This window comes from Martes martes (assembly GCF_963455335.1).
Source record: "Martes martes genome assembly, chromosome: 8".
NCBI lineage: Eukaryota > Metazoa > Chordata > Mammalia > Carnivora > Mustelidae > Martes > Martes martes.
In genome coordinates this window covers 116,918,416-117,062,594 of record NC_137895.1, presented here as the reverse complement: position 1 = coordinate 117,062,594, position 144,179 = coordinate 116,918,416, and the positions used below count along the sequence as shown (strand labels likewise).

Sequence of the window (144,179 nt, the reverse complement as noted above, 5' to 3'; positions counted from 1 at the left end):
GAATTAGTACAGGCTTATGTTATTTTATTGTGCTCCACAGATATTAAGCCTTTTACAAACTAAAGATGTGTAGCAGCCCTGACTTGAGCAAGTCTATCAGCGCCATTTTTTCAACAGCATTTGTGTACTTTGTGCCCTACCCTGTTAATTCCAGCAATACTTCAAACTTTTTCACTTTTATTATTTTATTATTTTTGCTATGTTATCTGATCAGTGATTACAACTCACTAGAAGCACAGATGATGGTTAGGATATTTTAGCAATATTTTAGCCATATTTGTAAATTATGTTGTATTTTTATAGACATGAGGCTACTGCACACTTAATATAGTGTAAACTTAACTTTGATATGCATTGGGAAACCAAAAAACTCTCACCTACTTTATTGCAATATTTGCTTTACCGCAGTGGTCTGGAGCCAAAACTGCAGTATCTCCAAGGTATGCCTGTACTGTGAAAATGTCCACACTACTCAAAGCACTCTACAAATTCAACCCAATTCCTGTCAAAATTACAACAGCATTTATTACAAAAATAGAACGAACAATCCAAAGTTTTATATGGAACCATGAAAGACCTCAACAGCCAAAGTAATTCTGAGAAAGAACAAAGCTGGAGGTATCATCACACTCCCTCATCTCTGACTATAATATGAAGTTAGAGTAATTCAAACAGGTAGCGGCATAAAAACAGATGAATCCAACAAAAGAAGAGAGCCCAGAGGAGTGCCTGGGTGGCTCAGTCAGTCAAACATCCAACTCTTGATTTCAGCTCAGGTCATGATCTCAGGGTCCTGAGAGCAAGCCCCAGGTGGGGCTCCGCACTCAACAGTGGATCTGCTTGAGTCTCTCTCCCTCTCCCCCGCCTGCTCACTCGCTCGCTCTCTCTCTCTCAAATAAATCAGTTAAAAAAAAAATAGTCCAGAAATAAACCCATGCCCATATAATCCATTAATTTACAACAAGGGAGCCAAAAATATACAAGGAAAACGTAGTCTCTTCAAAAAACAGGGCTGGATTGCCACATACAAAAGAATTGAACTACACTACTATCGTAAACCATACATAAAAGTTAACTCAAAATTGATTAAAGATTTGAATGTAAGACCCAAAACCATTAAACCAGAGGCAGTTAGCTCTTTGACATCTGTCTTAATAAGGAGTTTTAGGGGGCGCCTGGGTGGCTCAGTGGTTTAAAGCCTCTGCCTTCGGCTCAGGTCATGATCCCAGGGTCCTGGGATCGAGCCCCGCATCGGGCTCTCTCCTCAGTGGTGAGCCTGCTTCCTCCTCTCTCTCTGCCTGCCTCTCTGCCTACTTGTGATCTCTGTCTGTCAAATGAATAAATAAAATCTTAAAAAAAAAAATAAGGAGTTTTAGGTCTGATTCCAAAACCAAAGCCAACAAGAAAAAAAATAAATGAAACTAGAAAGTTTCTGCTAAGCAAACAAACCAACAAAATGAAAAGGCAATCTACTGAACAAAAGATATTTATAAATCACATACCTGATACAGGGTTAATATCCAAAATATATATAGAACTCATTCAACTAAATAGCACAAAAATAATCTAATTTAAAAATAAGCAGAAGGCCTGAATAGACATTTTTCCAAAGATGCAGAGATGGCCAACAGACACATGAAAAGATGCCAATCAACAACACTAATCAGGGAAACGCAAACCAAACCTCACGCCCATCAGAATGCTATTATCAAAAAGACAGGAAATAACAAGCATAGGCAAAGATGAGGAGAAAAGAGAACCCTTGTGCACTCTTGGTGGAAATGTAAACTGGTGGAGCCACTACAAAAACTGATGTGGAGTTTCCTCAAAAACTTAAAACAGAAGCACCATATTGTTCAGCAACTGCACACTTCAGGGTATTTATCCAAAGAAAACAAAAATGCTAATTTGAAAAGATGTCTACACCCTCATGTTCATCACAGCATTATTTTTAATAGCCAAGACATGGAAACAACTTGTCCATCACTGAACGAATGGATTAAAAAATTTAAAAATCTCTCTCTCTCTCTCTCTCTCTCTCACACACACACACACACACACACACACACACACACACAAAATGGAGTATTACTCAGCCATAAAAAATGAAATCTTTCCATTTACAACAACATGACAGACCTTGAGGGCATTACTCTAAGTGAAGTTAGAAGTGAGAAAGACAATGTACGATCTCACTTACACAAGGAATTTTAACAACAAACCAAGCTCATAGATACACCGGTGAGTGGTTGCCAGAGGCAGGAGTTGGATTGGGGGAATGGGTGATGATCAAAAGGTACAAACTTTCAGGTATAAAATAATTACTGACCGAGATATAGTGTATAGCACAGTGACTACTGTTACACATTTGAAAACTGAAAAATGAAAATTGAGAATAAACTTAAAAGTCCTCACCAAAGGAAAAAAAGACAAATACTTTTCAAAATGAAAGAGCTATTATGTGCCAATGAATCCTGTTGGCTGTATTTTACTCCGATATCATCCAAAGGAGAAAACTACATGAAAATTTACTTTGCACAAATGAAATCTATTTTGTAATTACATATGCTATAAAACATATACAATTATATAAAACTGTATGCAAGAATCTTACACAAACTCTCAAAGAAAATAAAGTTAAACATAACTACTATATGACCCAACCATCTCACTCCTTGGCATTTGGTCAAGGGAAATGAAAGCATATATCCATATAAAAACCTGTCCACGAATGTTCATAGCAGCTCTATTGTAACAGCGAAAAACTGTAAACAACCTACATGCCTTTCAATAGTTTAATTAACAAATTGGGGTTGCCCCCATATAAGGGTGGAATATTGTTCAGTAACAAAAATAATGAAATACTGATATATACAAGCATATGAATCAACCTCATGATTATTAGGCTGAATGAAAGGAGGCCGACAAGATAGAAAACATACTCAACAGGGGCGCCTAGGTGGTTCAGTGGGTTAAGCCTCTGCCTTTGGCTCAGGTCATGATCTCAGGGTCCTGGGATTGAGTCCCACATCCGGCTCTCTGCTCGGCAGGGAGCCTGCTTCTTCCTCTCTCTCTCTCTGCCTACTTGTGATCTCTCTCTGCCAAATAAATAAATAAAATCTTTAAAAAAAAAAAACAAACCATACTCAACAATTTCTTTCTCAGATAACTCTAGAAAATGCTAACTAATTGAAAGTAAAAGCAGATCAGTGGTTGCCTGTGGACAGAGCAAGTGCGGGGAGCAGGAAGGGGCAGGAAAGTGGGATTACAAAAGGGAAAAGGAAACTCTGGGGTGCGATGGACATGTTCATGCTCTTCACTGTGGTGAAAGTTTCACAGGTAAACACTTATGTCGAATGCACCTGACTGTACATTTTAAATATGTGTAGTTTACTGTATGTCAATCACACCTCAATAAAATTGCTTAAAATATCACAGCAAGAGAATAAAAAGGAAGAGAAAGGGGAAGAGAAGTAAGGAAGGAAAGAGAAGGAAGGAAGGAGAATTAGTAGTGGTGGTGGTATGGACCTCGCCTGACCTTGAGACTCACCATAATGCGACAGGAATCAAAAGACGGTGTGGCATTGGCATAAAGATCAACAAAGAGCTTACGAGAATAGAAGTGAGCACCCAGAATGGAGTCACACTTAAACAATTATTTGATTTTTCAAGACACCAAAACCATCCAAAGGGAAAATTATTTTCAGTAAATGGTGCTGGAACCACTAGATACCCACATGGAATGCAATAAACCACACCGCTACCTCACATCATATAAAAAAACTGATTCAAAATTGTTTAGAATTCTGTTTATTAAAAAAAAAAAAAAAGCTTTTAGAATGTGAGAGAATACCTTAGTCTCCTGAATTAACACCTAGGAACAGAGGGACTAGATCATATACAGTAGGGGTATGTTTAGCTTTTAAGAACGGCCAAACTTTTTTCCAGCTAGTTGTGCTCTCATACTCCCAGACAGGACACACAGAACAATAACCATTACAAATCAGTAAAACGGCCTTATCAAAATTCAAAGCTTTTGCTCTTCAAAAAACATAACTGAGAAAATGAATAGAGGGGTGCCTGGGTGGCTCAGTCAGTTAAGTGTCAGACTCTTGACTTTGGCGCAGGTCATGATCTCAGGGTGGTAAGATCAAGCCCCGTGTCGGGCTCCCCACTTAGTGGAGTCTGCTTCTCTCCCTCTCCCTCTGCCTTTCCCTGCCTCTCCCTTCCTTCTCAAGCAAATAAATCCTTAAAGGAAAGTAAAGGAAAGGGAGGGGAGGGGGAAACGAAAGGGAAAAGCAGAGGCGGGGGAGAGGAAGAGAAGAGAAAGGAAAGGAATGGAATAGAAGACCCATAGTCTGGAAGAAAATGTTCACAAAACATCTCTGAGGTATTTAAAGCCTGGCATCAATGATCTATGAAGAATTCCTTCAACACAAGAAGGGAAAAAAACCCAACCCAATTTAAAAATACGCAAGCAATTTTAACACTTCACAAAAGAGCTAAACACACACACACAGCACTATCATCATTATCAGGCAGACGCAAATTAAAACCAAAATTTTACACATCCTCCAAATGGCTGAAATTAAAAAGACTGACAACACAAACTGTTCGTGGGAATGGAGGACCTCTGAACCCTACTTGCTGGTAGATATGTAACATGGTCCAAATACACTAGAAAAACATGTGGTGGCTTTTTATAAAAACATATATGTACTCTGTGACCTAGCAATTTCATTCCCCAGCATTTTCCTCAGAGAAATGAAAACAGCAGACTTATACAGCAAGTTCCACAGCAGCTTTCATCTTCAGAGCCAAACCCTGGAAACAGCCCAGGAGCCCAACATCAGAAGAACGGATTCCCAAACCAGATCTATTCATGCAATGGAATACTACTCAGCAAAAAAAGGAACTGATCTGTCCAATATGGATAAAACTCAAATCATTATGATGAAACACAGTGGAACACAGAAGAGTGCACAGTACGATTCCAGTCCTGTGAGGTTCTAGAGCAGGCAAAACTAACCACTGGTGCAAAGAGATATGAACAGTGGTGGCTTCTGGGGGTGGTAGGCAAAGGGAATGACTGGAAGATGGAGTGAGGTAATATTCTCTATTTTGATACAGATGGGACTACACAGGCATATGCATTTGTCAAAATTCACTGATCTGTGTATTTCTTCATATATAAAATAAAAAATGTTTAATTTCAAAATTTAAAATTTGTTTAATATATAAAATTGTGCATACACATAAAAAGAGGTGTTTATTTAAAACACTGAACTCTTGTTAATGATATGCACACCAAATTGTTTAGGGGTAAAGTGTGCCAATGTCTGTAACCTAACTTGAAATATATTAAGGTCGTTAAATTGTTTTCATTACCCCATATGTAGCGGAGTAACACCTGTCTGTATAGCTCCCGAAGAACTCCCTCATCTTTGGTCATTTCAAGTGGTGTCCCGGCTTTTTATTGTTAATCTGTGAGAGCTGCAATACTTACCTTGTGAGTACCCCTTCATCAAACCGTGAAGAAGCTACTAAAGTAGCCTATCACCATCCTAAAAAGTTCTGACTGCTGTAACCACTCTCAAGTAGTTTCCGCATTGTTACATGAAGTGATAAATAGACAGATGGACAGGTACACGATACAAGACCAGTGTTCTAACACCTGAGCTATGGAGCCTTCCCCTTGGACAGGTACATAACGCAAATAGAGCAAAATATTAATGCAGGTTTAACTACAGAATCTAGATAGTACACATGTGAGTTTCTAACTGTACAATTTTTTAAATTCTTTTTTTTTAAATTTTATTTATTTGAGAGAGAGAGGGAGAGAGAGAAGTCACAAGCAGTGGCAAGGGGCAAAGGAGAGGGAGAAGCAGATACTCTGTTGAGCAGGGAGCCTGACCCACAGCTAGATCCCAGAACCTCGAGGTCATGGCCTGAGCTTAAGACAGACGCTTAACCGACTGAGCCACCCAGGCACCCCTCTAACTGTACAATTTTGAGTTTTCTGCACAACTAAAAATTCTTACAGTAAAATGTTGAAGAAAAAAAATCTACTCCGCAGATATCAAAATATGCTATCAACAGGACAACAAAGCCCTTATCACATTGTTTTTTTGGCTACACTAGGAAGAAAAAAATACTTTCAAAGGCTACTCACTGACCATGAAGGAGCTGAAGAAAATTACAGAAGACTATTACAAAAAAAAAAAAAAAAGGATGAGTAAGAGTAAGAAGGGCAAGTTCAAAGAACTGAAAAAATGAGAAAAGGTCCAAAATAGCCAGAACAACTGTGGTGCTAGGGTGTAATGGGCACAGATTTTCACCGGCATAGAAATTACTAACTCTTGACATTTTTAAGTCCAAGATCCCTTTAGTACTATAATAAAGGAGGAGAGGTGGAGGAGCACCTGTAGCAAAAAGACTGGTTAAGAGTCAAGTATTGTCAAGGTCAGCTGGAAAACATGGAGGTCACTGCTGTCCCTGATTAGAACAGATTCAGTACTGTTGTGGGGGCAGCAACCTTTGTGCATCATGTTAAGGAGTGTGTAGAAATTAAAACTTATTTTAAGAAGCCTGATTGCTGGGCACCTGGGTGGCTCAGTGGGTTAAGCCTCTCCCCTCGGCTCAGGTCATGATCTCAGGGTCCTGGGATCAAGTCCCACATTGGGCTCTCTGCTAAGAAGGGAGCCTGCTTCCCCCTCTCTGCCTGCCTCTCTGCCTACTTGTGATCTCTGTGTATCAAATAAATAAATAAAATCTTTAAAAAAAAAAAAAAAGGCTGATTGTAAAAAAAAAAAAAAAAAAAAAAGAAGAAGAAGAAAAGAAAAAAAAACCAAAACACCTTGTTAAAGACGGAAGAGACATCACAGTATGTTCCAGGGCTGGTGGGGGTAAGCCAATAGACGGAAGGCAAAGGAAGAAATAAGATACGTGACATTTCAGGTTCCTGGTGGTGCTAGGATGAGCTCAGATCCAGTGCACAGGTGGAAAGTTTGACTTTAACTGATACCTCATCTTGTTTTAACAGGAAAAAAAGGTGAGGAGTATCATGCCTGTTGGCTTCCCTATTTTCTGTGAAACTGAATGCATACTCCTTAAAGGATTGAGCATGATTTTTTTTTAATCTTCTGTGGCACAGTGTAGCATATATAGAAATATACAAAACATTCAATAAATACTGGGGGAAAAAACAAAGCTAAAAATTCTATCCAAAGCCCATCCTCATCACTACAACAAAAACTGCTACTTATGCTCTATTGTCCCTTAAGCACCCTGCATTTTCCACACAATGATGCTCTGTGTTAGCCCCAAAGCACTGGTATGAGAGCAACGCCAAGACTACACTTACCTGAGGAGTTACACCAGGCAGATAATTTAGGACAGGTGACAGGAGGCTATTATAGGAGATTCTCCAATTTAACAATGAGGCACTCGCAGTAAGTACTTACGATTTCAACTCTTGGACTAACAATAAAAAGCTGCGACATCACTTGAAATGACCAAGTTGAGGCAGCTCTTCCAGAAGAACAAGATACAACAGGTGTTTTCCAGCTACAGATAATGTAGCTGGTACAGGTAATGAAAACAATTCAGTGATCCCCAACCAGCATTTTTAAATCAAACAGAAGAGATTAAAACATATGACTGAATCACATGTAGTTAAGGTAACTGTTTCATGAAAATTTTTCCACATATATATCAGAGAAAAATATAAAAATTTCTTAAAGTGACTGTGGCCAGTGAAAAATTTGAAAACTACTGATGGACACTTTAACGCAGAAAGGACTATAAATCGTCAATTCTACATAAAATTATGTAGTTGCATATAAAAAAATGAAATCTTGCCATTTGGGACAATACAGATGGAGCTAGAGGGCATTTCCCTAGTGAAGTAAATCAGAGAAAGAAAAACCATATGGTATCACTTATATATAGAATCTAAAGAAAAAAAACTAAAAAATACAGAGAAAAGGTGATGGGGTGGGGCTCTAGCAAAACAGGTGAGGAGGACTAAAAGATACAAACTTCCCATTATAAAATTAAGTCACGCTGATGAAAAGTACAGCACTGGGAATATACTCAATAACATTTTAATACCTTTGTTGGTGACAGATACTAAACTGCAATGTGGTCAGCACTTCCTAACGTCTGTAATTGTCAACCACTATGTTAAGCACCTGCAACTAATACAGTTTTGTACGTCATCTAAACTTCAATAAGAAAAACTTCTCAGCTTTAACTTCTAATGCGGCAAATATCTATAAATACCCCAACCAAAGCCCTTTGTGATCCTAACTTGTAATAGTGTAAAGGGCTCCGGAGGCCTAAGGCTTTGAAAACCGCTGGTCTCAGTTATTGTTATGCAACAAAGTCATGAACATCTAGTTAAGGAAGTTTCTAAATCACGCAATTCTCTCCCTTCTCCTTTTGCTCCACTGTCCACAATAGTTTTAGACGTCCTATCAAGCGAAGGGCTGGCCAACAGACTTTTGTTATGTGCTGGAAGGATGTAATGAAAACTCGGGTTTCAAAAGTAAGACGGAGTCCTAGATTTTAAATAATTCTGGCCCTGCCCTTATTCTCTTGTTTCAGCCGGGCACAAACCCTCAGTAAAACCATAGACGTGAACCACCAGAACCGGGGCACGTTCGCAGAATGCGGACAGATGGGAGTGGATGTAAAGGGCAAACAGGGAAACTTCGAGGGAAAGAGGACAGCCGGGGGGAAATTTGCCAAAATGTGGGGGTTTGCTGCAATTCCCCACCTCCCTCAGACTCCCCAGGGAGGTGTCAAAGGGTGGGTCTAAAGGGGCCGCTCCAGGTAGCCGCGGAGCTCCCACCAAGCCTCATCTCCGCCCAGACCCCTTCACCCCACCCTCACTCCCTGCGCCCCCCACCCACACGTCTTCGAACGCCAAAGCCCCACGACAGCTAAGGAGCCTCACCACCAACAGGTTCCTGTCCTCCACCAGCTGCCGCTTCCGGAGGATCTCCGACTTCAAAACGTCCATCTCGTTGCCCGGGTTTACGCTCGAGCTTCCCTCTCGGGCTCCTCCGACCAAGCCTCACCCAACAAGGCGCAGCGAACCCCCCACAAACAAATCCAAGTACCCGACAACGACTGACAATAACCGCTTCCGGCGGAAGTCGAAGTGAGTGAGAGGAGGGGAGGGAGTGCTCCAGGCCCCTGTTGTCGACGAAGCCTCTGTAGACTTGCGCCTCCTGGTGGCGCCCTCCGGCAGCGCGCCTGTCGTTGATGTTAGTAGAGCTAACAATCGAAAGTAGGCTGAAACAGGAGTCTTCTTGAAGCAGGTGGAGGTCAACATACTGTATTTTTAATGAGAAGTTATTGCATCTGCTTGTACCTGCTAGTTCAGAAGAAAAAGTCTCCTCATAGAACACTTCAATTATATTCATTAGGGCCAGATCCTCACCCATTAAACCAGTTCACACCAGAGTTCTTGAAGTTACCTGCTTGTCAAAATGAATGCACTAAAGTGGGAAAACCGTGAACAATACTATTAGCTCAGTACAGAATAAAGGGGCAGTGTTCGTTGCCAGCCCATTAAATTTCCTGTAAAGTTAAGCAACTACGTCCATTTAAGTCACTTCAGAAGTAAATTCTCATTTCTCAGTTCTAAAGGGCTTACATATCTTGGTGCTAATTGAACTTTTACCCCAGGCTAACTGAGATAATCTTTATGGTCATGTGTTCAGCAATCAAGATTTTCAGTGACATGATTGGAGATGTAATCAGAAAGTGTGTATGTGTGTGTGTGTGTGTGTGAGTCCAACCCAAGAAAAATTAAATTGTGGAGAAAAATTATATTTAAGAATTTAATTTTAATTTTTTTTAAAGATTTTATTTAGTCATTTGACAGAGAGAGATAGATCACAAGCCGGCGGAGAGACAGGCAGAGAGGGAGGGGGAAGCAGGCTCCCTGCCAAGCAGAGAGCCTAATGAGGAGCTTGATCCCAGGACCCTGAGATCATGCCCAAAGCTGAAGGCAGAGGCCTAACCCACTGAGCCACCCAGGCACCCCTAAGATTTTAATTTTTAAAAAGACCTTAAGGGACGCCTGGGTGGCTCAGTGGTTTAAAGCCTCTGCCTTCGGCTCAGGTCATGATCCCAGAGTCCTGGGATGGAGCCCCACATTGGGCTCTCTGCTCCGAGGGGAGCCTGCTTCCTCCTCTCTCTGCCTGCCTCTCTGCCTACTTGTGATCTCTGTCTGTCAAATAAATAAAAATCTTTATAGAAAAAAAAACCTTAAGAACTGTTTACAAAGCATTTATCTTTGGTTCTATGCCATTGAAGCTGTTTTTTAAATTCCAAATAAGTCATAGTTGAACAATATTTGACAGGTTAGTTTTTCCCACTCAAAAAGGAAAGAAATATCTATCATTCAGTTCAGTCCGTTGATACTGACTGAGATGATTTAACAAAATAAAAGATGATAGAGAACTGTTCAATCGATTTACAAAGTTTTGTACACCTGTGTGTGTGTGCGTGTGCACGTGTGTGTGTTGGTTACATTTCATCCAAAAGATGGCTGACTTTTACCAGAAATAAATCAACATAGGAAGTTAACTGACTCTCTGATACTAAGCTAATTTTTAAGGCTTAGGAAAGCTCAAAATATTTCACAAAGAAAAGGTCCTTGAACTAATAAACATGGTAACACTTTTATATGGCTAACAGTCTTCTAAGTCACTTATAATTCCCTAAGCAAATAATTTATTAACATTTTCCTGTTTTAGGGATGAGAGATTATTACACAGAAACCTGAATGAAGGATTGACAAGGATGATAGTAACAGTGATGGGAGGTTTCCAGCAAAGGAACAGCTGGCCAATGGGAGGCAGTAAGTGCAAGACAGAGAAAAAACTAGCTACCCAAAACAGGCTCCTTTTAAATTTCAGGCTCTTGCTGATTTCGATGTTTATGCAAACATATGCATTAAATCTTGACAAAGGCTTGAAATGGAACAGAGAGATGTGTACTTGAACAAGCGAACTGATGAGTAAGCTTTTCAATACAGAAGGGAAAAAAGACGACCAGGAGAGAACCAGCCCATCCTGACTCTAAGGCACAATGTGTTCATTTCCAAACTATGCATCCTGGAGCCACCTGGTGGCTTGGTCCGTTGAGCAACCCGCTCTTGATTTATGCTCTGGTCAAGATCTCTACGTCAGGAGATTAACCCCGCCCCCCAGACTCAGCGGGAAGTCAATTTCAGATTCTCTTTCTCATTAGCCCTCTGTCCCTTCCCCGACCCTCCCACCCCCGCTTGTGCACTCTAAATAAATAAATAAGACCTTTAAGAAAACTGCATCCCATTGCATCACAGTAGTTATTTAAAAGTCAAATTTTGTTAGCAACCCAAATATCCTAAATGGAGGAATGGTTAAATAACTTACAGTTCATACATAGAACAGAATAATCTAGAACATTAAAAACCATGTTTCGGAAAAATATACAATTATATGAAAATGCTCATGATATAGTGCTTACTGAAAAAGTAAACTAATGAAACTAGAAATCTAGCATATGGTTTCTTTTTGGTTAGAAAAGCGTATAAACTTAGAAAAAATGATTGGAAGGAAACATAAAATATCAGCTTATCTGTCCATAGTAACCACCGGTGATTCTCCTTTTCTTCCTCGCACATAACTTGATAAAAGTCCCGTAATTTGGAGAAAATACCCAGAGAGCAGCAATTTTCTGTTTTAATTATTGAAATTCTTTATAAATTTTTCCAGTGTAACTACTTTAGAAATAAGGTGTGATAAACTTTAAATAATGCCAATAAAAGAAAGCAAGGGATTGGACAAAAAAATATTTGTGTAAATCTTTATAATTATTCAACCAATATTTAGGTGTCTTCTGTGAGCTCTGTACTACATTAGGTTCTGTGACCTAAACCAAATACAAAACGTTGTCTCCACTCTTGGGGATACTACCAGCTGGCTTGGGAATCAAGAAATTGATCCTGAAAAGTCAAATTATGTAAGATAACTATGATTTAATAGCATAGATGAGGTTATAATAAAGCATTCACAGAACTAAAAGACCAGTCATTTTCTAAAAGAAGAAATAGTAAAAATCAATCAATATAAGACTGATGATATTTTTCCTCTGCTAAAGTAATTCATCCAAAGGGAGATTGTCATTTCTGAAGACTGGAAGAAATACCAAATTTAATCAGGATGACTGGGTTTGTATTGTTGCTGTCCTAAAGAATAGGATGTAACTTCTTTTTTAAAACTAGATAATCTAGTATAGTGGCTCTCATTCTTCAGCTTCCCTGAGAATAACCTGGAGGACCTTTTGAAACCCAGACTGCTGGTCCCCATCCCCAGGACATCTCAGTCAGGAGGTTTGAAGCCCTGCCCAATAATTTGCTTTTTGAACAAACTCCCAAGTGAAGCAGCTGCTGTTGATCCCAGGACCACACTTTGAGAACCACTGATCTAATACATTATTTTGAAATCTCTCTGGGGAGGAAAAAGTGGATGAGTCAGAAACTCAGACTGCATGGAGTCTTGATAAACAGGAGCGGAGGAGGAAGCAAGTGTCTATGTGTCTGTAGCAGTCATGGACTCCTCTGAGGGTGCCCTCCCACGCACAGGGAAGCTTCCAGAAATTTCCTAATGGGAGGGGACAGTCTCCCTTTGGATCCAGCTATATTCACATAGCTACACCATGGGCGGGTACCTGACCCACTCTGGGCCAACCAGAGTCCATTCCCTAGGAAACTGGCATTGGAATTGGGTCGATCTTTCTAAGATGCAGGAAATACAAAATGTGAATTCAAGGGTGGAAGATAGCCATTTCAGTGGCAAGCTGGAGCCAGGCTGGTCTATACTGACCTCCAAGAGCGAAATGCTAACTCTAAGAATTTTATGAGCCAGCTGTGAAGCACAGCCATTATTAAAAGTTAAATGTTTATTTACATAAGTACATTATAAATACAGGCAATAAATACACAGAACTCATTACGTACAATTATGTTACTACATGTTAATTTAGAATTTCTAATCTTGGAGTTAGTTATAACTATTGCCTCTTTGCGGTGGAAATTCCATGTAACGTGCTCCGCACATTTTTCAACGACTCCACACTTGAAGATGTCATATTGGTAGATTCAATCAGCCATAGTGGGAACATTTACACCACTGAAATTGGCAACTGCTATAAATCTGGACTTGATTTATTATTTTGTTGACTATCTAAACTTTAAAGAGTTATGGAGAGGGGGTGCCTGGGTGGCTCAGTGGGTTAAAGCCTCTGCCTTTGGCTCAGGTCATGATCTCAGAGTCCTGGGATCGAGTCTCACCTTGGGCTCTCTGCTCAGAGGGGAGACTGCTTCCTCCTCCTCTCTCTCTCTCTGCCTGCCTCTCTGCCCACTTGTGATCTCTGTCTGTCAAAAAAATAAATAAAATCTTTAAAAGAAAAAAAAGAGTTATGGAGAAAATGTTACTGATAGTGATCAGAATTTCTCAACCTTGAACCAGATAATTCTTTTGGGGAAGAGGGATGTTTGACATCTATTTATCTATTAGATGCCAGTAACACCCTCCTTCTATAGTTGTGACCAGCAAAAATGTCTCCAGACATTGCCAAAGATCCTCTGGCGAGCAAAATCTCTCTCCTGTCCAAAAGAATTGATACAAATTAAATTTTAAAGTGTTGTGTCTGCAGCTGTCACCTAGGTGAAAAGGAAAAAGACTTGAGGAGCTATTCTCCCAGGATTCGAGAACTATTACCTGATTCAATAAAGAAGTCATCTCATGTGACAAACAAATGAAGTTCTAACATGCATCGTTGTTGCTTCACTTCTGCCTTATTAATTTAGGCAAAAATATTAACCAGCTTTCATGGCAGAGCTAGACTCATTCATCCTTTATAACCACAGGTTAGCTGGGGACACAAGAGTTCTGCAAAAATCCATTAAAGCATTCTGTGAGAATCAACTGGCTATATGGAACTTAGAGCAAAAAATATTGTAGAGTTCATTATTGCCTAAAATTGTGTCCTCCATATCCTTTATATCAGCAAAAATTACATGACTATATATGCACACTTCTTTTCCACCAGAAAGCCAACTTATATACTCACCAGCACAGTGTTGGCCATCATCCACCTCCCATGTGGGCTTTGCTAAACTCTTCAGCAAAGAAAGTTGGAATGTCAAGAAGGAAGAGTAAAATAGATTTTTTTAAAAAATCATAAATGACAGACAATGGAGAATAATTCCTGATACCCTCTGGATTTCCCATTCTCTGCTTGGATTCATCCTGAAGTCCAACTTGCATCTCTATACCAAAAAACACTACTAAATCTTTACAACCTAGTTCTATCCATATTTTAAGGTGTACGTTCTTCCCATTTAATGTTTCTGAATTCAGGATGTATCTTACAACCAATGCGTTTGTAGTGAATGCTGTGGTGTTCTGCCTAGGACCTCTCTCTAGGGCCCAGGCACCCATCCCCCATCTGCTGGGGACAGGGGGCACACAGTGGCATCCCTCACTGGGCAAAGCCCCAGGCTGCAGGGACCTGCCTTGGCTGTGGTTACAGGCTCTCCCGGGCGGTGTCCATAACCAACTACTGACTGATGTGGGGATTCCAAGGCCCAGCTCACTGACTCAACTTAGAGCATCTCAAAGGGCCATTCTCACTGCAGAGCTCTCCATGGGGTCCCAGGACATCAGAGTTGCAACTCCCTCTGCCAAACCCTGCCTTCCTCATTCCCTTACAGATGCATCTCCAGGAGCAGTCTCTAGGAAACCAGAAACACTTGCAAGCAAAAGAAAACAATGCATCCATCCACAAACACAGGTATTCAGCTTCATTTGTTAGGAAAGTATTAAATTGGCATTCTAGCTTTCACATCAGCCGTTTCTGTGACTAGGGTTATCCAGTTACTCCAGAGCCTCATCCAAATCTGGTAACACAAGCAATATTAAAGTTAAGGACACTAAAATTTGAGAAGAAAGGCTTGGATCCTGGTGGATCTACAAACGATGGCCCTGTGAAGCCTAGGCTGAGAGACCAGCTGGCAATCCCCACTGACGTCTCTTTGTCTGGAACTTTCATAGGGATCAAACGAGAGGAACACCCCACACACCCATCAGACCCCTTGCCTTCTTCCTGGACAGTGCTTGTCTGCTATGGTCTCCCCTTGTATTCCCTTCATCCCAAAGCTTTTGTACTGTTTTATTAATGGGATATGGGCACTGAAGGAAATAAAGAGTGGGGCTCAGGAGAAAAAAAATCCAAGATTAGGAATAAGAAAGGAGAAAAACCTAGGGTACAAAAAACATTAAAGGAAATGTCAGAAATACTGCCTGCAACACAATGGCAATAAATTAAAAAACCTTAAAGATATGATTTCCTAACAAAAACTTACCAAAATCGCTCAACTAAAAGTATAAAACTGAAATAAGCAATTATAGTGGAAAGAAAGAAAAGGTGATTATAAATTCTCCCATTTAAAAAGCATCAGATCCTGACGTTTTCACTGCATGCAATCTTTAAAAAAACAGATAATTCAAACTTTCTGGCTCAGAACCTCTGTCTATTCTTAAAAATTCTAGAATTTTTCAGAAAGGCTTTGTTTATATAGGTTAGAACTATCAATACTTACCATCCTAGAAATTAAAACAGGAAAAAATGTCAAGTTATTATTTCATTTGAAAATAACAAATATTATATATATCCATATAAATATTTGGTAAAAAAATTTTTTCAAAAAAATTAGGAAGAAGAGTGACATTCTTTCACATTATCATAAGCCTCTTTAGTGTCACACCTAAGTTTAAAAAAAAATCCAGATTTTCATATCTGCTTCTGCATTCAATCTCTGTTATGTTATTTTATCTGAACTACAAGAAGAAAGTCTAGCCTCACATAGATATGTACTTGGAAAAGAGAAGAGAATCTTTATTTTTTAAGTAAGCTCTACGCCCAACACGGAGCTTGAACCCAGGAGCCCCAGATTAAGAGTTGCCACCAGTCAAGCCCCAGGGAAGAGTATCTTTATCAGATAATTGCGAACATTCTTCTTTGATACTACACCCGAACATGACAACTGGTAGTTTCCTAAAAGTTAGCTGTAATCCAAAACCATGTGGATAAACTTTTGAAAAATTTATTATTTTTTTTCAGAGAGAGAGAGGGAGAGCAAGAGCTGGGGAGCATGAGTGTGCAAACACGGGGCGGGGAGGGACAGAGGGAAAGGGAGAGAGAAAAATCTTTTCTTTAAGTTTCAGATAGTTTTCCTGTTTTTTTAAAATAATTTTTGTATTATGTTATGTTAGTCATCATACAGTAAATCATTAGTTTTTGATGTAGTGTTCCATGATTCATTGTTTGCATATAAAACCCAGTGCTCCATGCAATCCGTGCCCTCCTTACTACCCATCAGCCGGCTCACCCATCTCCCTATCCCCCTCTCCTCTGAAACCCTCAGTTTGATTCCCAGAGTCCATAGTCTCTCATGGTTCGGGAAGAGAGAAAATCTTAAGCAGGCTCCTCACTCAGCATGGAGCTCAATCTCATGACTCTGAGATCATGACCTGGGCCAAAATCAAGAGTCAGACGCTTAACTGACTGAACCACCCAGGTGTCCTACCGATTGAAAAACTTTTCATTCTCCATTACATTGAAATCCATTGGCCTATCTTGAACTTTGAAGGGCTCTTTTACTTGCGCATAATGTTGTAACATCAGGCATTGGTCATTTGGAAAATATTAGTTCATTGATTCACGTGAACCTTCCAAATGTTGATACACTTTATTACACAACGTTTTAAAAATCACATCCATTAATATCACCCCCTGAATCTCATCAGAAAAGCCTTTTAATTATTGGGAAGCTATTAAGCTCATGGTGGCAGACGCAATTGACTAATCGTAAAATGCTAATTTTCCCTGAAAGCTCATATTTTATCACTAGCAACAAATATAGTCAGTTGTTTTCTCTAAGAGACAGGCTCACTTTATTTGCAAGAAAACATCCGCCAAATACCCAAATCTGAATAACCATACTTGTCCACTGATTATTCTTTTAAGTAAAAGTGGTACCCCATAAAAACAAGAGCTAGTTCACCTTGCAATTCAAGCAATGACCCAGCGCTTTTCCCGCAGCCAACCATCATACTTCAGTCCATAGCAGACGTGCTTCTGTGTACTTCCCGTGCCATCACACAGAATGTTACAAAAAAGCCTACTCATGTGTCAAGAGTTAGTAAAAATTAATTTTTTAAGAACATTTTTAAATGACACTGGCTTTTGTGTGTGTGACTGCAGGCAGATGAGAAATAAGCCTTCTTGTGCAATTTAGTGACACTGCTTTGATTCCTGCCAATGTGTCAGCAAACTTGGTATTGCTTTTGTACAATCAGTGCAAGTGTCACTTTTCAAAAGGTAATATATAAATTCCATGTTTCACTAATAATAATGGAGCAGAGTTTTTGTAATAGGAGATAGTGAGCTTGCAGATCATATGGAAGCATACATTTCCAATAATAATCACAAAAATGATGGAAAGGTATAGTGGACTGTTGCTTTTGGCCTGAAGGACTAAATGCTATAGGAACTGCTGTCCCAGCATAAACAACTAGAAAAACAGGCAAGACAGATGAAACTTAACTATTTTTCAGACATTGGACAACACGCCACAAAGGGCTACGATTCCTAAGAGAAAGAAAACAAATGAGGTGAGCCCTAGCCCAGGATTACTACATGGAGGCAGTTTCCAGGATAACAGCACAGGTATAGAAAACCTAAACAGAGTCCAGTTATCTCACTGAGTTGAGGAAAATGTACTGTCAGATTGAGGAAGCTATGTTTGTGGAGGAAGAATACTAGAGAGGAAAAAGGTGTCCAGGGGGAGATCTCAAGAGATCTGCGGAAGAGAGCCTTCAAGTCATTGTCTGAACCCCGATCTGCATATATTTGGTTGAAATTCCCAAGAATGAGTAAAGAACCAACATAAAGCAGTGGGACATGCAAATGCCTAGAGTTCACACAGGGCATCACTCATTGGATGAAGTCTTCAGAAGGGAATCACCCAAGTACTGGGGCTAAATTATTCCAGACTGAAGACTGCTTTGATTCACCTTAACAAAGCAGAGAAGCAAGCCTCAAAAGGATCAAACTGATCTCCACTAACTTAACTGCTTGTCAGATAAAAGGCCAACACTTTTGAAGAAACAGAACAAAATCCAGCAACCCAAAACATAAAAATCCAGTGTCCTGAGATCCAAACAGAATTACTAGACATGCAGAAAATAAAATCCATAACCAGGGGAAAAGTCAATCAATATGAATAAGCCTAGAAATGACAGAGATTATGAACTAGGAAAGCTTCCAAACCAGCTATTACAAATACGCTCCAGATACTCAGGAATGCAGAGGAAAATATAAACATAATTAAGAAAGAAAGGGAAAAAAACAAGACCAAAAGGACATTTTAGATGAAAAACACAGTATCTGACATGGAATGAAAAAAAAAAATGTAGCATGAGTGACCAGTGGAACAACATCAAGTAGTCTAGCACATCTGTAATTGGAGCCCCAGGAAATCATTGGTTGCAGGGCAGGGGTTGGTGGCAGGGGTTGGTGGCAGGGGTTGGGGTAGATGTTTCAAGAAGCAATGGCCAAAATTTTTCCAAATTTGATGAAAACTAGAAAATACACAGATCCAAAAAGCTCATAAACCCAACAGAAAATGACACCAAAGCACATCATAATCAAATTCGTGAGACACAGTGATAAAAGAATATGTTTAAAGCCGCACCCAAAGTCATTATGTAAAGAGGAACAAAGGAAAGAATGACTACAGAGTTCCCATTAGAAGTGATGCAAGCTAGGGACACCTGGGTGGCTCAGTCAGGTAAGTGTCTGCCTTCAGCTCAGGTCATGATCCCCACGGTCCAGGGATTGAGCCCAAGTCAGGCTCCCTGCTCAGTGGGGAGTCTGCTTCAACCTCTCCCTCTGGCCCTCCTGTTTGTGTGCACTCGCTCGCTTGCGCTCTCTCTCTCTCAAACAAATAAAATCTAAAAAAAAAAAGAAAGAAAGAAAGACATGACATAAGCTAGAAGACAAAGGAGTGACATTTCTAAAGTACTGAAGGAAAAAACTGTCAACCTAGAATTCTACACTCAGCAAAATATTTATTAAAAATGGAAATGAACTAAAGATTTTTTTTTAGACAAAAATTGTTGAGAGGATTCATCAGCAAGCCTGTGCTGCAAGAAAGGTTGAAGTTCTTGGAGCACCTGAGTCGTGCAGTCAGTTAAGTGTCCAACTCTTGGTTTCGTCTCAGGTCATGATCTCAGGGTCCTCAGATAGAGCCCCACATGGGGCTCAGTGACCAGGGCCAAGTCTGTTTGTCCCTCTCCCTCCCCCTCTGCCCCTTACCACCTCTCTACAACAAAGAAATAACTCATTAAAAAGAAGGAGATGTTGAAGTTCTTCATGTGGAAGAAAAATGTTGCAAAAGGACTAACGATAGTATGGAAATGCTAAACGTGGATTAAATAGAAAAGAATTTTCCTAATTGTTTAATCTTGTTAAAAGAAAGGTAACAAACTATATATATCAATAATTGTATTAAATATAAATTGCTTAAACAGTATAATTGAAAACCAGAGATTATCAGGTGGGCTTTAAGAAAAAAAAACAAAAACAAGACCCAACTATATGATGTCCACAAGAATCCTAATTTAAATATAAAATCACAAATAGGTTAAAGGTAAAAGGATGGGAAAGGATATATGCATGCTGCCATTAATAAAAAGAAATTGGGAGTGGCTATAGTAATATCAGACAAAGTAAACTTTGGAATTAGGAATATTATTAAGGATCAAGAGAGATATTTTATAATGATAAAGATTTTGCTGTAACAAGAGAACATTCTATCCTAAATCTGTATGTATTTTATAACATAGCATCAAAATACATGAAGCAAAAACTGTTAGCATTGAAAGAAGTAAACAAGTCCACAATTACAGAGAAAGAGTTCCATACATTACTATCAGTAATTGATAGAATAAGTGGACAGGAAATCAGTAAGAATACAATAGGCTTGAACACTATCCAAACTAACATAAGCTAATTAAAATTTATGGAACATTCTACCCCAAACTTCAGAATGCATATGTGCTCTTTTATTTATTTTTTTTAAAGTGAGCTCTACACCCACCATGGGGCTTGGACTCATAACCCCAAGATCAAGAGTCACATGTTCTACCAGGTGAGCCAGCCAGGTGCCCCATATACATGTTCTTTTGAAGTCCATTTGGAATACAGACTAAAACAAATCATATTCTGGTGACATTAAACAAATCTCAATAAATTTAAAACTATTAAAACCATGCTCTGTATGTTTTCTGATAATGAACTAAACTAGTAATCAGTAACAGAAATATATCTAGAAAAATCCCCAAATACTGGAAATTAAACACCCTTATAAATAACCCACAGAATCAAAGAAGAAATCACAAGGGAAATTAGAAAGTATTTTGAACTGAATGAAAATCAGAGCATAGGGTCTAAAAATCTCTGGGATATAAACAGAAATCTGCAGGCCCTAATAGATTCACTGGAGAAGTTTTCAAATATTTAAAGAAGCATTAACACAAATTTTGGACAGTTTCTTTCAGAAAATGGAAACGGAGGTGACACTTCCCAACTCATTTTATGAGGCCAGCATTCCCCTGACATCAAAACCAGACAAAGACAGTACAGAAAAAGGAAACAACAAACCAACATCTCTCATAAACTTAAGATGCAGAATTCCTTAACAAAACATTAACAAATTCAATCCAACTATGTATAAAAAGAATTATGTATCTTAATGAAGTGATGCGCAAGGATATGATTCAACATCCAGAAATCAATCAATGTCATCCACCATATCAACAGGCTAAAGAAAAGGCAAGTGACTACAGTAAATGATAGGTGAAAAAGCATTTCACAAAATCCAACACCCACAGCAGAAGACAGCAAATTTGGAAAAAAAGCATTTACAAAAAAGTTAATATCATATTAGATGGTGAAAGACTAAATTGTGCCCCCACTGGATTTGGGCACAACCTAAATATAAACCAACTGATAAATGGATAAATAAACTGTGGTACAATTCATTCAAAGGAGTACTATTCTGCAATAGAAGGGAGTTAACAGCTGAGAGGTTTTAAAACATTATGCTAAGTAGGATATCTCAGACACAAAATACCATATATTTCATGATTCCATGCACAATAATTCTTTTCTTCTTTTTTAAGTAGGCTCCACACCCAGCCGGGACACCAATGTGGAGCTTGAACTCACCGCACTGAGATCAAGATCTGAGCTGAGTTCAAAAGTCAGATGCTTAACCGACTGAGCCACCCAGATGCCCCTCCATGCACTCAAATTCTTAAAAAGTTAAAACTGTAGTGATAGCAGATTTGTGACTGCCAGGAGCTGGGGTCTGAGCTGGCAGTTGACTACAAAGGGGCAGGAAGGGGGTGCCTGGGTGGCTCAGTGGGTTAAAGCCTCTGCCTTCAGCTCAGGTCATGGTTTCAGGGTCCTGGGATCGAGCCCCGCATCGGGCTCTCTGCTCGGCAGGGAGCCTGACTCTCTGCCTACTTGTGATCTCTGTCTGTCAAATAAATAAATAAAATCTTCAAAGGGGTAGGAAGGAAACTTTTGGGGGGGATGGAAATATTACATATCATAAAGTGGTAAAAGAGACACTTCTAGAACCTCCCTATCATCTGGTATATTCCACAATCTGATTGTATCCATTCTTTAGAGAACCATTTTCTTCTCCTGTATGAACCAGCACTCCCCAGAATACATACACTTCACAAATTTTTCAAGGAAAGCCCTGCTGTGACAAAAGCTGCTACAGTTCACAGCACCTGAAAGGAGGGACAAACACTGCACGTTGGCAATAGCAGTGGTCATGAGAAAAGCTGGTTATGAACAGACCCTAAGTGTCAGAAAAATCTATCAAAACACATTTATATACTATATTTCATCAATTTTAAAATGTTCTCTTTTTTTCTTTTACACACTTTAACTTCTCTGAAACAGGGATGCATCTTTCAACTGGTGACATCATGTCATTATCATCGGGTGTGTTTATGGGTGCCTAGGTGGCTCAGTCAGTTAAGTGTCCAACTTTTGATTTTGGCTCAGGTCATGATCTCAGAATTGTGAGATCAAGTTCTGCATCCAGCTCTGCCCCGGGTGTGGAACCTGCTTAAGATTTTCTCTCTCCCTTTCCCTCTGCACACTCTCCCTCTCCCCCTCTCTAAAAAAGTAAATAAATAAAAATAAAATAATAATTGGATGTGTTCATTTTTCTTAGTAGTAAATTTCTTTTACTGGCGCACCTGAGAATTCATGGCTTCCACAGAATCAATAAGCTGCAGAATGACTGGACAGAGGATGAACAGGTTTTTGTTGTGGCTGACAAGGTTAAGACAGAAGAGATGAGAGCCATGACAGAATCTAGAGGACTGAAATCCATGCCCTGGGCCAGAGTCTTTATGTTATGTATGACAGTATCAGCCCTGTGGCTCTGTATTCCTGTCCCCAGTTAAGGCAAAAGAGGTGCCCTGCACTGACAAGCAGTGCAGACAGACTTTGGAACAGGTTGGAAGAGCTAGTGGTCTGGAAAGGCAACAACAGCAGGTCCCGTCTCCAGCAGGTGGCACCACAAAAAGAAAAGACAAATAGATACCTCAGTACTATAATTAATCTGTCTGCACTTCAGTTTCTTCATCTGCAAAATGAATAATGATAATAATACCGACCTAAAAGAATGAGCATGTTGATTGAGATAAGCCCGGGGCGCCTGGCTGGCTCAGTCCGTGGAGCATGCAACTATGGGTCTTGGACTTGTGAGTTCAAGCCCCACACTGGGTGTAAAGATTACTCAAAATCTTTTAAAAAAAAGGAAAAAAAAGAGAGAGAATACGCGTAAAACGCTAAAAATAGTGCCTGGCATATGTAAGTATTCGATGAGTTTATGTATCGTTATGGTCACTTCCATAAATATTTTAAAATTCACCTATTCATTTATTCATTCTTTCAACATTTATTTAGCAGTTACAATGCTAAAACCTGAGTAGTTTATTGTAGTTTGTTACTGGGTGTTTTTTTTTTTTTTTTGGTCCTTTTAATCTGCTTAGCAACGGCCAATGGCAAATGCCAATTTCTCCCGACTTATTTATCCTCCTCAAGACATTTTATTTCTGTTCCATCATCCTATCAGTTAGACAACTGGTTGAACAGAGCTATAGTTTTTACTCTTTGCACTATAACCAACGCTACTGACTCACTGTAAAATATACCATGTCAACAAAGATTTAGAAAGATACCTAAGACTGAAGAAAGAAAATAGAGAGTGGCTTTGTCACATAAGGAGGTGTGACTGTAGGTCAGTCATTTGCAAAATAAAGATAATACTTAACTGGCAAAGATTTTGAGAGAAAAAAAATGAGATGATGGATGTCAAAATGCATAAATTAATATGATAAATGGACTCATAATCATAATAGATTTTTGTTACCCAAAATAACATGATACACCTGAAACTGAAGTTAGATGTCAATTATACCTCATTTTTAAAAAGATTTATTTATTTATTTATTGAGAGAGATGGAGTGAGTGAGAGAAGGGGAAGGCCAGAGGAAGCAGCAGACTCCCTGATGAGCAGTGAGTCCAACACGGGACTTGATACCAGGAGTCTGGGATCATGACCTAAACCGAAGGCAGATGCTTAACCAACTGAGCCATCCAGATGCCCCAACCTCAATTTTTAGAAAGTAAAAAACAAAACAAACAAACAAACAAAAACCCATGATTTTCCTTTGATTGATTATAGTAATTAAGTGTATTTACATAGTAACTTCCTACTAAAAAAATCTCCGAATTTAATTCTCCAAACTCCTGAGAGACAAGGGACAGAAACAATATATTACCCTGAGTTTATATACCATTTTTAAAATTGTACTGATGAAAGGATATTTTTAAAAAGATTTATTTATTTATTTTAGAGAGAGAGTGCACATGAGCAAGTCCGAGGTGGGAGCAGAGGGGGAGGGAGAGGGACATGCAGACTCCATACTGAACTGCACCTAAGCCCGATGTGGGGCTCTCAATGTCATGACCCAGAGATCATGACCTGAGCCAAAATCAAGAGTCGAACACTCAACTAACTGAGCCACCCAGGCATCCTTGGCAGAAAATTATCCAATGTGTATTAACTGGCATTAGTGCTTAATCTAGAATCTGTACCTTCTATTTCCCAAATTTGTGTTTCTATCCTTTGATTCTAAGCCCTTTAATCTTTCAAAAGAAAAAAATATACACATGCCAAAGGTTTCTCATCTTGGTTGACCATTAGAATCATCTGGGAGCTTTAGAAAAATACTAATACCCAGGTTTTATTCCAGACCCATTAACTGAAAACCTCTGAATGCCAAGTCTGGATATTGGTCATTCTAAAGGCTTCCCAGGGGATTCTTATGTGCATCCATTGTTGAGAACCACTAGTAGAGAAGTAAACATCAGCTATACGATTTCAAAAGCACATATGTACCCTTTCCAATGTCAGCTTTTCTCCTGAAATGGTTTTGTTGAGTATATACTCCATATAAGGCACAGCACTAAGTGTTAACTGCCATGGCATCCTTTTTGCAGTCCCCCTTTACCCTTTATTTGTATTTTTCTGGTCGTAGTTAATAGTCTACTTTGTTGTATACTTATTTTTGCACTTATTGAAGCCATTTTTTAGAATATCCCTTTCTTGGGGTCCCTGTCTGGTTTAGTTGGAACAGTAAATGACTTTTGATCTCAGGGTAATGAGTTTGAGCCCCACGCCGGGTGGAGAGATTATTAAAAAAATAAATAAATAAACTTTAAAATATCCCTTTCTTTAAGACAAGAACTATGACAGGAACCTTTCATGGGAGCCCTTTGTTTAATGTTTCAGTTGCCCACCCTTATCATTTCACCTTGGAATGGCCCTGTATTTCACCTTCCCTGCCTTCATTCCTGCCACACACCTCTCCAATGACTATTACACCCATTTTCTTTTCCTATGTTCAGGTCTCATGTCTACACACCTTACTTTTGTTCTCAGAGAATTCCATTTACCATTTGTCTTCATTCTTCCAAATGTTTTACCCACCAAATATTACCTGAATGATGATATAATACTTCCTCTCCCTCCATGGCTCTTCCCTGGCTTCACCCTTTCCCACTTCCTACTACCTCTTTGCCTCATCCCCTCTTTCTATCACTTAACCATCTTTCTTCTAAATTCCCCATAGAGGGTGTAAGCCCTATTTAAAAGTATCTAGACCACAAAATAAGGAAAAGAGTAGCAGTTGGTGGAGGAGGACCTGATCATTCCACGCTGGAGAGGCAGGGTGGAGGACAGATGAGGGACAGAGAATAAGGGCTATTGTCAAAATGCAATGGGGAAGCAGTAAGTCAAGAAGAATAGCCAGCAAGTTCATGGATCCAGCCAAGAGGAAACCATTAGAGTTAGGAACAGATAGAGAAGAAACATAGGTAACAAAATGCCGTGATCAGAGTCCGTGAGCAAGAATGTTAGATGCATGTATTATTTACAGCTTCCCAGTTGCATTCCACACCTGTTTTGGTTGTACCCCATCAGTCTCAAAAGTGTTCATACCTGGATGGTTTCTGACTCTGCTGGCTATAAATCTTTCCCCTGAGAGTTACTAGACTGGGGTTTTGTGGGGTAAAAGAGGTGAAAATCCCTAGAAACCTATAGTCCTTACAGTAGATGGTAACCCGATGTGTTAGTCTTTATATGTGGTTCCTACTAACAGGGCCAGTGTGGAAAATACCTGCCATGAAAGGCAATATCAGGTGTTATGAGGGGAGGGCTGGACCAGGCATAAGTGTTGACTCAAAGAAGTAGAAGCAGAGGTAATCCTAAGGGTAAATCAAAGTCACTGTAAAGAGAAATTAAAAGTCCATGTCCAAAGGACAGCATCAAGCACGAGATTGGAAGGACAAGTATATACCCATAAACAGGAGATGGGGCAAGGGATCAAGAGACAAAGGCATTATAAATCTCTTCCCAAAACACAGTGCAATCCTGAAATAAATATTTGGCATTCTAAGTTGTGCACAATGTATCAGTGTAGGAATTCATTTACATTGAGGATTGGATCCATGTGCTAGGAGTAGCTGGCGGTTTAAGGATACAGACAGGCAAATCTCTTCCAAAAGTTCCCCCCACCAGAGAGGTTAGACCTGGAGTCACCCATCTGGGTATTCTGATAGAAACAGAGTTGCCCTCTGGGCCGTGTATGAGCATCCTTGAGCATCCTGCAGTCTGGGCCCCTTCCACTGAGCCAGAGTTGGAACTATTCTTGGAGGTTGCATCTACATCAACCTCACCAATCACTTGTTTGGGGCCTCATATAAGATTGCTGGGGTGAGTCACTAGGGTGTGTAATAGAGAAAAGGTGCTAAAATTTGAGGTAGGAAAGGAGGAATGGAGGAACTGAATGTGGGAGGCAACTAGAGCTATGAACTTCATCATCACAAAGGGCCCAAACTCTCTGACAAGGACAGATGAGGAGAGTGGGAGAAAGACAGCCAGGACTTCTCCCAGCTGACTCATTCCCCTTGCTACCTGGTACCTATTGACTATGGCCTTGTATTATAATGTCCCTTGTCAGGCTAGAGGATGGCCTATAGGTGTTTCTAAGCAGCCTGAGCTCAAACATAGGTTTGACCAGTAGCTGGGCTCCCAGAAGTTTCAGGTCATCCTGGAAGAGGTGACAGTAAAACAATAAATACCACAAAAGGGAGCATTCAGGGGAGAGGAGTTCAGAGAGCTATTATATATAAATGCAGAGGTTATTTCTGATTACTGACTTATCTACTCATCTTTGCCACTATTAAGGTATACAAAGAGCGCTACCTTTCCAGCCTCCTCTGGAAATTATTGTCCTTAATAAATTCTGTACCTCTTAAGAGTATCTGGGCAGTAGATCATGGTGACTTCCAAATGTCCCAGGAGAGTCATTAATACAGATGATATCTCAGAATCCATTGAGTCAAAAGACACAAGGTCTTTGAGTACAGCTCTGCCATGACCTCCCCTGAAAGGGGGGAGTGGAAGTTACAGGATCCACTCAGGGTCCAGAGCCCTTCTCTCTCAGCAGCAATTTGATAAAGTTTAGTGACGGCTCTATCAAAAGCTCTTCCTTTGCTTTGCTTCAACTACCCTCCAATCCCCAAAGGTAAGTAATCTCACCTTTGAGCAAACAAAGACACAGCATGATTATGTAACTTGTCCAGAGTCATACAGCTATGAGCAGAAGACCTAGAACCTGAACCCATATTTGCCTTAGTTCAAAGTCTATGATCTTACCAACTAAGTTAGCACTCCCTAAGGTAAAAATAAGGAACACTGTCAGAGGACAAAAAAAAGCACAGGTGAACGCCATGTCAATGAGACAATTGTTAGGGCTTATTGATTTCAACACTAATTCCTACCATGGCTAAAGGGGAAGAGAAAGTGAGTACAAAATATGGTCACCTCGCTGTCCAGAAGAGCGCTAGAGCCCAGCTATGCTACAAATCAATATAAATCCAATGCAGAGATCTTCATTAAGTAGGTCTTCCTGGGAGTACCTGGAAAAAGATGTTTTAGTGGTTGTTGCTTCTTTGTTTTTATTTTTCATCAACAGCCAAACCTGCTTTTGGTAATGAAATGATGACTTTCTCAAAATGGCTATGTTTATACACTCTCCAGGCTCATTCCAGGACCTAGAAGACATGAGAACACCAATAAATTTGTAAAAATAATCACTTAAATGAGGGAATGAATTAGTTATTATATTATTTGTATTATATATATTTATATTATATTATTAGTAGTTATTCTATAGCCTTTAAAATTAAAGATTCGAGAAATTTGGAAAACAGAGAAAATGAAAGCATATGTAATTCCAACTCTCCCACCATCATTGTTACCGTTTCATACAACTTATATACATATTTTATATGCATATTTACAGACTTTGTAATAATTATGTATTTTGTACCCTTTTTAAACTTTTAATTCCAGTATAATTAATAACACACAGTGTTATATTAGTTTTAGGAATACAATAACAATGTAGTAATTCAACAATTCTGTACATTACTCACTGCTCATTAAGATAAGGGTACTCTTTAATCCCCTTCACCTATTTCCCTCATCCCCTCCCCCCCAGTAACCATCAGTTTGTTCTACTATATTTAAGAGTCTGTTTTTTGGTTTGTCTCTTTTGTTTGTTTGTTTGTTTTGTTTCTTAAATTCCACATGTGAGTGAAATTATATGGCATTTGTCTTTCTCTGATTTATTTCACTTAGCATTATATCCTCTAGATCCATGCTGTTTTTGCAAATGGCAAGACCTCATTCTTTTTTATGGTTTAGTAATATTCCATTGTGTGTATACACCACATATTTATTGGTTCATTCATCATTTGGTACTTCGGCGGCTTCTATAATTGGCTACTACAAATAATACTGCAATAAACACAGGGATACAAATATCTTTTCAAATTAGTATTTTTTATATTCTTTGGGTAAATACCTAGTAGTGGAATTACTGGCTCATATGGTAATTCTGTTTTTAATTTTTTGAGGAACATCCATACTGTTTTTCATAGCGGCTACACCAGTGTGCATTGCCAGTATCCTGCTTTTTTTCTCCTTACTATTACATCATAGGAACTTGAATATTTTGATTAATAGCTTTAACAGTTTATTTATTAGCTACATAACATTTCATGAAGTGGGCTACAACCAAAATTTACTTAAATCATTTCCCTGCTGTTGGATATTTAGATCATTGCAAGTTTTTGCTGTTATAAACTATTCTGCAGTGAACATCTTTATGCAAATAGCATTTTACTGGCATAAAGTATTAAGATTCTTTACTTCTTCTTATATTCACTACCACTCTAGGCTTGATCTTAAGCATCACATCTCTGAATTAACAGATTAACATGCTAGCCAGTCTCCCTTGCTTCCAATCTATCCTGCAGAACACTAAGAGATTAATTATCCTAATATACCACTTTCATCATGTCATTTTCCTACTTAAGATATCCTTATTTGCTTCCATGTGGTATGATTGGACTACTCTATTATAACCCTTACAGACCAAAATGTGAAGTGTGTTGAGCCCCCAAAGGCTAAACAGCAGGAACCAGGACATAAACTGGAGCCAGTGGGACTAGATTCATGATACACCAACCCAGGAACAATAGTGGGTCCCTAAATGCATATTACAATGTCCACTGAAGCAAGAAAAATTTGGGTCCAGTTCAAGTTGGATCCACCTGGGAGGTCTTATCCAGTAAGGACACAGCATTCATGGTCACAGAGGGGTGGTAACACACACAATCAAGCAGAACTGAAATCAAAGTTCAAGAGGAGTTTATCCAGGTTGAACAAGACTTAGAGTGGGGTGAACAAGGTCAGATACCCAGGGGCAAAGGAGCCAACGTAATCTAGACAGGGGATCGGAGCCCAGCCAAACTGGTCTTGCTTTGTGGCATGGTTCCAGAACTACCAGATTACTAGAGTGCAAACAAGGAACCGGGGAGAAGCCCAGTTGTATAAAGCAGGCCCATGTAAGGAACAGTAGGGAATTCTGTGCCTACAGGCAGCAGTCAGGCTTGTAAGTATTTGGGTTTTGGGGGTATCACTACACAAGATATCTGATTGAGAGCAGCAGACTACATTTGGAACTAGTGGACCTGGGTGTTTAATGGACTACCCACGACTGAGAAGATCTATTTATTATGAAATCACAAAGACTTAGCATCCCCTATCTGTCGCTGGTAGAGACGGACATCCAGAAAGAGTCTCAAACCAAAACTCAAGTGAAAACACATGCCCATGTATGGATAATTAGATGCATATGTATGGTACAATCCACCAACCTTTTAGCCTGAGGGCATTATCATTGTTAAAAAGATACGAAATGCCCTACCAACTTCACATAAACAATATTTCAATGTAAATTATTTTTCCACAAATTGAGAATTAGCTAGAAGCTAATACGGGTTGAAGGGAAAAGGAGGCAAGAGGAATTCAGAGCTGGCAGTGGACTATTAGACATTACATTAGTCAGTGTTCTCCAGAGAAACAGAACCAAGAGTCTATATGAATACACAAAGAGACTGATTTTAAGGAATTGGCTCATGCAATTGTGGAGACTGACATGGCCAAAATCTGTAGGGCAGGCCAGCAGGCTGGCACCCAGGAAGAGTTGATGTTGCTGGTTTTGGTTTTCTTTTTAAGATTTTATTTATTTATTTTGAGAGAGTGAGAGAGAACACAAGTGGAGGGAGGGGCAGAGGCAAAGGGAGAGAGAGAATCTCAAGCAGACTCTATGCTAAATGTGGAGTCCAATGCGGGGCTCAATCCTGCAAGTGTGCGATTATGAGTTAAGCCAAAATCAAGCGTCAGATGCTCAACCAACTGAGCCACCCAGGTGCCCCAGTGTTTCAGTGTTGATGTAAAGGCAGCCTAGAAATAGAATTTCTTCCTCTTTGGGGAATCTCAGCCATTTTCTCTTAAGACCCTTATCTGATGGGGCACCTGGGTGGCTCAGTTGGCTGAGTGACTGCCTTTGGCTTGGGTCATGATCCCAGGGTTCTGGGATCAAGCCTCACATCGGGCTTCCTGCTCAGTGAAGAGCCTGCTTCTCCCTCTCCCCCTGCTCATGCTCTCTCTCTCTCTCTCTCTCTCTGTCAAATAAATAAAATCTTAAAAAAAAAAAAAAGACCCTCATCTGATTGGACGAGGCCCACAACGTTACAAAGAGTAACTGTTACTGAAGACTCGACTAATTTAAATGCTAGTGTCATTGAACAAATAGCCTCTGAATATATTTGGCCAAACAACTGGGCACCATAGCCTGGCCAACAGAGAATTAACCATCACAGCCACTGAAACAAATCCAGGTCACTCAGCTCCTGAATATGGGAGACAGGTAAAGATAAACGTATCTTTTCCCAATTAGTTCAAGATTATGGAACCAAACCCACATTTCTCATTTTTATGTTTAAGTACTTATCTCTCATGGATCCTGAATACAACCCTTCTCTTGGTGAGTCAGGTCAGCTCTGCCTCTTTCTTATTCACTAGCATTCACCAGTAGATCATGGGCATTCCTGCTGCTGTGGATCCGAATTTCTCTGCCTATGCAGACCGCTCACTTTCTTCAAGAACAAGTTCACAACAATGCTCCTCTATCAAGATTCTGACTAAATCCAAAAAAAAAAAAAAAGATATAATGAGGCATCAAAAAAAAAAAAAAAAAAGCCAGAGAGGAATGAGAGCTGGACCTAGATTTTTTTCCCCTCTGCATATTAACTAACCTGAAAGAAGACTAGCTACACAGGGAAATACATTTGAGAGAGCCATTCTCCACCTAGTCATGATGCTCAAGAACACTGCAGCATCTCTTCAAGGTCAAGAACACTTATTTATAGCTAAGTCCTGCTTCCTTTAAATTTTTCACTGTTGCATCATGTATTTAGTTGGCTGCAGCCAAATTAAGCACAGATAATAATACAGAGTTGATTTTTTATTGAGATAAAATTTACATGCAGTTAAATGTATAAATCTTAAGTGTATGGTTAAATGAGTTTTGATTAACATACACATATGTGTAAACACAACATGGACTTGGCTTTTTTTTTTAAGATTTATTATTATTATTTATTTATTTGACAGACAGAGAGAGATCACAAGTAGGCAGAGAGGCAGGTAGAGAGAGAGGGGGAAGCAGGCTCCCCACTCAGCAGAGAGCCCAATGCCAGGCTTGATCCCAGGACTCTGAGATCACGACCTGAGCCTAGAGCAGAGGCTTAACCCACCAAGCCACCCAGGCGCCCATGGACTTGGCTTTTTAAATAGCCTCTTCCCTCTTTATTTTTCCTTTCTTTCTTTCTTTTTTTTTTTTTAAATAATAGACTGTGGCACTTGGCTGTCTCAGTCCATAGAACATGTGACTCTTGATCTTGGGGTCGTGAATTCAAACCCTAAGCTGGGTAGAGTTTACATTTAAAAAAAGTATGTATACATATGTAAAATAATAGACTTTCTTTTTAGGGCAGTTTTAGGTTTATAGAAAAATGAGTAGAAAGTACAGAGTTCCCAGATACCCCCTTTCCCCTCCACAGTTTCCTCCATTGTTAACATGTGCATTAGTATAGTGCACTTGTCAGAACTGATGAGCCAATATTAATAGATAATGATTATCTAAAGTCCAAATTTACAGTAGGGTTCATACTTTGTGTTGTACATTCTATAGGTTTTGACAAATGCATAATGACATACATACACCATTATAGTATCATATTTTCACTGTCTTAAGAATCCCTGTGCTCTACCTAATCATTCTTTCCTCCCACCTTCTGATCCCTAGAAACAACTGATATTATTTTCTCCATAGTTTTGCCTTTCAAAGAATGTCACATATTCAGAATCATGCACTATGTAGGTTTTTCAGATTGGCTTCTTTCACTTTGCAAAATGCAGTTAACTTTCCCCCATGTCTTTTTGTGGCTTAATAGCTCATTACTTTTTCATCACTGAATAATATTCCACTGCCTGGATATACCAGGGTCTATTTATCTATTCACTTGCTGAAAGACATCTTGTTTGCTTCCAAGTTTTGGCAATTATGAATAAAGCTGCTATAAACCGTATGCAGATTTTTGTGTGAATGTTAAATTTTCAGCTCATTTGAGTAAATACCAAGGAGCATGACTGCTGGATCATATGGAAGGGAAATATGTTAAGGCTTTATAAAAAATACAAATCAAACAAAAACAACTGTTAAATTGTCTTCCAAACTCACTGTGTTATTTCATATTCCCATCACCACTGGGTTCCTGTTTCTCCACAAACTCAGTAGCATTTAGAGTTGTCAGTGCTTTCGATTTTGGCCATTCTAATAGATGTATAGCAATGTATAGTGGTATCTTGTTGTTTTTATTTGCAATTCCTTTTGATATATGATATTAAACACCTCTTCATATAATTATTGGTCATTTGTGTAACTTCTATGGTAATGTGAGTATTCAGATCTTTGTCCATTAAAAAAATTGAGCTGTAGGGACGCCTGGGTGGCTCAGTTGGTTAAGCGGCTGCCTTCGGCTCAGGTCATGATTCCAGCGTCCTGGGATCGAGTCCCACATCGGGCTCCTTGCTCGGCGGGGAGCCTGCTTCTCCCTCTGCCTCTGCCTGCCACTCTGCCTGTGCTCGCTCGCTCTCTCTCCCTCTCTCTCTCTCTGACAAATAAATAAATAAAATAAAATAAAAAATTGAGCTGTTGAGGCGCCTTGGTGGCTCAGTCATTAAGCATGTGCCTTCGGCTTAGGTCATGATCCCAGGGTCCTGGGATTGAGTCCCACATCAGGCTCCCAGGAGCAAGTAGGTTCCCTGCTTGAGATCCCTCTCTCGCTGTGTCTCTCTCTGTCAAGTAAATATAATCTTTTTTAAATAAATAAAATCTTTTCAAAAAATTGAGATGTTTGTTTTCTTATTGAGTTTTAAGAGTTCTTTACATATTTGGATACCAGTCCTTTATTAGATATGTATTTTGCAAAGATTTTTCCTCTCAATTTCTGGCTTATTTCATTCTTTGAACATGTCTATTGCAGAGAAGTTGTTTTTTTTTTTTAATTTTAATGAAGTCCAGCTTATCAATTTTATCTTTCATGGATCGTGCTTTTGGTGCTTTATCTGAAAAGTCACCACCAAAACCAGTCACTTAGATTTTCTATTTTATCTTCTAGGAGTTCTGTATATTTAAGTTCATAATTCATTTTGAGTTAGTTTTTTTTGTGAAAAGTGCATCGATTCATTTTTTTTTGCATGTGAGTATCCCAATTGTTCAAGCACCATTTGGTGAAAAGACTATTATTTATCCATTAAGTTGCCTTTTGTTCCTTTGTCTAAAATGACTGTATTTGTGTGGATTTATGTCTGGGCTCTCTATTCTTGGATTAGGATTGCATTAAGTCTATACATTAAGTTGGAAAAAACTGACATCTTGACATACTGTGTATTCCTATTCATGTGCATGGAATATCTCTCCATTCATTTATATCTTCTTCGATCTTTATTTCAATTTTGGTGCTAACGTATATAGTACTATGTTTTAAATTTCAAATTCCACTTGCTTGTTGCTAGTACATAAAAAGTCAATTGACTTTTATATATTAACCTTGTATCCTGCAACCTTGCTATGACCTAACTTTGTTTCAGGTGTTTTTTTGTTGTTGATTTTTTGAGATTTTCTATATAGACAGTCATGTCATCTGCAAACAAAGACTGTTTTACATCTTTCTTTCCAACCTGTTTATCTTTCCTCCCTTTTCTTGTCTTATTCCATTAGCTATGACTTCAAATATGATGTTGAATAGGAGTGGCAAGAGAGTACATTTCTGTCATGTTCCCAATCAAGTGGGAAAGTCCCTAGTTTCTCATCATTAAGAATGATGTTGAGTAGGCTTTTTAGTAGATATTCTTTATAAAATTAAGGAAGTTCCCCTCCATTCCTAGTTTTTGAGAGTTTTTACCATGAATAAGTGTCAGATTTTCTGCATCTATCAATATGCTGGTGATTTTTCTTCTTTAGCCTGTTGATGTGATGGATTATATTAATTGATTTCAAATGTTGAACTAGCCTTGTGTAACTGGAATAAATCCCATTTGGTTGTGGTGTATATTTTTTTATTCATTGTTTGATTCGATTTGCTAATATTTTGTTGAGGAAGAATTGATTTTTGAGCAGCAGTAAAACATATATTATTTTACAATAATCCACATGTGTTTGTGCAGAAAAAAAAGGTATTTTTACATTCTTCACATAGTAGAATGATTAAATACTCATGTTATTGGGGCTATATATTCAAGAATATAAAGGGGCGCCTGGGTGGCTCAGTTGGTTAAGCGATTGCCTTCAGCTCAGGTCATGATCCTGGAGTCCCAGGATCAAGTCCCGCATCAGGCTCCCTGCTTCTTGGGGAACCTGCGTCTCCCTCTGACTTTCTCCTCACTCATGCTGTCTCTCACTGTCTCTCTCTCAAACAAATAAATAAAATCTTAAAAAAAAAAAAAAGAGAGAATATAAAGTAATAGGATTGGGTTAAAAAATGCTATCTAGCTATCTTTTGTATTTGTCCCCTCTCTCCATCTAAGGCATCTTTCTCCCATTATGATACCCTCCCCTTCACTCTACCACTCTGAATCACACTACCTTTTAGGAAAGCTCAGAAGGATTTCCAGTTTTTCATGGTAGATTAAACTAAAGATCACATTAACAAAGTATTTTTACCTGCTCACTCCTGAAACCAAACAAAAATGATAGTAAAGAATTAAAAAATGCAAAACCACATGCACGCACGCACACACACACACACACACGAAGGAAAGGGAAGGAAGTGACAGATAAGTATTATCAATGAAATTTTGGAAAATGGAAAACAGATGGTGGAGTGGAAATTTTCTTAGCAAGACAGGAGAGAGCTTAAAAAAACCACAATCAGACTTGTTGGCAATAACATGCCAACAAGAAGCAATCCAGTTTACCAAAAAGAACCCTGAGAAGGCCTGGACATTAGAGGTACCAAATAAGACAGAAGGTGGGTGTGAGAATGGGATTAAAGTGTCTATTAAAAAAAAAAATCTCTCCAATCCTCCATAAACTCCATTACCAACCCACGGAAGGGGTAAGACATTGTATTTTTGGAGAGGTTTAACCCTTTACACTCTGGCCATGGACACTTTGTAGAGGGAGGCAATGAAGAAATGTCCCTGAAACATTTTTACCTGAAAGTCTGCATAGTGAATATCATCCAAAGTCCCTTTTCCCACTGTCATCTCCCAAGCTTATACCACCAACCACTAGTGCCTCACACAACCACCCCTCACCTACCCCATCCTCCTGGAGAAAATGTGCAGACATTTGCATTTGATAGTTTACCAATAAAACAACTATGGGTCTGCCAATTAGCCTACAGTAAAGCCTACCAAACAGTAATCCTATGCGTACAACAGCCCTATTTATACACATTAAGCTTCTAATTATTATTTTTTAATATCTTATTTCTGTAGGTAAAAGGACAGCCCATGATCACTAAGCAATTGAGGAACACCTCTAATGTTCTTTTTCAAGAATGATTTGAATATTTTAAGTCCTTTGTAATTCTACCAAAATACAATTGGCTACTCAATGTCTACAAAAAAAGCCTAGTGGGATTGAAATCAATTTGGGGAGAAGTGACACACCGGCAATTTTGGGTCTTCCAATTCTTCAACTTGGTGTCTGTCCATTTCTTGAGTTTTTTTAAAAATTTTTTTTCTCAAAATTATTTTGTAGTTTCCAGGATAGGCGTCTTGCATATCTTTTGCTAAATTCTTCCCGAATGTTGTAAATTTTGACATTACCGTAAATGGAATTTATGCTTTTCATTTCCAAGGTGCCTGGGTGGCTCAGTTGGTCAAGTGTTGACTCTTGATTTTTGCCTCAGTCATGGTCTTGGGGTCATGGAATCAAGCCCCACAATGGCTCCTTGCTCAGCTAGGAGTCTTCTTAGCATTCTCTCCCTCTTCCTCTGCCCCTCCCACAACGCTCATGCATGCACTCTCTCCCTGAAAAAAAATTTTTTTCATTTCCAATTGTTCGCTGTTAGTATATAAAATTAAAATTCATTTTTGAGGAGTAAATTTGTATATTGCGACCTTGCTAAATTCTCATCTTTCTTTTTTTTTGTAGATTCCTCAGGATTGTCTATGTCAACAGTCTACAATTTAGATTAATTGATACACCTCCGTAACCCACACTCCAACAAGATGTAGAACATCTACATACCCCCCAAATATCCCTAGTGTCCTTTTGCAGTTAATCCCACCAGAGGCAGTAACTGTTCTGAGTTTTTGCATCATAAAGTAGTTCTGCCTCCTCTAAAACTCTCCATAAATGGAATCATACAGTATGTACTCCAGTTTTGTTCATTCAGCATAATGTCTATGAAATTCACCCATACTATTACATGTATAAATAGTACATTTTGATCAGAGTAATATTACACTGTACAATTACATCAAAAATTTAAAATCCATTTTCCTACTGAGAGATCTTTTGTTCCAGATTTTGGCTATTATGAAGAGAGCTGCCACAAGTATTCCTGTCCAAGTATCTGTGTTGGCATACATTTTCATTTCTCTTGGGTACATACCCAGGAGTGGGATTGCTGGCTCAAAGGAAGGGATAACCTTATAAGAAACTACCAAACATTTTCCAACATGATTTTATAATTTCACATTACACCAGCAATTTATGAGTATACTGGTTGCTTTGAACCCTCCTCTCAACATTTCTATCATCCTTTCTAATTTATTTTAACCATTCTAATGCTATCTTGTGGGTTTTGTTCCTAAGTGGGTATTTGTTAATTTTGGAAACAAGCTCAAACTTACAGAAAAGTTGCAGGTACAGTGCACAGTACTTTTCCTCCTAAGCCAGTTGAGAGAAGTTACTAATATCATGTTCCTTACTCTCAAATACTTTAGTGTATACTTCTTAAAGGCAAGGGTATTCTCCTGCATAACACCATCATCAAAATGAGGAAATCAACATTAATACATTACTATTTAATTCTTCTACCCATTTAAGTTTCACCAGTTGTTCCAGTAACAATCTTAATAGCAAAAGGAGCCGGTCCAGGATAATACACTGCATTTACTTGTTATGTTTCTTTTGTAACCTTCTCTCTGGAATAGTTCCTTGGTCCTTTCTTGACTCTCATGACCTTGACAATTCTGAAGATTACAAAACAGTTATTTTGTATAATGTCCTTCAGTTTGGGTTTCTCTGCTGTTTCCTCGTGATTAGATGCAGCTTATGAATCTTCGACAGGAGTTATCACGGAAGAGATGTTTTGTGTGTTCTTCTCATTGTGTTCTAGCAGGTGGTTCTGACTTGTTTGTCCCATTACTAGGGATGTTGCCGTGGCTCATTGGATTAAGATCTGGTGTCTGGCAGGCTTCTCCCACTTTCAACTTACTTTTTCCCTCTGTAATCAATAAGTGCTTCGTTAAGAGGTAAAGACTATGTAGATATCTGTTCCTTCACCTAAATTTCAATTTACTCACATATTTACTCAGAGCAACTGTGGACTCATGAATACTAGTATTATTCAATGGCTTACAATTTGTTACTATTATTTATTTTGAAGTCACAGTGTTCCATATTTCACTGGTGGGAAACCCAGTCAAGCTGGATTCCATGGCCCTTGACAGATCCCCATCACTCCTCAGGGACTTCCTTACTTTGGGGCACAGAATGTTCCAGGCTCATTTTGTACATTCCCTACCCCAGTCCTCAAATCAGTAATTTCTCAACAAAAAGGCTTGGTTCTTTTACACTGAGAAACATTTTCAGAAATCAAGACTGGGCCTCTAAATACGCTCACAGTTGATGCTTTCAAACCTTGTCGGTGGTCACAGCATACCCACATACACATACATATATTATATCCATATTTGTGTGTTTATTTATATAAGTAAATTCCAACACCACTAGTTGACTCTACTTTCTACATTGATAATTTCCTTCTCTGATGATAAGAAACCTAGCTCCCGTGATCATTACTATACATTAATAATGCATTCCGTTTGTTTTCTGTTTGTCCACTTCATTTTTTTCCCTTTCTTCTTCCCTTCTTTTGGGTTGTTGGAATACTTTCGAGTATTCCATTTTGATTTCTTTGTTGGCTTTTTAGCTATATATCTTCCATTAATTTTAGTAGTTACTCCAAGGACTTCAATATACATATTTATATTACCACAATCTACTTAGAGTTTATATTGTACTACTTCACATAAAATATAGTTTAATTATCATAGTTTTATTTGCCACTCTCCCAACTTGGTGAGATTTTTGTCATATCTATTATATATACTTATGTTATAAAACCCACAATACTATGTTATAAGCTGCATTATGCAATCCTATGCTTTTTCAAGAAATTAAGAAAATGGGTACAAGGGGCCCCTGGCTGTTTCAGTTGGTGGAGCATGTAACTCTTGATCTTGGAGTTATGAGTTCAAGCCCCACTTTGGGTATAGAGATTACTTAAAAATAAAATCTTAAAAAGAAAAGAAAATGTGTGTATTTTTTCATGTTTACCCCTAAATTTACCATTTCCTGTGCTCTCAATTTCTTCCATTGAATCCAAGTTATCATCCGGTGTCATTCACCTCCCACTTAAGAATCCCCTTAAGTATTTCTTACAGCACAACATACTGATTCTTAGCTTTTGTCCATCTGAAAACATCTTTGTTTTTCTTCATTTTTGAAAGATAATTTTATAGCATATAGAAGCTGGGTTAACAGCTGTACTTATTTTAGTACTTAAAGGTGTTATCCAATAGTCATCATGGGTTGGGTTTCCTAGGAGGTAGACTCTGAGGTGGAATTGAGCCAGCAGAATGTTTACTAAGGAGTCTCCTTGGTATCAAAACCTGTGGAAAGGAGAAGGAAGCAAGAGCAGTCAGAAGGAAAAATTGAGCTCTGATGCGTGTCCTTTGGTAGCCTCAGCCAATGCCCCAGGGGAGATCTGGAGCAAGAATGGCCCTTCAGATTTGTCTTGCATTGGGCCAAGCTGGTCAGGTCCTCCGCTGATCAACCACCGGCTGTAGGTATCCCAAGAAGAGGCTTGATCTTAAGTCAGTGCTCCACAGCTGAGTCAATCCCTCCTAACAGGGCTGAAAATGGAAGGTTGTCTGCTGATGGCACTCCTCTCAGCTGGGGCAACGGGGTTTTCCACTGATGTGATCTGGGTGTGTATCACAGACTTCTGGTCTCCCCTGTTTCTCGTGAGAAGTCTGCCTTATTTGTATTATTGTTTCTCTTTAAGTAACATATAGGCCTTATTCTTCTCCTGGCTCCTTTTTCTTTATCTTTAGAATCCAACAGTCAGTCATGTGTCTAGTGTTGTCTTCTTTGTATTTATTTTGTTTGTGCTTCACTGACCTTGGATCCATTATTGTTTTTACCAAATTGCCAAGTTTTCACCCATTGTTTCTTCAAATATTTTTTCTTCCCTATTCTCTTGGCTTCTAGTATTCTAATCACATGTATTAGACTGCTTGTATTTAAAAAACCAGAGCTCTTTGAAAAATCCATTCATATTTCTTCTATCTTTTCTCCCTTTTCTGGAATTTGAACAATTTCCATTTATCTGCTTTCAAATTCACTGATTCTTGGGCATTCCCTAATCTGCCACTAAGTATATCTAGTAAGTTTTTCATTTTAGTTTCTGTATTTTTCACCTAGAATTTTCATTTGAGTCTGCTGTAGACAGAATGTGTCTCTCCCTGCCATTCACATGTTGAAATCCTAACCCCTAGTGTGATGGTATTAGAGGAGGTGGGGCCTCTGAGAGGTAATGAGGTCATGAGGTGGAGTCTTCGTGAATGGTATTAGTGCCCTTATACAAGAAGCCCCAGAGAGCTCCCTTATTCTTTCTGCCATCCAAGGACACCGTGAGAAGATGGCCAACTCTGAACCAGTAAGCAGAATGTCACCTGAGACCAGACCTGCTGGCGCCTTGATCCTGGACTGCCCAGCTTCCAGAAGTGTGAGAAATAAATATTTGTTATTTAAGCCACCCAGGCTATGGTGTTTTTGTTAGAGTAGCACAAACAGAGGACAATGGACTTTTCATTCTCTCTATTTTGCTGCTGTTTCTCCATCTGTTCATTCATTAAGACTATATTTTCCCATAAGTTCTCATACATATTTACAATAGCTGCTTTAAAGTTTCTGTCTATAACGTACCATGTAAGATTTGGTTTTCTTTGGTTGTTTTTCCTTCCTGCATATGGGTCATATTTTCCCATTTCTTTACACATTTGGTCATTTTATTGCATACTAGACATTAGGAATTATACATTGTAGAAATTCTGGATTCTGTTACATTGTTAAGAAGAGTGTGATTTTTGTTCTAGCAGGGAGTTAAATTGGCTGGACTCAAACTCCTAAGTCTGTCTCCTCTGTTCTGGGTGACAGCTGAAATCTCTGCTTAATTCTTTCAGTTTCTAGCAGTCACTTTTTCTTTGTACTCTGTGTGGTCTCTCCTACTGATGCATATTTCAGCAGCTGAACAAGAAATTCAGCAGAGTTTACATGAAGATTTAGGTTCACAACCTTTATGACCTCCTCCCTCCTAGGATACATCCTCGCAGCTCCCCAGCTGCTCTTCCAGTCCTGAACTATATACTCTGACATCAATATTCAGTAAGGTTTTCATTCTGAGCCACATAATGTACTGGTGAACAACTTTGAGCAAAAACTACAAACTCAAAAACCACAATGGTGTAATTCTAATCTTTTAAAGGTAGACTCCTCAATATATGCCTGTGTTTGGTCTCTGTCCAATGCCTTCAAATAGTTGGTTTTAACATTCCCATCCAGACTCTATCATTGTTATCTGTAGGAAGATCAGCTTGACTGAGCTATACTACGATTACTTGAAGTCAAATTTCCCCATATTACCATGGTGTTCCACACTGGAATCATACTTAAATCCTGATTTGTCTATATCAGTGTTGTAATTCATTTCCCTTGCATTGGTGCTATGTTTAGGAAGGGTCATAGATCATTCTATAAAACCAGAGCTAGCTATAAAGGGCTTTAATACAGGGAATTGGTGGCTTATTTCCCTCCCCCCAAAAAACCTTAAGAGAGCAACGGTTAGAGAAACTGCTACTGAACTTCTCAACCTGAAGTGTTTAAGCAGGTGGTTTTCAAAACTCACCTTGATGTTTCCCTAGTTCTGGCTGCAACTGTCTGAGAATAATGAGTTCTCCATTACTTTGGCTCAAGGTTGCCTCTCATCAGTACACTCTAGCCTGGGACCATACAACAAAGGGGAATCTAGCAAATGTAGCTCCTGGCTTCTCTTCAAAGGAAAGGAGACTTTAGAAGGGGTGGTGGTGATGCCAAGTTGACAATACAGAATCCAAACAAGGCATGTGGCCCAAATTAGCCAAAGGCACAGGAGGGAAAGGGAGCTGCAGAGCTTCTGGAAAAAAATTATTTGCTAATAAACTAAAAAAACAAAAAAACAAAGAAAAATTAAAACAAAACAAAATAAACCCCAAAGACTCACAAGAAGAATGGTCCCTCTTCTTACAATGGATGTTTTCATATGATTCTTGGAACAGAAGCATTGATCTTATGATCATGATGAGCCAGCTGAGATGGAAGCAAATGTGGTGTCTGAAGCCTGTCCATTCTGGACATCCTGTTGTGAGAATAAGTGTTATTATATAGGATATCTTCAAATTGGTTTATTATGTTACTTGCAGCAGATGCGGCACCTTATATAGATCCCAGAAGAAACCATTTAAAGGGGTGAAAGTGGTAGCCTTTAAGGAGTAAGACTTGGGGTAATGGGATGTGGTATGGTGCACGTTGGCTTTTAATCTGTGTTTTGTGCTAGTTAACATTGTAAAGAAGATATATGCACTACTTGGATAAAAACATTAATTACAAGAGACAATCTGACAACTCCTCTCCATCTCCACATCACAGTTTTCATGCTTAATGCTGATCTTAGCACAAAAGAAAATGGCAGCTGAATGCAACAGTTCTTTCTGCTTTTATTTCAGGTGATCATCAGTTTTGGTTGCCTGTTGAAGAGCTTCCTGAATGAACCCTATCCTCATCCGCCTCAATCTACTGTCTGTCACCAAAATTATCATTCCGAAGGGCAAATATGATCACATCTCTCTCCTGCTTAAAACCCCTAATTGGCTTCATTTTGTCTCTACAGGATAAAATGCAAATTCCATAATAGGGCATCCAAGACTCTTCACGATCTGGCCCCTTGTGTTCTCTAATACATACATTCTACCTATTTTGAAAATCTTGCTTTTCTCCACTCAGACATCCATTCTTTTGGAGTTTCTTTGGTTTGGAACACCCTTCCTAAATAATCCACTTTCAGCTACCTGTTCTGTGAAGATTTTTTTCTCCTCCAGTTCTCCTATGGTCTCTTGTTCAGATGTGCTGTAGATACCTATGGCCTCCCATCAGCGCGAATTACATGACAGCTCAAAAACCAGCTACTACAAAGTCTGAATGAAACCAGAAGGTCTCTTAAAACTGAATTTTTTTTGGTAACTCATTTGGTGATAAGATCTGAATTGAACTACTTATATTTATAATCTCAATTTGTTCTACTTTGTATTAATATTCATTAATTTCGCTGCAGAAATATTAATGGGTTTCACTGCAGAGTGAAGCCTCAGACTCCACTGGTAACAGTATGTAGCACACAGTATACATACCTCTACTCTATGCATCATTCCGAAAATGTCTACTGCAATGTGTCTCATCCCACAAGTTCTTCTAGAACTTTACCACTTATCAAGAGGGGAGGTCTATTTTTACTCCCCCCTTGAAAATGGTAGTGATTTTATGAATGAAAGTAGTAGAAGTGACACTGCTTGACTTCCAAGGCTAGTTCACAAAAGGTGATATGGCTTCTACCTAGTCTCCATTCCACTCTCAAAATGCTTGCCCTTGGAACTCAGCCACCATGTTGTGAGGAAGCTAAGCCAGTGAGGCCACCTGTAGCTGTTCTAGCCCACAGCCCTAGCCAAGATCTCAATTACCAGTCATCATCAACGACCGACCAGCATCAACAACCAGACATGAGAATGAACTGACATCTTCAGATGATGCCTATCCTTGATACTCAAGTGCCCCCACCTATTGGCTGAGCAGAGCAAACACAAGCTGACACCAAGCCTTGACTCGAACACAGATTCATGAGAAAGATACATGTTTTTGTTTTAAGGCACAAAATTTTAGGTAATGTTCTGCAGCCACAGTGATTGGAATCTCCTCCTATTACCTTGTAAAAATGTGAAATATTCTGAGTTCTAAAATGCATGAAAGGTTTCAGATAAGATCTGCATAATAAGATCATGTTTACATAACTATTTTTCTATAGAATTAGAAGTTCTTTGAGGACAAGAACCAAGTTTTCCTTTCCTTTTTTAAGATCTTGGTATTCTCATAGCTACCATTTTAAGATTGGGTAGGTCCTCAAGGCTTTATCTATTGAAGTAATGTTGAATGTATAGATGAATGAAAAAATAAATACAGTTCCAAACAAATGGTTATTTTGAAATAGTTTTTCAGTAGACCATACTTTCATTCAACTCAATCCATTGCTCGAAAATAACTTAGAATACCTTATTTTTATAACTTTTTTGTTTAGAATGATATAAAAAGCTTCATCAATTTTCCTATGTTGTTTTTATCCTGAAGTGTTATCTTCTTTTTTAAAGATTTATTTGAGAGAGAGAGAGAGAGAACACATGTGAGCAGGGCCAGGAGGAGGGGGAGAGGGAGAGACAATACCAAGCAGACTCCCCACAGAGCACAGAGCCTGACACAGGGCTCAATCCCATGAATCTGAGATCCTGCCTTGAATCAAAACCGAGAATCAGACGCTGAACCCACTGAGCCACCCAGGCACCCCCAGAAGCGTTATCTATTATGATTATGTACTTTATCCAACAAAGCGTGTTCCAAATTATCCTTGGCTGTTTCCAAAAGTCAAATGCATCCTTAAGGATGAAGATTTCCCATTACTGAAGATAATCAAAGTAATCTGACGTAGACTCTGAAGGTTATGCCCAAACAGGAGATCCCAATTTTTTGAACAATGCAGTGTCAAAGTTAATGCAATATCTGGAAATAATGCACAGATGCAAAGATTGAAGCATTCATGTTGACAACTATGGAAGAAAAACACATTAATTTGGAGTGTAAGTTCTACCGTGCATGACCAAGATATAAGTTTATTTCTCTCATGTTCATGTCATATATACGTCATGTCACACATACACTTAACTACGTGAGGAAAGGGAATGAAGGTAGAGAGAAAATCCATAATGTCACAAAGACATGAATAGATAGGGTTGATTTGTTTTTTAGTGTTCCTGTCGGGAATAACAGTTCTAGCCCCTCTACTCCCCCCAGCAGGGAATGGTATATGATGAAATCAGGAGATACAAGTTCTACAGTTTTGCTACCCAACAAATGTCTGATCAGAATTTAATGGATCCTTACTGCTCTGCGTTACCCTCCCTCCCCCTGTTGTGTCAACAGCAGAAGCTGGGTTACATGTACGTATATTTCAGGACCATTCTCACTCAGAGGAAATCTCCCGTGAAAGCAAGAGTCATCAGATAAAAATAATATTAACCACAGTCTCTCAAAAAATGCCAAGAGGGGGACGAATCTTACAACCCATAGCAAAACTTCTAATCTTTTCTTTCTCTTCTCTGGTGTTTCATGGAGTCCGGCAGGAACACTGCCTCCAGACCTCCTCCTTTTCTGTTGCATTCCTCCAAAAGCCCCCTTTCTCATTCTCTCCCAGGCCCCCTTGGACACACAGAGCACCCTGTTCTTTTTCTGCCTACCCCTCTCATCTTCTCAATCTGGTATTTTCTCATCGTGCTGCTTCCTGAGATCAATCGAACTGGCCTTGGCTGTATTAATTCCCTTCCTCATGCATTAACCTGGTCCCATGCAATCCTGGGACCAGAGACAGAGCGCAGATGAAAAGAAACTCTCTTTTTCAAGGTGAGGAGGGGGAGAGGCTATGAATCCTGAAATATGAATCTTTTTCCTTGTCATACCAACATCTTACAAGCAGAATTCCATTTCACTAAACAGCAATAGTATGATAACTAACCTCGGCCAGACACACTATCAGGATAGCATACAGTACACCAAGACTCGCCCACGGACTCTAGATGAACAGTTCAAGGCCCACACATTCACTGGTGTCTATTGCTGCAGGCCTGCTGGGGTCTAGATAAACTGATATTGATTTAATGGATGTGTAAACCATGTCATGAAGAGCTATCTCATCCCTGGGGCAACCTCATTCCTGGGGTCCCTCTCCTTTCACTGAATGCCTCAGGTACCACTTTTCTAGGCTTCCAAGGGGGTTTAAACCCCCAGAAATTACCAAAGATCTAATAATGAAAGCCAAGTATCTACTCCTATATCCCCTTCCCCCTCTTTGGACTCTGAACCCCCGAATTTCTGGGGATTGAAGGGTGGAGATGCTGTAGAGCAGAAATTCCCATTTATGATAAGGTTGCAAAATAAAACACGATACACTGAATTAAGTCTGAATTTCACATAGAGAATGAATAATTTCTTAGTATGAGTAGGTCCCAAATATTGCATGGGGCATACTTATACTTTAAAGAAAAGCATTCATTATTTATGTGAAGTTCAAATTTAGCTGGGTGTTCCTTTATGAATTATCCCCAGAGATCTGGTAACCCTAATTTAGGACAATCAATGAGAAGAATACCAATCAGGAATGAATACATTAGGCTTAAAAATGGGAATTCTTAGGTAGATACTGTGTCTTGAGTTGCCCATTAAAAATGTACCTGGAGGCACCTGGGTGGCTCAGTTGGTTAAGTGTCTGCCTTGGGCTCAGGTTGTGATCCCAGGACCCTGAGATGGAGCTCTGCGTCGGGCTCCCTGCTCAGCCAGGAGTCTGCTTCTCCCTCTGCCCCTGCTCGTGCACTCTCTCTCTCCCTCTCACACAAAAATAAATAAGTAAATAAATAATCTTTTTTAGAAAGTAACTAAAACATCAGAATATCAAAAAATAATAATAAACTGTCTCTGGAAACAGCAGGATCAGACATAGAGTAGTAAGATGCTTAAGTAGCTGGAAATGTTTTATTGGTGTACTAGAGAGAGATACTATGTCAGTTTGTCCATAAAGCGTAAATGATGCTGTAGCCGTGTGGTAATTTCCTTGTGAGCACACCTTGTACAGATGAGCTCAAAGTCTCTTCTCAGTTTCTGTAAAGGGTGATGGGAATTGCAAAGCAAACTGCTTATAGGAACACAAAGTCTGGAGGAAATCTGTATGGCCCGACTGAGAAGACAAAGAGATCAAAGACACTAAACTAACCAGGCCCACCTGGAAAAACTCAGGGGTGAAGGGTAGGCCTTGGCCCAAGTGCTCAAAAGCCTATGATGTTTTTGTCTTGAAAAACGCTAATACAGATTGAGTCGAAAAGTGAAGACTTGCAGAGATAAACACAGTCTAGTCTGGTTTATTCTCACTTGCTCACCTTCAATCCTGCTCATCCTCATAAGAAAAGAAAAAGCAGGCTCAGCCTAATGCTTCAGAGATTGAAACTAGTGCCGCGTAGCTTCCTGGGGGTTGAGCATTACTTTCAAAGCAAATACAGAATATATTTACATCTCATTTAAAATGAAATTATAAACTACTTCGATGGGACACCTGGGTGGCTCAGTTGGTTAAGCTGCTGCCTTCAGCTCAGGTCATGATCCCAGGGTTCTGGGATCAAGACTGGCATTGGGCTCCTTGCTCAGCGAGGAGCCTGCTTCTCACTCTGCCTGCTTGTGTGCTCTCTCTCTCTCTCTCTCTGACAAATAAATAAATAAATAAAATCTTTAAAAAAAATAAAAAATAGGGCGCCTGGGTGGCTCAGTGGGTTAAAGCCTTTGCCTTCGGCTCAGGTCATGATCCCAGGGTCCTGGGATCGAGCCCCGCATCAGGCTCTCTGCTCAGCAGGGAGCCTGCTTCCTCCTCTGTCTCTGCATGCTTCTTTGTGATCTCTGTCTGTCAAATAAATAAAATCTTTAAAAATAATAATAATAAATAATAAAATAAAATAATAAAAAATAAGCAACTTCGATGAAATTAGCAAAAATTACTAAAATGGTAGAACATATCTGCATGGATTATTAATTACTAATAATCAATTTATGAAACCAGAAGGTGTACCAGATCACTTGAATTTTATAGCAGACCTCCAGTTTACTTGTTTTGCTTTGCTTTTTAACAAACCACAGGTCCCCCCTAAGATAGAGATCTCATTCAAGCATTCCCAAGCAAGGATTTTAACTACCCAGGATGTGTGGAAGCAATGAGAGGCCCTTGGTCAGCCCCATTGTCGAAGTGGACCTGGGCTGTGCTAGTTCTGGGGGCAGCAGCGGCAGCCGTGGGCTCATAGGGGGAGACTCGGCTCCTGTGAGAGCAGAGCACCTCCCCCCCACCAACCAGAGAACACAGCAGGGGATCAAGGAGAGGCACTCAGGGTGTGAGTGAAACAGAGTGAGGTCTAAGGGACGGCGGTGCAGACAACAGCTAAGAGACTGTCCTGCGACGCCTCCTCCAGCAAAGTCCAAAACTTAGGCTCTTTTGCTGAAATACGACTTCAGAGTTGTGACGGTTAATTGTATCTGTCAGCCTGACTGGGACATGGGCACTCAAATTAAATGTTATTTCTTGGTGTGCCTGTGAAGGTGTTTCCAAATGAGATTAACAGTTGACTCGTGGCCCTGGTTCAGTAGATCGCCCTCCCCAAGTGGGTGGATGGGCATTATCCAAACCCTTGAGGGTCTGAAGACAACAGGCAGAGGAAAGAGGAATTCGCCCCTTTGCCTTGCTCCCTGCCTGCTTGAGCTGGGACATCAGTCCTCTCCTGCCCTTGGACTGAGAGTTACAGCCTCAGCTCCTCTGGTTCTCTGACCTTCAGACTCGGACCAAGCTACACCTCTGACCTTCCTGGGTCACCAGCTTCCAGAATTGGACTGTGGGATTCCTCCGCTCCCGGGCCAGTTCCTCAAAGGAATCTCTATATCTGAGTCTATATCTATATCCTCTGTTGATTCTGTTTCTCTGGAAAGCCCTGATTAATATAAGAGTAAAAACAAGACTATTAAACATCACAGAGGGAAATAAACTTAGACCCACCCAACCTAGCGACCTCCTCCTGCACGTCCCCTCTCCCCAGCCCCTAATCTCAATTCCATTTCCCATTGTGCCTTCAGTGTTTTAGAAGTGATGGCCCACTGTAAACACAGCAGCTCTTTCTCATTTTAGCAGCTGACCGAGCTGTACACCCCTGAAGGCAGGAGCAGTCTTCCAGAGACCTGTATTTCCTACATGGCCTAAAACCTAGAAGCAAGTGCTTTGCACATAAGCAGGAGTTTGAGTGAATTAATGAAAACAATCTCCAAATTGCTAATATTTAACAACACTAACCAGCATTGTATTATTAATCTCAAAAACAAAACCAAATTGGATCACTGGGAGATCATCCTGCCTTTACGGTTCTCCCCCAGACGCCTTGAGAATGAGACTGAGCACAAGGTCAGGGGAGTGAAGGGCAGACTGCATTCTCCCGAGCTATGGGTTTAGCCCCTTTTACCAGCATTAAATTAGCCATAAGAAAAATGAATGACAGTCCTATCAGCATGCTATACACTTTGGGGAAAAGAACAAATGAAATCATATTGACAAAATAGGTCTCCTTTTTCTCTAGAATTGTTCATTTGATCTTTATCCCAAAGCTTCTTTGACATGATTAACCAAAGACTGAAAACTGAAGATATGAGACACACAAAAGCCTATTAGATTATCTAGTCCATTTTTTAGGCCACATGTACAATTACGTGTTCCCTATAGAAATATTTTCTAGAACTTTGTCTGCCCCTTTCCCAGTAGACTTCTCTGAATGTCTTAAAGTCTTTTCTGGGGAGCGTGTTCCAGTTAGGCTCATCTTAGACACCTGACAGTTTTTCTGAAGCTTCTATTTCCATTTGTCGTATTTAAATTTTGCCCCATTACTCCTACTTAGGCCCTTTTCCCGTCACCATATTGTAGATAGTTTTCATATTCCATTTTAGGCATAATTTAACCATGCTTCACACATTAACTTGAGTAGACAGTATATGGTATAAATTACACAAAACAGCGATGTGTGAAGACATTCTGTGGTGAATAAATTAAAGCATTAATTTCAGACATATCTAACTAACACTTTTTAAATTTGTGGTTCCTATAATTTTGAGACCTGTTTCTAAAGTCTCTACAGTGGGGGAATTAAATGGAAGAGATTCTTCTAAAACTTCTCCTTCCATTTCATAGGTTGGAGATCAGCCATTCCCATGAATATTGAAAAGAGAAAGAATTTTTTTTTTTAAAGAACTTAACACAAAGGTCCTAGTCAGATTTAAGGAGATGTTGCCACTCAGACATATAGGTGAAAAAAGATGAGGTTTAGGAACTCTCCAGACATCGTCACCAACAATCTAACAGTTAAGAGAACATTAAGGAAGAGGAGTTTATTGCTCACAGAGTATATGTGAAACTGGGTGCGATGAATCTGAATTGTGCACGTGTTTATAGTATGAGGAGAAGATTTTAAAACAAGAGAAACTAACTCCAATATTTTTTTCCATTATCAAGGATCGATTTATTTGACAGAGAGAGAGATCACAAGTAGGCAGAGGGACAGACGGGGGCGGTAGGAAGCAGGCTCCCCACTGAGCAGAGAGCCCAATGTGAGACTCGATCCCAGGACCCTGGGATCATGACCTGAGCTGAAGGCAGAGGCCTAACATATTGAGCCACCCAGGCACCCCCTAACTCCAATTTAACCAAAATTCCTCTGTGTGAAAAGGAAAACTTTCCCAGCACAGGCTCTCCTGGGATCCTGGGGTTTCTGGTTTCCACAGAATCGCTGAATGGACAAGGATCTGGTACCAAAACACATGCGCACAAAATTCCTTTTACGTAGTGACATTTGAGAAGAATCAAATTTATCCTCGCTCGCAGTTTTAGTTTTCACCATAGTATTTAGCACGTCTATATTATTTTTTAGTTTATTTATTGCCTGTGTCCTCCGGCTCTCACCTAGAATCTAAGCTCCACGAGGACAGAAGTTTTTTGTTTTTGTCTTGTTTTCTTCTATACCCCCGTGCCTAGAACACTGCCTGACCCACAGCACGCAGTTAAGGATTGGTTAAAGGAAGCCACTTATTTGGCACTGACTTCTCCATTTACAGAGTTAGACAGAAAAATAGCATGCATATCCTCTGCTAAAAGGAACTAGATTCCCCCCTCCCCAAAAAATTGTTCTACTATGGGGAGAAATGTTTTAAATTCTTGAAGGTAGGCTTTGAGATCGTATTTGTCCTTAAAATATAACCTAGGAAGTATCTCAAATCTGACCAGGTAGTTAAGGGGCTAAAGATGAGGCTCCATGAAGCCAGAGGGAGTGTCGCATTTTTCTCTCCATGTCAGCACATGACACAGACCTGGAACGAGGAATAAATAAGATCAGGTGGAATAGCTGACCTAGACTCTGCTAGCCACTGGTCTAAGCACTTACAGGCATTAACTCATTTATTTTGTACGATAGTTCTACCTGGGGGCACAATTCCTATCCCCAGTTTCTAGACGAAGATCATTAAAGCCTAAGAGAAAAAAGTAACTGCCAGCTATCACTGTATTGTCCCTCAGCTCCAAACCCACCCTCCTTTGCCCGGTTTTGTGAGCTGGGACTGGCCAAATATTGTGTCAATAGAGGGCACTAGAGGGACACTGCCAGGAAGACCCTCCCCTCCAGGCCCCGACCCTCCATGTTTGTTCTTCGTCAGGAGAAACCAGAAGGCAGCTTGGAGGAGTCCTAGCTGTACCTGGGGCCACACTGTCCTCCCTAGCAGTTTCTGCAGCACAGCTCTGGTCCTACCTTCTGGAAAGTCCTTCCACACCAGCAGGCTGCATGTTCCTGAGGTACCCACAGCTTCTCTGAAGAGGACTGACTCCCACCCTGGCCTTTAGTTCCTTTATTGTCTCCTCTCTTCAGCCAAGAGGTAGTGGTTAGCACACAATTTTTACTCCTGTAAGTAGCCCGCCCCCTTCTACTAGTGAGCAAGTCTTCATATTAAATTGTCCCTGGATAGAGTGCTGGAAGGATACTCTATTATTTCAGACCCCAAATAGTCCCAAGACTGTACCACTAGGAAGCAATCAAGCTGGGCTTCAAACCCAAAAAGTCTGATACCAGAGGGACACTCCAAAATATGATGCTACAGTCTCCTATGTTTGGGATAGAATCCAGATTTACTCCGCCCCCAGCCTGGACCCTCTGAAGCTGCAAAAATGAGAACTGCAGTACAGGAGAGCAGGCTCCCCACTGAGCAAGGAGCCTGATGCGGGACTCGATCCCAGGACCCTGGGATCATGATAATGACCTGAGCTGAAGGGAGACACTTAACTAACTAAGCCACCCAGGCGCCCCTCAGATCCCTTTTATATGCAGAATTTCACCACCAAACAACTTGTAGAGTTGATAAGGCATATGTTATCACTCCTATAAAGAAACTGAAGCCCACAAATATTAACATTTTACACAAGTACATTCAAGTCTTCCAACTCTCAGCCAGAACTTTGTCTAGAATATCACGATCTTGTCTTGAGGTTTAGTTACTCTGGAGGCAACTGGAGTGTGAGACCAAATAATGGATCTCCAAAACATCCATGTCCAAATTCTCAAAGCCTGTATGTATAACCTTATATGGAAAAGGGAACTTCTCAGATGTGATAAATTAAGGGGAGAGAGGAGTGATCCTAGATAATCAGGGTAGCCTCTAAATGCCATCATAAGAGCCCTTATTAGAGAGGGATAGAGAAAGACCTCATGCACAAAGAGGAAATGGTGTAGTAAAGATGGAGGCAAAGATGGGAATGATGTGGCCACAGGCCAAGGAATGCCAGTAGCCTCCAGAACCTGGAAGAGAAAAGGCACAGAAAGAGATAAGGAGCAGCTTCTCCTCTAGAACTCTGTAGGGAACACAGCCCTGCTGACACCTTGACAATAGTCCAGCTTTACTGATTTCCAATTTCTGGCCTCCAGAACTGTGAGAGACCAAATTTCTATCGTTTTAAATCACCAAGTTTGTGATAAGTTCTTACACAGTTAGCTTCAGGGAGCTAACATACTGACAAATTCAAGTTTAAAAGAGAAGTTTATACAGATAGAAAATAATTTCTAAACATGACATAAATAGTTTTATAAAATTAGCTTCATTAAAATGAAGGATGCTGGGCACTTGGGTGGCTCAGTCAGTTAAGCCTCTGGCTCTTGATTTTGGGTCAGGTCAGGATCTCAGGGTTGTGAGATCAAGCCTTGTGCTGGGCTTAGACTGAGCATGGAGCCTGCTTGAGAATCTCTTCCTCTCCCTTTGCCGCCCCCCACCCCCAAGTGCTCATAGACACACTCATTCTCACTCTCATTCTCTCACTCAATAAATAAATAAATAAAATGAAGGATGTTTAGAACATGCAGAATGGGGATGCCTGGGTGGCTCAGGTGGTTAAGCCTCTGCCTTCAGCTCAGATTATGATCCTAGGTTCCTGGGATCAAGCCCCACATCAGGCTCCCTGCTCAGGAGCGAATCTGCTTCTCCCTCTTCCTTCATCACTCCCCTCCCCAACCCCTGCTGGTGTTCCCTCTTGCTCTCTCTTTCTCAAATAAATAAATAAAATCTTGGGGTTTTTTTATTATCTTTTTTTTTTAAGATTTTTATTTATTTATTTGACAGAGAGAGACACAGGGAGAGAGGGAACACAAGCAGGGGGAGTGAGAAAGGGAAAAGCAGGCTTCCCACTGAGCAGGGAGCCCAATGCAGGGCTTGATCCCAGGACCCTGGGTTGATCATGACCTGAGCCAAAGGCAAACAACTGAGCCACCCAGGTGCCCCAGCAAATGAATAAATAAAAACTTAAGAAAAAAAGAAAAAGAACATTGAGAATAAAAACACAAGATACATAGAAAATAAAATCTTCCAAAATTGAATCAGGGAGAAATCGAAAATATGAATAGCCCAATTACTAGTAGCAAAATTGAACTGATAATCAAAAAAATTCCCAACAAACAAAAGTCCAGGATAAAATGTTTTCACAGGTAAATTCAACCAAACATTTAAAGAAGAGTTAACATCTATTCTTTCAAACTATTCCAAAAAATAGAGAGGAAGGAAAGCTTCCGAATACATTCTACGAGGCCAGCATTCCCTTGATACCAAAACCCAGACAAAGACGCTGCAAAGGAAGAGAAAGAAAGAAAACAATAGGCCAATAACCCTGATGAACATAGATGCAAAAATCCTCAACAAAATATTAGCAAACCACACTCAGCACTACAATAAAATGATCATTCACCATGTTTGAGTGGAATTTATTCAGGGGATGCAAGGATGGTTCAATATCTGCAAGTCGATCAACATGACATCCCACATTAAGAAAATAAAGTATCAAAATCATATGATCATCATAATAGATGTGGAAAAAGCATCTGACCAAATTCAACATCTGTTTATGGTAACTCTCAAAAAAGTGGGTTTCAAGGGAACAAACCTCAACATAATAAAGGCCATATGTGGAAAAACCCACCGCTAACAGCATACTCAACATTAAAATCTGGAAGCTTTTCATTTAAGCTCAAGAACAAGACAAGAATGTCCATTCCCTTCACTTCTATTCAACATAGTACTGGAAGTCCTAATGATAGCAATCAGGGAAAAGAAATAAAAAGGCATCTGAATAATTAAGGAAGAAGTTAAACTGTCACTGTTTGCAGATGACATGATACTGCATATGTAAAACCCTGAAGATCCCACCAAAAAACTATCAGAAATAGTTACATGACTTACATAATTCATTAAGAATTCCATAAAATTGCAGGATGCAAAACCAAAATACAAAAATATCTTGTGTTTCTTTTTTTTTTTTAAGATTTTATTTATTTATTTCAAAGACAGAGATCACAAGCAGGCAGAGAGGCAGGCAGAGAGAGAGGAAGGGGAACAGGCTCCCTGCTGACAGAGAGCCTGATGCAGGGCTCAATCCCAGGGTCCTGGGATCATGACCTGAGCCGAAGGCAGAGGCTTTAACCCACTGAACCACCCAGACGCCCCATATCTTGTGTTTCTACACACTAATAACGTAGTAGCAGAAAAAGAAATTAAGAAAATAATTCCACTTATAATTACATCAAAAAGAATAAAATACATAGGAATAAACCTAACCAAGGAGGGGTAAGACCTATACTCTGAAAACTATAAAATATCGATGAAAGAAACTAAAGACAACACAAATAAATGGAAAAATAGTCCACACTCATGGACTGGAAGAATTATATTGTTAAAATGTCCATATTATCCAAAGCAATCTACAGATTCAGTGCAATCCCTACCAAAATACCAATAGCATTTTTCACAGAACTAGAACAAACAATACTGAAATGTGTATGGAACCACAAAAGATGCCAAATAGCCAGAGGAATCTTAAGAAGGACAAAGCTGGAGTTATCACAATCCCAGACTTCAAGATACACTACAAAGCTATAGTAATCAAAACAGTATGGTGTTAGCCTAAAAATAGACACATAGATCAATAGAACAGGCTGAAAGCCCGGAAATAAATCCACACTTATATGGTCAATTAATCTATGACAAGGGAGGCAAGAATATACAATAAGGAAAAGACAGTTTCTTCAACAAATGGTGTTGGGGAAAAGGGACAGCTATATACTAAAGAATGACACTGGACCACTTTCTCACACCATCCACAAAATAAACTCAAAATGGGTTAAAGACCTAAATGTGAGGGGCGCCTGGGTGGCTCGGGCGTTTAAGCCTCTGCCTTCAGCTTGGGTCATGATCTCAGGGTCCTGGGATCGAGCCCCGCATCGGGCTCTCTGCTTGGCGGGAGCCTGCTTCCCCTTCTCTCTGTCTGCCTAGCTCTGATTTCTCTCTGTCAAATAAATAAAATCTTAAAAAAAAAAAAAAAAGACCTAAATGTGAGACCTGAGACCATAAACTCCTAGAAGAAAACATAAGCAGCAATCTTTCTCTGCCATTGTCTTAGCAACATTTTTCTAGATATATCTCCTCAGACAAGGAAAACAAAAGCAAAAGTAAACAGTACTATACCAAAATGAAAATCTTTTGCACAGTGAAGGAACCCACCTACAAAAAGAAAAGGTAACCTACTGAATGGGAGAAAATATTAGCCAATGATACATCCAATAAGGGATTAATATCCAGAGTACATAAAGTATACAACTCAACACAAAAACAACAAATAATCCAATTTAAAAATGGGCAGAGGCACTGAATAAACATTTTTCCAAAGAAGATATAAAGATGGCCAACAGACACATGAAAAGATGTACAACATCACTCATCACCAGGGAAATACAAATCAAAACCAAATGAGTTATTACCTCACACCTGTCAGAATGGATGAAATCGAAAACATGAGAAACAAGTGTTGGTGAGTATGTGGGAAAAAAGGAACCCTTGTGAACTGTTGGTGGCACTGCAAATTGATGCAGCTTGGAAAACAGTACAGAGGTGCCCCCCAAAATTGAAAATAGAAACACCATATGATGCAAAAATTCCATGACTGGATATTCATCCAAAGAAAATGAAAATGCTAATTTTAAAAGACATATGCACTCCAATGTTTATTGCGGTGTTATTTACAATAGCCAAGATACGGAAGGAACCCAAATGTCTATGCATAGATGAACGGATAAAGGAAATGTGGTACAGATACACCATGGAATATTACTCAGCCATAAAAGAGAGATATGTTGGGGCGCCTGGGTGGCTTAGTTGTTAAGTGTCTGCCTTCGGCTTAGGTCATGATCCCAGGGTCCTGGGATTGAGCCCCGCATCCAGCTCCCCGCTTGGCAGGAAGCCTGCTTCTCCCTCTCCCAATCCCCCTGCTTGTGTTCCCTCTCTTGCTGTCGCTATCAAATAAATAAATAAAATCTTAAAAAAAAAAAAAAAAAGAGATACGTTGCCAGGTACAACAACATGTATGGACCTGGAGGGTATAATGTTACGTGAGATATGTCAGAGAAAGACAAATAGCATGTGATTTCACTCACATGTGGAATTTAAAAAACGAACCAAACAAACAGACAAAAAAAAAAAAAAGAGAGAAATAAAGAACAGATTCTTAAAAACAGAAAACAAACTGGTGGCTGCCAGAGGAGAGGTGGGGGTTGGGAATGGGCGAAACAGATAAAAGGAATCAAGAGCACACTTACCTTGAGGAGCATTGAGTAAAGTATAGAATTGTCAAATCATTATAGTGTACACCTCAAACCAATGTAACATGGTACGTTAATACACTTCCATTAAAATAGACAAAAGCAAATGTACAAGAATATCCATCAACAATAGAATGGATTTAAAAAACTGGTAGATTTAGATGATGAAATAACACAGGACAGGGGCGCCTAAATGGCTCAATGGGTTAAGCCTCTGCCTTCAGCTCAGGTCAATGATCTCAGAGACCTGGGACAGAGACCCACGTCGGGCTCTCTGCTCAGCAGGGAGCCTGCTTCCTCCTCTCTCTCTGCCTGCCTCTCTGCCTACTTGTGATCTCTGTCAAATAAACAAATAAAATCTTAAAAAAAAAAAAAAAAAAGAAATAACACATGGCAGTGGAAAAGAGTGAACCGTCCTTCTAGCCAAAATGAATGACTCTCACACACAGGACGCTGACCAAAAGAAGCCTGACGCAAAACAGCTATGACTCCTTTAATAGGAAGTTCAAGAATAGGCACGTATGGAGGTATGGTGACAGAAGTTAGAACTGTGGTTTCCCTGGGGGATTATCTGGGGTAGGGGAGCCGTAGGGGAGCCACAGGGGAGCCTGCTGCTGGGCTGGTAACGTTCTGTATCTTAATCTGGGGGGAGGGAGTTTACACAGATGTATACCTAAGTAAAAGGAATTGAAGTGTACACATCAGATTTATATTCTTTACCAAATATAAATTAGATCTTAATAAAAAAGAACATTAAATATTTATTTTAAAGAAATGACAGAAATATAGAAATGCACCTTGGTTAATGCATCACATTTAAGATAATCAGAAAACCAGCATACCATTCCGAAGTTTCACTAAAAAAGGAGTTTTAGGATGCCTGTGTGGCTCAGTCGGTTAAAGCCGCTGCCTTTGGCTTTGGTCATGATCCCAGCATCCTGGGATGGAGCCCCGAGTTGGGGTCTCCTCAGCAGGAAGTCTGCTTCTCCCTCTCCCACTGCCTGCCACTCCCCCTGCTTGTGCTATCTGTGTGTGTGTGTCAAATAAATAAATAGAATCCTTAAAAAGAAAAAAAAAGTTTTAGGATTTTCCTCATTTGCAAATTCGGATAGTAACACCTACCAACCTCATATAGTAAATAAGAGTATCAGATAATGTAAAAATATCTTTGCACTGCTATAAGAGAAGTCCTATGTCAATATAAGGTAATATTTGTGGAGCCTTCCAAGATACCATTTTCACTTAAGTAATCTCTTAGAAATACAACTTCCATTCTTGTAAAATACAATAAGTAAAACCCATAAAGTAAATAAAAGAGGAACTTGAGTTAGGCCAGCAACAAATTGATAAATTGATAATTGGTACTAAAGTAGAGCTGCGCACTCTTTCCATGACCCTTCTGATAGGCAATTCTCATTCAACTGAAAAGTTAACGTTTATCCTAACATTAAATCTTCCTGAAGGATTCCAGAATCTACCCGGGACAAGATACTCAATTCCAGAAACTCCAATCAAAGATTTATAAAATTTCAAGCCCAATAATACCATCCTGCTTATCTCCTTTTTGAACGTTATTAATAAAACAAACTAGGTTGCAGTCGTCTCTCTGTATATAAATAGCATGGATCAAATCACATAGTTCCTATAAATCAGAGCTGCCCAGTGTGGTAGCTACTAGCCATATGTGGCTACTGAGCACCTGAAATTTTGCTAATCTGAATTGATCTGTCTGTCCTCTAAGTACAATATACACATCATCTTCAAAATTTCGTAGAAAAATGAACATAATATATCTCATTCACATTTTTATATTGATTACATGTCAAAATGATAGTATTTTTAATACACTGGGTTAAATAAGGTATATTACAATGAATTTAACCAGTTTATTTTTAGTTTTTCTAACGTGGCTAATAGAAAACTTTAAATTCTTTGAATGGCTGGCATTATATTTCTATTGGACAGCAGAGATCTAACTAAAGATGGAAATTTCATAATGCTATTTCTTTTTTTTTTTTAAGATTTTATTTATTTATTTGACAGATCACAAGTAGGCAGAGAGGCAGGCAGAGAGAGAGAGAGGAGGAAGCAGGCTCCCCACTGAGCAGAGAGCCCGATGCGGGGCTCGATCCCAGGACCCTGGGATCATGACTGAGCCGAAGGCAGAGGCTTTAACCCACTGAGCCACCCAGGCGCCCCATAATGCTATTTCTCTTAAGACAGAGTTTTCCAAAGAGTTTTGAGAATTAGGATGAAGCTTGCTTAAATGTTTTCTGGCCAAATTACATGTCTTTACCAACAATTAAAATCTATGTTGAATTGGGGCGCCTGGGTGGCTCAGTGGGTTAAGCCTCTGCCTTCAGCTCAGGTCATGATCTCAGGGTCCTGGGATTGAACCCCGCATCAGGTTCCCTGCTCAGCAGGGAGCCTGCTTGCCCCTCTCTCTGCCTCTCTGCCTACTTGTGGTCTCTGTCAAATAAATAAATAAAATCTTAAAAAATAAATAAATAAAATCTATGTTGAATCTTCATAATCAACTGAGTTTTTGAATGGTCATCTGATGTTTAACCCCCATGAAATCACAGGTTATTTAATCAGTTTTCCCTGAGCTTTAATAATATGTAAACCTGTAGTTCTAAAACATTTCAGGGCTTTGTACTATTGAGGCAGAGAAATGACCTTAACAGGTCTCCAACCTGACTTTCCAGGATGCCCCAATACAAATGATACATTCAATTCACCAAAATGATACTGCTATGAAATGAACTGTGTTCTCCTAAATTCATATGTTGAAGCCCTAACCCCCAATACGACCGTATTTAGAAGTCGGGGCTTTGGGAAGTAATTAGGTTTAGATGAGGTCCTAAGGATGGGGCACTAGCGGATTAGTGTCCTTATAAGAGGAGGAAAAGGGGCGCCTGGATGGCTCAGTGGGTTAAAGCCTCTGCTTTCAGCTCAGGTCATGATCCCGGGGTCCTGGGATCGAGCCCCCCATCGGGCTCTCTGCTCCGCTGGGAGCCTGCTTTCTCCTCTCTCTCCCTGCCTGCCTCTCTTGCCTACTTGTAATCTCTGTCTGTCAAATAAATAAAATATTAAAAAAAAAAAATAAGAGGAGGAAAAGATCAGAACTCTGATGTGAGGACACTGTGAGAAAGCAGCCATCTACAAACCAGGAAGAGAGCTCTCACCAGGAACTGAGCCTGCCAGACCTTCATCTGGGACTTCTAGTCTTCAGAACTGGGAGAAAATAAATTTTGATAGTTTAAGTCACCCCGTCTACTGTATTTTGTTATGGTAGTTCAAGCAACAAACACAGATAAGATTGCTTAAAGCAATCTCTTTTTTATTAAATATCATAATTAATCTTTATCTAAGGCTATGAATACATACTTTTGTTATATAAAGGCACAGTGATTTGCACGATGTGAAAAATAAAAAATAAATATTTGTTGATTTTCTCTATGTGTTATTAGGACAGGTCTGACCCACGGCCTCTGTAGACCAACTCACTCATAGACCACCTTTGTTGAGCCAGGAAAAAGGGTCAAGGAAACTTATTACTATCTAAAAACATTGTTACTTCAAAATATTTCATTTTGGAGTGCCTGGGTGGCTCAGTGGTTTAAGCCTCTGCCTTTGGCTCAGGTCATGATCTCAGGGTCCTGGGATCGAGCCCTGCATCGGGCTCTCTGCTCAGCGGGGAGGCTGCCTCTCCCTCTCTCTCTGCCTGCCTCTCTGCCTACTTGTGATCTCTCTCTGTCAAATAAATAAATAAAATCTTTAAAAAATATTTCATTCTTAATTATATAAAAAGTATTTTCTTCAATACATGGAACCTATATTTCTATTCTAGCTGAAAATGCAAAGGTGTTCATCTCTCCCCTAGGGATTTTCTTCCTGGTGTGACACCTGCAATGATTTCACCAGAGTTTAAGCATAATAAAATCTCATTTTATGCTCCAAGGCAGGAACGATCCTAAATGTTCCTCAACCAGTATAGTATGCAACATTGTGGTTTTGGGAATAACATTTAAGTAAACATCACAAAAAAGAAAGGGTCCCAGCCTAGATAACAAAATGGTATGCTTGTTTCTTCAGAAACATTCAAAACATCATGAGATGTTTACTGCCTGGCTTTGAAGAAAGAAAGGGAGAGGTATGAAGAGAACCAAATAACATAGTGGATTTAATCCCTTTTTATCACTTTAATCTCTTTTGCTACCTTTCAGAGCTCCAAGGGGTCCAAGTTACTCCAAGAAAACTATATAAAATTTTGTGGGTCCTCTACATATTTTCTGGGAAAAGGACCCTGAGGTTTGAACATAATCTCCAAGGAAACAATGACCCAGAAAAGGTTAAGAACCTCTTGTTTAAAGTTTGTTTAAGGGAAGTGAATGGACATTTCTCCTCACACCTGGCCAGGTAGAACACCCAGCCTCCTCACTTGTGGCATACTGCCTTACAAAAAGACCTCAGAAGGTATACCAGGCCCTGCTTCCACTATCTGATTACCTTATTCCTTGGTTCTGTTTCCTGGTATTGTGTATCTTAGCTGCCTTCAACTTCCCCCTTGCTCAGTTGCCCTATTCGTGTACCCCAGTTAAACAGAGGGACTGTCTCCTCCTCTGTGTGTGACCCGTGATGAAATGTATCGTATTTATCAACATACCCTTTTCCCTTATTCCTCGTCACTCTTTTGGGGCCACGTGAGTTTGCCACCGGGCTGAATGCGTTGTCCATCTGTTTACTCTCTTTTGTATTTAGGTCTAGGGACGGTCAGTTTGGTGAGGTACTTTGAAGCATGTCAGATTACTGTACTGTATTGCCATTCCCAGGTGGTGTAAAATTCTCTTCCATTCCCACCCTAAAGAGGTTCTAAGAAGGAAATGGTGTGCTCCTAGCTCCCCAGAGAAGAATGTTATATAAAAGTAATAAAAGCATTGTTGCCGTCAATTATTTTGGTACTATTACACCAGGTGGCAGAGCCCCCTCGCACCTGCCTTGGCCGTTTCTTCTCTAAGTCAGCAAAGCCATTGAGCACCCACTGACGTTGCACCCCTCGTTCCTTCCACCCGCTCCAAGCCCCACATTCCAAGTTGTCTCCTTGAATATAACTCCGGATCTTTCTACAACCCTCTTTGTTGGTGAAGAAGAATTGAAGCTCACTCTTTTCTATACTCTTCTCACCAGTAAATTCCCAATTCTCTTCGTTTCCTTGCAGAGCGCGGAGGGTAAGTTGTGTGTGTGTGTGTAGTGTGTGTGTGTTTCCTAAAACTTGCATGAAGCCCGTGAGTGTGGCCCTGCGACATCCTGGTTCTCAAGGCAAGGGGTGGGCTGGCCAGAGGGTCCCCGACACCCAGCACTACGTATAACAAGCTCGGCCCCGGGAAGCAGTGGCGACAGGCAGGCGAGCTCGGGGCGGAGAGCCGGGCCCCAAGCAGCAGCGCCCCGACCCCCCGACCCCCGCGTCCAGCCGGGCCCTCCGTCCCCGCGGGAAGGCCGGCCGGCCCGGCCGAGGGCGCTGCGCCGCGGCCTCCGGCTGCTCTTCAGGGCGCCGTGCGTCCAGGCCGGTGGGTGGCGGCTGCCCGGGCCCCCGGGGATGGCGGCGGCCGCGCTCCGCCAGCAGGTGGCCCCGGGGTCCCGGCGGCGCCGCCTCCTCCCCGGTGCCCCTCCTCCCGCGGGGGCGGTCAGCGCCCCGACCCGGCTCGCACCCCGCCGCCGCCACCGCCGCCGCCGCCGCCGCCGCCCTCGGCCCGCCCGCCGCGTCCCCGGGGCCGCGCTCGCCGCCGCCGCCGCCGCGTCCGGAGCAGCGCCCAGGCCGGCCCGCGGCCAGCGCGCAGGGCGCCGGCAGCACCCGGCCCGCCGCGCCGCGCCCTCCCCGCCCCCAACTCGCTCCCCAACGGAAAGTTCGGCTCCGGCTGCGTGTGGCACAGAGACCGGGAATGAGAGGGGGTCGGGGGGCGTGCTGAGGGGACCGGGCGGCGGCGGCGAGGCGGGGGCAACTTCTCCTGGGAAAGCGCCTCCTGCCGACCCCGCGAGCCGCAGCCCCCGAGTGGGCTCGAGGTGGTTTTTCCCTTGCCTTTGCCTCCCCCTGCGGATTCAAGACACGGACCTTGGTCCTGGCGCTCCCGCTGCCGGGTGACAAGAGCCAGCGCAGCCACCGCCGCCGCCGCCTCGGCCGCCGCTCCCTCCGCCCGCCGGCCGCCCACCGGCCGCAGCCCCTGCCTCCTGCCAGCACCATGGAGTTCTCCGAAAGGAAAAGGAGCAGGAAATCCCAGAGCTTCAAACTGGTGAGCCGAGGTAAGCGGCGGGCCGCGCCGGGCCGGGCGGGGGGCGTGCGGGCGGCGGAGGGAGGACTTGGCGCCGCGTAAACATCCCCGCGCCCGGCCAGCCGCCCCTCGCCCCGCGCCGCGGCCGGGCGTCCCAGCCGGGGGTCCGGGCTTCCGGGACCCCCGAATCTCCTCCCGCGGGGGCCGCGGCCGCACACGCCGCGCGGCGGGGAAAGTTGTGCGGGGGGAGGCAGGATGTTATTCAGCGTAAACAAGTCGGAGGGCACATCAGGAAATTAGCAAACAATGACACTTGGGGAGCCGAGAGCCTTCTTTGGTATTCCACTCCTGTGGCTAGGTTGGGGGGTGGGGGAGAACTGCCTCTCCGTCAGGCCGTGCACACACGGATCCCGACCAATGGTTGTGGGTTTGCTTTTTTCCCCCAAACAGAAGCAAAAAAAAAAAAAAAGGTGGTGGTTCTTTTAAGAACCAGAAAGAAGCTCATTAGGTGTACGAGCCCAAATGAGAATTGTTGACCTCCGGCATCTTTTCTAGAGACGTTATTTGGGTTGGAAAGGTGTTTGGGAAGAGATCACATATCGGTCAGAAAAGTATCCCTATTTTAAAAAAAAAAAAAAATCTAGCGGGTTCCTACGATTTAACAGGTGTACATCGCGGTCTTTGGGCTTGGGTCTATTTTATCAGGGGAGGGGAAAGTTGAATCGCCTTGTCTGTGTTCAGCTACTTGTCAGAGGCTTTATTTTCCTGATTGGACTTTGTCAGAGACGATGAGAACTTGAGATAAAAGCAGACATAAAAATATGTCTATTAAAATGCATTGTGTCCCCTTAAATGAGAGACAGGTGACTTTTCTCGTCCTAATGTCACAAGTCCTGATATTGAGTTTAGAATCACCTTGTTTAACTATCTTCTTTGAGTCAACTTGAGGTCAAAACCAAACCACAGAACCTGTCCGCTTTTCTCTGTTGTTTTATCTAGCATTGGCATCAGAGTAGAAAGCAAGGTGATTGTTTCAACAACCTGGGGAAGTCACATGTGAGCTGATGAAAATTAGAGGGTGATTCCAAGTAATAGAGTTTTTCAAGCTAAGCTGAGCTAACTATGATGTAGATTCAATAAAGCCTGCTTTTGGCTAGCCTGAAAATGGTCTGATTACAGACATTTTGAAGATCTGTTCATATCTATTCCCCCTGATTTAGTTTGGATACTGTTTAATGAAAGAGGCCTGAGATAGTTTTACGTATTCAAAATATTTGGCTCTTCCCTCTTTTTCTGTGTGGATTACTCAGTCATTTGTACTTAAAAAAAAAAAAAAATCTCTCTCCATAGGTGACTGGCCTGTTGGTCTATTGCTTCATTCAGGAATGTAGGCTGCTTTCTTATTTATGACCTCAGGAAACTTCCTACTTTATCTGAAAAGTGAGAGTAGTTTTGTAGACCTTGTCCTGTCAGGTCTCAAGCCACAAAAAAAGGAATGGCTGTTAAGAAGGAACCTCTATTTTCTCACCTAGATGATCCTACTTTTTAGATAATAGACCATTGGCAAGCCCAGTAGCCTCGGTAGAGAAGAAGGAAGCTCCTAAAGTACTGTATTGTAAAGTTTGACTGACATAGCAAGTTTTTCTTTTTACTTTTTTTTTCCACTCTTTAAATTATGGATCTGATTCTTCTCTCTGCAGGTGCATTTTTAGCAAATAAACTATTGCATATTAAAGTGCAGTAGCTGAATGCAAAAGATTGTGTGAAAGATGAGAATCTTGCTTTCTTATCTAGATTATACTATATTTGAAATAACAAATCAGTATTTTTCGTGTGTGCTTTCCGGTAAGCAGCTTAAAGGCTGGGATTTTGCTGGGTAAACTGAGAAAACTGAGTGTCGGGTTACCCTAAAGCATGCTCTTGATATACTGTACTCATGGAAATGAGTTGTGGAGATAATTTTGGAATCACCCCCCGGCCTCTGATTGGGCAAGGTTTTTCTTTCCTTTATAAACATAGTTGTCATTTGAAAGCAAAGAGGCCTAGTAATTGGCATCTCTGGGCCAAATTTACTGTGAAAACCATGTGATCAGCAAAGCTGTTTTCTAAAGTCAAAGTAATATTTCAAGTCTCTGTACTTCTTCAGAGTAAGCAAAGTTTTAGGGATTATTAGTGACTATAAATTCGGTGATTAATTGAGTTCTTGGAAATTATGTTTATAATTTAAAGTATAGGTTTTACTCCTTATATATAAGAAGAGTTAGTTTTTATTATTTTTTTCATAACTTGCAGGTCATTAGAATTTTAATATTTTGGTTGTTTTCTCATCCCAGATTATCACCATGAGGTATATAAGATCTCAGAATTCAGCAACGATGTTAATGGGGAGGCCAAAGAGACACAACCCATTTATTTAGGTAGGTTCCTATGTCAATTAATTTCTCAGCAAAACAGTGTGGCCATTTGCAGTTAGGGGGAAGGGGGAAAAAAAAAAAGATTGTGCCAGAACGGGAAATGTCTGCCATTGCTTAATGTATGACATTCTTTTCAAGACCTTTTATTTTACAGATTGCCAATATATCCCTTATTAACATTGCTAAAAGTTGTAATTTCAGACATAAATGTTTATTAGTGTCTACACACAGTGCTAATTATCACTCACTCCCAGAGCCAGATGCTGACTGTGCAGGTTTGTCGCTCTGTGCTCACCCCATTTACATTGCATATTCACTGGCATGCTTCACTGGCAATAGTTTGTGTAATTGGGGTATTACATCTTTGACATCTGGATAACAGAAATTCAATTTCCAGGAAGCTGCTATTTGTTTGGTTTTGCTTCTGCCTTGGGTGGGATGGAGGATTAATATGCTGTCTTATTATAATGTCCCTTCACCTCTGTGGCCTGGTTGCTAATCCTGCCATGACAAAATTAAATTAAATCTACAGTCAGAAAGCTAAAGGAAAATCAAAGTGTGATTGTCCACCTAACCACCTCTTGAGAGTACTAGCTATCATTTTCCTGGACCTGTGTGCATTTCACCCCGATACCTGTGGTCAGGGTGACTAGCCATACTTTTTGCTCTTACCATCCTCATTCCCAGCTCACCTTAGGGACAGTCCGAGCAAAAGTGGTGTCCGGGAGACCATCCGACAAGGGTAGCTGCATGATGAATAAGTAGGTGGTCAGAAGCGTTGCCACTCTCTCTAAGTACAGCTTTTGGTACAAATGCCATACAGGAGAGAACGTGCATGTGCAGTTCGTTATTTGCAGACCGTGAACCCAAAATGCAAACAACTCACGATTTTGCCCACTAAGAGTTGAGTACCCAGAGAGGAGGAGAAGTAGGATTAGAGAGTAAACAGTGGCATGTGGCTTCCACCTTGCCCATCCTGAGCATCCCCACCATCCTTGGTAGTGATGTAAGAGCTGGGTGCTGCATGGCAAGGGAGCCTAAAGTGGGAGACAGTTGGGACAAGAGTGATGAAAAGCAAGAGCCAGCTTTGCCAGCTCTCTGGGGAGTATCGAGGGCTGAAGGATTTAGGATTGGTGCAGATCCCAACAACGTGAAAGCCTCATGGTGGAGTCCTCAGCCACCAGGATCTCTCTTTCTGGCTTTGAGAGAGAGAGACGGTGGGATGCGGAGGACTGAGAAATCAAAACGGATGCTTGAGTGAGGTAAAACAGGAGGGAAGTATCAGCAAACAAACTTAGTGGTCATAAGTGACCACTGAAAGCACGTAGATCTCTGTACTCAAGCAGAGACTGTCACTGAGGCCGGCAGCTGTGCTCAGCACCTGTTTACAGTTAAGAGAACTAAAAACCAAAAAGTGAATAGTCAAGTGAAATGCTACGACCCAGAAGGAGAATATTCTTGGTTGGCACTCTCTTCAGTTCCTTAAACTTAATCAGTTGGAATTTTGTATTTTCAGTTCCCTAAACTTGATTGGTTGGAATTCTGTATCTAAGTACTACTCGATGTAGTCATTGGAAATGAGGAATTTGCCCATTAGTAGAAAATTTACATTTATCATAAAAATGGAACATCGTGTCCTTGGTTGAGTTATTCTCCAACAAAGCAGGCTTTTTCCCCTGTCCTGCTGTGTGTTTGGAAAACAGTAAGGATGCTATACAGTGAGGTAATTCTGGGTATGACAGAGTAGGGGGCTGAAGAACAGGAAGATGCTAGTTCTCAGAATTCAGGAAAATGCAAACTCTTGAAAGGGGCACACGTTGCTACTTTCATTTTTCCCAGCTCGAGTCCAGGAAGATAAGAGAACATCAGCGAAAGACCAGGGTCAGGATAAGCTTTGCAAGTTACTGGTCAAGAAGGCCTCAGCCAGGGGCACCTGGGTGGCTCAGTGGGTTAAGCCTCTGCCTTCGGCTCAGGTCATGATCCCAGGGTCCTGGGATGGAGCCCCACATCCGGCTTTCTGCTCCATGGGGAGCCTGCTTCCTCCTCTCTCTCTGTCTGCCTCTCTGCCTACTACTTGTGATCTCTGTCTGTCAAATAAATAAATAAAATCTTTAAAAAAAAAAAAAAAAAAGAAGTCCTCAGCCATGAAGAGACCAAAGATTGAACAGTGCAGACGTGTGCCTGGCTTACTTCTCAGTCTTGCTCATTCTGGGGGACGTGAGATGTGGTTCCCAAAGAACATTTGTATTTTGTGATTTCCAGTCATTTTTTTAAAAACTAGAGGAATAAGTGGTTACGCTAACATAATTTCTAGAGCAATTGGGAATAGTTACTGAAAACGTAGGAAATTAAGATTTTGGTTGTCTATGATGTTCTAAAACAGGCATTTTTAGTTTATAGGTTCTCATTTCAAAACATAGATTTAAAGCATGCTTGTTTTATAAATTGCTTGAGTCTATCCATGATGTTACTTGCTAGGGTGTAGAATTCAGTGTGAGGTTTATGACATCCAAGGGAATTTGTTAGCCAAACGCCAGAAGAACTGTAATACAATTCTAGTCCTAAAACATGGCCCCTAGGATGTTGTATAGGATTTTCTGTGTTCAGACGTATGTTGTATTTTTAATACTATTTGCACCTATAAGATTAAAGTTCACATCTCAGGAAAAAAGAGTGAGTGCTCCAGGTTTTGGCAGCGTTCCCACATGAATTTTATTTCTCTGGAATATTTTTAGGCTGTTGACTAATGCAGCACATCCAACATGGTAGGATAGCTCAGTAGTGTGAATGGCTTGGCTGAGTGCTTTCGGAGTTACTCACACATTTTTAGTGTGATAATAGGGCCAGAGGAGGTTACTTTGCCCTGTGGACATTGACATTGTCAGGCTGGCTGTGATGGGTGACCATAAAAATTTGAGTCCTGTTTGGAGAAAAACAACTATTTGTTTTAATCAACTCAACAGATTTTTTTTTTTTTTTTTTTTTTGAGAAAAGACTATGCGTTCAGTGCTTTTCTGGGATGAGAGTGGGATTGAGGGTAACCAAAGAAATGGAAAGGACAGAGACCTTGTTCTCAAAGATGAAATCCAGTTGAGGAGATGGGGCACATTCAGAACACAATTAAGGAGCAATGTTCAGTGACTGTAACAGCTCCCGTCGCTGGGCACTTTCTGTGCACATGGTGTTGACCTGAGTCCCTCACATGAATTATGTTCATTTACCTCTCGCGGCAAACCTGTAAGTCATCATCCTCCCCATTTTGTACATGAGACTTAGATGTTTAGTGGCCTGCCAGAGGCCGCTCAAGTAGCAAGTGCCACAGCTGGGAGCCCAGTGCATCCGCCCATGCTGGAGACACCCCCCTGCACGCCTCTCGGTGTGAACAGTAATTAACCAACAAATATGGACCATCAGGGCAGTGAGCCACAGCAGCATGGGAAGGGAAGGATCAAATGGAGGGTCAAGTGGGGAGTCTCCCTCAAACTTGGAGACAATTTGCATAGGCAGAGGGGAGCTGGAGAAAGTTCCAGGTGCAAAGGGTGCTGTAAGCTACAGCAGAGAAGTGTCATTAGGATCGGACATTAAGTGAGCGTCGTCCATTTAAGAACTGCTTTCACCTCTGTCATCCTGTGGTTTTTACTTCCTGTAAGGTCGCTGGGGCAGGCGTTCTTATTCCCATTACTTAGAGGACAGACCTGAGGCTCAGAGTAAAGCAACTTGCTCAGAAATAGCGGAACCTGGAGCGGACCCAAGGCTCCTGTCCAGAGACCTTTCCCCTCTACCATGCTGGGCCAGACAATTCAAGGATCATCAGGAGACCTTACCGGGGAGAACAAGGCACTTTTGAAAAATATTTTAGTGAGACAGCGAGTTTATTACTCATAACAATAATACAAACTTTTGGTAAAATCTCTTTTGAGATGTTGGGCTTTGTTTTAGGTTTACTGTCATAAGATATAAATTTGGAACATGTCTGTTTCTCAGGTGTTCGGTCTCATTCATTTATTCATTTGACAAATATTTCTTGAGCTCCAATTACATGCCAGGCCCTGGCCCTGTCCTCGTTCCTTTCAATACTCGGTTCGGTTACACAGCTTTCAGAAGACAAAGAAAGCACATGTTGTAGCCATGCCAGTTGAGCAGGGTCGAGATGTCGGAATTTTGAAATCTTTTTCCATGGCTTTGCTGATGACAGCCACCCCCACCAGGGTCCCAGAGTCTCCTCAAAGATGACACACCCAAATAATCCCTACCCACTTTTCCAGGCTAGGGTGCCAGCCTCTCATGACAATGTAAGTCTCCTTCCCGGAGGCATGGACAGGTGCGTGTGTTAAATGGGGTTGCTCTTCACCTAGAGTCCAGCAGCCTGGGTCCCGCCTGCTGTTTCTTCCCCAGAGGGAAAGGGCCCTGATGTGTTACCTCACCTGTGGCTGGAGTTCCATGAGTGAGAAACAACCTCAAATACCATGAAGGTCTGTCCAAGTGGGCCTGAGCATTTCCTGGGGTTGGAAACACAGCCAGTAATCGTAGGGGTAATTTTGGAAGAGCTGGCCGTGTGCCAGGCACCATCGTAAGAACTTCACGTGTTATCCCAGGTGACACATCCCACCCCTACCTCTCCACCTCTGCGGGCGTCTGCACGGCCTTTAGGGCACCCCCGTCACCATGGAAAAACCTCTGATCAGAATGGTTTCTAAGGTTTCCTACAGCACTAACAGTAGACCTGCTCATCGTCTAGGTCCACAAATGGCTTCCCGAACAATTGCAAGCAAAGTCAAGGTTGAGAAAGCCTCTTGAGACTCTTGAACACTGATGGCTTCCTTGAGTAGAAGCGCGCGTGTAAATGTGCTTCTGTTACCTATAGACGCAGACGCTCTTAGATATTACTCATGGCCTCAAGTCTGGGTGGAGTTTGCAGTTAGGCCTGCCGCATACTGGGGTTAATCATCTAGCTAACATCACAACTGGGCGTGAGGCAGGTGTTAGACTGGCTATACAGACAGGAAGCGGAGCTCGGAGGTGAAAGTGATTTGCGCCAGGGCACACAGAAATTAGTAGTTGAGCATGCTTTAGACTCCGGTGTCTTGACGCCCATTCCTGCCCTCTTTCACCATGGCAGGTCTGCCAGCGGTCCTGCCTGCCCTTCTGCACGCATGGGCTGAGTTGAGTGTATAATGTCTCATCCTCTCCCCGGCAGAGCGGGGCCCCAGATGTGAGAGGGGGCACGGGCTCTCGGTGGAAGGGAGGGGTGGGCGGAAGCTTCCACTGGGCAGAGCCTCAGACCCACTTGGGAAGAAAGGAAGCCCAGTTGGTCGAACATTTGCTGTACGCAGGGCACTTCCCGTACTGGAGAAGTATTGTTATTTCCATTTTTAAATGAAAAATAGGCGTCTTTGGAAATGTCAGTTTGCCCAAGGTTAGAGAGCTCACAGGTGAGAGCCTGACTGTGGACATGGCTCCCACGTTGTTGCTGCTCTGCTCTGCCAGGCAGCCTCTGAGAAAGCCAGGCCCCCTTTCCTCCTCCCTTTGCCGTTCGTAGTCTGCTTCTAGCTCACCTTTCTAGCCTTATCTCCCTCTTCCTCCTGCCAAAAACACGGGCTCATGTCAGCCTAGTCTCTTAGCATTCCTTCCTGGAGCACCTTGCCCTGCCCATGTGTGCACCTCTCTCCAGCCTGCTCTCTCCAGGCACTCCCATGTCTTAGCCTGTTTCCAGACTCCATCTATTACAATCCTATCTCCTATTGGTTTTTAAAGCCCAATTCAAACATTACCTAAGCCTGGAGGCCTTCTCAGTTTGTCTTGCACAGTAGGGAGAAGTCAGGTTTGAAGTCAGAAAACCTTGGTTTGGATCTCAGGTTAACAGTTAATAACACCTTGCACAAAACTCTTGAGGGTTTTTCTTTGTCTTCCGTAATAGAATAATAATGTGGGTCCTGACCTCCCCAGCAGGTTCTCCTCCAGCATGTAGGAAACCCCAATGACAAAACACTTTTTCAAAGTAGGAAATGCTGTATTCTTATTTTTATTATCCCCTTGTCCGTTCTCTTTCTGAAATAGAATTTAAATGTTCTTCTGAACATCTTAGCACTAAATAATAACATCACTCTTTTATGGCGCTTCCCATATACTGCCTAATACCTACTAATTTTGTACACGGCTTTATTGCACTGCAAGTTATCCTGCAGACATTTCCATCATCCCCAAACCTGAACAATTACTGCATTGAACTGTGGTTGTTTATTTGCACCATCTCTCCTCCTGTAAATTGTAAGATCACAGAGCGAGTGTGACCTGGATTCTTTTCCATATCCTTTGAAGCACCCAGCACAGTGTTGTGTTCATAATAGGTACCCAGATGATAGGTACTCAAATATCTAAGTGCGTGAGTAGCTTGGACACTGTCGTATAGACCATTGAAGAGTTGCTTTATTTTTTTTTTAAGGATTTTATTTATTTATTTTGAGAGAGAGAAGGAACACTAGCGGGGGGAGGGGCAGATGGAGAGGGAGAAGCAGACTCCCCTCTGAGCAGGGAGCCCGATGTGGGGCTTGATCCCAGGACCCTGAGATCATGACCTGAGCTGAACGCAGAGGCTTAACCCACTGAGCTGCCCTGAAGAGCTGCTTTAAAATACACCACTCTGGGGGCACCTGGGTGGCTCAGTGGGTTAAAGCCTTTGCCTTCGGCTCAGGTTATGATCCCAGGGTCCTGGGATCGAGCCCTTCATCGGGCTCTCTGCTCAGTGGGGAGCCTGCTTCCCCCCGCCCTCTCTCTGCCTGCCTCTCTGCCTACTTGTGATCTTTGTCAAATAAATAAATAAAATCTTAAAAAAAAAATACACCACTCTGGAGCACCTGGGTGGCTCAGTGGTTTAAGCCTCTGCCTTTGGCTTGGGTAATGATCTCAGGGTCCTGGGATGGAGCCCTGCATTGGACACTCTGCTCAGCGGGGGGCCTGCTTTCCCCTTCCCCTTCCCCTCTGCCTGACTCTCTGCCTACTTGTGATCTCAGTCTGTCTCTGTCAAATAAATAAAATCTTTTAAAAAAAATAAAATAAAATATACCACTCTGTTGAGATTTGGGGGACATTTAGTGAGCCAGACTAAAATATGCCACATTTAACTGGAAGAATCTTTTATAATATATTCAACTAGTGCAGAAATTTGGGATTTCTGATGTTGATTTGTGAGATACAACTTGAAACCTTTTTTCCCCCTTCAAACCTAGAAATACCAAAAAGGAGAGGACCTTGCATATGAAAGCCAGCGACATGTTGAAAATCAAAACAAAAATAGTCTGAGCTCTGCTGGCTCCCTATGTGCTGTGACATTGGTGCACCCTCTTCAGGGTGCTTAAGAGAGGACTGACCTGTTTATCAACTGATTTTTGGCATCGTCTGGGTCTCAGTTTCCAAAGGAAGCAAGTTTTCCTACCTAAATTTCAGAAAAACCAAAAGCCAAGCCTTCAGCAACAGACCTTGGTGCATGTGACACGGTGAGGGAGCACACGTGCTGTGCCCCCTCCCCAACACCCTTCCGTGTCCCCAGGAAAAGTTGCTTCTTTCTGTTTCTCCAGACGTGGTATGGCTCAGGAGCCACCCTCGGGGTAACATGTATGACAGGTTGTGATCATTTGCTGTTTTTCCTCTGACTGTGACCAAATCATTAAAAAATAAATAAATAAAATAAAAAATTAAAAAAAAAAACAACAACCCTCCAAGAAGGACAGGCTCTAAGGAGATGTATTAACAATTTAGCCTCTCTGGTTCCCATGGGAATATGGATTTTTACTTTTGGAAGAAAATAACATGGCCATCTATAAGATAAAATAAAGATTTTGGAACAGTGTGTTTTGCATCTCCAAGTTAAAAATAGATCTAGGACATTTACAAAGCAACTCTGTTATTCTCATAAGTCACAGATTCCTGGAGCGGATGCTACCTGGAATCGATGTGCCCAAGTGTGTGCACGCAGTAGTGGGGGTGGTAGATCCTGCAAGGGGCAGGTGCCCAACCCTGCAGGGATTTGTCCAGGTGCTGGGCCACTTGGGTTGCTCCTTGCCTGAACTTCTTCATTGTCTGTGGCTTTCAGGTTAGGATTAAGACTCCTCAGCCAGACAGATAAGACTCTGAGTGAACTGCCACCTGTTCCTTTGGAGCTCATTGCTGACATTGTCCTTCGCAGGCGTCAACCATACCAGATCTCTTTCATTCCTGCAGCAGGAATCCTTCCTCGCCTTTGAGGCCAGGCACTTTCTCACCCTAGTGGCTGCACGGAAGCCACAGAAATTCCTTTGCTTGGAATTTCACACTTGCATCATTCTCCCTCTGCTTTGCTTGACTTTCTCTTTTCCCTAAAGACTCCAGGTTGATGAAACTTCCTCCAGGAAGTCTTCTCTGATTCCCCTCACCTCTCCCTCCGCAGCCTCCAGGGCATGGTGCCATCACAGCCAAGGCGTTGCTGGTTTACTTCTCTCTCCCTGCCAGGCTGTAAAATCCCTGAGAATCATCTCTGTGTCCCCACTGCCCAGCACCATGCTGGTCACGTGATAATCACATGATGTCCACTTTTAAATTCAAAATTAAGTGGTGGATTCAGCTACTTTGAAACTTTATTATTCAACTCTTACCTCTAAGTTCCATCCTGGCTTCAGAGGGTGAAAATTTACACTCCCTTTTTAGTAGCTAACTGTACCTCACATATCAGGAGTAAAATTTGTCAACACTCATCACAGAAGCTTTAGTTTTCATTTCCTATTTTTTTTCTTTTTGATTAGTTAACGGCAGGGCCCCCTCTTAAAGTTGAACCCCGAGAGAGGATGCATCCTTTTGCCTGTGTGTGTGTACCAGCCCCGGCCCCCGGGGCCCTGCAGGTACAACATGTTGTGTGGGCCTCCCTGGATGCCGCAGTCCAGTGGGCCTGGCGTCTGGCCTGCTGGGCTCTACCCACCCCTGCCGCCCTCTGTGTCTAAGGCTTCATTTCTCCCATCTCAGCTTGAATTCCTGCAGGCCAAGACTCTGTTGACTGTGTTCCTAGTACACGATACTTGACACAGAGTCGAGTCTCGATAATTCTTTTTGAATAAACAAGTAAGTACCATGTTTAAAACATGTTAAAAATGCAATTTGCTGCCAATTATCTGCTAATCAAGTGGGACAGTCTGTTGTGGTGAGACGATTTTCTTGTGCAGGACTGTCCTGTGTGTTACAAGAGGACTGAATGTTGGCAGCATCAGTGTACATAAATGTCAGGAGCACACCCCCCCCACCCGCAGTCATTGTGACGACCGGAAATGCCCCCTACACATGTCAGCTGGCATGTGGTCCTCTGCAGGACAAGGCTGTGGGGTCATTTGGCTTTGAGCAGAGAAATGCTATTACACTGCTCTAGACTACACACCCTTCGTCACCAGCTGTCTCCCAGATGCCCATGTGAAGGGGGCAGAGATGAGCAGCCAAGGTGGACCCACTCAGCCACATCACCATACCCAGAGCGAGATCAAAGGGCACATTCCATTCATGGTCAGATTACTGAGCCTCCTTTCTATAAAAAGTACACCTTGTTACGTGCATATTCGATCATATATTTTAAAATCATTAAGAAGTTTAGACAGATTGCCTTTGAGTGTTTCAGACAATCAGTATCCTTGTAAATAAGAATCCATAAAATTGTTTTCTTAGTATTGCTTTTTTTCCCCAAACATGTCCAAATATACTGTATCATTTGAATTGCAAGGGTTTTACAATGTTTTTTTACTTAGAAATCAAATTTTATATCTGAAAGGTTAATGGAGAAAACTAATTATGCTATCTGATAACCAAATGTGTGATGAGACATTTGTCTCTGTAATTAACAGCAAGGAACTTTTATAGTTTCATAAAATCGAATGCTACATAGAGGATTCTGTGAGCATTTGTTTGGATGAGGTGTCCAAAGCAGAGATGTTTATGGATGATATAAAGTTGAACTGAAATGTAATGCAGGTGTCTCTGCCTCTCACGGCATTTCTCATTGTTGAAATGGAAGCCAGAAGATTAATAACTTTACTTTGTCATGATAAAATAAGTAATGTGTTCTTGGAACAGTGGTACGGTACATAAGTTACTCAGTAATTCCAAGAATTTATTCTGTTCCAGGAATAATATCCTTAACAATTTATTTTTACAGAAAAAGTTGATGCAACATAATAGCCTTATGAAGTTGCTTGTATGGCTAATGGAATTATATCTCAAATGTGACTTTACACCTCCATATAAAATGTAAAGAACCCCACAAAAATGCAAGGTTAAGGTACAAGCTAAAAGTAAAAAGTCAGGAGATGCAAAAGTTAAGGTTCTTCTGTTAACATTAACTCACGCTCACTGCACATATATAATTTTTTCAATTACTAGCAAGACTTTAATGGGTACCATAATAAGCATTGTGTGAAATACAGTTGAAAAGGAGTTGCTGCCGGAATGTTAGCCTTAGCTTTCTCTGTACATTCGCTGTTCTGCTGTCTAGCTCTGCTCTGGAAGACAGAGCCTGCTGCCTTGAGCACCACGGACACAGGCGGCTCAGATCTGACTTGCCTTCCTCTGGTCTGTTTTGGTCAGTCTGGGCAAGCAACTTAGTCTTATCCTTCGTTAAATGGGGCGAGTGAGTCCCTGTCTGTCACCTCTGATGAACTAGGAACGCAATGAGGATGAGCTGTGTTCCTTTGGGAAAGCTTTCATAAGAAGACATGATTGACTTTAGACACCAAGTGGCCTCTGCTTCCAACCCTACACACCCTGTGGACATGAGAATCTAAGAAAGCACAGATGGTCTACATCTTGACCTGTCAGTAGTATTTTCTTTGTCACTATCCTCAACTGCAGCTTCTCCACATATCTGATGCTAGAATTTACTTATTCTTGTGTTCGTTTTGTGGTTATTTGTTGAGTAGCCATTAGTGCCAAACTAAAAGATTTTGAAGCTCACTGGGTTGCGACAGGGAGTTGAAGGATTCTATGGGAACATGGAATAGGGGAGGAGGGGACTCACCAGGGTTGGGGGATTAGGGGATACAGCCTTGAGAAGATGACATTCCAGCAGAGACCTGAGGGGTAAGTATGGGGCGGGGCTAGAGCTGAGGCTGTGCTTCTGACCACTGAGAGACTTCTAAAGGAAAGCAGGGGTGCCTGCGTGGCTCAGTGGGTTAAGCCTCTACCTTCGGCTCAGGTCATGATCTCGGGGTCCTGGGGTCAAGCCCCACATCGGGCTCTCCGCTCAGCGGGGAGCCTGCTTCCCCCTCTCTCTCTGCCTGCCTCTCTGCCTACTTGTGATCTCTGTCTGCAAATAAATGGATAAAATCTTAAAAAAAATAATAATAAAGGAAAGCAGAGGGCCTCCAGCTGTCCATTATGACTACTAATTGGATTGGTATTTAATTGTTCTGAAGTGAGGCCTGGGCACTGGTATTTTTACAAAGTTGTCTAGGTGATCCTAACGTGCAGCCAGACCTGCCAACCAACCCCCACCCCCGAACCCCCAGTGTAGAATAAAGGGGATGGGGATGGGGGAGGGAACGTGGTAAGAGCTGAGACAGGAGAGAGAGACCAAGAAGGTCAGATGTGGAGCTGGGCTCCATCCTGAGGTGGTTGGCATTCCATTGTTGTGTATCATGTAATGAGTTTTGCGTGTCTGAGAGATCACACTGGCCTCGGGATGGAAGAGGGATTGGAGAGAGGGGTGCGACACTGGAGGCTTTTGGCAGTAGCCCCATCAAGAGATAATGGGGACAGGAGGATGGAGAGAAGCGGAAGGATTCAAAAGTAATTTGGAAGTCACCATAGGCAGGACTCTATGATTAACTGGCTGTGGGAGGGCAGGGAGAGAGAGAAGTCCCAGGTTTCTGGCTTGAATGGCGGGGTGGGTGCTGTTCAGTAAGGCTCACAGAGAGTCAGCATTAAATATGGTTTTGGACATGAATTAAGGCTGCTTTTGAAGTGCACAAGTGGGGCTGTCCAGTGGGCAATTGGATGTGTGGGTCTGGAGCCCCGAAGCGGGATCAGGGCTGGAGTCCTCACATACAGATGGTCCGTGGAGCCAGAGAGAGGATCTGAGGGTCCAGAAAGGGTGTGGGGAATGAGAAGGCTGCCCAGGCAGCATCCTGAAAACCTTTGACATTTAGGGCAGTGCTTTTCACACCAGTGCTGTGACCCGTAAGTGGGTCATGAAATCGATTTAGCAGATTGTCACCCATAGGAGGTAACAACAATAACGGTAATAATAATAACAAAGAGAGAGTAGAATAGAAAATGTCAGAGTGCATTGCACGCAGGAAGGATAAATTCATGAATCTTTTATAGTTACATACGTAGTGTGTGTGTGTGTGTGTGTGCGCGCGCACGTGCGCGCGTGCACATGCATGCATATGAAAGTGTGTGAAATCATGAAAAATGTATTTCTTGCTATGAACCCTGGTCAAAAAAGTTTGGAACCCACCGACCTAAGCCATGGCTGCCTTACCCTTGGAGCTCTGTCGTTAGTGTCACTCAGGAAAGGCTACCACTCTCCAGGTGCTTTGGACCCAGATTCAGCGGAGTTCCCTGAAATCCTTGGGAAAAAAAGGTGCTGTGAATATGATCCATTTCTCGTCACCAGGAACAATGAGACAGGACAACAGTGTGTATATATAACGAGGAATATTTTAAAATTTTAAATGGCCGAAGAAACACAGCGTGGCCTTTACTTAAACAGGTTCACACTTAACTGGTCTATGATGGGGATGTGAAAACTGAGGGCTCAGGGAGAGGAGATTTGCACTCTGAGCATTCTTTTAGAAGTTTTCTGTACAGGAGAGCAGAGGATCAGCACTTCAAATTCTTTCGAAAAGGACTCTTTCCAGACTAAGTTATGAACATTTTACCTCATTGAATAAAGGCGAGATTTAGGCTAGGCCACTACAGGAATACGGAAGCAGCTCCTACGCTAATCTTGTTATATTTAAGCTCTGTCTATTGCCAGCATTCAAAGACTTTTGCTATGTTTCACAGGATCACGAACATAAATAAATTCTGATTGCGCATCCTCTAAGTGTTAATATTTGGCTTTTGTAGAACTCACAGGATTCATGTGAACCGTGCTGCCAATTTAAAAAGAAATATCTGAGCCTTATTCTCCTTAGTTAGAAACAGTACAACTAAGCTGAAATTCATAGATGGTTTGGTGCAATGATTGAATTGTTTCCACCATATGTGTTAACATAACGGGTGGTTAAGGTGCTAACTGGTTCACACAGCACCCAGTGTGTGTCCTCACTGCTTCCTGGATACCACACGGCTGGATTATTTCGCGAATGGCCTCATTCCTGCCAGTCAGCCTGTTCCTTGAGCATTTTAGTAGAGTAGTTCATGGACATTGGAGCCTGACCTACCCAGTTTAAAACTCCAGTCTCAAAGTCTCTGTTATTTCCTGGGTAAAATGTATTCATCAACATTTGAAACTCTTACCTTGTCATCAGGATTAAAAGTAGGCAGAGTTTGCCCGAGGGCCTGGTACATAGTGAGTACTCCATAAATGGTGACTGTAACACTTTTCCCCCTACATACTGCCAAATTACTTAAAAAAAAAAATAAAAAATACATGGGTTGGGGTGCTTGGCCGACTCAGTTGGAAGAGCATGTGACTCTTGATCTCAGGGTCATGAGTTCAAGCCCCACATTAGCTATAAAGATTACTTACACACATACACACACACATACATAAACAAACATAAAAAAAATACAGAATACGTGGCGTGTATGAGCTTCAGGGGAAAGTTATCTTTTGCACCAAGAGTTGCAAAACAGACCGCACCCCAGCATCCTCTTTCCTTGACTTGCTTTTGCTGCTACCTCTAGCCTCCTTTTACTCGCTCCTGTCCAACTTCGTCTTTCCTGGGTGACATTTTAAGATGCTTTTCTGTCCAAAGCTGCCACTATACCTAGCTTCAGAATACCACAGGGAAAAGATCGTGCATAATTCTTCTAGGTCATTTTTTTCTTACAAAAAAATAATACGTATTCATTTCAAAACCATTTTTAAACTTAAAATTGAGAAAGGTGAAAAAAAGGTAGAAAGTAAAAAGGAGAACATCCTGTCCCCATCAGACTCTCCAGTAACAAGCACTGTTAACAGTAGAGTTGTTTTTGTGTGTGTTATAATGAAAGGAAAATGGGACTATGCTATATAACATTTTGTAACTTTTTTGCTTAACTGAGGCTCCATGTATTCTACAAGGATTGAGTGGCTAGTTTGAGGCAGACAGTCAGCCCTGGTTATAAGGTAGTGAATGAAGTCACCGTGATATCAACCATCACGAGTTTAGTTTGTCTTGCATATACCTCCAAATGACTATAAAAAGGGCTATTTCGTTCTTTACAGGATATGTAAACATATATCATAATTTCATTATACCAACATGCCATTATTCACTTCTCTGTTGCTCCATTGACAAATGTTTGGATGGTTCGCAGGGTTTCATGAGTACAATAATGCCATCGTGAATATCCTTGTATATATGTCATGGGTACTTGGTGGGATGTTTCTATAGGATCAATTCCTGGTAGTGGAATTGCTGAATTTCCCTCCAGAAAGGTTCCCTACCAACAGCATATGAAAGCAACTGTAACCCTACACTTTCACCAAAAATGGGTTTTATGAAGCTACAGTCTTTGCCAAATTAATAAATAAAGAATGTCACATTATTTAATTTTCTTTACATTAATAATTATGGAGATTAAGGGATTTAAACTATTTTTTATTTTTTAAGATTTTATTTATTGTCAGAGAGAGAGAGAGCAAGCACATAAGCAGGGGGAGCGGCAGGCAGAGGGAGAAGCAGGCTCCCCACTGAGCAAGGAGCCTGATGCAGGATTTAATCCCAGGACCCTGGGATCATGACCTGAGCTGAAGGCAGACGCTTAACCACTGAGCCACCCAGGTGCCCCTGGCTTAATTATTCTCGAACATTGTTTAAAGTGATGGCTTCTGGGGCGCCTGGGTGGCTCAGTGGGTTAAGCCTCTGCCTTCGGCTCAGGTCATGATCTCAGGGTCCTGAGATCGAGTCCTACATCGGGCTCTCTACTCGGCAGGGAGCCTGCTACCTCCTCTCTCTCTGCCTGCCTCTCTCCCTACTTATGATCTCTCTGTCTCTGTCAAATAAATAAATAAATAAAAATCTTTAAAGTGATGGCTTCTGATAACAATGGCTGGAATTACACATCCAAAGAGCATTCAGTTGGGCAGCCGTGTTGTAGTTATTATAAAATAAAAGTTCATTTTCTATGATACAAGAGCATTTGAGGGAGCGATTCCACTCTTGGAATTGGTTGGGGAGTTCCAGCTACTTTTTATGTATCACTGTGAGTCTCATGGAAAAACCTTGTTGACTTTCTGTCATTGCAGGATAAAGTAAAAGCTTCAGTGTCTTTCTGTTGTTCACTTTACCCACTCAGTGCCTCAACTCCAGCTGAGTTAGCTTGTTTACCATTACCCATTCAGTTTTTCTCTGTGTTCAGTCTTTGCTCCATACCGTTCCCTCCCTTTTCTTCCCAGAAGTGCCCATGGAAATGCTAGCCATCTTTACTGACCCGCTCACATCAGGCATCTTCATGACACTGGCCGTTGCGCTCCCAGCTTAAAACGGCCTCTCAATTCCTTGTAATTCATGCAATGTCCAAGACATTTCTCATGTAATCTCTTGGTTTTGTCTGTTCAGTCATGGACGCTAGAGATGTTCTCTTAGAAAGTCGCTGGGGGCATTCAAAAGCCTGACTTAAAAAGCCGAGCCCTCATATCAAAGAGATCATATGATAGTTGTCTTTCTCCGATTGACTTATTTCGCTAAGCATAATACCCCCTAGTTCCATCCACGTCATCGCAAATGGCAAGATTTCATTTCTTTTGATGGCTGCATAGTATTCCATTGTGTATATGGGGGGGTTGGAGGGAGGTAGGAAAAGAAAAAATGAAAAGATGGGATTGGGAGGGAGACAAACCATAAAAGACTCAATCTCAAAAAACAGACTGAGGGTTGCTGGGGGGAGGGGGGACGGGAGAGGGTGGTGGGGATATGGACATTGGAGAGGGTATGTGCTATGATGAGTGCTGTGAAATGTGTAAACCTGGCGATTCACAGACCTGTACCCCTGGGGATAAAAATACATTATATGTTTATTAAAATAAATAAATTGGGGCGCCTGGGTGGCTCAGTGGGTTAAAGCCTCTGCCTTCAGCTCAGGTCATGATCCCAGGGTCCTGGGATTGAGCCCCGCATCGGGCTCCCTGCTTGGCGGGGAGCCTGCTTCCCCCTCTCCCTCTCTGCCTGCCTCTCTGCCTACTTGTGATCTCTGTCTGTCAAATAAATAAATAAAAACTTAAAAAAAAAAGTCTGTTTAAGAAAAATAAATAAATAAATAAATAATAAAATTGATTAATTAATTTAAAAAAAAAAAGCCGAGCCCTTTGCCTTCTGTAACAGCCCAGCCTCTCCTCCTGCTGACCAGTCCATTTTAAACTGCAGACTTGTAACTGGCAAGTTAACAGGAACCTGCACTTGATGGGTGGAGAGCAGAGTATAATACCAGCATTTATTTTTTAAGATAAAATATGAAGACTCAAAGAAAATTATTCCCTAGTCCCTTTTTAGAACTTTGCCCCCAAACTTCTTCTATGTGTTTATTCTCTTTGTATGTATTCTTTGAGGGACACATTTGAGAAGCGGTATGACAGCCCGTTTTCTATATTTCATTTATTTATTGAAGAGTAGTTGACGTACAACGTATGGTAGCTTCAGGTGTATGGCAGACAGACAATTCTGTACATTACACGGTGCTCCCCGGGGTCACCACACAACATGATTACAATATTATTGACTAGATTCCTGATGTTATACTTTTCATCCCCTTGTCTTACTGTACAACTGGACTTTTCTACCTCTTAATCCCCTTTATCTGTTTTGCTCATCCTCCTACTCCTCTCCTCTCTGGTGACCCCCAGTTCTCTGTGTCTTAAGAGTATGTTTCAGTTTTGTTTGGATGTTTTTGCTTTTTAGATTCCACAGATAAGTGAAATCCTATGGTATCTATCTGTCTCTGTCTGATTTATTTCACTTCACATGACACCCTCTGGGTCCATCCATGTTGTTGCCAATGGCAAGATCTCGTTCTTTTTTTTACAGCTCAGTACTAATGCTGATGGCCCATTTTTAATCGCTAGGCCTTGCTTCATTTCCTGGTCTGTCTTTGCTCTTTGGGCCCTAAACAGTCATCTCAAGCTCTTTTTGCTTTGAAGGCCTATTTTCCAGCTTGGATCCATGGCATCCTCTCCTGGTACCTGTCCTGGCTTCCCATGCCCGGCCTTCAATAAAAAGAGCTCCAGCCTCCCACCCTGGCTTCAGGTGGCTTATCCTGGGGGAGCCTGCCATTCATTAGAAGATGGGCATCGTGTTTTTAAAATTGTCTGTACATTCAAGTGTCTGCCCTGCCGGACTGCACACCCTCACAGGGAGCCACTGGAGCTTATATCTCTTTTCTTTTCCTTTTTTTAGTCCCACAGTATCTCATATTTAGTAGTAGTACAGTAAATATTTATTGAATGGATGAATGAACCTGATATTCCCTAAATAGATTTGAAAGGAACTTAGTTGCCCTTTAAATGAAAATGCCATGTATATGCTGAGCTGCTTAATTATTTGCACTTCTACCTTTCAGTTTAACTGGGTCCCCGCACATGTGCCAAGGCACACACGGCTGAGATACTCCTTACCATAGTGTTTGATTCAACCAAGCAAATGATTCTGGAGATACTCTTTGCCTCCTTCCGTCTCAGTGGCATTTAGACTCCGTGGTGTGGTGCCCACAGAGTTCCTGAATGCGCCCCAGGGACTGATGCAGGAATGTGCATTCTGGCATGTTCTCTTCAGCAGGCTTTACTCTGCTTTATTTATTGGGGTCCCGCTTGAGATTGCATTAGAGGAAAGGGCTCACTTGGAAACGATTGCTCTGTAAACTCATGCTTTTCAGACCATTTTTGCTGAGGTAGAATCCCAGTCTTGCCTGTGCTTTGTCAACATGGCTCTCAGCCCTGAGGGTGGCCAGGTGGGACCTTGATAGCCTGTGTGTGTGAGGCTTGGAACAAAGGTGTCGACCTCAGGCCTCCCCACAGCACAGTGTCTGCTTCCTATCCCTCTGCTCTGAGACTGTTTGTTGAGATTTGTGCTCAAGAAAGCTGTAGCGTTGGCCAGAAGCACCCTGTCCCCTTCTCCTGCTCTCTCTCCCTGCTGTCATTTGAGTGGCTGTGGGTGAGTCTCTTCTATAGTGGGGCTCCGTGCTTGAGAAGACATAGTTGGACTGTTTAGTATAAATCCGGTTCTCTTAGTGCTTCTCACTGATGTACTCAACTTCTTTATCTTTTAACACTTCGTTACCTGAAAATACAAGGAGTTTTAAAGCATCCTTTCTTTCTTTCTTTTTTCTTTTTTTTTTTAAGTATATTCAGTATTGTGCAACCACCACCTCTATCCATTTCCTGAACTTCTTCATCATCCCGAACACAAAATCATTCTTGTTCCTCCTTCTGCACATGTTCTCTGCTGCGTCTCTGCTGTGCGGTTGGTGTTTATGGGCTGGAAGGATCAGCTCTTGAAGACCAGATGTGCCCAGCCTCCTGCCTAGAAGCTCTAGTGGGATCCATTTCTTCTTTGGTGATAAAGAACAACGTTCTACCCATAACAGCTCATAGTATAGTCGAAGATGAGTCACTGGAAAAACATTTATTTCTCAGTGAAACACCCAACTCCTGTAACCTGTCCTTGTCCCTTTCACCTTTCCTGTTGACTTTTCATGACATGCTAAAGACTCTCAATGACCTCTTTAAAATAGTACAAAACTGGACGTGACAGTATAATGAAGGTCGACCAGTGCCAAATATGGTGGAATGGTCCCTCGTTTCCTTAGGATTCTGTCAGTCCTCCTGTTGAGGCGCGTTGCCAAGGGTGGCGCTCCCGTGGTGGACTTGTTGTTGGGGGCAGGAGGAGGGAGGGCTTGCAGATGACTCACTTCTGACCATGGTGACTGTTGCTTGCCCAGGGGTCAGAAGCCCAGTAGGAATGAGGTGACCCACTTTGCCAGCTTGGAAACAGATGAGCTTGTGGCTCTTCTCCTATGGACATGGGGGTTTCGCGCTCTCTGCACGCTAGATTGATAGGAAATCTGGCGTCTCTGTATAAGGTGCCCTTCCACCCCCTGAGTTGTTAGTGAACCCCAGGGGCTTACTCGGCCCAGAGGGCTGGTTACTACTGGTAGTGGCAGTAGCAACTATTAACAGGACAGCTCTGGAGTCCGCTTCATGCCCCAGCCATGAACGCGGCTGCGTTCCCAGTTGCCTGCTTATTATCGGAATTTTCTTTGTCAGAACTATCATTATAACCTCACTCCACAGCAACCTTTTTTTTAAATTCCCTGACTGGTGTTAGAACCCATCAGTTACCCAAGCTAGAAATCATGGTGTCCTCTTTCACGGGTTCTCGTCCTTCACCACCCCCACGGTCCCCAAGTCCAGCCCATCACCAGGTCTGTCTGATGAAGCTTCTTCAGGGTCTCTCTCCAGCCGCAGCCCCTCCAGTCCTGGTACAGACTCTTGGGTCCTTCACCCTGCCATCAGCAAGGACACTGTAACTAACTGGTTTTCTTTCACCACACCGCATTCACCATAGTTTTACCAGAATTATTTTTCTACGGGATAGACCTGATTATTTACTGTCCTTCTATTGAAAGAGATATGAATCTAAAATTACCCGGAGTAATAACCTAGTATCTCCGGTGTAAAATTATTCTTCTTTCGCCTGGCATGTATGGCCCTTAATGGGATGACCTTGCTCTACAGTTCAACTTCATCACCTGTCCTTCCCCTTAGAGAGCTTGAACTCCTGGCACACAGAACCGCTGTTGAGGAAGAAGGGGGAGAGGGGACAGCTCTGGGGCATCTACTCAGACAAGAGTGAGCTTTCTCCTAGGGCCGGAAGTGTGATGTTTTGGGGAGCCACCATCTCCAGCCCCAAAGGGAGGGGCTTCAGGGAAAGCAGGACCATCAGAGAAGGTCTTCAGCTCTAGCAGGAAGCAAATCATTGGCAAATAGTAGGGTAGTTCGCTGGTTGAAGTCCTGGGGCACACAGTCCACAAGGTTAGAGGTCAACGGGCCAGGAAAAATCAGGACCATTTTTCAGAACAACTGATCAATATAAAGCATTCTGGGTAAAAAATGTCGAGAGATTTGGAGAGGGGCTATTTTGTAATTTGTGCCAGATGATCTTTACATCTCTGAGGCCCAGAAAGTGCTTGATAAATGTTTGTTGAACAATTTATTTCTGTGACTTTTTTCACTTCACTCTATTAGTATAGTGTTTGCTTATAATGTTAATATTACATTTAATTCTACTGGATTCATTCTGGTTTCAAAAAGCCATTTCTTTCATTCACTTAGGAAAATTTTATGGACTACATACCATGCATCTACATGAGAACATTTGTAGGGCAAAGATAGGATGACTGTTCTCCGTGAATCTTCATAGTAAGACATTTAGAGGTAGACACCTGGGTGGCTCAGTGGGTTAAGCCTCTGCCTTCTGCTCAGGTCATGATCCCAGCGTCCTGGGATTGAGCCCTGCATGGGGCTCTCTGCTCAGCGGGAGCCTGCTTCACCCTCCCTCTCTCTGCCTGCCTCTCTGCCTACTTGTGATCTCTGTCTGTCAAATAAATAAAAATCTTTAAAAAAAAAATAAACTTCATTAAAAAAAAGATGTTTACATATAATCTCTTACTATATGTTTGTATGTTACCATCTTTTTCTTTTATCATCCCAGACCCTCATGATTTGTGTAGCAAATCCTCTCCTGGCCAGTTTAAGAGAGATGGTGTATGATGACTTACTTCTGTGTTGCAAGACTTTGTATGTATTATGTATTTGTATTTGTATGTATTATTATGCAGAATCATCATATGTAGGATTATTATCATTATATATCTTTATGTTGTTTATGCAAAGAAAAGTGATCTGGTAGAGTCTGGAAATTTAGCCAAAGATAGAATTCATTCTGCAATTTTTTTAAGACCTTGTCCAAACTCTCAAGAGGATTTTAGTTGAGGTTGTTTTATCTTTTAGTAAAATTTCTTTTTGTCTTTCCTAAAAAGATTCAGCCCCTTGGAGTTGAGTGTAAGTAAAGACATAGATTTGGAAAGAAATGAAGAAAGTGCACACGTTTCCTTATAGAATCATGCTTGTGGAGCTTCCTTTTCCTGGCATTAAACATGGCAAAGATGCTGACTGATCCCAACTGGAAAGACAAGTAAAGTCAACTAATGCTTTCCATCTCAATCTCTTACATACTTTTCACCATTTCTTTTTAAGTCAAAGAACCTGTGCCCCCTCAGCCTGCTTGCTGCGTTCGGCACCCACTCCATCCCAGTTTACGTCAGTTTACTTGGATGCTTTTGATCTCTGGCTCTCGTTTCTGACCCTTGCTCCATCTGCCCCCAAGGTCTAGGGCAGGGTCTCCCCTCTCTCTGCCAAAGACTGCCATTGCCCGTAGGTGTAGCGGGACTCCAGGACCTCTTCTTCAGGTGGGATTTTCAGGGCTACTCCTGGCTTCTCTGGCCAAAGGAAGGACAGTTCAGTTACCCCGACGACATGTGCACACATCCATCTGGTTGTCCTCTAGGGACGCCCAGCCCGTCTCTTCTGAGGAGCTTTCTGAGCTCAGCCTTCCTCTGCCTTCCCCGCTGACTTTCCCCTCATTGACCGCACAGGTCTCTGTCTTCTGTCCTTTGAGATCCTCTGCAGGCAGATAGACTGTGGGCTGTCCTCCTTCCCAGCACTGCGTCTTCCTCCTTGGGCCCCACCAGGTCCTGATTTGTTGTCGTTTGGTGAGTTTTTGTTGTGACTTCAGAAGAGATGCCCCCTAACCAGAGGCTCCCTTTATACTCCCATCTCCTCTTGCAGACTCAACTTGTAGGGCCGGGTTCTGACACTCCCCACAAACACAGAAAGCATGTGAAACTCAAGTGGCCTGTTCATTCATTCTGGTAATTTTCAGAACTAAGAAACTCAGATTGTGACAAAGCACATTGGCTTTTAGCAGGTCCCGAATCCCGTAGCTTGCTTTCTCTCCCCCTGAGGACAGCCTTCTGTCGTGGAGCTCGATCTCCAAAACACAAGTGGAAGCTCTGAAGAGAGAGCATCCCTTTAGCTCGATGTGTCAGGGTTTGTGCAGAGAAGCAGGTTGGCACCAACCGGAGGAGCAGGCAGAAGGCGGCCGAGTGGGCACGGCTCCTTCAGGGTGCCAGGAGGGGGGGCGTGGCAGCCACCAGCCGTGCCCTCGGAGATCAGCCGGTGCCCGGCCTCCCGCGTTGAGAAGATGGAGGAGAAAAACCCCGTAGGAAAGCAGCTTCTTGCCCAGACTGTGCTGGTCACCAGCCAGGAAACTATGTGTTCGGGTGCTGAAACTAACACCACGTTTGCGTGCAGCTTTCCTTCGGAATTCCTCTCCGAGCTCTTCCAGACACACCCTGTGCCGTAGACATCCTGAGGAGGTCGTAAATTTTGCTGGCTCTGCATTATTTAAATCGTGCTTAGTCATTCTTTCTCCTAAGATCTGGCATATCACTTACTGTTTCTGTGTTGTCCTTTTCGCAGGTGTTTGAGGTAAAAATAGTTTCATCACAAATGAAAATATTTCTCCTCTCAAGCAGACACCAACACATAACAATATTGTAAAGTTGGAAATCTGTACCATTTGTGTTCACCCATGTTAGATAGTAAAGGCAGAATTAATACTTTTATTACCTTTTTAAAAATTGGAGATACTTATCTCAAAGCAGTATATAAAAGTTTCCTTATATTCAATAATATATCCATATATTAATTAGCTAAATATCTAGCTAGGCAACACAAAATACCTAGATTCATTATACAGTTACCAATTCTACCGAGAAATCTGGCTTATATGATGCTAAGTGCATTAAAATATCATTATAGTAAATGTGCTATACTTATCTTCCAGAGCTGTGCTTTTCCTGATAGATACTTTCTATAGACCTTTTGTTTTTTATCATAGTTTAAATTTCAAGCATTTAATGGAGTGACCGTGTGAGACTTTTATCTTAACTCCCAGATATGGGGGTGGGGGGCAGAAATCCTGGCATAAGACTTCCACTTTAACACCCAGGTTAGAGGGGGAAAAAATCCACTTCTCTCAATCTTTGGGAGGACACCAGGTGATGCCCACGGTAAAAAGACAGGAGGTCCAAAACCGCTCCTCATAGCATCTTCTAATATTATTTACGGAAACAATTTTATACCTAATTTTAGACTTTTCTTTAAGTAGTATTTATTGTACCCCCAGTGCAATCCAGAGATACCTTAGTTCAAAAACAAAATCTCCTTAGGGAAAAAGAATCTTAAAGTCATTGTAAAAGTTCTGGAGATCTGTTGCACAACAATGCAAATATCATTAACTGAACTACACACTTAAAAATGGTTAAGATGGTGAGGTGCCTAGTGGCTCAATTGGTTAAGCCTCTGACTCTTGATTTTGGTTCAGGTCATGATCTCAGGGTTGTGAGATCGAGCCCCTCATTGGGCTCCCCGCTCAAAGGAGAGTCTGCTTCAAGAGTCTCTCCCTCTGCCCCTCCCCCCACTTGCTCGAGGGCGTGTGTGCACGCGCGTGCTCGCTCTCTCTCAAATAAATCTTTTTTTAAAAATGATTAAGATAGTAAATTTTATGTTATGTGTTTTTTAACCGTAATTGGGGGGCAAAAATGAAGACACATAGTTACAAAGTGGATGGCAGTGGATTTGGTCGGGGTAGGTCCAGGAACGCATAGTTGCAGGGACGTCTCCCCCTGTGAGTCAAGGCTGGAGAAAGACAAAACCCTCTCCTCCTTTGCCTTGGATATCTCTGCTCCTACACTGTCATTTCTGAAGGTGATGCCTCCAGCAACAGCGTCATACTGGGGTGTCTCCTGTGCCGACGGCCCATTCTCCGAAAGCTCTCTAGCTCAACCCATGCCACATACTCTTCCTGGTGCTTACACCTGCCGGCCCGGTGGGTGAGCGGGCTGGCTGGCTTCCACATTCAACCCAAGTGAATGTCTGTGGCAGAGCCAAGCCCGGGATTTCAGCCCTGTTGTCCCATCATGGGTCTTTTGCCTCAGCTCATTTTCTTATGACACCCTCCCTCAGAGGGAATTTAAGATGTGTTCCAGAGGAAACCTGCTCAGGAAAAGTTATTTTATCCTAAGAGAACTTATCCAGAAAGAAAGTTAAAATGAGATGCACCAGGAATATGATGGGTTGCTTGAGACCATAGCCAGTTTTCTTGCCTTTAATTTTTATAGATTACTTAAGTTTCTGAAAGCTTGCCTCTGAACTCAGGAATCGTTCCCATTTCCAAAGAAGGGGTGTGTTTTTTGGCAGTGGATTATTTTTTCTTCTGCTCATGCACAGTGATCTCTTTGGCCCTGTTTCCATTAGGAGATGAAAGCATGGAAATTAAAAAACAAATCACAGGAATGAGAAGATTACTGAATGATAGCACTGGGAGGATCTATCAACGTGTAGGCAAAGAAGGAGAAAAATTAAAAGAAGAACCCCAGGATTTGGATGCAGTCTGGCCTCCACGTTTGAACTCCTCTGCTGAGGCCCCACAGAGCCTCCACCCTCCTTCACGTGGTGCATGGAATGAGTTACCACCCTCCAGCGGGCAGTTCTCAGGGCAGTATGGCACCCGCTCTAGAACCTTCCAGAGTCAGCCCCACACCACTGGGAGCTCTAACGGTATGGTCATTATCAGACATTGAGAATGCTCATGGGGGTAGGGGGTGTGTCTGAATGTGTTTTATTTCTACATGTTCAGCATGGTTTTGAGTTCAGTACATTAAATCCTCCCCTAGTCACCTCTCTTGACTGAGTAATGCAAAGGGTCTAAAAAAAACAGATTGAGAAGCAAGACTGAGGCTCTGTGTTAGAAGTAACGATTTCTTAGTAGAGATTTCAGCCCTTTAAAAAGTGAAAGTTATTATTTGCCAACATGCAGATACTTTTATCACAAGAGACTGAACATTAGGGCAGAAGGAGCTCCCCTTTGTCATCAAAGGGAACTTCCGGTCATATGTATATTATGATTACATCCTATTCTTTTTTGCCTTTTTGCTTTTCTTTGTGAGCACAAGACTTGTGGTGAAAGGGGGGGACACATATCCCAACATCCTAGTGACACCTTCGCTTTTATGGCATGTTCCAGCAACAGCAGCAGGTGACCCTTGTTGTGGGGCAGGCTTCATGGGAGCTGAAAATTATCCCTTTAGCATAAAATTTCCTTAATTTAAATTCCTAATTATTCAGGAAAAAATTAGATGGCATTTTTTTCCCAGAGCTTAAAGAAATTGAAAATTTTTTTCTGGATGTGTTAACTTTCCATTCAGTAACCTTGGATGTTAGTTGTCCCATAAATTGTATATGGATGTGCAGATCTGTAGTTTTCAGAAAGAGAACAAGAAGAAGCAAGACTGCATTTTTCAGTTTCCTTGAAAAGTTAAGGATTTCCTTTTTCCATTCATTATTTCTTCAAGAAGAAAACTGTTTTGATTATTTTTTAACACAATTTGCAGTAACCAGTTCAGAGGCATGAAAAGCCATCTCGAGGCACAGCTGATGAGACAGGAGGGACCCCAAGAGACGTACGGGAGTCTTCTCTTTCTCTCAATATTGCATAAGCCAGATCACATTCACGTGCTGGCATGCTTCCAAGTTAAGGGGACATGGCTCTTCAAAGACTCCTCCATAAAAATAAGAAGTCAGTTCTCTTTAAAATTAGAAAATGATTTATAACAAGCTGGAAAGGGTTGATTTGGTCCTCTAAAAATGATAAAGACAGTACTTAGCATAGTGACTAGGAATATTCTATAAGACCCTCCTAATTTGACTGCCATGGAAGACATGGTAAGAGACATAGGACACCCTTAGGTGTGTATGAAGTTAGTTCACCCAACATCAATAAGTTCTGTGTAAAGAGCGTTCTGTTTTACAGCATGCAACAAGGACGGTGGATTTACTTGGGGAAATGTTATTAATGTTAAAAGTTACAAACATAAATTCCCCCCATATTGGTTTGAAAACAGATTTTTTGTGTTTATTGTTTGCTTATTTTCAGTAAACATTCATCATCTATAACTGTGACTACCTCGAATTTCATTGAAATTGTTTGCAGTTTTTAAAGTTATAACATTTCTGTTTGCTACAACTTCGAGTGCAAATAATTACGGTACCCCAAGCCTTAAGTTGTCCTTACATGAAGTTTTTTTGTAGTATCCACAAATAATGCATACCGTAGAATTAAAATTGCATTTAATGTGTAACAAAAGATACCATTAGATCCAATCCTTCGAACTTTCCCATTGCGCCTAGGGACAACCTAAGTAACAGCAGCACATTCCAGTTCCCAGTGGTTGGGCTGGACACAGACACTAGAGGGAGCGCCGCAGAAAGAGGGATTTTCCAAATGTTCCACAGTATCCCAAGGACAAGGGGACAACCTCTGTTTACTTTAATAGGACAGTTTTATTAGGAAAAGATACTAAATTGAAACAGATAAAGAGGCTAAAGTGATGGAAATATAAAACATGGGGATGGAAAAAAGATGTATGAGGATCTCCTTCATTAAGGTGGAGGAAAGCCAACACACCCCCGGCCCGGAACCCACTGAGTCTGAATACAGCCTCCCATGTACACTGTGCTCCCCCGGCTCTTCTCCGCCCCGATGTCCCACCCCCCAGAGAGTGTTCTAAAAGTTTTAATGTGTTGACAGTTCTTAATTTAGGGAAATACTAGAAAAACTATATATATATTTTTTTTAAAGATTTTCTTTCTTTATTTGACAGAGAGAGACACAGCGAGAAAGGGAACACAGACAGGGGGAGTGAAGAGGGAGAAGCAGGCTTCCCACCAAACAGGGAGGCTGATGTGGGGCTCAGTCCCAGGACCCTGGATCATGACCTGAGCTGAAGGCAGACACTTAATGACTGAGCCACCCGGGTGCCCCGAAAAGCTGTTTTTTTAATAGTTAGACAGATTTCATTTTTAACATGAGATTTGAGAATGGGTGGGTCTCAGGTTTTTCTGGAAGGCCGTTCTTTTCAGAACTCATGTTTTGGTACAATGGAGTGTGTGTTTCTAGTGAATTTTTACAGTGCTGTCCCCTGAGATGCGCCAGTGTGACGCTAGGGAGGCCTGCTGTGAGTGAGCATGGGCCCCCGACATTCAGGTGGTCACCGTTATTAGGTCCATTTCCCTTGGGCACTGTCTCATACTACTGTCAAGATACCTTCGTCCCCCTCCCCACCCCTTTGTAATTTTGTTGTTGATGCTTGGAGTGGGCCATTCTCTTCTCTGATGCTTAGGAGAACTTCCGGCCATGAATTCGTCCGTTGGATCAAACTGCTGTACTTGCAATTGCCAGTCGACGTTGCAGGCCATCCTCCAAGAACTCAGGACCATGCGGAAATTAATGCAAATTCAAGCAGGTATCGAGACCAGGCCAGGGAGGAGGCCCCTGGCTTGTGACGCCTTAGGCCTCTTGGGCTGTGACGGTTATTGTTCTCTTCGTATCTGGTTCTTCCCACCTTGCTGTCTGCTGTGCTTTTTTGTTTCCTCAGCTTTTGCTCCAACACGTTTTTCCTGTAGCAAATCTAACAGGTTTCTCATCGCTGATACTACTCCTCATACACTGGTGCGCACATGCTCTGCAGAGTTCACTCCCTCATCTCCAAGGCCTTGACACGTGTCAGATAACTGAATTTTGAAACAGTCATAAGTGAAGGTGGGCATAGTTCTTCAGCTCACTTTCCCTGTGTGAGTCAGCAAGGAAGTTCACCTCAGAACAAAAGCATGGCTGACTCCTCTTACCTCCTGAGGTGCTCCATTTGGGGGCTGCGTGTGTGTCGGCAACCCCCATGCCCGTCCCCCTCCCTTGTGGGGGTGCAGCGTGACAGAGGGGAAGCCGCGCACTGTCATACAGGGGCTGGAGGGCCCTCTCGGGGCACGGGCTGTCCTGGCAGAGACATTCACGAACATAAGCACATGAGGTGTTGCCTCTTGGGCCCTGCTTCTGGCTTGTCTCCCTAATATTCAGCATATAGAAGCCCAAAGACCCTGGGTGTCCTGTCTTCCTTAGTTACATGATGCGTCTTCTGTTCTCACTCTTGTTAGTCAAGTGGAGGGATGGAAGAGCCATGAGTCTGCAGGCTGGGGTCAGAGTCCTTGTTCTCCTCATGAAGCTGTGTGACTTCTCTGCTCTCACATTTATCCTCTGGAGCGGGAACGTTAATATCTAACTTGCAGGATGGTTTTCAAGATAGGATGCGTTAGTAAACGTAAATGAAGTCTGTAAAGCATGATACAGGCAGCAACTATTTCATTAGTGTTGTTCTAAAGACCAGGAGCGGGTTCACCACAGTGGCTGTGGTGTCTAATCTCTATATGGGGGGGAAAATGCAACTTTCTGGTCACAGGTCCAGAAAATACTAAGTCATTTCATTAATGCCTCCTCTGGTGAGGGAAGACTGGCCCCTGAGCTGGAAATAGTACAGTCATACAGTCAGCCTTCCCATCCCTGCACTGGAAAGAGATTCAGGAAGGTCATCCTTCCAAAACCGTACTTGGCGCCATTTGGTGAATTCTAGTAAAATTATAATATTCAGTGATGTGGTTTTGATATAAAAAGCTTAATACTTAGACACGCTCATCACCCAAGAGCATGGGAAAGGACGGTGAGCAAAAGGGCCCCTGAGAAGCAACATCTAATTGTATGTGCTGAATTTGGTTTTAGCTCGAGGAAGGAATAAGCATTTTGGTCAGGCCAGTAGGCGTTCACTCATCTTGTTCCAACACAACAACCCATGTTCTTATTGACCTGGCAAAAGTTAACATGTCTTAAATGAGGAACACAGAAAGTTAGTTTACTCCATGATGTACAGATTCTTTTCTCAGAGGAAGAGTTTGTTAGCACTTAAGAAAATATGCATATGAAATTCTAATGATTTATTTTGTTACTTAAGCTCCTTACTACCGAAATGGCAAACTACAAATTGCAACCATTTAAATCCTTGACTGAAGCCCTTTTGGAATCTATTAAGTAAATGCCACTTTGTCACCATGTTTTCTTTTCTGAACCTTTGCAGATTAGGCCGGTAAATGATTCCAGAGCTCGTAGGAGAGCAGAAAGGATAAACTGAAAAAATTACTCTTCTTTAATTTCCTTAAACTTAAGAATCTGTGTTGTGTGGGTAGATTGACTTAAGGCTTATTGCCTGTAACACATAGATTTAAATTATATTCAGAAAGTTTCACCTTTGCTTGAGAGAGAAGACAAGGAATACGATGAAATGATAAGATCTGGAAGCAACCGAGGGCAACTGTGTCTAGACTTGCCAACGGAGGAGAAAAACTCAGATAGTCCCTGTGTGCTTTAAAGCCAAAGCATTTTCACTTTTACTTTAGAATAGCGAGGCGTGGAGAGGTGTGAGTCCTGGACCACTGAGAGCTGCTTCCCTTGTCTGTTTGACTTTGGGTGTGGAGACCTGGCCTTCGGTGAAAATCCAGAGAAGAGACAAAAGTTCTTCTCTCGGGCTTGTACACTGGAATTACCGGCAGAGCTTTAAAAAAGATCTCAGTGCCCGGGCGTCACCCCTGCAAATTCCAATTCAGTTAGTCTGGGGTAAGGCTGAGGCACGGCCTTTTTTTTTTTTAAAAGCTCCCGGATGATTCTAATGTTCAGCCAAAGTCAACCTCCAATGAACAAGACTAATTACTGCACAGGTGGCTAAAAACTGTTTCAGTGCTCCTATGAAGTGCGAGTAGTTGGTTTCTTTCTCTCTCTCTCTTTTTTTTAAGTGATCTCTGTACGCAACGTGGGGCTCAAATTTACAACCCCAAGATCAAGGTTGCCCACTCTTCCAGCTGAGCCAGCCAGGCTCTCCAAGTAGTTCATTTCTAATACTTGTAAATTTCTTGCCACTCTAGAGATGCAAATACCAAGTTCAAAGTATAAATACCCTTTATTTGCAAACTGATAGGAGATGATCCATATTTATGTGCATTTAAAGATCTTTGGTTTTCATTTGGCTTCTTTCTGTAAAAAAGCAGGCATATCCTCTGATCACATTTAGTAAGCCATATTGATACATGAAGATTTAAATAATGATGCCATATTTTTCTCTAACACTTTCCATCAGAATATTTCTAAATGGTTAACAAACATGACTTGCCAAAGAGCGTCTGTGAAAACTGTACTTACTATCCTTGGTTTCCTTAAGTGTAGATTCAGTACTGATACTTGGCCTTTGTTCGGTGCTTTCGTCTTTGGAACTCCCTCTGTTTCTGGATTTTACTGGTCTTCTTGACTTGCGCAGAACTATGTCATTCCTATCTTTTAGCTACCTAAAACTAAGGTATGGAGGGCAGCCTGGGCAGAATGCAGTAGTGAGTGTAAGGCTGTGGAGATAGCTGATGTGTGGACAGTATGGGTTTGTGCGGAAGCAGTAACCGTCCCTGAGAAATGACCAGCAGGCTTTGCCCACGTACGGACTAGTCATTCCAGACTTGTTCTTTAATAAATGGTCACCATTGCTCAGTCTTAGTCAGTTTTGGTGTCTGTAGATTGCTAGCAGTTGATCATTTTATCCTCAAAGGACAATTAGAACATTCCTGAGTTTGGCTTACCAGGAAGCATGGACAGCTACACCCGAAGTTAAGTTCTGGGTTCCCATTTATATAAAAATGTCCTGCGACTTGTGAGATCAGGCTCAGGTATTTTCCTATGGCTCATCAACCCTCTCTTCTCCAGAGCGAAGCTGCAGCAGTTAGTGTCATCATTTACCAGTGTGGGGGACAGAGTTTTCTCTGGGTTACTCTCCTGCACGTACAACTCAACAATACTCCAGAGAACACCTTTGGTGACCTACAGGTCCCACAGGAGGTTGCCTTTGGTCTGCTTCCTTGACTGAACCCTGTTTCGGTCTCAGCTTATGGAACATGTAGATGGGTGATAATTTCTCCTAAGTTAGACTCAGGTGCCTGTACCCTGTTTTTGTTCATTCTCCACAGTTGGAACCCAAAACAGACAACAACCCCCAATTTCCCTTATATGCTCCCAGCGAACTGCTGTCTCACGCAAGAGAAATAAAAAGAAAAAAGTGCCCCCAAAGACCGTTGAAACTCTGACTGTGAGGAATAAGCCTGGCGTGTTAGAAATGGAAAAGAAGACAGCTGGGGCCTCCGAGCAGCCTGGCCCCCAGGCTGCGGAGCCCCCCTCGGCCGGGGAGAACCGCGTGCTGGGATTCGGCATTGTCCTGGAGTCACCTGCCTCAGATGTAAGTCTATGTTCTCTAGCTGCTGACACTAAGCTGACGTCACTTGCAGGAATTTTGTAGCATTGTACACTTTCTCCGTAGCTAGTTCCTCACAAGAACACTAGAGAAACTTGAAAAAGACATGTGGGAAGGAGGAAAGGAAGACTATCAATAATTTCCTTGCCTAGAATTTTCTCTCCCCCAAATCTTCTACTTTCTTTATTTGAACCTGCCTCCAGCCTTTATCCCTGCACGGAGGCTGATGGAGTAAATAATCAGCTACTAATTTCTTTAACAGTTTTAATTCTGATGTGGCCGTTTTCAATTTCCTCATCGTAGAGAGCTAAAGGAACATAATTAAATCCTTTGTAAATGGGCATAAATGAACAGAACCTTACAGATAAGGTCACACCTTTCTAGAAACACAAACTAATAATAAAGAAAAAGAGCAGTAGTGCTAATTCTATTTTACAGATGCAAGCCACACTGCTAATTAGGTCGCAGTGCCATGCCATTTACTCTGTGTAATGATAGGTTAACGCTCTGCAAAGGTTTTTCTATTTTAATATCATAGCTAGAAAGTTGGTGCAGTCCCAGATGTTGGATGACATCTAAGATATCCAACCGACCAGCCATTTTATAGTCCTTTGATCATAAACTCATGTCTTTAAGAATATGCTATCTTTGCAAGTGCACATGCTTTTCACAACATCTTTATATAAGAACATGGATGCGAGCCCCATCTTGTTGGGGGAGTTCTTAAAATAAACAAGAATGAGTGATCTATTATTATCAGTTTGCATAGGATGAGAATCCTGCTGAGAACACCCACAAGCCTATATGGGATTGGAGTTCAGCCCTACCTTTTAAACTTTAAATAAAAAATAATTGCTATTAAAAAAAAAAAAAGTGTTCCCTTTTAAATTGCAGTTTGCTAGTATGTATCCGCATTGGGTCTTTACTAAAGGGAGGTGACTTTCTTAGACAAGAAAGTCATTTGAACTTTTGCCCAGTCCTTAGTGTGAAAGGGTTTTCTTGTTTTTGTTTTTGTTTTTTATCTTTTTACGCATGCTAAAATTATGAAACAGTTCTTATCAACTTAAAACTAAACTTCAAAAAAAATCACTAATGATGATAATGTTCTACCCCAGGCCAGTCAGCTGATTTGATTATATCATATGCTTACTGCAGCTAAGGCCCCGGTTTCAAAACACAGATAGATCACATATTTGGAAACAGAGGTGAATTATTCCACGACACAAAGTACATTCCATCTTAAGCAGTTTTCGTAAAACTTTTATATTTTTCTTGAACATTCCAAGAGTTCTTTTCTGATAGACATTAATGTATCAGGAGCCATCATTTGAACTGCGTAACTCATCTCCTAAATGGGTCACTTCCATGCTAATAACTGAACTTCCTCCTTTCTTTATTTTTAAGCTCCAAATATACTTCAGAGGTAAATTGAGGAAGATCTAATAAAAGCCTTATGTACACTAATAAAACAATAGAATTTTACCAATATCAGCATAATTTTGTTTAACATGTTCTTTTCTTTTTGTTTTTTTCTTAAAAATTTTATTTATTTATTTAACAGACAGAGATCGCAAGTAGGCAGAGAGGCAGGCAGAGAGAGAGAGGAGGAAGCAGGCTCCCCGCTGAGCAGAGAGCTCGATGTGGGGCTCGATCCCAGGACTCTGGGATCATGACCTGAGCTGAAGGCAGAGGCTTTAACCCACTGAGCCACCCAGGCGCCCCATAATTTTGTTTATATGCCAAATAAAAACAAATTGCCTTTTATTCATGATTATTTTTGCTAACAAGAGCTGTTAAATTTAACAAAGCACATTCAGAATTGTCCATGAAAACTCAGTTAGATGCTGATTATCTTTAAATGAAGAATAACATGCTTCTAAAAGCAAAAAATATATAGAGATAATTATCTTTACATTATCCAGCTGATATACCATTCGATTCATCTGTTCAGCAGAAACTGTACCGGTGCCAAGAGCTCTGTGCAATGAATCCCATCAATGGGTGAGGCAGTTCTGTCCACAGATGGTGTTCACTGGCATTAATGAGCCAGCTTCCACGGTCACTGGGCAGGGCAGGTATGGGGGGCAGGGGAGGGTGTGTGGATTGACTCCCTTAGTTGACAGAATCATCAGTGCAAAGGCATCTAGGTTTAGGTGCCCTTCTATTCTTTATTATTTCTTAGCCATGGTCCTTTTAAATCTGGTGGAAATCCAGAGGAGAAAATAGGAAATACATAATGATCTTGTAGGAATTGTTCTATAGAATGAATATGAGAAAATGAAATATGATTGGATTATATATAAGTGGATGGGAATTCTGTATTTGTGGATTTGAAGATGGCCCCTAGGAAGTACCCAGCAATGGGAGGATTAGGTCTAAAGCTGTAGGATTGGGCAAGTGGCCCAAGGCTGCTGGAACAGCTGTCTGGCCAGCACTGGTAGCGGATGATGATACAAAGGTAGTATGGGGCCAGGTAGTGAAAGCCCTACTATGCCATGCGGATGCCCTCGACCTTCATCTTGTGGACACTAGGGAGCCATTGCAAGTTTCAAGTAGATGAATGATCACACCTGTGTCTTAAGAGTGGAGAGTGGCACTGCCTTGTGGATGAGAGTGAGATGGAGAAAAGATAGTAGAGACCAAGAGACCAGGAAGAAGACAGAGTTGGTCAGGTCTGGGAGGGTCTACATGAGCAGTGAGCCTGCAGAAAGAGAAAGGAACCATTTAGGAAGTGCCCACACAGAGGCCTTGGTGGCTCAGTCGAAAACAACCCCAACATTTCTCTTTTGGATAACCAGGTTAGGCACTCGGTTAACTGAGATATAGGGGAAACAAGGGCAGAAGCGGGCCTTCAGCTCCAGATGGGAAGCACAAGTAAGTTTGTATCGCGAAAAGGTTCGTAGATGTTTGGAGGGCGGCAGAAAGATTAGAGCTAGAAGCAACAAGAAAAAGACACGTAAAACTTGTGCTTTCACGGCATTGTTAGGTGTAAAAATTCACATTAATTATTTTTCATTCATAGTGTATTAAGTCCTCTGTTTTGCACCATGACTTTTAGGGTCACCCCAATACAGATTTGTCTAGGGGCCATGCAGGGCCTTGCAGGGAGACCGCCTGTCATCTGAGCCACAATGGTTACCCCTATTCAGATGTGTAAAAACACTGCGCTCTCACCAAAGCCAACAGCACTGACCCTCCGAGTGTTGTAAACACTAAATGATAGAGAGCATGTGCGACTGCCCTCCTGCAGGGCCTGGCATGTAAAAGGTACTCAATAAATGTGACTTAGTCTGCAAACAACAAAGCAGCTGCATTTGCATGAAGCACAATATACAAAATAAACTTTGGAAGCTCTAGATCTAGGGCTCAGCTTTAATTAGAAACCTCTCTTCACCTTAACTCCCATTTCCTCGTTCTCTCCTCGTTACCCCTCTCAGTACCCCTTCCCTGGGCTCCAGTGTAATTTTTTTTTTAAAGATTTATTTATTTATTTGAGAGAGAGAACAAGCACTCGTGCATGCATGGGAGTGTGGGGAGGGGCACAGGGAGAGGGAAGGAGAGAAAGAGCACAGGCAGCAGGGGCAGAGGGAGAAGGGGAGAGAGAATCTCAAGCAGACTCCCTACTGAGCATGGAGCCCGATGTGGGGCTCCATCTCAAAACCCTGAGATCATGACCTGAGCTGTGATCAAGAGTCAGATGGTCAACCGCCTGAGCCCCCCAGGTGCTCCCAAGATAATTCTCTTTTATAGAACTTTCTTTAAGTCTGTAATTATTTACATGATTTCCCTTCCTTCCAGGAAGGAATGCCAGTTTCTCCAGAGCAGGGACTATATGATAATAATAGTATTTGTGTGCCCCCCTTGGCTCAATAATTTTAAATTGCTTTCATCCTCACTCTCTGAGGTGTCATTACTGTCCTTGTAGATGAGGACACAGTGGCATAAAGGGCTTACGTAGCCTACTCGGGGTCCCAGCCAGAAAGGTTGAGCTGGTTCTCACACTCAGGTCTGCGGTTGCCCTTAATCACCGAGTGACACACTTGGACATCTGTTCTAGCTCTGTTCCTGTATGTGACCCTCACTCAGTAACCGGTCACAGGATGATCGTTGTGTGAGGAGAACAGAAAGGTGGGATCAAGGCAGTTCTGTTTACTTGGAAGGTTCTAGGAGAGAAGTGAATGGTGAAATCTGAAATCAGGCTGCCTTTGTGAGAAGTTCAGCCAGGTAGCCCTCGCCTCAGTTTTCTCTCCATAAAATGGGAATAATAGGAACGCTGACCTCCTAGAACTGGCCTGCCGGAAGAGTTACATGAAGTCATCGATACCAGAATGGTTTCTGGTATTATTTAAACGCTCAATAAATATTGGTTCTTTTTTGAACCGTAGCAGTCCTAGCTGAGTATATTATAGGGACAGATCTAAATGTTTGTTAAATAAACTGAAGTGTACATGTAAATGAATAAATACACATGAATAAATAGTGTTTATAAAAATAGAGTGGCTAGAAATGTTTCTACTTTGGGGAAGGAGTATTTGACCCATTTTAAATTAACACATTAAATAAAATTCAAGGCTAAGTTCCACAGATGCCAAACCAGGAGCCCAAAACCCAAAACTGAATTTCAAATTTAAATACTACATATATAAATATGTAGTGTACATATTAAATAATAGTTATTATTTAATAATTATTTAATAATTAAATAATTAAAATTATCATATATATGTTTATGATAATTTTTAATAGTAGAGCATTTTTTTCTCTTTATTGGAATTATTGTGACTACTGGCCAGTAAACCTAGACTATCCAAATTTAAAAGGTATCAGAAGATAAATCTATGGCTACTCATTAACTGAAGATAATTTCATTAATGTTTATACTAAGTCATTCTTCCAAAAATAAATAATTTAAAACGTATTGCTTCTCTCATCAGAAGTAACTTCTGAAATCAGAATCTGGTTTCTTAACACCTTCTTAGCCCAATAAATATGTCACCCACTGGGAACTAGTAAAGCCAATCAGTCAAGCAGTTGACTGTTTACTCACTGACACACGGCACTTCAGGCAGCATATGCTTAAGTAAGGATGTTCCAGTGCCGACTGTTCGGGTTCAAATCCTGCCTTTGTCCCTAAGTAGCTGGATAATCTTAAACCAGTTATCTGACCTCTCCAAGCCTTAGTTTTTGCATCTGCAAACTGGGGATAATAAAATACTTACTTCGCAGGATGTGGATAAAAGTTAGAAAAATCCACTTGACGTGGGTCAGCCTAGGGCCTGGAATATGGAGTAGCGAGTAAATGTTAATGACATCTCCATTTTCCGGGGCAAACCTAAGTGAAGGAAATAGCCCTTGCCCTGCAAGGAGTATAGGAGGAAAACACAGAAGCAGGAGGAGCGGTATAAAATGTTGTAAGGTGTAGTCGTGACAGTCAGAAGATGGCAGAGGAGCCTGCAAGAGCAGAACTGGCCCTCTGTCTAGAAGGTCAAGGACAGGCTCTTCGAGGAGCAGGTGCACTGGAGTTGAAGCAAGAGGGCCGGGGCTAACATCTTACATCTTCAACATTTGGGCTCAAATATCTTTAGCATAAATCAAGCCATAGCGCTTCAAGTCATTAATTTACCACCTGAGGAAGGAAAAAGTCAAAAACATCTCTAAGAGACATTGGAGTGTCTCATTATGCAAGTGCACGGAGAAATTTCAAGGGGCCAAGTTGTATTGTGTTTTCTGAAGTTTAATGCTTAGTTCTACCAAAAGTTTGTTGAACACAAAAGTCTGTAAAGGCTTGGCCCTTTAATGACTTCTTGTCATTTTCATCCAGTTCAGCCTTATATATACGCTAGTATATAGTTGAGCTAGAATTTTTGCCCGAGCATTTTTTACCTACTTCCGAGCATTCACCTTGCCATCGAGTCTTGCTATAGTTCATCCAAGGTGGAGACTCTGCCCCTTCAACACTGAGGCTCCCAGCTCCCAGCTAGACTGGCTGCCGCAGCCCAGCCTTGTGATCTGGTGTATTCTCATGGGTATCCTGCTCCCTGGCCATCATGATGGCGTTGCATTTAATAAACAGTAATAGTGGTTCCTGCTACACCTACCTGGAGCAGACCCGAGTTAGAGGAAATGATTTCAGTTTTTCCAGATCACATTTGTGAGCAAAATAAAATCCACTGTGAGGGGCTTTTGTGGTTTCTTTAAAATTTCTTTTCGTAAACTAAAGCTCATTTGCCTAGAAATATATCTAATACTGCAAAATAAATACGAAATGAGAATAAAGCATCATTGTATATGGAAGTATTAGGAGCAGAAAGACTAAATTCACAGTCTTTACACAATCTTAAAAATTATGTTATGGGGACGCCTGGGTGGCTCAGTTGGTTAAGCGGCTGCCTTCGGCTCAGGTCATGATCCCAGCGTCCTGGGATCGAGTCCCACATCGGGCTCCTTGCTCAGCAGGGAGCCTGCTTCTCCCTCTGCCTCTGCCTGCCTCTCTGTCTGCCTGTGCTCACTCTCTCTGACAAATAAATAAATAAAATCTAAAAAAAAAAAAAAAAAAAAATTATGTTATGGGTTTTCAGCCCCCAAATCAGTTAGTCTTATTCCCCAGAATCCTGCCTCTTCATTCATGGTTTGTTTGGGTTTTTTTCTTGAGCCCATCTGAAGCTCAACTAGCTAGCCAGCAGAGTATACCAGCTACTGTGTGTAATTTACTAACTGGCAATTGAAAATCTGAGGTTAATGTCCAGTATGAATATTCACGCAGCTGTTTTTTACTCCTTTAACCATGGACCACATTTAGCTATTTACATGTTATACTATAATTCAGCATTGATAATACCTTCTGGAAAATAGCCTCTATCAGAATTGTTCCTTCTGTGACTTGCTGAGATGTTCTCTTTAAAATTGTTTTACATGTTTTTCTTTAGATTGTACAAGGGAATCCCATGATACCCTCACTCATAGGGACTGAGGGGGAAATCTTTTAATTTACCCGGTTAGGGGAATCCGCCACCCATACTAGATCCTGCCCCAACTTCTACTAAGCGAAGGAAGGCCTCCATTGAAGTGCAAGGAGAAACAGGGGAGTTAATGCCCCCAGGCCCGGGTCCGTGAATATTTTTTAGGGTTATTATAACTACAGGTGGTTTCTGCCTCCAGACTTCCCAGGTAGAGGACCTCCCACCACAAGATAAAGAAAATTCAACATCTGATATGCTCTGGTCCTAAGTAGCTGCAGTTCCAAAAATGGGCAAGACATCCATGAAAACCCAAATTTATAGCACAAATTCAGACTCTTAACTCTTAAGATGAGGACTCTAAGTGTCGTAAATTCCACCCCAACCCCATACTTTGGATGTCCTCCTTTAAAGCTCAAACTACCTCAGTAAACAACAGAATCTGTCAGTTAGTGTATTAGAGACCTGTCTTTGCTTGAATAGCAGAGAGTGATGCTGTCAAAGAAAGTCTAGTTTGTAAAATGATACTCATTTGGAATAGTGTGGTTTCTATCACAGCCGTCCTTAGTAAGCAGAGAGAGCTCGTTTAAACCAGCAGCAGTAAGCAAAAAGAGGTGATCCAACGATACAACTGGAGTTTTAACCTGTTTTTAATTATGCGTGCAGAGTTACAGCTCATCACATCGTAGTCCACGGTGATTTTATTTATAAGATGAAGGAAATCAGAAGGTTTCATAGTGAAATTTCGAGATTCGTTTTCTTCATGTCTCAGAAAATAAAGCGACCCTCTTTTTTGGAGTTTGTTGCTCTGTGGCCCCTTGTAGACATGGCGTTGGCGCTCCTTACAAGGAGCTACAGAATCTGCCTAAGAGGAAGGTCTGGAGAGCAGGAAGAGGCCAAACACGAGCCACCTGTGCTCTTGCTGCCACTGCTATAGCCGTGAGTCAGAAAGCTGCCCCCTCTGTACGCGGCTCATAACCACGCAAGTTCACATGCCTTGATCTGGTAAGAACACTTCAAAATAACAATCTTTGTCCGCCAGTAGAAAGTGGACTAGGAAGCACTGCCAGCTTCTGCATTAGGACAGCGTCTCAGAAGTCAAGATGCTGTATGATCCCATAGGGAGTCTCCCGGCTCCACAGAAACCTCCAGATACCCAGTTTTAGGAGTTGCAGCAAATGCTAGAAACAGCAATTGCATCTCTGTTTTCTAAATGCTGCTGTAAGGCCCTCATAAAATGCCATCCTGGCCCCTCCCCAACCCCGCTCACTCCTCACCCACCAATGCTTCCTAACGCCCTGAACCTCTCTTGTGGCATTTATCAACTTGTACTTTATATGACAGATATTTATGTATGTATCTCATCTGGGGAGCCCAACCCGAAACCCCTTGCACGTGGAGCTACACACACAATAAATACGTATTGACTCAGTTCATTGCTCTCCAAGCAGTCTACGCCTCAAGTGAGCACTCGAGCTGCCCCAGGAAGACAGAACGCTCAGCCATGGCATGGCAGGCTCTCAAACACGCTCCCTTTGCATGGGGCCAAAAGGTCTCTAAATCAATAGAATTTTTGAATGAATGAATTTTGAGTGAATTCTTACATAGTGTTTTGTTTATTCTGATAAATACCTATTGGGCAGTAACAGGGCATTTGGCTCTCTGAGCATAAAAGAACGCCTATTCTTATGAGAAGCACAAACTCCCAACCAAAGAAATGCAGTGTTGAAAGTGCCGGAAACATAGTTGCTAGAAAAGACGGAGTCTGTGAAGAAAGGAGGGGCTCACTTTTGCCTGATGGCTAGATTAGGTCCACAGTCCTCAAACCAGAGTCAAGTCCTGCCGGGTGGGTCCTGGGCGGCTTCTGGGAGTCTCGGGTCAGGTGGCTGAGTGTGAAGCAGCCGGTTGATAGTATCAGAATTCAACGGGGTGTACGAACCAGAGTGGCTGGTGTCTTCCCCTTTTGACTCCTGAACCTCTGAAAGCTTCTATACCCGCTAGCCCCCCATATAGCTATACGCAGATGCTTCTGTAAAGTAAATTGGGATTCCTTTTTTTAATGGCTTCTAAATGATATAGGAGCACTTAGCAAAAATCTAAGATCAATTGATTTGGAATAAAGTCTGAATGCAGCCATTGATATGCATAGCAGAATTCTGGTTATGAATAAAACTTCATCTTAGATGATGATGGTAATACTCTCTCCATCTAATATCCCCACATCGACTCATTCGACAAACATGCATGGAGCACCCAGTATGGGACAGGAGTCAGAGTCACAGCCTCTGGCTCCCAGCAACGCCCCTACATACCCTTTACCAGCCGCAGGACCCCAAACTCAGCAAACAGTCTGACAGCACTCTTCGCATAACGATGTTTACCAAGCATCCAGGGACCACAAGTTGAAAGCCAAAGTGAAGCAGAGAAATGAGATGACGTGGATAATCCAGTCGAGAATAGCATTTGGCAAGGGCAGGGCCTAAACTCCCCCCATCATCTGAATCATTGACGCCCTCTTTACTCTGACCATAGTGTGCTAGGCATTTTTGAGAAGCACTAGGACAAATAAAACTAATAATTCCTATTCACCAGGAGAAGAACAAATCCCAGATCCTCTTGTTTCCAATATGGTTTTAAAAATCTAAAGTAGTACCAGATTTGCAAAGTGATAAGTATAATGATCCAAGAATCAGCTTTTATAATACATCTTACTTAAGTGAGATTTTCTTCCTTTTTCCTAATGAACATTTACCAATTGCATTTCTTCATATTAAGGTCATTAATTGAGGAGCACCTGGGTGGCTCAGTGGGTTAGACCTCTGCCCTCAGGTCATGATCTCAGGGTCCTGGGATGGAGCCCTGTATCGGGCTCTCTGCTCAGCAGGGAGCCTGCTTCCCCCCCTCTGCCTGCCTCTCTGTCTACTTGTGATCTCTCTCTCTTTGTCAAATAAATAAATAAAATCTTTTTAAAAGTAAAGTTATTATTTGAGAGTTATCATGTAATAATCAACAGTCAATGACATAATAGTTTAGATTATGACTAATGAACTTTTCTCTATTCAAGAATTTATTGAGTACTTACTATGTGCCAGGCCTAGGAGATACAAAGTCTAAGTTGCAGGCATCAGAAAGGGCCACATCTAAGAAATAATTATCCAGTGTAATAAATGCAGCCATGTGAGTATGTCACATAAAGAGCAGTCAGAGTACGTGGCCACCTCCACGGGAAGGAAGGAGTTAGCAAAGGCTTTGAAAATCAAGCGTTCACTGGGTTGCGGAGGAAAAGACAAGCTGTAAGCATCCACGGAGCACTGACAGACAATATATTATCACCATCTGAGCTCATATCGTACCACATAGAGTCCAAGTTGAAAGGTGCCTTATAGGTCTTCTGCTCCGGCAGCCCAGGCAGAAAATCCCTGACAGGGAAGCAGGGTGACAGGTGCATTGGTTTTCGAGTTGTGCTGTGGGACCTGGCTGCATATTCTCCTCCCAAGGGTAGGGGTGAGAGGCAGAATCAAACTGCCTGGGGCACCTGCTCTTCCTGTCTATTTATTTTATAGATTAGTTTCCATAAGTTCTCACTGGAGGAAAAAAAAATACAGTCCCACAGCCGAAAACCACTGGCAGAGTAAAAAAGCGGGGGCCTCTGGGTAGGCCCGTTCGTGTGCTTAGGCAAATGAAATTATTTCACGTAGGAGAAAGTAGCCTGTCAAGTACAATGCACTAAGTACATTCAGATTATTTTTAAATCATTTCATTATGATATCTTTGGACCTTAGTTCCTTCATTTCAAGAAAAAGAAAGAAAATGAGAGTATTTCACCTAGAAATCTCAAGCCCCCCCCGTAGCTCTACAGTTCTCTGAATTTGGGTTGATCTGCCTTCTCTTGACTGTTTCTGAGGACAAGCATGCATTTTCAGCGTGCTCCTGTCCGTTGCTTTGGAAGAGACTTAATGCTGGAATTAGAGCATCTTATTTTGTGAGTAATAACTAGTCACTGGTTTTATAAATTGCAAACGCTGGTGCACAAAGCCGAAACCACCTCGTTTATAGGATACGGACATTGCAGAAGCTAGCAATGGTTTTTTGTTGCGCATATGCCCAAAGTCAAATGCTTCAAATGTTGCTTTTAATGAAATATTTATGTTCTTTTGGTAGCCAGAAGTGCAACTTGCTGAAGGCTTTGATGTGTTCATGCCTAAATCACAGCTGGACTCTATATTGTCAAACTACACTCGCTCAGGAAGCCTTCTGTTTAGAAAGCTGGTGTGTGCGTTTTTTGATGACAAGACTTTGGCTAACTCCTTACCCAATGGGAAGAGGAAAAGAGGACTCAATGACAACCGGAAAGGACTAGACCAAAATATTGTGGGTGCAATCAAAGGTTGGTGTGCGTCATTTCATTTTATGGGTTCTATGTTGAGCTTTGCCTTCATTTCATAAAGATGCAGTGGAACCTGTAGTCATGTAGCTAGAGGTCAGTTTAATTTGCCCTTGGCAATTTACACACCGGTGTGGCTTTGGGGTATGAGCTCTGTAACTCAGCACCACAAATATAACCAGAATTTGGTATTTGAAGGTGATGCTGGCTTGTTAAAATTGTGATTTCAGAGCCAGTTTGTTCTGCTGCAGAACCAAGAAGTTTTTCCCTAAGTGTTTAAGAAGAAAGTATCTTTCCTCTTAGTAATATCTAATTGAGAACTTCATCAAAATATGATTTTGACTTCAATTTTTAGTTGAAAGGATAAAAGTATGATGCTTTTTGGAAAATAAAGGAAAACAGTTCCCTCCAAAGTTCGGAAGTTGCTTCACCTACACAGGTCATGGCTTCTAGAGTAAAGACATTTTAAATTTAAATTGAAAAGTGAAGCGAAACCCTGCACATCTGCACCCATTCCTGGCCTGCTCTGCTCCCTCTGGTTCTGTGCGCGGAGTCATGCAAGTTACGTGCTTAGCAAACTGTGAGTCTCTCCCCCTCTTCACCATGAACACACACCCGAGCTCCACAGGTTACAGTAGCCGAGCAGGCGCCTGTGTGGGTAGCTTTTCATTTATATCCAGGTCTGCATCCTAAACCTATTTCTTTACTTTAAAAAGTCCTGATGTAGAACTCTGATAAACGTAATTTTAGGTAATAGAAGTCCTTAAACGTTATTTTCAAAAAAGAACATAAATTAATTCTCAAATATAAACACAACTACCATGAAAATGGCATTTGAGATCAGGCCTTAATTTACACTCGAATTGCTGATAAGGACGTTCTTCATCACCTCAGTCCCTGCCTTGCTGGGGTTGCAGCCTGGGACTGGACATGGAGTGCCTTCCCTCCCCACTCCTGCTCCCTGTTATTTTGCAAAATGAGTAAATGAATTTAATAGTGCCTAAAGGATACTTGGAAACCCACAATTAACTTTACAAAATAACGTGACTTTTAAATGGAGTTAGCAAGTACCCAACAGCCTTTTTCATGGCCAGAAGGACATAAGCCTTGACTAACAGAAAATTTCTCATTCTCTGACAGAATTTTTTTCACTTAAAGTGACAGTTGAGTTGTATTAAATAGGAAAAGCTACAGAGATACTACAATCTGTGTCATTTCTGAAAAGAATGATTCAGCCTGAAGTGACACTAAAAACTAGATTACTGAATTTGAAAAACGGTCGGTGATGTAACTGAGACCAGCTAAAGTCAGGAAGGGTCCCATTTCCATTTAATGTGGCTGGAGCCTTCTAGAAACATGAAGGTCAAGGTTGATGACGCTTTTCATGCTGAAGCTTTTAAACACATTGAAATGTCGCCAGGAATAGTTTTAATTTTCTTTTTTCAGGGCAGTGTAGAACAGTATGAAAGAATTTAGAAATTAGGGAACCGGAAGTGACCATGTTCCATTTTAATGACAGTAGAGGAGTTACCCTATGATAGATGGAAATGAAATATGTCATTACAAGTAGTGATAGGGTTTATTCTACCATTTTCACTTGAGACTGGTCATCATACAATAGTTTGAAAAAGCATATTACACAGAGAAATAGAGAATATGCCTTCATTTTCTTCACAGCCCTCCTCTTTAGCTAGAAATAACAATTGTAACAAGGCTTCTGCTCCTAATTACAATAAAGCAGATTATTCAAATAAAGGAAATTAAATATTCTATATACTTCTTTTATTGTTGAATTAAATCTGGCATTAAAATTCTATTAAAACAACAAGAACACTTTAAAATAGAGAAATCCAACCATAAGCCACCAACTTAAGTCAACAAATACTGTATTTTCCCTTGTTTCCTTGCAGTATTTACTCATAAATGTGTATATTTTGATCTAGATTTTTCCCCTAGTTATAAAAATAGTACACGCTTGTAAAATTCCAAACCTTAAAAATGTATAGAAAGCTAAAAAGCCTCCGTAGTCACATTCTTCAGAAGTTACTATGTACATTCCTATCTTTTTTTCCACCATGAAATCTTTATTCAGAGTGTGACTCTGGTATCTGATTTGTCTTTCTTACAAGGACATTCTGTTTGTAATGGTCAGCCATCATTTTTACCTGATTTATTCTGGTAATTTCTCATAAGCACCCTGAGGACAAGCTCTGTCTTAAATATTTTTTATTACCTTTGATGCTTCACTAAGCTTTACATATAGTGGGGTTTCCATCAATACACACTGGGTGAGTGAACAGACATGGGTTTTTATTTTTTATCTTGACTTTGGCCTTCATGTATTGACATATGGTTCTTATACGAAATACCCATCTTTATGTCTTCAACCGATTTGAAATGGTTGACATCAAAATGTTGTGAATTTCTACCAGTTAATAAAATGCCAGTGAGAGGGGGGAAAAAAAAAAGGAAACCAAAATTCAGTATAAATTTAGGTACAACTCTCTTAATTCCTTAGTACTTTTTTTCCTTTACATACATTACCATACTTCCACTAGAAAGTTCATTAACCCACATATTATAATTTAAAGTGGTCTTTGAAAGTAGCTAGTAATTGAAGGTCTTATAACTCTCCCTGGCTTTTCTTGCTATTTATTGGTAGAGATAAAAAGAGAAGTTTACTTCCCTAACCCAAGTCTTTTGAATCAGTGTCATCTGGGAAAGTGAAAAAAAATGGCTTCTTTATATTTAGGGAGGCGGAACCACTCGTGTCATTGCTGGTGTCTGCCACAGATTTGGACAAGATTTTCCAAATATTAAACACTGTCCTCCTTCCTCTGTCCTTTCAGGGATAATACACCAGTACCATAAAAATTCAAAAGTTCTACAACCTAGGAATTTACAAAGACTGGTCAATTTTATAAGATATTATAACTAAAAGTAACAGTAGGGGCTGAATTTTGTTTCAAATGAAGTAATTGGGCTGGTTAAAACAGGAGTGGGGGAAAAAGATAAATGAAAATCTGTAATATGCTTATAAATAAGAACAGACATGGACTGAAGAAGAGTTTGGGTTTTATTTTTTAAAGATTTTATTTATTTATTTGACAGAGAGACACAGCAAGAGAGGGAACACAGGCAGGGGGAGTGGGAGAGGGAGAAACTCTTCTTCCTGAAGAGTAGGGAGCCCGACATGGGGCTCGATCCCAAGACCCTGGGATCATGACCTGAGCCGAAGGCAGACGCTTGACGACTGAGCCACCCCAGGCACCCCAGAAGAAGAGTTTATTGTGGGATTATTAACAAGGCTTTTTGTAGTGATAATTAATATTCCCCATGACAGTATCTTGAAACTAAGACATAAGTCTTTGTAAAGATCACACTTTTCACATATTTTAATCTGTTTTATGGTGGTTAACACTTATTGGTAATTCATTAAAAATTCATTTATAAATATGACCCAAAGTATTAATGATGAAAAGATCTTTAATTAGAAGCATTTACCTGAGCACTTGGAGTTTAACTCTGGAAAGAAGCACCTTATGATCTTATTAAGTGGAGCTTTAGATTTTAAGGCTGAGGATAGTTTAGTATCTTGGATTGAAGACAGAACTGACTTCATGGCCAGAACATAGAAGGGAGGTCAGGACCCAGGTATGTTCTCTGAAGACCAGCTCATTCTTGCTATATGCCAGGAGACTGTACAGTTTGCCTTAGTGAGAGTTATCTGAACATTGATGTAATCCTTGGATCTCCCACAGTCTTCAGAAAATACAGTTGCTGTAAAGCAATTTTTAGGACCCGGGTTCTGGTTTTTAATTCTGTTTCATGGTGATTAGTTGAGAATGTTTTATTACTATCAAACTCTACTAGATTCTTGAATCTTCTTACATTCAGAGGAAATTCTGTATGCCTGTCACGTGAAAGACCTGACTAACTGCTCTCAGTTTACTCCCTGCAACACATGAACACACGCGTAAACCCAAGCTGTGGCTCGCCCCGCGGGCAGTCAGCGCTGACATTAGCTGTGGGGGTCACAGCCTCCCTGCGAGGGAACCCTCCGCGGCTGGTGGGCCTCCAGAAACTTAACTATGCCTCTAGCAAGAATGGAAAGCCCGACCAGAGTTGGCATTGCCCTCTCAGAGACTCTGCCAAGCTGACCACCAAAACCTCACATTTTATCCTGGCAACTCTGGGGACTTGTAGGATCCGTAGGAGTCCTTTCAAAATACTCCAATTTTCCATTTTTATTGCACATCATTCTGCTTTTCATTTGACCTCACAGAGATAGAAATTAATACGGTTGTGGTGGGATTTACCTCCGATTTATTATTTATTTCTTGATACCTCTGTGTATCCTGAGAACTCTCTGTAAGATCAAGGATGGGCCATCGGCTTGCGTGTGAACAGCCTCACAGTGTCGGTGATTTTATCTTCATTTTCAGGAGATCAAACTGAAGATCTGAGAAACTGAGTAACTAACTTAAGGATAAACCTCTTGTTGGTGGTAGAGCTGGGACTTGGCCCCAGGCCTGTCTGGCTCCAGAGCCACTGTCTAGCACAGTCCTTTCCTTCTCCAAGCAGTATCTGAAAGGAAAGAGGAAAGGTGTCCCAACTTTCAATTTCTGCCTGGAAATTTAGCATTTTGGGATCCTTTATAAATTCCTAGGAAGGTGGCTGTACTAGTTATTTAAAATGACCAGTCGGTTACTGTGTATGCAGAGCACATTCACAGTGAGTTTCTGGGTAAAGGATAGGGCTATAGCTCAGTTTACTCAGCAACTTCAAGGGCAAGGGCTCCGCTGAAGCTAGTGAGAATCGGTCCCATCATGCTAGGGAGAAGAGAAGTGCGATCCCCTCCCCAAGGAAAAGAGACACTTCTGAGACTCTTCCAATACGTGGAGCTTGGAAGCCACACTGCATGTAAGTAATTTTTCAAAGTTGTCTATAAATTTAATTCTAGCGGAACTGTTTGGCAATTGAAACCAATTGATGAATGCTCTAATTCAAGAATCCTTTTGGAAGATGCATAATCATTTGTTAATTTATCTGTTCATATTTTTACATAACAGATCAGCTTAAAACAGGATAAACTGCATAATATATAACAGCAAAATAACATGTAACAGCTCTATAATTATATCACACACATAGCTGTCCCCTGGCTCAAGAACTCTTACGTAGTTGTTATTGAAGTTGTATTTTCCCATTTTTTATGGAGACCCGGTGACAGAATCTTGGCCATTCTATGTATAGAGCCCTATATTCAACCCCTTCCATAGCGAGTCTCACATTTTTGTATGCATCAGGATCACCTGAAGTATTTTGAACCAAAATTCAGATTTCTGGGTCCCCTCCTCAGGGACTGATTCAGTAGGTGTAGGGTAGTCCCAGAAATCTGACTTTGGACAAGCAACAGTGGGTGACGGTGACATAGGTGGTCTCACACCATGCTTGGGAAGCCATGCCATTGAGCTCCTGATGCCGACGGCAGATTCTAACATACGAGCCATCCTGTGAAACTCGGTCTCCTTCTTCATTCCTCAAGAACAGCCCTTTTTCTGAAGGCTGCCCTACTTCTCTTCTGGAGCAAATGAGAAAATAGCGTATGTCAAAGGCTCTCGTCCTTCGAACTTCTGGGGCTGGAAATTACTTGTATCTGTTGTGTTACGTGAGGTTCCCGGTTTCAGACATGCCTGCGCCTGAATAACGGCCTCGTTTACCACTGGCAGAAAGGCCTTTCCAGACATCGGCACAACTTTCACATCTGGATCACTAAACAAATGCTGTATATTTTTCCATATGGCCTTCTCATTAAAGGCCTGAAGAAAGTGTCACCTCTGTTCTTGGCAAGCTCACGGCCAGTCTCCTCGATTGCGAGTTTGGCGCACTCAGTGTAGCCAACTTCTTCACCATGCATGACACCAAAGTTGTGGTCCTTGCTGCTTCTCTAGGACCGGGTCAGTCACGAGAACGCCAAAACCTCCACAGTATCACCCACTACTGAATAGAGGGAGAGCACGGAGGAGGGACAGCCCTGAAAGAGAAGGCCTCGCAGAACAGGTGACTCTGAACTAGACCGTGAAGGATGAGAAGTGTATCAAAAGCAAGCGGGATGGAGAAGGTTAACTGCAGGATAAGTTCAAGGAGGCCAAAATTAAATAAAACATTGGATGGAAGCCTTTTGCCCCCAGAACTGTTTAAAGTCTGTACTGAGTTGATGGACCTTGAGTCCTCACTGACCTGTTTTCCTTGAAGTGTTTAAACTCTGTGAATGTAGATGCCAGGGAAACACTCCCCAAGGGTTTTCAGCCTGAGCTGTACTTCTGGAATTTTCTTCCCAAGCTTCTGAATGTCTCCCCACCCAGACCTGAGAAGTCAGAATTTAGGGGGTTGTGGCCACAGCAAGTCGGAATTCTGTCCCTGCTTTGTCACCGGTCTTCCATAAGCTCAACAAAGGAATCTTGCCTACCTCAGAATTCCAGATCCATCTGCTTGCTACATAAGGAGCATGTGGAAATGGGGAGATATTTGTTAAGAAGGTTGCAGCTTCTCGTGGCTCTTTTTTCAGCCTCTCACAGAATGGACAGGAAACAGCTGTGGGCTAACCCACAAGGATCCAACTCCAACTCCCAGTCACTGAATTCTTACAAAACCCACATTTTAACACCTGGGTTGACAAAAAAAGCCTCCTGTCAAGAGAGATAAGTTTCTGTGGCCCAAATAGGGCCACTCCAGCGTGCTGTGCATTGCCCAACATTATGGGCACCCTTCCCATTGTTGACATTGCCGATTTGTCTCTTCATTATGACAGTTTCCTGGCAGGCACAAGTAAAATGTCCTGAGGAAGGGGTGCCTTCCTGGTTTGCACGGCGGCACCGTATGGCCCAACCACGGCCCCAGAAATAGAAAGCGGTGTTTTCATGGCCTTTCGTCTTTTTTTGCATGGATTCCTCAACGACGTGCCTGATCCAAGGCACTCACCAGCATCATAAGGCAACAAAGCCACATCTCTGTTTTTTTTCCCACTATAGGGGAGCAGACTTGTAGAGGAAGCCCACAGCAGGTCATGTTACATTCCTTGTAGCCTTTCTCCTGGACCTGTCATGGGTGCCAGTGATCTGACACAAGTTCCAATTCTGTTCCATGAACAGTTGTTGACGATCTCCTACAAGCTATGCCTCCAAAATCTGAGAGATGCAGAAATTGAGATTCGTGTGAATTTCTGCCCTAAAGTGTGTATGTAAACGATCGTGGAATATTTCTAGTCCCTGTAGTACCATGCAAAAAAATTGAGGGTGTATGTCAGCTTCCATTAAGAAAACCCCTTGAAAATCCATAGACCTTCATTTAAAATTGAACTGAAAGTGGCATCGATTTTGGCCGCCTTTAAGACATCTTTGTCTAAAAGCAGGCATGGCTGCATCTATCCTGTTAAAAGCACCCTTAGAAGAGAGGGAGGCTGCGTCTTGGACTCGTCCGGTCTTCCCACAGCTGCTCCTGACACTTGAGTCTCTTGTTACACTGACTGTGTAACCTGGAAAAGGCTCTTCTTTCTTGTACTGGGCTCTTGGTGAGATCTTGACGCCTCTCCGTGGCCAGCTTCTGGTAGCTCTCAGAACCTGAACCTCCCCTCATCAACCGTGTGCCTTTGACCCCAGAACAAACCAGTACTCATTAAGTACATCCCTCCCACACCTCTTCATCACCACCCAGACTATCAGTATAGCCACGGGCAACTAAGTGGGGGCCGGTCCTGATTAGAAATGGGCACAGAAGCCAGGGGCAGATGAGACAGTGGACGGTGGGGACTAAGACATGCAAAACATTCTAGCTTAATCGGGTCTGGCCTGGCCTCTTTTGAAAAAGTCAGGTGTGTCCTTCTTACCCACACAGCACACCCCTTGAAGGGTGGCATGGGGCTTCTGACATAACACCCCCCACAACCACACTGTTGGCAGAGACATCAACATTCTGCTTTTTATGTTTGAACGCTCAGAATCCTCGTTGGTGCCTTTTTGCCTTTGCCCCTAATCCTGCCTACTCATCCAGCCCTGTCTGTTCTCTCTGTCCTTGCTCCCTCATCACTGGTAAAATCCTAATCCAGCCTGCATCACCTTGGCCTTCATGGTCTGGAAAAAGATCTCTGTAAATATCCTCCTGCCCTGCCTTTCCCCCTCGAGTTTCTGCTGTATTAGCACGTGGCCAAGTAACACTTACTTATAAACCCAAATTTCCTACCATTTCCCCACCTAACCCGTCATTGCCCATTAAGTCCAAACTCTGGCCTCTTCCAGACTCGCCATTACTGGAGTTCTCTTTCCTCGCAACTACATGTCCCAGTGCTCCTTCCTACCAGGTGAACCAGCCCAGCATTGACACTGTTCCCCAGGGGTCACATTCTCATCATGGACTCTGAGTTATGCTGGGTTCTGGGACTGCCACGCTCTTCTCTCTTCTCTTTAGACAAATCCAGCTCTTCATGGTCCAGCCACATCTCACGATCTCCACCATGAGACTTTCCCCAGTGTCCCAGCCTGCCCTGATTTCTCCTTTCTCTGCATTCCTGTCGCACGCATTACCTTTGCGTAGTTGACCCATAAATCGCAACCCTTTGCTTTGCCACTCATGGTTTATGTGGAAGATGACAGTATCATTTATTTCCCAAACCATGTTGCTTTGGAGAGTGAAGAGGGAGCTCTCAATCATTTCACCAGGAAAACAGGCATTTTGAACTGTCCTGGACAAAGCAGGATATGTGACCATCCTACTTACGCTTGGACCTCTTGTCTTCTCAACAAGACTGCAAGCCCCTGTGGGGCAGAGACCACGTTCTAGATTTGCTTTGCATGCTCCTCGGCATGTGACACAGTGCCACCCACATAATCCATGATGGATAAATAGAGGAAGGAAGGAAAAAGGAATGGAAGGAGTGAGGCAGTCAAGGTCTGTTCACGGAAAAATGTGGTTTCTTAAAAATGCCAACACAGCTCCACTACGTCAGAGGCACACAGGGCACAAACAATGGGAGAACTACACAGCTTCTCCATGACCCCTCGAAGGAGGGCAGCTGAAATTCCAGAAGGCAGAATGTAAGTCTGCAGATGAGAAGAGACGCCAACCGACAAGTCAAGTTGTGCACCACAGTCGAGGCTGGTAGAAATCTCGTCAGCCAGAAGCATCATGATGACCCTGAATGTCAAACCCGCTTCGTCCAGTGGAGACCTGGAAATCCTTGACTTGTCAAGTGTCATAGAGCAGCCTCCTCGGTCTGCTGCATGGAAGGAGCAGAGTGTCATGCTTTCCTTCATACCGGAGAACAGTCCTCTTCAAATGTTACATATAATAATGGCATTGTGGGACTGTGATGGAAACAAACCCCATCGTGGAACCCAATAGCCGGCTCAGTGTGCCAGTCTTTGCCATCTCAAGTCTTCTGAAAACCTGAGTGTGCTTACCCATCCGTGTGTGTTTTTTAGCACTCAACCTCATGGCAACGTGGTGCCTCAAAGACAGTATCAAAGAAAAGAGAACTTTTATATTGTCAGCCTCAAAATGGGAGCCCCAAAATTCTCCTTTAGCAGATCTCCATTAGATGAGGCAGTTATCACCATTAAGAAAGAACAGGAAACAAAAGCCACTGAGGCATTGGCCTGCCCACCCCCAGCGTCGTCACCCTGAAGTCACACCACCACACCACACACACCACACAACTCCCACAGGCCAGTAGCGGCAGGGATGGTGGCAAGCGTCCTGATCCAGTGATAGGATCCTCGTAGGTGAGGCCCTGTCACTACCACTGCCCTCCTAGCTCATCACTCTTATTCTTCCCCACTTAGCCATCTCTTAGTATAGGTGGTTGTGAGGGCCAGGACAGTACCTGAACTTCCAGAATGTTCCCTAACTTACTCGTACTGTGGATATAGCTTCCAGATTTACCGGCCAGAGCATGAACTCAGCACCTCGTGGAATGACTTTAAAAGTTTGTATTGCATGAAACCTTAGTTTATTTTTTATTTTTTTAAGATTTTATTTATTAGAGGTGCGCCTGGGTGGCTCAGTGGGTTAAAGCCTCTGCCTTTGGCTCAGGTCATGATCCCAGGGTCCTGGGATCGAGCCCCACATCGGGCTCTCTGCTCCATGGAGAGCCTGCTTTCTCCTCTCTCTCTGCCTGCCTCTCTGCCTGCTTGTGATCTCTGTCAAATAAATAAATAAAATATTTTTTTAAAAAAGATTTTATTTATTAGAGAGTGAGAGAGAGCACAAGCAGGGGGAGGAGGCAGAAGGAGAGGGAGAAACAGGCTCCCCACCATGTAGGGAACCCAATACCGGGCTTGATCGCAGGACCCAGGATCCCAGGATCATGACCTGAGCCGAAGGCAGACGCTTAACCAACTGAGCCCCCCAGGTGTCCCAGAAACCCTACCTTTAAAAACCAAGAGAAAAAGTCAGTACATTCTCCTCATCATTTACATGCAGAGCAGACAAACACAGCAGCGCCCCGCACCCCAAAGGTTGGGAGAGGGAGCACCTTATGCCACTTGCCTGACTTCTTGAACCAATGGTTCTCTCAGCTCTGATCTAGAAAATAAGTGGGTTGTACTATTTCCAAGATGTCTTCCAAGTAGAATTTCTATAAATCTGTGATTTTTCCAGGCACATTTTTCTGTGCCTGAAAAAGGGAGTAAATAGTAAAACCACCATGACATCAAAACTGGTTATTATCCAGACCTTAATATTTCACAGATATAATTTATTCCCTTGAAATATAGCAAACATGTTAAACAAACATGTGTTGTTGGAGTGAGCCAAAGGAAAGTGTTCATCATAGCTCCCACTAAGTTGTATTATACATGAGCTCTGCTGAGGGTTCTCTCGAATCGAAGTAAATTTAAGATTAACTTTGTTTAATCTGAGAAACCACTAAAGGCACTTTCTTTTAGACAGAGATGCCATTGTAGCGAAAGGAAGACAAGGGATATTGTTCTTTCCCCCAGACTGTTCTGGCCTCAAATCTTTGAGGATCGCTGTGATTAAACAAGATTGCTCAGACCTCAAAGCCCCACCAGTTTGGGGATCCTGAAAGGAGCATTGTGGGTGTAGACCCACTCCTGATGCTGTGATTAAGGTCTTGAAACACTACCTTCTCTTGGTTGGGGGTGGGGGGGAGGAAGAGGTGTGGGTTGGCTGATTTTTAAAATCTCTGCCAGTTCAGAAAGTCTATGGTTCAGTAATTTTAGTCCACATTCTCAGAAGTAATCCTAGAGAGTTAAGCAAATATGACTGGGAATCAATTTTATGGAAATTACAGCCCCGCATGGGGATCAGCACTAGGGGACAAAGAATACGATGGACATTATGGTCACCCTTCCCTCCGCTTGACCAGCTGACTCACCTGCAGTCCCCTGCATAGATAATCCAGGAGGACATTCTCATTTCATCACTGAATGCATCATTGTTGGCACTGCTGTATTTTCTTCACTTGTTAACTTTAAAGATTTCATTTTTTTTTAAATGTCATTTTTAGGTGCATTAGTTGAGGAACTGTGCTGAATCTTTTGATTAGATGAAATCCCAAATGAACTTGAGGGCTCCGTGTAATCTCAAGACCTATGGCTGTTTACTAAAGAAATTCTCTAGTTCTTTCAAGTGAAGCCACAGACCTGAGAAAACTGTTTCTCAGGTTTTATTCTTTCACGAACCGCTGCCCGACATGGGCTAGCCACCATGTGCGAGGGAGCCGTGATCTCTGCCCTTGCCAAGTGCAGAGTCTCACTGATCACCACATGCTGTTATTCTGAAAACCACTGGTTAACGAGCTCAGGGGGCCCTTGGCTAAGAAGGTCAAGTTTATTTCAGCTGAGAGCCCGGGAGGGGTGTGGGTGACTGACGCCTTCCCCCTGCCGCTCCGGGCAGGCAAAGTACTGAGTCTTCTCTGTGATCCCCCCTTCGCCACCCCGAGAGAGAGTGGATGTAGGCAGCAGACTTGAGAGCCCATCAGAACCGATGTTGTCGCAGCATCGTCCTAGGAGAAACTCCAATTGGTTTATAGGCTGATGGAAGAATGGCATTTGTCCCCGTTAGCAGTGGTCGTTAGGCCAGAAGTGGAAATAGTAGCATTCTTCTTCATCTTAAATACGTTTAAGATATTTTCCAAGATTCATTTTCTCTCCACCGTACCACTGAGGTTTAAAACAGATGTTATATTTACTTCATACCCACCCTTTTATTTTATTAAGAGTCAAAATGTTGGGGGCGCCCGAGGGGCTCAGTCGGTTTAGCATCCCACTCTTGATTCCAGCTCAGGTCATGATCTCAGGGTCCTGAGATTGAGCCCTGCCTTGGGGCTCTGCGCTGGGCGTGGAGCCTGCTTAAGATTCTCTCTCTCCCTCCCTCTCCTTCTGTACCTCCCCCTCCTTAAAAAAAAAAATAAGTAAAAATATTCTTCTACCATCTCCTTTCTTTCTCCCTCCCACTCCAGAGTAACCCAAGGTTGGTGTGAATCTTTCTCCCTTATGTTTTTCTACATTACTGCGTAAATAAGTGTCCATAAATCACCCGTACTACTGTCTTGTGAATTTATGAATACACACACACAGCCTTATACTGTACTTTTGCAACTTTGTGACCTTTTTTTTTAAAAGATTTATCCATATTGATACATTATAAATCTCGTTGATTCAGTTTAACCACTAACCATCCTATCAACACAGTGATTTTTTTCTGCAGTCTTCTGTCAAGGGGCAGTTAGGTTGGTGACAGTCCCCTTTGTGTTTCCTGTGGCTCATGTAGGCGTTTCACTGGGGGACACACCGGGGAGCAGAACTGAGGACATGAGCGTCTTCAGCTTCATTAAGCATTTTGCCAAATGGCTCTTTCATGTGTCACATCACTTACATATCTACCAGCAACAAATAAGAAATCTTGTTTTGCCTTGTTCTTGCCGACATGTGGTGCTAACAGGCTTTAATCTTTGCCTGTCTGATTGGTCTTAAGCGGTACCTCAGTGGTGGATTCCCTGATTAAGAATGTTGACCATCGGGGCACCTGAGTGGCTCAGCGGATTAAGCCTCTGCCTTCGGCTCAGGTCAGGGTCCCAGTGTCCTGGGATCGAGCCCCGCATCGGGCTCTCCACTCAGCGGGGAGCCTGCTTCCTCCTCTCTCTCTGCCTGCTTCTGCCTACTTGTGATCTCTGTCAAATAAATAAATTAAATTAAAAAAAAAAAGAATGTTGACCATCCTTTCTACTCACCACTCTTTGGTTATTTTCCCTCTGTGAATTTCCATCCTTTTCCTGTCTCTCCAATAGGCTGTTGTATTCTTGTTGACTTCTATGAATTCTTTTGTCAGTTGCACATGTTACAAATGTTTTCTCTTATTTTCTCACCTGTGAAAACTCTCTCTCTGACCTCTTACCACACCAAAGTTGAGATCTAACAACCAGATAGACTACTTGATGCCTTTTTTTTTTTGATGGCTGTTTTAAGAAATTCTCCCTACCATGATGATATATAAATGTGAGGGAAGGATTTAATTTGTTTTTCTCTCTGGGCAATAATCATTTTAACACCATCCTCTTTTTTTACATGGATTGTAATTGCCCCTCAGTCCTATACCGAGCTTGCACTTTACCTGCTTACACTTGGTCTTTTGTCTGCCTCTGAGCCAGTCCTACAGTTTTCATTAGTTTGGCATTACAGGAGCTCCTAGTATCTCACAGCTTATGCCCTCTCTCCCCCTCCTCCCCTCCCCACTTCCTCTTCCCCTCCTCCCCTCTGCTCTCAGCGCTCTTCTTCCTCAGCTACGGCCTGTAGTAAGTCTTCGAGGGTCTGTGTGGTACGTTACTGCAGTCTCTGTTCTGACCATTTCCCTAATTCACCCTCACTGTTGAATGATGTGTAGTCCAGTGGGGTACTGTGCTCTAGCCTGAGGGCGGCTTTTGCAGAGCAATTTGAAAACATCCCACATTCTTCAAGATTTGGTTGCTATTGTTGGTCTGTTGTTCTTCCATAGATAATCTGTCTTTTCCGTCTAGCTGCTTTTAAGATCTCTTTGCCTTGGTATTCTCTGTTTTCTCTGTCTAGGTATATATTCTTTTTTTTTTTTTTAAGATTTATTTATTTATTTGACAGAGCGAGAGAGATCACAAGTAGGCAGAGAGTCAGGCAGAGAGAGAGGGGGAAGCGGGCTCCCCGCTGAGCAGAGAGCCCAACTCGGGGCTCCATCCCAGGACCCTGAGGCCATGACCTGAGCTGAAGGCAGAGGTTTAACCCACTGAGCCACCCAGGCGCCCCTAGGTATATATTCTTATGAATGTGCTTGGTTGCCTAATTTGTAACTGTAATGGTAATGGTAGGGTTTGGTGGTCATTCATGTGTAATTGGTGGTGAATTAAGAATCAGGTTTTAACTTGGGGCGTCTGGGTGGCTCAGTCAGTTGGGCGTCTGACTCTTGGTTCCAGCTCAGGTCTTGATCTCAAGGTCGTGAGTTTGAAGAGAGGGGAAAAAAAAAAAAAAAGAGGGACGCCTGGGTGGCTTAGTCCATTAAGCGGCTAAGCGTCTGCCTTCGGCTCAGGTCATGGTCCCAGTGTCCTGGGATTGAGTCTGCATCGGGCTCCTTGCCCAGCGGGGAACCTGCTTCTCCTTCTGCTTGCCTCTTTCTCTCTCTCTCTCTCTGACAAATAAATAAATAAAATCTTAAAAAGAAAAAAAAGAAGAACAAAAAAAAGAAAAATCAGACTTCAGTGTGTATAAAATGTTCTCTTCAGGAAAGCTCTTTTGGTCTCAAAACACAGTGTCACTAATGCTCCCTTAGGAAGAAGCTAAGTTTTGCAAGGCTGCAGAATAGACACACTCTTGACTGCCTGCGCACTGCCTCCCTTACTTCCAAGCGACACTTGTCAGTCTCTGTGGCTCCCTTCTTCTCTCTGCACATCTGCTCCTTCTCCTCCTTACCAGCTGGCTTCCTCCACTTGCTTCCTTCCCCCGTCCCACCCCCGCCCCCGACAGTTGTGGTTTGCAAGGTGTGTTTGGGCCGCTCACACCATGAGGTCTCAGCTTTACCTATTACTGCTCAAGCCTTCGTCCTCTCCTTGCTCGCTATTCTGAGAAGCTCACCCTTTTGTGCTGTCTGTGGTCAAGCGCCCGTCACTGCTGTGACTGAGGTGAGGGCTCAGGTACGAAACATTCCTGCCCACTTCAGCAACAGGGGCTGGGGGCATGGGGCGGTTTTCCAGAGGCATCTTTGAGCTTGGCCAGCCCCACTCCATCCAACTGCCTTTGCTTCAAGTCAAGCCTTCTGTTGAGTTTTTCATTCCAGCACCTTGATTCCAAGAAGTGAGAGTACTGGGTTATGACAGATGTTCCACATACTAGAAAGGTAATCCCCGCTTACGTACTAATTAATTGCGTTGTCACTTATTGACTAGTCCCTTGTAGGTCTAGTCATTGTGAGCTGGTTTCTCAGGCCTGAAGCCCTGGGTGGTCTGAGACAATCAGAGTTTTGAAGCTGCATGCCAAGAGCCCATCTCCAGACCAACAGCACTTGCCCTGAGATCTGAAACATTGGAACACCATGCAACATCCTCCAGCCCTTCTTCTAGCTCTTTCCCTTTCTCTCCTAGTACGTCCACGTTTCTTGTGACTAATAAATTAGTGGAATGGGTATCAAGCCTATGACTTGTGGATTTCAGCTGTCCCCTGGAATCTGGGAAATGAAGCACCATATTATCATCAAAGAAAAGATAGTCTCTATTAGATCCATATAGGACCAAGGGGCACCTGGGTGGCTCAGTGGGTTAAGCCTCTGCCTTCAGCTCAAGTCATAACCTCAGGGTCCTGGGATCGAGCCCCGCATCGGGCTCTCTGCTCAGCAGGGAGTCTGCTCCCCACCCCACCCCACCTCCCTGCCTACTTGTGATCTCTGTCAAATAAATAAAATATAAAAAAAAAAAAAAAAGCGGACCAAATCCTCAATCTCAGAAGTTGAAAAAACCTGTATACCCATCCTCCTCAAGGCCCACTTTCCTTCTCCCTTCCTTGCCTTAGGCCGACCAACCCCTTTGATCTAGAGGGGAGGTGATCTCACAGACACCCGGGTCCTCTCCCTTCTTGTCCCCCCTTGCTTCTGTTTTGTGTAGACGAAAGTAAGACCAACATTCACAACGTTAAGTTAGCTATTGATTTGCTTATATTTAGAATTCAGTCATTATTCTTCTACAAAACCTATGTGCTCATATATAACTTTAAATTAAAAATTAGGAGGCGCCTGGGTGGCTCAGGTGGTTAAGCGTCTGCCTTCAGCTCAGGTCATGATCCCAGTGTCCTGGGATCAAGCCCCATGTAGGTCTCTCTGCTTAGCAGGGAGCCTGCTTCTCCCTCTCATTCTTTTCTCCATGTTCTCTCTCTCTCAAACAATCTTTAAAAAAATTATTTTTAAAAAATTTAAATAATTTATGTGGAAAATAATCCCTATTAGCCATGCAGTCTAGGGCCAGTTACTTAACCCACGTGTACTTTGATTTTGTCTCTAGTGCAAGATCCCAGCACCTATACCATCAGGTTACAGCGACCATTAAATGAGATAGATCTATAACATGCTTATTAGCACATGGGAAGCTCCACATAATAGTTTCAAAAGAGCAAAGGGAAGAGGGGGCCATGGGAGTGTGCTGGTGGTCTTCGGGTGGCTCACATGTGAGAAGAGAGAAGGTGGGCAGCCTGCAGGAAGACCTCATCGGCTCTCCCTGCGGGCTGGCCCCAGGGTTCCCTCTCCTTGGCACAGCCCCAAAACCTAACCACAGAGAGAGCTCCTTCCCACTGGTCCCTGGCCCCTCTCCTGCTTGGGGACATGGGTGGGGCCCGGGAGGACCTGGCTTCAGTGTGGCTTGATGCCCCCCTTGATTACCACTTGTCTGTTTGACCAAAACGTAGAACTGCATCATCAGATCAGAACTTGGGCTCTCTCTGCTGGCCAGCTGTGGCCTCGTCTGAAGGTGCCGCAGAGAAACAAAAGCTCTGCAGGTCTCCTCCTGCTTCTCCAAGTGTCTCTGCCATCCAGTGACTTCCTTTAAACACCCTCTCCATGTTCTGCTTTTCCCAAGATAGGGAGCCAGAAAAATCCTCTAGGAACCACTGTGTGAACAGATAGCTGTTTGGGGAACGCGGCCAATCCGCCGTGTCCTCAGCAGGGCACAACCAGACACGCTATAGACCGCCTGTTCATTGATGATTACATTAGATGCTGCGTTTCCCGGGAAAGGATCTGCTCAGCCACCGCCAGCTTATTCATTATTTATATACAATTAAAGGGCACGGTTCAAATGAACACAAGCATATGAGAAAAGTCATTACTCATGTACAGATCAAACTGAACATTTGTCATTTCCCTAGTGACTTAACATACCCTTTGTACCTTGGGACCTCAAATTATATGAAGCGCAGGAGATGCTTCAACTCTTCTACTTAGTCTCATTGTTGGCTCTAATCCGCTTGCTCGGATTATTCGGACTTGTTTAAAATTAGTCCTTGCTTCTCCTTAATATACGAAAATAGAAAAAAGAGGGAAATTTCTTTTTAGTACCTATCGCATTCTAAGGATGAATGCAAATTGTGCTATGATTCTTAATGACCCACCATTAACATAGTAGGAAACCCAGTGCATTAATGCAATGCCTCTTTTCACATCATTACTCCTAATGGAACTGTTACCAGGATAATAGCTTGACCTTTAGCTATAGATTCAGACAGCAAAATATATTCTGCTTACTCGATACCTCTATTCACACAGCATATTGAGCATTTTCGGATCAATACCATGACAATCTTTTGGCCTTGTTCTAAGGCCTCATCTGCACATGTAACAGAATAGGATTTCATCTTCAGGAGATAGATCCAAGTTAAAAGTCTCTTTTAAGTTTGAATGTGATCCACGAAATAGAATATCAGTAATACAGCCTGTGGAATTAGTTGTTGGTGTAGGTATTTTCTGAGAAGCTTAATGCTGTGCCTTCAAAGGTCTCAGACACAGACCCAGAAGACAGAGATTTCCCTGACTTCTTTTTATTGTGACTGGATGACTTTTAACTGAAAGGAGAAAAAAGAAATCGAAATTATTGCCTTTTTAGTGGGTGATAGAATATTTGAGCCCAAGATTAGCTTAGAAGGATCTGCTTGGAAGTCCCTCACAGAGTGGGAGAAAACATTCCAGAGCCTTCCCTTTGGTTCTCCTAAACTTGGTTATTGACATGCGTGGTTGCTAGGAGTCATTTCGATGTTGTCATAACCCACATTGACTTTGTAATTTGGAACCACTGTTTTCTAGTGTGTGCTAATTTGGACACAGGCATTTCACAATCTAAGAAAAGAGGGGTTGCTATAGAAATTAATTTTAGAAATAATATTACAGGGAGGGAGATGTTTACCTGGTAAGATGATATATTCAGTCATTTTTGTGGTACACATTTTCACATAAATTAACAGTGTGCTACATACAATTATTTTCTTTTTGTTAAAATAGAACTTCGAGAACCTTTTGGCAATTCTGTGATTAGCAAGTGTTATTGTGGGCATTTGGATGTAATTCAGTCTTGTTTAACTATATTCCATGAACTAAAACTTCCTAATTAGTCTAAATTCATGAGCTATTTTATCTGTTGCCATTAGAAACAAAACTGGAAAATATGTGTGTTCATCAAATATTTATTGACCTCTTGCTCAGTACAGGGCACTGTTGTCAGTGCTTTGAGGGAGACAAGATACATGAGGACCCTTGAAGTGGTCTCCAATCTGGAGATTCAAGGACAAACCTACCCCTGGGGAAAGCACGGCATCTGCCTCCCTCCCGAGTAGAGAGTAGAGACCACAGGGCTTGCTCATGCCCACGGGCCGTATACTAGATGGCCTGGTTGACATTCTCCCCCATCCTCAGCCCTGCTTTCTAATCGTCTCCCTTCCTCTGCTGGCGGGGGCTGGAGTGGACCCTTTCCATCAAGGCTCTTACCACAGCTACACAACTTCCTCTCCCTCTCAGGTCCTGCTGGCACCTTGAGTGACTTCACGATCCTCATGAAAGATCCTGACCCCTAGCCACACCATGTCCAGACCCAGTCCCCTGTGACCACACCTCAGCATTCTCACACAAAACCGCTCCCCCATGGATGTCGTCTGCTCCAGCATGACACTCATGAGTGTCTCTATGACACCTCCTTGCCAACCCCACTGATTCCATTCCCTGATCCCCAGAGATTTTTTTCCAAGCGTCTGAGCCTTTTTCTGGCTTTGCTTCCTCCCCAGCTTGGGGGAGTGAAGAAAACAGAGGTCATGGAGTCTCACTGGCATCTGCAAGGGCTTTCTGTCCCTGTCCTCCTGCCAAAACCGTCCAGCAGAATCCTGACCTGGGCCAAAACTGCCATCCAGTGGCACCACTCCTAGCCCCGAGCTGCAAGCTGCCACAGGACTGTTGCCACCACAAGCGTGTAGGCTTCTCTTTGGCTCACCATACTCACGTCCTTGGTCTACCGCTGTCCTCTTCCTCTTCTTCTCAGAGGCAATGCCAGACATTCCCCACACTCTCCCTACCCTTTGCCACTGAGTCACTGAGGTCTCAGGAGTGACTGCTCCAACCTAGACCACTTCTGGATCCATCCCGGCTCCCACTCCCTCTGGGCTCAGAGCGGGGAGTCTTCCTCCTCTTCCTCCTCTTCAAGGGCAACTCCTCCCCCCAGCCCGTTCCGGTTCCAGTTCTTCTGGCGTGGTTCCTTTGACTGTCTCCTTTCCTTCCCTGGATCCTGCCTTCTCCAGAATGGAAACCATGCTCCCGCCTCTCCCGCCTACAGGCCTCCCCCAACCCGGCCCCTCTTCTTCTTCCCCCGCTGAACCTGCTATTTCTGGAATGTCATCTGTGGCGACCCCACCTCTCCTTTGAGGGGCTCCAGTGACACCTAGCAAAGCGCTGTGCCTGACCCTCTCTTCTGCACTTCAGACTGTTGTCCCTTGTCTTCCTTAGTGCCCCTCACTGGTCTTGATAGACCACACTTCCCGGTTCTCCGGATTTCGCCAGTCCTGTGCCATCATCTCCTTCCATCTGGGGTTCTCTCTGGCTCTGGGCTTGGCACCATGCTCTCTTCACTCCATATGCTCTCCTGACCAACATTTTTTTTCTCATTGCTCTAACTACCACCTATAGGTATGTGCCCCTTGGGTCCGTATCTTCTGCCTGGACCCCTTTCCTGAGCCGCAGGCTTCCATGCCAAGTAGCGGCTAACCATCGCAGACACCCCAAATCAGCACGACCCAAACCAAACCCAGCACAGCGCGCCTTTCCCCTCAAACGTGCCGTTTCTCCCATATCTACCAGGTCCAGTCACCCCCGCCGCCTGCTTTCTAATGTTTGAATGGGTCTGGTCCCCACTGTTGTATCCGTATTAAATATTAGCTTTTTAACGTCATTTCCCTAATGTAGTGATATAAAGTGTGCTCTGTGATTCTTTGGTTTATGTATTGGTTGCCGAGTCTCCTAGGCACACTCTGTCCATTTATCTACAGAGACTTTTGAAGTAGTTCTTTTATTTGAATGAACTTTTTTTTTGGTGGTGGATATGGAACCTCTTCTGTCGTATTTAGCGCAATCAGCTTTTCTTATTCTGATGTAATGTTTCTTTTTCATTCAGTAGAAGTTTCACAGTTGTAGAGAGTGGAATCTGTCAACATTTCCCCTTGCCCTTTCTTTTTAAAAGAAACCTTTAAAACATTAAAACTGCCAGTATTTTAAATATCCCAAAAGCAGGGGAGCTGACACATACCAGGTCTTGTCGTTGCACAGATGAGGGTATGACAGTGCCCAGGAGCGGAGGGAAGCGGGACTGTCCACCACAGTGCTGGGATGGGCCGCCACACACTGCGTGCCCTTCAGAGGGCCACTGTCCCATCTCCCTCGTGTCCCGTCACGGCTCCCCCCATAGCTCCCCACGCACCACTCTCCCAGGTGCAAGCACCACACACCAGAGGCTGACTCCTAGTACTGCCCAGACTCTAAGGCACACTGGCATTATTGTTCGAGTGTTGATTGAGTTAGAGGGAAACACTGTGAGAATGCCATCTTTTTGTGTCATCTGGCATTCGATTTTGTGTGATCTTGCCCGAGATTCAATTTACCAACAGTACTAATCCATTGGCTGAATTCCATCATGGTGCTAGTGGACCCAGAGGAAGCCTTTTCTTCTCTGCCTGTAAGACACATGGACACACGTGTGGAACAAATAGAAAGAGAGGTTCCATTAGATCTACTCGTGTTCTGTGGCCAGCTACATCCTGAGGCACCATCCAGTGTATGTGGGTCGGGGGGGTCCTGCCAGCCTCCATCTTTACCAAGGGAACGTAGTACAGACGTTGAAGATACCCACTTTTAGAAAGACACATTTTTTTTTCCTTTTTGGGATATATTCCTATTTCAGATCTGCGTGGTTTATTTGTGAAAGTATTTAACAATGTTTCATATTTTCTCTCAGTCTTCACAGAAAAATACTGTACGGCTAACCACGTGGATAAGCTTCCTGGCCCGAGAGACTGGGTACAGATTCTGCAGGATCAAATCAAACTGGCCAGAAGAAGGTTAAAAAGAGGCTCAGGTATGAATCAGCTGCAGGAAAAGAATCATCACCAGCAGCCCTTTCCTGAATTCTTAGATGCGGCAAAGTCCAATTCCTCTGCTCTAGGGCACTTTGCTGTCTTTTATTTTTTGAAGGAAAAGCTCTGGAGAAGGTGCCGTGATTTTGCATTTTAAAGTCTTACTCGAGTGAGTTCTGAAATTCACCTGAAGGTTAAATAGTAAAAATTACATCAGGCCATTTACTTTTACTAGTATGAATGAAGAAGATTACTTATCTTGTTCGTGGCCTTGTGTGTCTTACCTGTGAAGCAAGGTCTCTCTTTTATGATCCAGTTCTATTTGCTGTTGAGTTTTGTTTGTTTGGATCTGCATGACTTTATTAAAAAGTACCAACTGCTTGAGGTGTAAAACAAAAACAAAAACAAAAAATAATCCTCCTGCCAGAATCACCACATGAAATAGGGATTTTAAGTTGCACAGATATTTTTTCAAATCTGGCTTTGTCAGTCTGGAGGTGATTTTACCCAGGAACGTGAATACCAGTTGAACTGGGACTACTTAGATTTGGTGATTTGTGGTCCCAAATGATAGTGGGCCGATTTACCAGTGAAGAATTCCTTTGAGGTCAGTTTTCTGCCATCATGTAAGAATAATCATCTCTAGGAGGCCACAAACCTCTAGATGTTATTTTTTAAACAAACAATTCCCATCAAACCTCAGGACGCTTGGCCCGCTAAGAACCTCTGTGCTTCTCTAGCAGTGCGCGCAGGTGTGGGAGCCAAGCTCCAGATGCTGACCGCTGCACGGCTGGCTGGTATGGAGGCCCGGAGAACAGCACGGGGGCCTGGGTCTCTGCCATCCCTTAGGTGCACTCGCAGCGTACTAGGAACAGTGACGAGTCCCCAGGAGGGAGCCCCCCCAGCTCAGGCTAGGAACGCCCTCGATGCAGCGAGACACGGGCGGCAAGGGACCAAGTATGTCTTCAGGGTGAAAAACCTTACAGCTCTCTTCCATAAAGTAGCTATCAGGACTCTAAACTATTTAGCTGTAGATAATTTTATTTTTAATTAAAACCTTCCCTTCCTCTTTTTTTCCCCCCCATTTGCTTCCTTTTATACGAACTGATGCTCTCCATACACAGCGGTGGATGACTGGTATTTGTCATTGGTAGAAACATAGTGTCGCATCAGGCAGTAAGTTGTAGTGGAGTCCAGACCTGTCGTTCAGGTCTCTTCTCTGCTCTTCACCAGCCCTGGACCCTGGGCAAGTCACTCCAGCTTCCTAGTCCTCAGTGTCTCAATCATGAAGGGACAGAGAGATAAGCCTGCTTCTCAGTTATCACGAGGTTCCAGACATACGTCATATGTAAATGTCTCCATAAACAAAACCAGTGTGCCTTCTGAAAATGTCTGCTCTCTTGGGCAGCAGCACTGGGGAGGTGGTCCTAGGTGTCCTAGGTCAGGGGGCCCAGGCACCCTGCCCTGCCCGGCAGTCCCCTCTGCTCCCGTTGTCCCAGTGTAACTGCTACTAATGCCCTTTGCGCCAGTGCAGGTTTCCAGGCTTGGATAATGAATAAATGATACACTCGCCCTTCCCCTGGGCCTCTCCTTTTCCTCTGCCTTCTTTTTCTTAATCTACAAATCACCGCAAATAAACTCAGCGGGGGCGCACTGGGAAGAACAGGTCTGACTTCCTAGCTCCCATCTGCCATTCCAAATTCCCGGGACCTTCTCTGAGCCTCGGGCTCTCCGTTTATATAACGAGGCTAATACCTGCCTCAGGGCTGTTTTCAGAGTTAAAATCAGACCATGTAAGTATTGCCACTAATATAAAGCCGACGGGTGATGCTCAAAAAATGTTCAGGCCCTGATCCTCCTTCCCTTTGCCAACCCCAGACAAAGCAGACCTATTCCTTTATCCTGCCATTTCTTAAAACCACCACCGTCTCGTTCTCCTGGATGACGTTGGTCAGATTTCCTCCCAGAGGGTTAGTGTTGCCTAAATTGGCTTCCCTGTCCCCGCTCGCTTCAGAACCCAGTGCTTTTTACCCTCTGCCCCAACCCGGTACGGAAACTCCCGCTGCATTCATGTGGGATGATCAGATTCACTCTCTGCTTACATTAACACTCCACTTGACCTGCTTGTTGATTTTGACTCCATGGGGTCTGTTCCCCTGGGTTCTGGAGCCTCCCTGTCTTTGCTTGTCCTCCCTGTGCTCCCACACTGCCTTCGGTCTAGTCCACAGCCGCTGCCTCCTTCTGGGCGCACCTCCGAAACCCCATGGCTTGCTTTCCATTCTTGGTGCTGTTGTTATTCTAAGGTCTCACCCAGGCCTTGACCCGTCCCACCATGGATGGCTCACCGGTATGCCACTCCAGACTGGCCACCGCAGCCGAGACCCTAAACTTCGCTCTCTGAGAATTAGGTACTTCCGCTAGCTTTTTGTCTTCCCCAAACACAATCCCTGGTACACCCCCCCTTCAGCACGGCAGGCAGCGTCCCTGACAGCCAGCCCCACCCTCCTCACCCACTTCTCCTGCCCCAGCCTCACCAGATGCCTCCCTGTTGTGAACCCTGCTGGGCTCTCCCTGGGAAACAGCACCTACTCTTGTCACAGATCTTAAAGGACACTTCCTCCTGGAGCCTTGATAAGTGGCCCCTGCTCTTTCCGCCACCAGAATAATGGCACACTCCTGTCTCTTCCACTGACCACGAGATCTCCAGGAGCAGGGTCTGCACCTCGGTCGTGTTTCTATCCCAAGTGTGTGGCACAGCATGGGTACACAAGAATATTTGTTGAATAAACCCACAAATCAGTCCGTGGAAAAGAAGAGGCAATAATCACAATGAAAAGGTCTTATTGTTTAGCTCATCCTGGTCACTTAAGATCCTGGAAACTATTCTATTAGTTCCTTACTTGACATTCAAATACTTATTCCATGCCCCCCAGAAGCCACAGGGTGACATCACTGAGCTCTATCCCTGGAGACGAGGTCCCTAGGACTCCTGGGGATGCCTGTGACACGCACTTGGTCGTCCTTGAGTGTCCCTTCCTTCCTCCTCCTCAAGAGCGTTCTCCCATTTCCTTCTCTGTACCCTACCTCCTTAGTCCCCTCCCGATTTCCTCTTTCCCACTTCCTCCCCCAAAGGTTCAGAGTCTTGAGTCACAGTGGCCTGACCTCACTCAAGGTAGACACACTGAATAACAATTAGGAAGGTTAACTCCCCTAGTGGGTCTCTCACTCCTTCTTATGCTAAAGGTCTTCTGCCTGCCTCAGCTTTGTTTGCCTCTCAAAGACCCTTTTATTACTTCAGCCTCCTTAGACTTCAGGCTCCAGGAAAGTGTTGGGGGAAAGGGTCACAGCTGAATGACAGGTGTTATCAAAAACAACTGCCCAGTAGACCACACAGCAAACTGAGCACTGATGTCATGCTGGGTGCTGTATCTCCTCAGTTTTATATCCCAAGTGACATTCCATTTATTAAGCCTGAATAGTGTCTTTGCTAGTGAGTATTTCATTCGTCCTGTGTTGCCAAGATTCTACCTTGGCGATCTGGACTGTTTGCATATGTAGGAACTTATTGAGGAAAAAAACAGAGATGCTAAGGAGAATCGTCAGGCTTGAGAGAAATCTAAAATTTGCCATAGCGAAGAGACCTGAATTTAATACTCTGTAAGCCCGAAAGAGAGGGAAAGGCCCAAAGTACCCAAGACCTGGCCACTTGACTACCTTCTGGTGCTCCCACACGCTGGTCCCAGGAATGCCACCAACCTCTAACCCGAGGGGGGTTAGCGTTAGCATATGCATGCCCTTCTGTGCCTCAGCCTAGAATTCACAGAAGCTGCCTGGTCCCTGCCTGCTCCACAGGGGGTTGGAGGGAGGCAATGGGAAAATAGGAGAAATACTTGGAGCAACTTGGGAGCTTGGGGAAAAAGAACTGTATGAATCCAGAGTACCGATACTGCTAATTCAGGAAAGACAGAGTGAACTCCGAGGAAGGAGGAAGGGTGCTCTGTGTTACAGAACACAGTGCCTCTAGCTGAGGAGATGGATTACAAGTCCCTGTGGGACCTGAAAAGTTTAAGTCTGAAGAGGAACCGCTGAAGGTAGAAGATGTGAAGAGTAGGAAGGATATCGAGTATACAGAGTGTATTGTGGAAAGCTATCTTCAGAGACACAGAAACAGCCTTTCTGGTGTTAAAAGGAAACCCACAGGCTCAAAATGGAGTCTCTTGTGCCAGGCCGCATCACCAGACTGGGACGTAGTCCCTAATCTGACTGCACTTTCAACCTCCCTCGGGGAATGTACTCGTAACTGGTCAGTCAGGGATTTGGGGGTCAGCTCCAATAAAGTAATCGGTCACATGGACCTTCTCCATCTCCCCGAGCAAGATGAAGTAATCTACCTACTAAGACCCTTCTGTCCCCAAAGGAAGGTGACCTCACCCACAATAATCCTTTCTTCTGTTGATGACTTTCTCGTCCTGTCTTTTAAAACCTTCGTGTTTTGACGGAGCCCTTTGGGGCTCCTATCTGTTTGCTGGATGGGCTGCTGCCCGATTCCTGAATCCCTTCATAGAGCCAACTGGGTCTCCACATTTACTCAGATGAATTGTATTTTTCAACTGGGAACGGCCCACATGACTAAAATAAGAAGTTTGGTTTAAATTCTGTTTCCTTGTTGTAAGGTAGTGTGGAAACATCTTCAACATATAGTTGGTGGGGTTTTTTTGTTTGTTTGTTTGTTTTTACAAAGAAAAAGGAAAATCCACTTGTAAGCTGGTTGGGGAAAAAGTTGATCTTGATACAAATTTATATTTGATTAAAAAAATTTTGTTTCCCTCGTGCTATATCTTTTATCCAGAAGCACATCTCTGCCCCCGACCCCCCCGCCCCGACCCCCAGTGTCAGATGCTGAGATTGATTAGGATGAGCTCTGGTCTCCATTCCCTTCCCCACTTCCCCCCAGCAAATACACTTGCACAAAGTGGGGAATTTCCTCCACGTTCCTGCTTCTGTTTCCCACAGACTGGCCAGTGAGCACATTTCTTAACCATCCTGGCATCTATATTACTAATTCACGAGGACACACACATTGCACAGATGCATGCCTGCTTGTGCAGAATGGGGTCCAAAGTGTGGACCGCTCCCCCACCCTTCCCTTCCTGCAGGGGCCTCTCACAGGCTCAGACGGTGTCTGCCGCTTCCCTAGTCATCCCTGTATTGGCCCGAGGGCATCTTCACATCTGACCACTGGGTTTAGACGATCTGCCTAGCTGTTTGTGGTGGGCACCTTGGCATACCTCTGCCTTCTCAGCAGGTCCCTTCTGCATCTGAGAAGGGGGATGTGGTTCCAGGGCAAACCCAGCCCTGACCTACAGACCAGACTAGACCAAGGCACAGCACATCAGCGGTGACCTGCCAAATAGCCTTTCCCTTCTAGTTTGACCAAATATTGTTACTTCATTCTCCTCAAGCGGCACCAAAGTGGGACCCTTGCCTGGTTTTCCTGAGGCTGATAGCAATTGAGAGTCCTAGATCAATGTTGCTCCCGCTCATGTTCTTTTGTCTTGATTATTCTCTGTCCAAATGATCATACGAACAGCGTCCCATAGATGTTCCACATCTTCAACCTTATTTACCATATTTGGTGCAGTTCCTGGGATTAGGCACAGACTCCAACTGGGCGAGCTCATCGGCTTGCTGCTGAAGGAAGCCCCCCCCCCTTCCAGGAAAGAGAAGTGCCCCACATGGATTTGAAAGGTGGTCCTGCAAGACCGAGTAGAAATTCATTGAGGGGGGTGCCTGGGTGGCTCAGTGGGTTAAGCCTTTGCCTTCAGCTCAGGTCATGGTCTCAGTGTCCTGGGATCAAGCCCCGCATCATCGGGTTCTCTACTCAGCAGGGAGCCTGCTTCCCCTCTCTGCCTGCTTCTCTGCCTACTTGTGATTTCTCTCTCTGTCAAAGAAAGAAAGAAAAAAAGAAAAAAAATTCATCAGGGGCTCTCCTCCCATGTAATAATTTCCCCTTGTAACTGGAATGATTCCTTTCTCGGTGTAGATTTTTAATCATTTTCATTAGGTTATTTCCGCCGAGCTTGCAACCACAGTTTTTTATTTGTGTTAGATCTAAGAGCAAAGCTGTCACTGCTATTAAATTTTTATTGAACTTGCTCAATCTTTTCTAAATTTCACAACTTGACTGTCACCTGAGAAGAAAGACTATGAGTTTGTTGGTACAGACAGATGTTATAATTAAATTTAAAGAACACAGCCGTGTTCTTCAGCCGTGTCACTCGGCCCTGTTCGTGCAACCAGCAGACACTAATTTGCATACAATAATTTGTATATTTTTCAGATGTATACATTCTGTTTTTACTAGAGCACAGGATTGCATAGGCCTGGTTTTTAAAAAGTAGGGATGGTTAAATTACAAAGGGCGGGGTTTTGTTATAACTAAAGAGAAAGTAATTATACATGTACAGAAAATAACTAAAATATAAAATGAACTAGAAGTTGAAGATTTTAAAAATTAGCTCACAGTGATGCAGGCAGTATATGTCTGTACCGTTAACAGTAAAGAGATTAAGAGCCCAGGCATGAATGAACCTGACTCACAGCCTTGGCCACTTAGTAGCTACAGTCCCTTCATCTCTCTCTCTCTTTTTTTAAGTTTATTATCATCATCATCATCATCATTATTATTATTTTTAGTAATCTCTGTACCCAGCGGGGGCTCAAACCCATGACCCTGAGATTAAGAGCCACACACTCTTCTAACTGAGCCAGCCAGCCGCCTTGTATTACCTTAGTCTCTTAACCTCCAGTTGTTTCCTTTGTCAAAACGGGCATATTACCTGACCTCCCTTGTAGGATTTTCTAAGAGTTAGATGACATGACGTATGTCAAGTGCTCAATAAATGGCAAACATTTAATAAACGGTGGTGGCTAAAATCCTAGGCAGTGAAAGGACTACCATGTAGTTCATCTCCCTAATCAAATTCACTCAGGCCAATTAGAAGAAAATGGTGTCTTCTCAATATAAAGATAATGTATGTTCATCATTTCATAAATATTTACAACGATTTTAAAAACCCAAAGAACAAAATTTTAAATGCCTATAAGCCTCTCCTCCAGAAAAAGACATTGTTAACATTTTAGTATGTCCTGTATTTTGTCTATAAGCTTATGTAAAGATTTTTAATCTTCTCATTTATCCTCACCCTTGAATCGAATGTTTTATGTTACTCAATAGTCCCCTACAGCATCATTTTAGAGGAGAAGAGCAGAAACTCTTCTCCAGCCCAGCCTGGCCTTGACTGCTGTGTCCTCTCAGCGCTTTCTCTGTGGCGGATTCAGCGGGTCGGCACACAGCGGGTCTTTCATCGAGGCCAGTCAGGGTGTAGCAGTCTGAGGACGAGGTGTGAGAGCATGAACCGGAGGGGAATGTTCCCAGCCATATCTGCCCGCTGATTGGGTTTAAAGCCACAGCAATAAAAACAGGAGCACAGTATTACTTTTGCTTCCCCCCCCCACTCAACATTCCAACGCGATGGCAAATGGCAGCCCCCACATGACTGGCCTCACGCGCCCCTGCGAGAGCGAACCAGCCCCGGGATGCAGGGAGCAAATGACCCTGACGAAATGTCTTGACCTGTTCCCAGCAGGTCGGGGAGCCCGATCACCCTATCAGTTATCGGGAGACATGGGAGCACTCTCTTTTTTGTACTTAGTGGAAGGTTCTCTGTGACTGAAGGGGAGATACCTTTGGAAAACTCTTAAGAAGATTAAAACATATCAGGCATGAGCAAAGGTTTGCATTTTAAAACACAGACATGACGAATCTTTTGAAGATACACTTCTTCCTTCTGATTTTCTTCATGACTGAATTGATGCCAATTTTAGACGGGCCGCTCTGGGATCAGAGTTTCCAGTCATCTCCAAAGAAAGGCTCATTTCCAGGATTTCCTAAGCCTCCCCCACCGGGACAGTTCTGGGGATGACAAGGGAAAATTCTACCACAGGGATTCACTGACTTCTATCCTCCCATGCTCATATTTAAACAATTCCCCCCAGATACTGGGTGGATATTTAAGCCTTGGCAAACAAGAGAAAATGAACTGAAATCATCAGTGATTGACAGAATAAGGTTCATAAGATACCAGAAAGAAATTCAATGCAGGAGAAAAGACGTTATATCATTATCTTAAAAAATACTTTACTTAACTACTGGTACTAAAATATGTAATGCGAACCAACTGAAGTTGAAAGGGGGGAAGAAAGTTGAAACTATTATGCATTATTGGAGTTTTTAAATTGTATTATTGCATTCAGGAAAATGAATGTGCTCCCTGAAACTAATGAGATTTGTGTTTTATGTTTGTAACCAGCAGAGGTAGCTGACGGTGATGAAAGACTGGACAGTATTTCCCTACCACCAACAGGTAAAACACATTTACATTTTCATCACCCGCTGGAAAACGCAGCACATGAAAATATTTGCATTGAAAATGTTTGTAACGTCACAGACGCAGATGCTTGAGGAAACGGCTTCTGGCCCAGACCCTAGTAATCAGAGGTTCTCAGTGCCCTGTGTTCAGAGATATTTTTACCCTGAGTCTGAAAAGCTCCGTTTTTCTCACACTGTCTCACATTCTCGAGAGCCTCAGAACAGCAAGTCCTAAGAACTTAGTGTCATAACATCGTGCCTCCCCAAACCTGTGGGCATTAAGAGGACTTTTACATGAAATGATATTGCTTTCTAGAACAAGGATCACCAGTTTTATGATAAAATTCGTGTCCATTCTGTCCTCGTCCACCTCCCCCAAAAGGGGTTTTGAGAGGCAGTCGTGGCTCGTCATAAAACAGGCACTCAGTGAATAGTGCGAGTGCATGAACAGGGCAGTCCCTCCAGCCCGGCTGCCAATCCTGGTCCTAGAAGCAGATCAGCCAGATAGAACATTCCAGGCAGCATCTGCTGCAGTGGGAAACCACAGACATCATTCTGACTTCATAGTATTTGACTCCGACCCCGGCCTCCTGCCTCTGTGTTTGCTTATACCTGAGAGCCCGAGGGACGAGGCCTGATCCCTGAGCCACGTGACCGTTTACTCCCTGACTCTTTATTGACCTCCCTGCAAAGTCAACCTGACCATTTTCTGCCCACAAAACCCAGACACCCCAAAAAGCCTAACTCCAGATGTAGGGTGGTAAGTTTTAAGTAAAATCTAGCAAATATAAGTGGAGGAGCTAGTCTTCATAGGAGCCCTGCTGGGTCGTGTGCTCCCTGGGAACACCTGTCCTGAGGAGGCAAGGAGAGCAGAGCTCCCAGCTGCGGGACAGACCCCGGTCAGGACCGTGAGAAAGCCAGGCCGTGTAAATGTCGCCCAGCTTGCTCGGTCACTCCGTGGCTAAGGAACAGATGGATGGGCACATAAATGAACTGCGGCCCCTCATGCAAAAAACTCTGCTTACATCAAGTCCTTACCGCGTGCAGCCATCATATGAAAGGGAATCTAAGACTGCTTGTTTGGCTACATTTCTACATTTATGAATTAAGATAACTGAAATGCATGATCTCTACTGTTCCTTCCCATCGTGTCCTTGTCCATCAGCACAGCTCGTATGAGCCTTGTTCTGATCCCACCCAGCCCGCTCCCAGTAGACACAGGAAGTATTACCACCAGGAATGAAACCGTGCATTTCAAGAGGCAGTCTGGAGGAATCCCAGCTGTCCTGGTTGTGCCGTCCAGCCTTCCTCCCCGGCTCCCCCCTGCCCCTTCACCCCCAGAGCCCACAGTGCTGCCCTTCCCCACGATCTTCCTGACACTGTGGGCTTTGTGATTATTAGCAGTACTGCTATCATTTTTCGAAAGCCATTCCCCTTAAAATAATACCTTTGCATTTTCCTGTCTGAAGATGGAGGCAGAGAGATGTTTCAGATGAGGAAATTGAACCCGGGATGGTAGAAACACCTCACGGAACTGAAAAGAATTTCAAGGAATCTGAGAAAGAAGGAACGTTAGAGATCATCTTTTTTGATCATCCCTTCTTTTTATCCAGTCCTTTTATTTTACAGGTAAAAAAGCCTGAGGCCCAGAAACACTAAATGACTCTGTCAAGGTCTCCCAGCTGGTTGGTGGCCCGGCCGGAACCCCGGCCTCTCGACTTCCCAGCCCTTACACCGCGTAGCTTTCTTATACCTAAGCCAAAGCCAGCTTTTCTCTGCATGTTTCCTAAAGATCTTAAGAGTCTCTGGATGTGCTAATCCCTTTAGGATTCCATTCCACTGTCTGTCTTCACAGTTAGAATGTCCGTTGTAAGCCTACCTGAAGTCCTCTGCTGTTGAAACTCACTGGAGTTCTTTCTCGAACCTTGCCCGAGGTGGTGAGGTCCTGCCGGACACAGAGGACTAGGCCAGGTCTTTCACTAGTCTATTGACGTTTGCTACAGGTTACTGAGCAGCATGATAAATAATACCGTTTATCAATTTAGAAAAGGGGAAACGAAGTCGCAGATTGGTGCTCAAATGTCACAGTATTGGAATTAGATCATCTTGGTTAGACTAGTGTGTCTCGATCGCCTCAGCCCTGTTAGGTTCTGGGAACAAATGCCCGCCCTCAGGGAAGCCCAGTCCCCTGTGAGGCAGGCCGGGGGAGGGGTGGGCAGTGCGCTCTGAGAACCCTGAGAAAACACCCAGGACTGGGGAACATGCTGTGTTGGGGAGAAAAAAAAAACTACAGAGAAAGTAAAATCAAAACAGTGCTTTCTAAAATTGACAAAGAAGAGGAAAGAGGAGAGAGCAGAGCTCACCTGGGCCTAGCAATTTTTGTCAAAAATTGGCCATCTTTTACATATTTCTAAACACTTAACAGAAGTAAAGGAAGAAAATTTAAATTAGTTTTACCACTCAGAGACAGCCATTAATGGGTATTTTTCCCCCAGACTTTTTTGTTTACGCATCGGACACCCAACTACATAAAATTTTTGCTTCCTGAGAGTTTTTCTCCCCCCCTTTTTTTTTAACCTAACAAACATTGTCCACTTTTCACAAATCTTCGTACACATTATTTTAATAGCTGCATCATGTTCTCTCTTACAGGTAAACCCTATTTTATTTAGCCCTATTCTTATCCTGGACACTATGTAGACACGCTCTAATCGTGACACGGTGTCATGGACTTTCCTGTAAAAATAATCAGTACAAATCTCCAGGGGCTAAAATTGCTCACAACTAAAGCCTTGGCTGAAAAATCAGTGATTTAAATGTGAAGCCGATACTTCACCAGTGAGGTTCTCCAGCCGCCCAGCCTCCTTGCCTCTTGCCCAGTCATAGAAAAGTGTGCGACTCCCCTTTAGAGAAGCGGCCCCCCTTCATTGTCTTGTCTCTGTTGTAGGTCATATATTTGACACCAGGAGAGAAAACACGGAAGACACAGAGCCAGATTTCACTGCCTAGACTTTCCTTTTAGTGACACTGTTCATTAGCACACGTAATTGTTCCGTTGAATTCCTTCAAAGATCCACGTAGCATTTCAGGTTCCTGCAAAGTGTGGGCGTTCTGCGAAGTTTTCCCGTCATATCTGAATAGTTGTCATATACTTTGTCGTGTGTGATAATCAAGCCTCCAATTTCGTGTTAAGATTTTTAGAAATCATTTTGAGAGTTAACTCATTCCTTTCGAAAGTCTGGCGTCAGACCAGTGAGTTCATTGTTCATTAAAAAGCAGCAGTTCTCTCTCGCTTTTTTTTTTCATAAGCTCAATGTGAATATATAGTTTTGAAGCATATTAATGTGCACTGCTTAGATGCAGAATAAAGGAGAACAGCTCTTTCCAGCCCTGGGGAGCAGTTGGGAAGGCCGACATTAATTGGGCCTTCAGCGGCTTCAAAGATGAAAAAGTTGTTTTGGGGGACAGGAGAGCTCTGACCTGGTAGATGAAATCATTTGTGACATCATTTCCTCCAAAGATAGCCATTTGTTACTGAGTAAGTGCAAATGATCTAGGAACTCTAAGGAAAGAAAGACATTTCACAAAGATTGTATCAACACAGTGACAAAATAACTAAAAGGCGAGGAACTCAAAGTAACCAGAGACCCACATGATACCTGACAATGTTTTCACAGAGGATTTTAAACTGCGGGGTCCAGGGTTTTGGACAACCAGCCACAAAGGGACTTAATATTATATACTTTATTTGGCTCTTAGGACGCTTGCCCTCTGCTTCGTATGAAACCAACATATGAAAATAAGGGTTTACACTAAAGAGATATCTCGCCATGTGGGTATTTGTTTTACAGAAATATTTACCTCCACATTCCCTTCTCCAAAAAGATGGTGAATTTAAAAATACCATTTTACTTAGAAACATTGCATGTAGATCTCATTCACTGTATAATTAAACTACCATAAAGTCTTTGGCACTTGACCCAAAGGCCAAAAATCGGCCAGAAAGAAATTGGGTCTGTAGCCGGGCTGAGCCAGAGGGGGAAAGAATGGCTGTCACTTCCCTAGCACTTGTTTTATGAGTCATAGAGCGTTAGAGCTCCGAGTTCTTATAGAGCCGCCCTGTCCAGGGGACATGTGCCGTAAGATGCCAAGCCGCTCCCCCTGAGCTCGGGGGCGATGCGGAGTGCCACCAAAGACCAGCTCATCAGCCAAAGATGAGAGCTAGGAGGCGTCCCTGAAATGTGACAAAGCTGGTCGCAGGTGTGGCTTGCGGAATCCACCTCACTGCTGGAGAGCTCAGTCTCTTATCCGTGTGTCTTTTGTCTTATTGCTGAAGTTACAAGGAAGGTTCAGAGAAATGGTTTCCGTCACGTCCTGTAGTTATTAGCCTTTTACATTTCTAGGCCAGTTAGGAATCCCTTCCCTGAAACTGGTCCCACTGGTCATCAAGTGGCCTGATGAAGTTCTGCATTCAGGGCTTTTGTTTTTCCACAACGTGTGTTTTAAAATTTGTCTTTTGCCCCTCAGCAGGAGATATTTCTCAAGGGAATTGAAGAGATTAATTAGTGACCTTTCAACTCTATTATAGTGAGATGAGTGTGTTGCTAATAAGGGTAGAAACATTTACCTTACCACTGTGGGATCTGTTAAATACGCATCACAAACCTTCGAAAGCACTTCCTTCCAAGACTGGGTGACAGCTTGGATTTTTCAATACTTGAGGGGGGGACTGCTCAACTCACAAGTATGTGCAATGCATCCACAAATTGGAAATACATATCACAAAACTGCAACAGTAAAATCATATTTTGTACATTAAAATTGTATTTGTGTTTACTTACTGTGACTACTGTTCAGACTTTATTCAGAAATCCTTTTTATAGGCTTTCTTAGTAAAAAAAAAAAATTCCATTATCTATGGATGATGTCTCAATCTTCTGTATATATGTTTTATTAATATGTAAATATTTAGATTTTTTAAAATTACTATGTTCTTTAAAAAGAATTTCAACACAAGGCTAGTTGTGAAATGGTGAATAACATTGTGTTGTGATATCAATTCCCAAGATGCTCTTTATGTCCGTTCCAGAAGAATACAATAAATTACTTTAATTGAACATGCCTGTTTCGTGCCTGTGTGCCAGTCCTCCTGTGTTTATGAAGAGGAGTCAGAGCTAATCATTAATTAAAAGGTATTTATTAATACTCGGGTGATATTACACAGAGGGTTACATCTCCTTAGGAAGCTAATTTTTAAAAATAAATAAATAAACTAGATTGCCACCAGAAAGACTGTCTTCAAACACAGAAAGTCGCGGGCTCTGCCTGGCAGTCCCCATGAATGGCTGCAGCTGGTCCCCCTTGTACCACTGGAGCATTAAGTATGGATAGGCTTGAAGCCTAATTTTAAATGAATTAGGTAGCTTTATAATCTTCACTTAAAAGGTTAAGCCCTGCTTCTATGGAAACAACACATCAGAAGGACAAATCAGTCTTCTTTAATGCGAAGTGGCTGGTCCAACATAATGGCTTTCTTCTCCTCTCTGAACACAGGAGGGCGCTGCC

The 144,179-nt window shown here is 42.5% G+C and overlaps 2 protein-coding genes across 5 annotated transcripts in view; one reads left to right on the top strand and one right to left on the bottom strand.

Moving 5' to 3' along the window:
* The window catches only part of PRPF18 (pre-mRNA processing factor 18), a 48,627-nt gene extending 39,122 nt beyond the window's left edge, over positions 1–9,505 (bottom strand). Inside the window, exon 1 of one of the 2 annotated variants that reach the window (XM_080810513.1) lies at positions 8,960–9,505. In XM_080810513.1, the coding sequence (XP_080666639.1) occupies positions 8,960–9,025 (66 nt within the window). In that variant the 5' untranslated portion in view covers positions 9,026–9,505. The remainder of the gene's footprint in view (positions 1–8,959) is intronic. The other variant, XM_080810512.1, reaches the window with a different exon arrangement.
* Positions 9,506–62,905: 53,400 nt separating this feature from the next.
* BEND7 (BEN domain containing 7) lies at positions 62,906–143,502 on the top strand. 3 transcript variants are annotated; one of them, XM_080811951.1, is made up of 9 exons: positions 62,906–63,397; positions 65,700–65,783; positions 90,313–90,615; positions 93,237–93,359; positions 96,940–97,205; positions 108,338–108,563; positions 130,066–130,185; positions 138,556–138,609; positions 141,562–143,502. In XM_080811951.1, the coding sequence occupies exons 1-9, from the start codon at positions 63,337–63,339 to the stop codon at positions 141,621–141,623; spliced, it is 1,299 nt and encodes a 432-aa protein (XP_080668077.1). In that variant the 5' UTR covers positions 62,906–63,336; the 3' UTR covers positions 141,624–143,502. The 3 variants fall into 3 exon arrangements, with proteins under 3 accessions (XP_080668077.1, XP_080668079.1, XP_080668078.1); XM_080811953.1 differs by lacking the exon at positions 65,700–65,783 and having other exon boundaries at positions 62,923–63,397; positions 138,559–138,609; XM_080811952.1 differs by lacking the exons at positions 65,700–65,783; positions 138,556–138,609; positions 141,562–143,502 and having other exon boundaries at positions 62,923–63,397; positions 130,066–130,572.
* Positions 143,503–144,179: the final 677 nt, after the last annotated feature.

Bases quoted from the DNA above. Each gene is read 5' to 3' on its own strand.
- BEND7 (XM_080811951.1), top strand. From the start codon at position 63,337: ATGGAGTTCTCCGAAAGGAAAAGGAGCAGGAAATCCCAGAGCTTCAAA. The intron at 63,398-65,699 runs GTAAGCGGCGGG...TTCTCATCCCAG, and splicing joins CTTCAAACTGGTGAGCCGAG to ATTATCACCATGAGGTATAT. The intron at 130,186-138,555 runs GTATGAATCAGC...GTTTGTAACCAG, and splicing joins AAGGTTAAAAAGAGGCTCAG to CAGAGGTAGCTGACGGTGAT.